This window comes from Pygocentrus nattereri, chromosome 17, assembly GCF_015220715.1.
Source record: "Pygocentrus nattereri isolate fPygNat1 chromosome 17, fPygNat1.pri, whole genome shotgun sequence".
Lineage (NCBI taxonomy): Eukaryota > Metazoa > Chordata > Actinopteri > Characiformes > Serrasalmidae > Pygocentrus > Pygocentrus nattereri.
Window position 1 is genome coordinate 20,868,768 of NC_051227.1, and position 115,232 is coordinate 20,983,999.

Sequence of the window (115,232 nt, forward strand, 5' to 3'; positions counted from 1 at the left end):
ACCCTTGTGCACTTTTGATGTTATTTGTTACTAATTTTAAAGTGAAAATAAATGCTTAAAAATAAAAAACAAATATGTCCACTCACCGGCCACTTGATATGGTACACCTTGCTAGTAAAAGGTTGGACCCCCTTTTGCCTTCAGAACTGCCTTAATTCTTCGTGTCATACTTTCAACAAGGTGTTAGAAACATTCCTCAGAGATTTTGGTTGGTTATTTGAGTTACTGTTGCCTTTCTATCATCTTGAACCAGTCTGCCCATTCTCCTCTGACCTCTCACATCAACAAGGCATTTTCATCCACACAACTGCCGCTCACTGGATATTTTCTCTTTTTCTGACCATTCTCTGTGAACCCTAGAGATGGTTGTGAGTGAAAATCCCAGCAGATCAGCAGTTTCTGAAATACTCAGACCAGCTCGTCTAGCACCAACAACCACGCCACGTTTAAAACCACTTAAATCACCTTTCTTCCCCCCATTCTGATGCTCGGTTTGCACTTCAGCAAGTTGTCTTGACCACCTCTACATGCCTAAATGCATTGAGTTGCGGCCATGTGATTGGCTGATTAGCTATTTGTGTTAACAAGCAATTGAACAATTGTACCTAATAAAGTGGCCGGTGAGTGTATGTGTACCAGTAAAATTGCGTAAATGTGAACGCACAGTGGGAAGGAACAAATGCTTCACCTGTCTTCTCAGTTCTTACAAGTTATGTAAGTTATGCTGACATGTTTACAGCCTCTGTAACCACAGTTAAATACACACTGGGCAAGAAAACCAAAAGTGGGCTGCTATCCAATCTTTTATGCATACATCTTGAAGCATGTCAGGGAGGTAGCTAGAACTTTTAGAATGGGGTGTTCAGACAAGACCTAGAGATTTTACTGGGGTGGCACACTACTAGGAAAAAAAACAGTGTCACATAAGCCTAAAATGGTGTTAATGTACAATATGAATACATCTGTCCAGTACGACTGTGACAGTCCTTTTCCTCTTTATCCTGGAGGACACGACGTCCATGATTTCCAGAAACAATTTGAAATGTGGACTCGTTAGACCACAGGACACTTTTCCACTTTGCGTCAGTCCATCTCAGATGAGCTCAGGCAGCTGGCAGCGTTTTTGGGTGTTGTTGATATCTGGCTTTCACTTTGCATGGCAGAGTTTTAACTTACGCTTGTAGATGGAGCGACGAACTGTGTTCACTGACAATGGTTTTCTGAAGTGTTCCTGAGCCCATGTGGTTAATATCCGTTACAGAATGATGTCGGTTTTTAATGCAGTGCCGCCTGAGGGATCAAAGGTCACGGGCATTCAATGTTGGTTTTCTGCCTTGCCGCATACTTGCAGAGATTTCTCCAGATTCTCTGAATCTTTTGATGATATTATGGACTGTAGATGATGAAATCCCTAAATTCTTTGCAATTGCACATTGAGAAATGTTGTTCTTAAACTGTTGGACTATTTGCTCATGCAGTTGTTCACAAAGTGGTGAAACTCACCCCATCCTTGCTTGTGAACGACTGAGCCTTTCAGGGATGCTCCCTTTATACCCAATCATGACACTCACCTATTTCCTATTAATCTGTTCACCTGTGGAATGTTCCAAACAGGTGTTTTTTTGAGCATTCCTCAACTTTCCCAGTCTTTTGTTGCCCCTGTGCCAACTTCTTTGGAACATGTTGCAGGCATCAAATTCAAAATGAGTGAATATTTGCAAAAAACAATAAAGTTTATCCGTCTGAACATTAAATATCTTGTCTTTGTAGTGTATACAATTGAATATATGTTGAAAAGGATTTGCTAATCATCGTATTCTGTTTTTATTTATGTTTTGCACAACGTCCCAACTTCATTGGAATTGGGGTTGTACTTCAGTGGCTTTTTAAGTGGCTTTTCTGCTATGTTGAAAATATTATTCCTGTTTTATGATTACCCTGTTTGAATGTGCACCATGCATTTATCCATCCATCCATCCATCTGAAACCTGATGCTAGAAAAATTAAATGAGCACATATTGTAATATTAATTTAATTATATTTTATAAAATCTAAGTGCCCAGTATTGCTATATTTGTAATTGTAACTGGGCTGCTTCCTCAGTAATACAACCAAATCCATCATAGGTTCTGTCAGCTTTTAAATAGTTGTTCACACATGCTCACACCATGCTATGTGAAGCGATCTTGGGTTTGTGAAAGGTGCTATATAAATATAACTTATTACATGTATATAATAATAATAATAATAATAATAATAATAATTATAATAATTATTATTATTATTATTATTATTATTATTATTATTATAAGATCCTCAATTTCACCAACATTTTAATTAAGTGTAGTTTGTCCTTCCAATCTTCCTGCATGACCTAGCTGTGCTTCAGCTCCAGCTCCCAGACAACCAATTTCAATTACTTTAAGTTGTGCTTCTTTCACATCTGAGACAAATTCCATTTTTCCCAATTCCCCAGGTGTAATGAACACATGCAATAACAGAATGAATGATATATAATCATTAATGCTCAAGTGAATATGTAGAAACAGCACAAATAATTTTCTCTCACACAAACATCTTAAATCTAGACAATTATTAGACTTATTAGAATTGTAAAAATATACAATTATTCACCCCATTTCTAGACATTTCTTTCACTTATTTTAAGTCATTTACCGAGTGAATGTGTCTTATTAATTTGGGAAATAATTGTACTTGATTTTATGTGACAGAATGCAGATGTTTTGCTTAGTTTGGAATCTCTGTGTTTTTATTACTATAAAAACATTTTTGTTGAATATGCAAATCATCGCCATCTAAAGAAAGACATATCCAAAATTGTAACTTCACAGGAGAAGGCAAAAATGTTCTTAACTTTGAATGTAAGCTAATGTACAGAAGGTTCTTGTTTTTCGGTCATTGGCTCATCACTGAAAGAATGTTGGACCATTTGTTTAGACGTTGGACCATTCCAAAAACACATGGAATCCCAGTGAAATCACCAGCAGTGCTGCATTTTTATTCCAAGTGATTGTGGAGCATTTCTATGGTCGATTCATCACAGAATTTTTATATAAAAAATTACATTGACTATACATTAACTATTTAAAATACATAAAATGTGCTTTCCTCCACAGAGGCTTAACTCCAAGTGGTTTTGGAGCATTTTTATTGATTTGATATGTAAAGGACAGCTGCCATGTTCAAATGATGCAGAAAAATAAAAAGGCATCACAGGTTAATTTGTAAGAAACTGTAAAGAAGAAATTTTAGACATTTACACAATAATGAACCGAGCTATGTTTGATTTCATGACTAGGAAATCTGCATAACATTGAGAATTGAGTCATAATAAAATGCACATCCAGAATGGCCCATATTTGAAAGGTGGTGATCAAATCTTGTGGCAGATTATGTATCAATAAATTAATATAAATAGACCATTAAATTTTTCACTACACTACACTAACTTCTTTTCTTTTCAAAAAACATAAGAATATTGAATAGAACATCTTAAAATACTTTCCAGTGTTTAGCGTATAGTACTTCAATTTACACTGAATATGCTATTACTGAATAATAATAACGGCAATTCTTAATTTGACAAGTGATTCCAAACTCTAGCATATGTGCTAATGGACACAAGACACTTTCACTAGATAAAATTACTTACAGAAAACACAAATATAAAACAGGATCTAGAAATTGGTATCTGCGTAATTATATTCTTACCACTCAAATTAAAAATGCTAAACATTTCAAATGTATAGACAGTGTCATGATTGGCCCCTCCCACGCCCCCCAAGTGCCTTGTGTTTACTTCCCGGTCATCCACGTGCTTCTTTGTTTTGATACTTCACTGTACTGCCCCCTTGTTTCGTGACTCCGCCCCTGACTGTTTCCACCTGTTTTCCACCTGTCCCTCGTTATCCCTGTTTGTATTTAAGCCCTGTGTTTTCCTGAGGTTCTTGTTGGTCTTTGTTTGTATGTTTGATATGCTTGAATATATTGTTTGATCTGTTCGAAGAGTATTATTTAAATTCTGTGTTTGTTTCGTCATGTCCGTCCCTCCTACTCTCCGTGTTGGCTCACCGAACTTGGACTGTCTTGACTATGACCCTGGATTTGCCCCGAATAAATCTTGCTTTTCTCCACACATGCGTCCGCCTCCTCATCGCTTCACATTACAACCAGATTTAAGATGTTTTCACAGATATTCTCAGTGAACCCATCCTCGTAGAAATCCCTTCCGTGTAGAAAGCCGAAAATGACTTGTTTTATTTTGCAGTTGTTTTCTGAAATTAGATTAATGTGCTTCCGCTGCCTTTTGGTCCTGTTAAATATTCACTTACATGTCAAATATCACTTTAAATTTTTCATTTTTTTTAGCGATTCCTTTACACCATGTAATTTATCCATGGTTTACATGGTCAGTTCTAACTACTGTCTGGCACTTACCTGCTCTTCATTGTCTGCAAATGTCTGGTCAACCTAAAAAAATTACTTGATGTGCTAACAAGTAAATCAAGTAGTATACCACAGTCATTTTTTTTGGTTGATCTGACAGCCATGTCATTAGTGTCATCAGCCATGTCTAGCTGCCTTCTGAACCTTATATATATACAGTGTATATTATATATAACTCACTGTTTTTCATTAAATTAGATTACCTTTATCAGTATTATTGAACTGAATGTCAAATATACTTGCAAATACTGTATGTTGAACACCTTTCACAGGATGCAGCAATGTATTTCTAAAATGTGTGAATATCTTCTCTCCATGTAAATGGAAGTTTCCTCTTTGCTCAATGAGGAAACTTCATAGCTTGCTCAACTTCATAGTTATTGCCAGTGCCAAACTCTATCCAAATCAAACAAAATACTTTTTTAGATAGCTTTTCAACTGGCAGCAGCTCATTTTATAACTTTCCAACCTTATCACAAATTACATTACTCAGTGTCTTGAAGTCCCTTGTGCTGTTTTAGTGAAGGCATGAAACACTACTATGAATGTTTTTAAAGAGGTCATCCTCAAAGTTTCTAAAAGTGCTTCTAAGTGATTCTAAAAGTAATGCAATCCTAACATCACTCAAACGGCAGGGATCAAAATTTGTCAAATCCATATTGGCTTTGACTGAACAAAATGATACCAGATTTTTATTTTTTTATATCTCTGTATGTGCAGTTGTAGGCAAAATGTTGAACATCCCTGGTCAAATTTAAAATAAGATGGTCCTTTTTTAGTCCCACAACAGGGAAATTCTCAGTGTTAACAGCAGCAAAGGGACAGCAATGAAAAAAAATAGAAGTAACAAGATGAGAATTAACGAGCAAGTAATTAACTTTGTTAAGTACTTAAGGTTTTTTTTAGTTTGTTACTTGTTACTATACAGACAATATATATTAAAACTAAACATAAAAATAAGCTAAAAAATATGAACTCTGTCCTTCACAAAGAATAACAAAATAAAGATTTATATAAACAAAATTCACCAGGGGCACCAAAACTTGCACACAAGACCATATATGGCTCTGGCTGTAGTTTGGTGGAATTCCTGTCCCTTTCTCAACCTGCTAGCATCAACAGTATTGAATATATCACTGGACTTTTCTGGATTGTGTCATTTTGTGCCAAATTTTAATGAGTCAACTTCACTCTTACGGTCAGGACCAAAGTTAGCTTGCTTTCTACTGTCCAGAGTCAAATTTTCCAAATGTATGTGCTCATCTGCCTTCACAGGCATATGAACTTGAGTGACTTCCCATTCTTAATCCATAGGGTTTAAATATGTTGGCCCACCCTTTGGAGCTATAACAGCTTCAACTCTTCTGGGAAGGCTTTCCACAAGGATTAGGAAGATGCTTATGGGAATTTTTGACTATTCTTCCAGAAGCGCATTTGTGAGGTCAGACACTGATGTTGGACGAGAAGGCCTGGCTCACAGTCTCCGCTTTAATTCGTCCCAAAGGTGCTCTATTGGGTTGAGGTCAGGACTCTGTGCAGGCCAGTCAAGTTCTTCCACACCAAACTCGCTCATCCATGTCTTTATGGACCTTGCTTTGTGCACTGGTGCCTAGTCATGTTGGAACAGGATGGGGCCGTCCCCAAACTGTTCCCACAAAGTTGGGAGCATGAAATTGTCCAAAATCTCTTGGTCTGCTGAAGCGTTAAGAGTTCCTTTCAGTGGAACTAAGGGGCTGAGCTCAACTCCTGAAAAACAAACCTATATCATAAGCCCCCTCTCCACCAAACTTTACACTTGGAACAATAGAGTCAGACAATTCCCGTTCTCCTGGCAACTGCCAAACCTAGACTGGTCCATCAGATTGGCAGACGGAGAAGTGTGATTAGTCACTCCAAAGAACACAGCACCACTACTCTAGAGTCCAGTGGCGGTGCATTACACCACTGCATTCAAGCTGCTCGGCCATGGAAATTCCATGAAGCTCTCTATGCTGTTCTTGAGCTAATCTGAAGGTCACATGAAGTTTGGAAATCTGTAGTGAGTGACCATCCACTGGCCCCACTCTATCATTTTACGTGGCCAACCGCTTTGTGGCCGAGTTGTTGCCGTTCCCAATCGCTTCCACTTTGTTATAATGCCACTGACAGTTGACAGTTGGTTTGTTTTACAGAAGAAATATGCAACGTTTATGTAGAACTGTTCCAAATCTAACTACTTGTTATACTCTGTTTTTATGTCTCCACAGCCGGCTTAATAAATCAGTACCAGTTTTCTACGCTCAGTTTGGAGATGTCAGAGCTACTTAGCATAATGAATGGAAAAGTACACAGAAGTGCTGGCTCTGCTCAAAAAGCAGGGAAACACTCAACTCAATTAATTAGATAAACTGTCTGAAGACATAGTCCTGGTTGATTCCCAGTGTCAGATAAAGTAAGCTATTAAATATATGACCAACAGCAGAGAAAAAAACACAAGCAAAAAATGTTTTCATTTCCATAAATGTCAACATTTATTTAATGAGCTTCACCACTGTACTTCAAATCTACACTTTGAAAAGAGACCGGCCGCTTTTTTCAAACACATAATACATCTAGAACCCTCCCGGTTCCTCTGAATCACCACCTCTGTTTTTCAGGCCATCGAAAGCTATCTCCTTATTATAATCATATATGTCGTAAAATGTATGCAAATACCATTACCTCTGAGTATAAACTTCAAATGTCTTATAAAAACCTTTGACAGCATGAGTAGTACCTTTTCAAATTGGCCCAACAGAAGTTACAGGTTAGTCTCTTTTTCGCCAACACTGTTTAATTCTGTGTGGTTATCTTCAATACGCTGCACTCACTCTTATATTTTAGCATCGCCACGGGTTTGGACTTCAGATTCGAATGTGACATCTTTCAGTGAAGGACACCAACCATGTTGATCAATGTGGGTCTTCTGGCATGACAAAAATGATTGGTGTGATCTAACAGTCGGAAAAACACTGAGTTGGGAATACGTGGGAATATGGAATTTTGTACAAGGATATGATGGGCCCACCTCCAACCAATTGCAATTTTAATGATTTTTTTTTGTCATTTTTTTGCACAGGGTTTTATAGGAATATAAAAGTTGGAAGGGACATTCAAGTTTTAAATCTCCACATTAAATTAAAAACGTGTGGAGGTAAACAACCAAGTCATTGAGCTCCAGAGGTAGAGACCAACAATGTGAATTCATTATATACATATACACAACGAGTTCAGTGTTTCTTTAAAGTAAATGAAATAATAATAATAATAATAATAATAATAATAAAGGGTTCTACTTCATTAGACTACTCATATCCACAGCTCTTTTTTCTGCAGTATACACAAGACACAATTAACATAATTGGTTATGTGTTGTTTGTTTCCATAATCATACTGTTTTGGATTACGTCTTTATCTACACTTTTAGTGCAGGGAAAAACAAAAACTCAGAAAAAAAAAGAAAAGAAAAAAAATATTTACAATTATATGCAAAAAAACTCAAAAATAAAATCAAATTTCACAGCCCTAAAAATGTGCAGGCTAATTCAACCTCTGTACAGCAGTATTGTCTTGTGATTTTATTTATTTTTTATTAATTTTGGTTTTTTTTGTTTGATTTTTTTTTTTACAGCACATCTTTTGCTTCACTGTAGTTTTATTTTCCATTGAAATCTATCAACTACTCACTTATTTACATACCATATTCAGTGGATCATGAGAAAGCATGCCATAGCACATTAAGGAAGAAATAAAAATAGTCATCTAAAAATATATTAAATATTTTCTTTTTAAGAGATTTTTTGTTCCTTTTTTCAGAGAGACTGCGGTACAGACAGTGTGAAACATATGTAAGTGAGACTACTCTTCTGCTCGAATGACTATTTGCTTTCATAAACTAATCATCTCTTCTTGCGTTCTTTAAATAAAAAAAAAAACGACAACAACAACAACAAAAAAAAAAAGCGCAGAATGGGCGTTGAGGGTTGGGAACATGGAACTGAGGTTCCATGGCAATCGCCATAGTGACTCCATGGCCAGACCAAAAGCATGCTTTGGATTCATACATGCACATTCACTCACACAATGGTGCACTCGTCTTTTTAAAGGACAAGTTTTGGGAATATATGTTCGTTATCACGGAATGGCTGTTTATCGCATCACGTTATCTCCTTCTGTTTTCTTCGGTTCAGTCTTCTCGATTTAGGTTTGGCTCATTTGTATACTGTATGGGTTCATAAATAAGCAAACTTTCATATTCCTTCTATAGTAGCTGTTTTTATTTATTTATTTATTTTTGTTTTTTGTTAAGCCACGACTGGCATTGGAGTGCACAGTCATATTATATCAGGATGGCAGCTGAATATTACGTGATGCCTCCTCATGCTTTTTTTACCCCACTTTTCTAATGAACTCCAGTGTGGGCCTGTAGGACCCTCCAGAGATCTCCTCAGATCTCTGTGGGGTGTGGGGGGTATATAGGCCTGTGGTGGCCCTGTCTTTTGTCCCATTCAGTCATCATGTCCTGGCGGTTTAAGCCTGGCCGTGCTTCTGTATGAGCTCTCACTACAAACTGGCCGAAATACTGACAGGACCACCAGCCCAGCATGCCCACCACGGTCAGCAGTCTTACATGTGGCCTTGTCATCAGTATCTCTGCACTGTCACACAAGTCTTCAAATACTGATTTATGAGATTTCTAAGAGAAAGTAAAGAACGAGACGTGGATGAACAACCTAAAATAAAATAAACAAACACTATAAAAATTATTTGACACTATGGCTGAAAATTAAATAAATTAATATTGACTCAAGCTGGACAAAATGCAGGACAGTTCTGAGGGAAAGGCTAGGCATGGGAAAGAGAGAGAGACAAAGAGAGAGAGAGGGACAGAGAGGTGGAGGTGGAGAGTGCTGTGGTGCCTCCATGCGATGTGGAGAAATTGCAGGCGTTCCCTCTATCAGTGAATAAATAAAGCATGAGTGGATGAACAGAAAGAGCCTTCCTTCAGGGACCACTACAGCACACGGAGTCCATGCAGGCCGTCTTCGTCCGGCTGCACTCGCACGCGTGTGTGTGTATATATATATGTATATACGTGCGCATGTGCACTTCTCTCACACACCTCTGTATACCTACATACTAGTGGGAATACTTCTACTGTACGTTAACACCCTACCCCCTCCCCCTCCCTCCCTGTGTCCCTCCTCGACCCGAACAGCAGTGGTTGGTTCTTCAGAACTTCATTTTTAGTTAGTATTACAGTACACTCATCAGCAACTTTTGCTAGTGCTAGACTCCAGTGAAATGCTACGCAGGTTTTTGGGGATGCCTGGGCGTCAGTAGTCCAGGGTTGCGCGGGGTGTTTGCGCGGAGGGGACCGCTGAAAGGGTAACCACCACCCACTTCGTCTTTGTCATCGTCTTCTTCCTCGTCATCATCAGCTACTCCCACACCAGAGGAGACGGAGGCATCTCAGAGGGTTGCGCTACTGTAGAGCTGAGGAGAAACAAAATCCCTGTTACATCACACTTCATGCGTGTAGCCATGTCTCCATCTAGTGTTTAAAAAAAGTTCAAACAAATGATTGAACTCTGCCCCCCTCTTTCTGACTATGCTGCTTGGACACTCTTCTCTGCTCTTGTAGCCACCTCATAGCTTCAAAATACTGACGGTGAATTATGAAATATATTTTATTTACTATGAAATATGATCATGCTATACATCTTTCATTTTGGAGGAGAAGTGAGACAAACATGGGCAGTGTAAACATATAAGCACGTGCTGTCAAACAAACAGCTATTCAAATTCAGAGATATTTAAAGATATATTGAACAACAGAAGCAAAGAAGTCATAACAGAATTACAGAACAGAATCTACTTATAACTTCAATCCAAAAGTTTGAACACCGCCGGTCAATTTACATGTTTTGTTGATTTTCTAAGTGAAAATAAGTTAACACATCCTTTACAGAGAACACACTTAAATATGACATTTCTCTACAAATATATTGCACAATGTCTATTTACTTGCAGTGTTTAACACACAGAAAAAATATATAAAACATAAAACTTTTGCACGAGCCACAATTTATGTTTTATTATTTTCCTATATGTTAAATTCAGCAAGTAGACAGTAATATTTACACCTGGAAAATCTACAAAACATGTTATTTGACTGGGGCGTCCAAACATTTGCATACAACTGCACATGATAGAATTTTCTGCATTCTACATAAAGGGGCAGATTTAAGTCATTTCTTTCTTGGCTTCTCTGATCCTTCTTCAGTGTAAATCTGCTGTTTATTTACCTCAATTCAACTACCTTAAGGTGAACTTGAAATCATCTTGTTAGCATATGTGCCTAGTCATATAAACCAAAATTCAGAGTTCATATTAAAACACCATACACCTGCAGGTGGGTAAAAGTAATATTAACCTTTAAAATAATCCCTCCGCCCTCCTTTATCTCTAAAAAAGTTCAGCTAGCTCAGAGATCCTCCCTGATTCAGAGTTTTACTCAGAAATCTGACACAATGCGGAAAAAAAAATTGTTGGTTTCAAATCACGTTGACTTTAAGCAGTGGCAGTGCCCATTTTGGAACAAGGGAAAAAAAACTGAAACTGAGATTTGCAAAACTTGGAACTGATAACAGGAAATTGCACAAAGAAGCAATGACCAACATTACATTACTAGACTTGTGATTTTATCATGATTATTCTGCCATTTATGCTTTAGATTTAATAAACCACATTGGTGCTGTATAACCCTTTGTAGTCATTGTATTTATGTAATCTAGTGCAAATATGGCAGTGATCATCTTTCATTTATGTATGTACTTATTTGTTTATAATAATGTGGTTTTGTCTCATTCTGAGATTAAAATGCTTAACAAACACCCATTATTTTAGGTTAAACTGTAATTATGATTGGTCAGTATAAACATAGATTTTCCACCTTTTTGCAAATCCATTCTTAAGTGGGTGGGCCTAGGCCCTCTGAACCCACTTATACTGCTGTTAGTGACTTTAAGACAAGGTACATCAGCAAGGACTATTACAGTAACAAGGTGGATGTGGTGTCCCTTCTGGAGAGGAAATGAGCTGCACCCTGCTTACCTGATAAAGCTTTTGAAGGCGGCAGACTGAGGATTAATACAGAGAGGTACCCGATTCCCCTTCTGCTGCTCCAGGATGAACTGATGAATGATCTCTGTGCGAGGAGGAAGACAAAGAAGAATGGAGCTTATGTGAAAAATGTGTATTCATCAATCGCATACTCCAAGCTCCAGGCTTGTATTGGTGGTCTTCATAGTATCAAACATCTACCAGACATGATTACAAATGTATCTTGTTCCTAAACACCAAGCTGAATAATCAACAATACTTCCATGGGTGCTGGGCTGAAAAGCTTATAGTGACATAGTGAAAGCACAAGGAGTATTTTTTCAATCTTGTGTACCTTTCAAAATTTTCTGTTTCCTTTTTTCACCACATTTGATGTCATGTGTGCACAAAACAATGGAAAAGTATCAATTTAAGAACCATAGGAGTCTTCAGATCTATACTTCCTGCAGCCTTCCATGAAGGAAAAGAACTGACAAAGTTCATCATAATTGTAAGCCTGAGGACTCCCCCCACTGTTCCAAACATGGCCTAATGTGCTTTCAGTCTCCAGGAGGTTTATGTCCATACTGGCTAATCCTCCAGTACAAACAGGGTGAACACAAGGCAAGAGGAAGATGAGGGAGGAGGAAGGGCAGGGCTATTTTGAGTCAGCTGCACGGTAAGCCTGCCTTTAGCTGACAGGCTATCACTAATAGCTGCTGAGAGTGGAAAGCCAGCACTTACAGAGAGGCCAGAAAGAGTGGATAGTGAAAACAAGATGAAAGAATAGAAGAAAAAAAAAAAAACAGCAGCCCAGTGCTGGGCCCGAGCCACTGGTTAATGCTTGATGGACACATGCTCAGATCTGTTAGAATCTAATGAGAAAGAAAGAAAAAAGAAAGAAAGAGACAAGCAAACAAAAGAAAAGGAAGAACAGACACACCACTATCACCCAAGGTGGTCAGTTAACACAAGTACCTTTGACCTGCCGGACCGATGTTAGATTCTTCTCGAAGCCGTCGTCAAACTTGGGGTTGGTGACGGGTTCAAAATCGCTGGTGTACACACGGCCGGAGGAGGTGGTGTAACAGCACTTGCACATGCAGGTGTGGTAGCGCAGACGCCCCTCATCCAGGTACGGGTGAGCAAGAGCATCCTTCGCTGAGATCCTCTTTGACTGTAGACAGGAGTAGGTAATGTTATAGTCTTCTCTAATACACACAGTCTTGTGCAGAAGTTGGGCACCAAATGTTTTGTTGATTTTCTAATTGCAACTAAGTCAGTAAGTTGCAATTTCTAGTTGTAAGTTTATGTACACACCCTCTACAGGGAATAAACATATTTATGGCATTTTCTGCACAATTCAGTGTAGAATGTGTGTTGTGTATTGTGCATGTACTTTTTTGTATTAATAAATGAATGTAAACTGTATAAATAAATTCAGGAAATAAACACTAGTTGTGCATTATCATTTGCAAAAGTAGGTTGTAAGACATTCCACAAAATAATTTATCACATCTTCTACACGGAACAGACAATCAACAAAACATGGTATTTGACCAGGGGTGCTCAAAATTATGCACAAGCATAAGTATAACAACATTGCTATTGTAAGAAAAAAATATAACCTATAACAATAAAAGACAAAAAAATGAACATGTTAATCTAAAACAATGAAAGGGTTGCTTTTTGAAATGTCTATCGGCCTGTTTGTTACTGAATGCTTTTATACACTGCAAAAAGGGCAGCTGACACTTTTAAATGGAGTAAAAAAATAAAAGCAGTGTCAACACTGACAACCGACAGTACACTATTTTGTTGTGCAACCCGAGAATACAAAGTGCTCCAGTTCAGTGAACCCTTTGAAACTAGACATAGACTTTTTTTGTTTTGTTTGACTGTGCAGTTAACTCACATAACGGCTGCACAGTGCTACCTATTTTTGTGATAAACAGGTATTGACATCTCCATTATGACTCTATGAAAGCAATAAGGTGATATATGTTACTACCCAAAGGGACATTTAAATTACACATGAATAGTCATATATTATGATGGGCTGCTTAAGTAAAGCTTAGGGATTTCCTTTCAGACTGAGGGCATATTTTTAGGTCTTGCTGATACGAAGTCTGATACCATAATGAACTACCTACTTAGAATGAAGTAATGTGTTAGTGTAAATGATTGTACATTAGCAATTAAATCATTCAAATCTGATCCAGCTTTAAATAGAGAAGTATAAGGAGAAGTATTTGTTTTAAATTAAGAGCAACAGTGAGCTATGTTACATTAGTTACCTTGAATCGAATAGTGTTGAAGTGGAGAAGAGCAGGTTTCTCTTCCACGTCAAAAAAAAGCTGTACAGCTGGAAGTAAAGTATGTTTTATGGGTTTTGATCCTGTACTCCTCGTCTGTCTATTTCAACAACAGTCTGTAGCTCAGTGACATCAGGAATCACGTGAGGCTAATCAGAGGAGCTCATGTTTTGTGCTGAAGTCTTTTCAGTTGATTGAGCTGTAGTTAAATGTCCTCTAAATTCAGACATAAACTGTAAAATTTTACAAATCTTGCTCTTTGATGAGTCACTGTAAGTTTGAACAGACTTTTATGTGCAGACAAAGTTGATGGTTTATGTACTCGCACTGTACAAAAATGCTCAGTCTATGCTATGTGAAACGCCACCTCTATAGACACATCTGTCTATGAACAATTTAAAATAAACCTGTTTAATTCAAAATGCGCAATGAGCACTGTGCAAACTGAACTGCAGCAGCTCTGTTAACCACAATGTGCACTGAAATATACACAGCAGGACAATGCGGTCAATCTAAAGCCTATTTTACGAAGACAGTTTTAAAAAAATAACATCTTAATTTTGATACCTTGCTATTATATTTGGTCAAAAAGAGTAAAGTTGGCTTGCATGAACCTTGGTAGGTTATCAAATGTTGACTCTTTCACCTCCGTTTTGCCGGTCTATGTGTCTGCACCTGTACTGAAGAAGCAGTCTTGATCGTGTTTGTGTGTGTGTCTGTGTGCGTGTTTAAAAATGGCCTAAAATCACACAAAATCACAGTGTATTCCTGGTAAGAACTGACCAGTGCAGAATGCTTGAAGTGATCAACAACTTGCCCACAACAGAGGCAGAAAATCTGAGTGAGCAGAGCCTCCTTCACTGCCAGCTTGAGTCATCTGTTTATTAGCATGGCAGGGTAGACTTGGCTTACGTGACATGTTCTCAGCTGGTATTGAACATTGGTATCAGTGGCCTTTTATGAGGCCGAGTACAAGTAAATGAGCATGGTATTGGGCTGATATGACGCTTCCTTAAGAAGGCCTGATCAGAGCACTTACCGGGTCAAAGACGAGCATCCGACAGAGCAGGTGAACTGCCTCATGGGTGGCCTGACTGGACAGGGTGTAGAGGACAGGAAGTGAAGGCTGCAGAGACAGGGAGAGCAATTAAAATCACATTCACCACTTATGAGTAAGCTGGAACAGAAAATGTCAAGTTATCAGGGGGATAAGAAAACTACAGTGGAATCCAAAATGATTATTTTTTTTACTTGTAGCTCATTACAACAAAAGGAGGTGCTGTCGAAAGTGTGAATTCTAACTTGCAATAAAGACCATGTTAACAAACAGAAGGAGAAATGTTAAGATTTGAATTGTTGTGGGTACAAACTTTGTTTTTTCCTCATTTTTTTCCCAGGTTTTTTCCATTTTTTAACTAAAGCGTATGAACAATAGTATTTAAGTTAATATTAAATATTACGAATGAAATATTTCTGACTTGTAGCTCACTTAAACAAGAAGATACTGTCAGAAGTGTGAATTCGAAACTTGCAGTTAATACCACATTTGTATACAGCAGAAGAGGAGATACTTTATTATGATTTGAACTGTAATTGTATGTTCAGCCTTTGGCTTTTGTAATTTTCTTCTGCGTTTTTTACATTTTCTGGAAAAAAAACTAAGGGAAAATGTTAGAAGTGCAGACTTGATCCTGTTGAGACAGAATATGAATGGAATGTAAACTCTTTATGTAGCACACTCTATATGTAATTTCATTTAAATAGTATAGCAAAACAAAAGTAGCTGACTTCTAAGGGTTAACTAAAGCTTATAAACAATAACATTTGCCTTTATCACAGCATGTGATGGTGAAAATTAGCTTTCAAAAACAAGTCATTTTTTGTTGTATACTGCTTTTGCAAATTAAGGCCCTTATAATTGCTACCAATTACAAGCCTCCTATAATCATCACTAAGAACTGAAATGAGGCATGACGCCCTAAAAAGCAATCTACCAATATTTCAGACGTTGATCATTTTAAAAGATGTTTTTTAGCCAGCAGCTGACCATGAAAGGGGCCTCAGCACCTGACTGTCCATACAGCATACGTTCCGCTCTTCCAGCTCCCAACTGATGTGTGTGCCGATAGCTGTGTGCGCAGCAGCAGAGGATGTGGGACAGAAGAAACAATGAGCAGGGTTATTTTTAACCCTGTCTAATTATCTCCACCGCCCACTGCTCCCCCCACCCCCCACCCCAGCTCGCCAGCACCGTTGATTGAAAAAGCCCAACGGTAATCGTTTGTTTTCCCTGATTAGGTTTTTTTTTAGAGTGAGTAGTGAACAGATGTGAGCACTGGCTGGTGATTCATGCTCATCAGGAAAAGAGTGCTCACCAGTGCAAGTGCACAAAGGGCTACTGCTGCTGAAACAGAGGGGAAAGGTCTGGATGAGTGGTTGGATGGATAGATAGACATACACACATACAGACAGATAAACAGACAGCTAGATAGATAGATAAATATGTAATAGGGGAAGATACAGCAGGAGAGATGAAAAGAGAAAATGATGAAAAGGAGAAGAGGGAAGGGGAGGAGAGCAGAAAAAGGAAGAAGAGAGAAACGACAGAAAGATAGCATTTTAAAATAAATGGGAAGATCAGAAGGCAGAAGAGATGTGAAAAGTAAATATAGAAGAAGAAAAGAGAATACAGTCATGCAAAAGAGAAAAGAGAATACAGGAAAAAAGAAGAGAAGAGAAGATAGGAAAAGAGAAGAGAAAGAAAGAAAGTGACAAGAGGAAAGGAGAGAAGAGAAGAATGGAAAAGTGCAGCATGTATCTCTCTACAGGCTGCACTCAGAACCCCCTGGAGGGGAATGAAATGCAGAGTGATAATGGCAAGTTTTTAAGATGATAAACACCACTTGCTTGTGGATGTGCCTGAAATTAACTGCTCCAGATGCCACAGTTTGAAATCACTATTTGGGTATTTGCTACGTCACATACAATCAGGGAAGTCAGAGGGAAAATATAATTTTGATACAAAAAAAGGCTTAAAAGTCTCAGGTGGCTATACAGTGGGATACAAATCTGAGGCCGTTGGTGAAAATTGCTTATATTTTGCTTTTTTTCTAATTTAACAGTTTTCATTACAAACAATATTATCAGAATAAGAGTTTGAATAAAGTCTTTGAAATTTTAACATGAATTTTCTAATTTCTTTGTCGTTGGTCTACCTTTGCTTTAACGACAGTCGGCAAACATGCTGGCCTGATCTCCACAAGTCTGCGTAAAAACTCTGACAAGTTATCTGAACATGAGCTTCAATAGACGAGAAATCTGACCTTTTTGCAGAAAGACCTTAACATGGTCACATATTTGCTTCAATTTTGAAAAGTATAAATAGCCCAGAATACTGAACATTTTACTGGTCAGAACCTTTTCAAGATTTTCAGTGTGGTCTCAGACTTGGACCATACTGTATGTGGCTATGTGCTGACATATATTTAATATTTCAATTCATTATTTCTCTATGTTACCTTGGACAAATGTGCACCATTGACTGATGGTCCTTTTTTTCTTTTCCCATTGCTACAATGAATATGCATTCACTTACTATGGATACTTCAATGACAAAATTAGCCAGAACTCAGATGCCAAAATGGTACCTGTGGAAGTACATGGGGTGTATGTGTTCGTGCTGTGCAGCAGTATTAGGCGGCTTTAGCTCAGGATTAAAGGGAGCCGCAGCTCTAGACAGATGAAGAGGAGGCTGAGGGCCTCTCTATGCCCTGTGATGCAAAAGCTCAATTAAACTAATGATGAGTCAGGAGAGCCGGCGCATGACATCACCGACACGGGCTTTCAGTTATGCCCGGCATGCCGACCGCTCCAACACATTCCACCCTCGCATTACTGACAGAGCGAGTAATCCAGCTGAACAGAGCGTCTCACATGGTCTGGTGACAACAACTCCGGTCGCTATTACACAGGGAGACAACGGAGATGCTAAAGAGGCTATTACTGAATATAACTCCAAGTGCCAGAATCAAATGGGAGCAGCAACAGTGCAGTTTTGTTTAACTGGGTAACATGACTTGCTCTATTATTTCCTTCGAACATATACCTTTCCTGTTAAACACTGCACCATATTTCTAAATCAGGGGTCCTCAATCCTAGTCCTGGAAGAAGCACAGTTAGGTAATTTCCTTGCTTAAACACACCTGATTTAAAGGGCCCATATGATGGAAAACCACATTTCCCTCACTTTTTTTAAATAAAAGAGTTTCAAGTAATATCCAAACACTGCCAAAGTTTCAAAACATACTATTCACTACCATATAGGCTATATTTCAAAACCATGCTGTAAAAACAACCTGTTTGGAATTCATTGTTTCTGTGATTTCACAAGAACCAGCTCATTTACATATCTATATTTTCAGGCTAGAGCAGTTTAGCTCCACCCATTCATGCTGAAGTTGTAAGGAGTGTTTCAGCACTGAGTATTCTGTGAATGAGGCACTACCCAGGACAGCCAATCAAAACAGAGCTCATTCATCTGATATCAGACTTAAAGGTATAACAGCAATTCTTACAGGTATAAAAAGGTATAATAACAAAGCTTATTTAATTCTAACGGACAAAAGGAGGTGGGGCAATGGTCATGTAAAATTAATTGTGTTTTTCGGTACATGCAGCCACACAAATTTTACAAGTGACCTTAAGGCAAAAATAAAATACAAGAAAACTGTACAACATTGGCCCTTTAACTCTGTTAACTGTACTGGATTCTAGCCCCACAGGGCTGTAATAGATCTACCCATGTGTTAATTCCTTGCAACTGTTGGGAGGTTGGACAAGCTTCACACACTGTTGTAAAAAAATCCCTTTTAAACTAATATGAAGCTGCACTGCACTTTGACTAGCGTCGCTGCATAACGCAGTTAGTTTAGAGGCGAATTCCACAGATTTTTCCACAATGTACCAACATTGCTGCATAATTACATTATTAAGGTCCTAAACAAATTCATTCAGAGTGTTCTGATATGAACTGCAACTTTCTAGAGAATCATTAAGTCAGATTTACTGGTGGTGGTGATAAGAGATTTAAAGAGATTTAAAGCATTTAATGTCCCTAAAAGCTTCTTCACAGACAGCTGTTACATGAAATGTTTATGAATACGCTGCCTAAAGCATTGTTTTATCAAAGTTCTGAGATAAGGTTTCAGCCTAAAACCTATTTAAAAAAATAAGTCATTGCTTAGAGGTGCATGTAGGGGTTTATAAGGCAAAACAATCCACATTTTCAACACTGCAAGAAGATTTGATACACTCCCAACAGAATTACCAAAAGAATGGCACTGTAGGCCCCTTATTCCTGTCACCACATTTGTAAGGAACTCTTGAGGATTTTTTTTAGAATGCACTATTTCATATCAGACTTACTCTGATCCTCTGCACCTTCAATCTAGCAAATCTGTACTTACACATATAGATTGACATGTTGTACATCTTCTATCCACATCCTGTACAATCTGGAAGATTCTATGTCAGTGTTCTATCCCTGTGTACCTGCATTTCATTTATTATATGCCTCAGACTAACTGCACATACAGAATGTGTACAACAGCACATGTCATAGTTATATTCCATAAGTTATTACTGTACAACTGTACATTGGAATAGTGCAATACAAGTGTATAATAAGAATGTGTATATTCAGAGTTGATGTGTATATATATATAATTTTTTTTCTTAGATATTTATATACATACATACACACACACACACACCCATACATACGTACATTATATATATATATATATATATATATATATATATATATATATATATATATATATATATATATATATATATATATATGTGATTTGATTTGAACCAGTGACTGATTTATGTCCAAATTTGAAAAAGTGGTGTTTTTCCCCATCCTGCAACTAATTGAAACTAGGCAGGTCTGAAACAACATTTGATTCACCATCATGGTAATGTTAGCAACAAAAGCTACATCTGATTTCAAATGCATTTGAAATGAACAGCATTTTAAATTACTAACATCCTCTAAATGTTGGTTTCTGTCCTGTGTGTGGAGTTTCTTGTTAGACTGAACGCTCTGTAAAGCTTGTCCAATACTGCAGCAGTTGCCATGGCAAACACATTTGTGTGCAGAGCATACACAGATCAAGTGAGGTCCCTGCTCTAAAGTATAACACTTGATTTAGTTTTCTCTACCCTGACCTTTGCCAAAAAAGTTTGCTTCAGTCCTAAATAAAGTAAACAAATTACAATACAGAAAGTGAGCACTGCATTTTAGTCAGTTTTACTATTCACAGACAAACCCCAGGAAAGCATAAAATACCACAAAGCTTTGAATATAAAAATAAAGCTGGTTTCACTCTCTTCCCTTTTATTGGCTCATGCTGAGGGTCACGGCATGAGGCTTCCTGTGTGGCCACTTCCACGTGACCTCCCTCTCAGCAACCAAAACCCCAGCACGTTTCAACAACAGGTGCAGAACACAGTCTTCCCCAGTCAGGTCAAACCTCACCCCTCCCCTGCTGGCAGCAGTGTGTGTGTGTGTGTGTGTGTGTGTTCCCTCAGCCACCTCTCCCTCACAAATACACAAATAAGCCATTGATCATCCTGTCTGCACAACAACACACACCTGTCAGTGGCAAGCAGGATAGACAGGCTGAAGGAATGCTGCACCTGGGAGTAGACCCGGTGTGGACAGACAGGAGCACAGGCCACGTCTGTTTGTTAGTCTTTGTTACAGGATGCAGGTTTGTTAGTGATACCAACAATTGAAACATTGTCTAACAGAGGAAAAGGCCCTTGCATGCAGAGCCCCAAAGTTATAGAGGAATCTAGGTTAAAAGCATACACTTTTAGTCGGGTATTCAATTAAAATACAGCTGAACTCATAATACTATTGTTCCATGTCTGATTTCATTTTTGTGTCCATCTGTTTATATGTATTTCATCTTAATTCTTTTAGTTCTTACTGGAGTTTCCTTCAGTTCAATATAACATACTGATTCCATTGATTCCCAGCTAAAATAATGACTGAAAATGTGCCATTATTAATATGTTAATCTTTCCATTTTTTTACTAGACTTTAAACATTAAAAAATATATCTGAAACAAAAGTTCTTTATAAAGTGTCACTAATTTAATACTCTAGCCACAAGCTAATAAGTTAGCACCAAGCTAACACTCTAGCTATAAGCTAAGCCCACCAGTTAAGACAAAACAAAGCAATTTGATACATTATATGTTGAGCTGCTACATCCCTTTTTTATTTATTTATCTTCATTTTTCCTTTTACTTCCTTTTATTGCACTAATATTCCTTTGTCTATCGAATTTATGTTAAGACACACTGTTGATACTTGTACAGGACAAAACATGCTGAAGGCTACCATTCTAAAGTTTGGAATACCAATTTTAAAGCAGGTTGACCTCTGCAACTTCCTAAGTATCAAATAACTAGTAGAAAGCTAGGAATGTTAGATGTGTCTAGATTGACGAAAGGAGCTGTAGATGCTTCTACAACCCTGTATCCGCAACTCCGTAAGACCATTCTGTGGAGTGAAGAATCACACTTCTCTATCTGGCAGTCTGATGGACGAGTTTGGGTTTGACGAATGCCAGGTGAACGTTACCTGCCTGACTGCATTGTGCCAGCTGTAAAGTTTGGTATAAGAGGGATGATGCTAGGTTGTTTTTCAGAGGTTGGCCTTGCCCCCTTAGTTCCAGTGAAGGGAAATCTTTATGTTTCAGCAGACCAAGACATTGTGGACAATTGTGCGCTTCTAACTAGGAACAGGTTGGGGAAGAACCTTTTCTGTTCCAGCATGACTGAGCCCCAGTCATAAAGCAAGGTCCATAAAGGCATGGCTGGGTGAGTCTGGTGCAGAAGAACCTGACTGGTCTGCACAGAGTCCTGACATCAACCCCATTGAACGCCTTTGGGATGAACTAGAATAGAGATTGTGAGCCAGGTCCTCTCGTCCAACATTACCTCACAAATGCTCTTCTGAATGAATGGGCAAAAATTCCACAAGCAGACACCAAATTCTTGTAGAATGCTTCCCAGAAGAGTGGAAGCTGTTATAGCCACAAAAAGGGAACCAACTCCATATTAATGCCTATGGATTTAGAATGGGATGTCTCAAGCTCATGTATGTGTAACGTGTAGGTGTCCCAACACTTTTGTCCATATAATGTATGTATGTAACTGAACAGGAACCTTTAATATAACAATGGTTGATTCCAACTGTGGAACAGTGGTGTATAAACAGTTTTTCAGTCAGAGTGGAAGTGAGGATAGGTGCACAAAGCGTTAGCTAAGCTCCCCGCTCTCATCCAGGAGCGGCAATTTAGCAAGCCGACACTGACAGAAACAATAGAGACGCCACAGTGTGTGTCGGGGTGAACAGGGTGCGCTCTATACCGTCTGACAGTGGCAGCCGAGAGTGTGTGTGTATAAATGAAATACAAGCCAAAAAAGGAAGTGATTGAGAGAGAGAGCGAGAAAGAAGATGAGAAAGAGGAGGATGTTTTTTTTCCAGACTAAAGTGTTTGTGCTGAGATTGAACATTATTATGTTAATGTCCCCAGTAAGGAAGGGATAGTTTTACAGATATAGTGTGATACAAAACCCAATGAATAATGTATTAATTACATATAAAAAAAAAACAAGAGTAAACATAAATAACTTAATGCTAAAGTCTCACAGCAAAGTACATGCCAGGACAACACATGCTCACATCATAATCTGAACAGTATGGCTAAAGTAACCAAATGACTTGCACACCAAAACAAAGAGTCAAACAGGCCACATTAAACATTTCAAAGCAGAGAAATTATTTTTTAGTGCTCAAATTCAAGCTGAAGTAACAAAAGGTAGCAAACGTTTCAGTCAAGGGACTTTAATTGGTGCTACACGAAGACATGGTCAGAAGCAACGTAACGCAGGAACACTTGTCCGTCACACTTCTATTCAATCACAGGGGTGTGGCCTGTCCTATTAATCAAAGACTGATGAGGAACAATAGAAGCAAAGCTACGTTCGACTGAAGCTCTTAACTCTGAATTTCCCACGACTTTTTAGGAAAAGTAAAATAAAAGCCCCCATCGGCAGAAAGTCAGGATGGTGTTCTCAACTCCGAGCTCAGCATATGACATTGAATCAACACAGCGGCTCACACTGTCAACAGTAATAAACAACGACTTCTCTACATTTACTTGAGATTTGCTTTAGATCAATCAACATACAGACACCCTATAATATCAGAATGAGCATATGTCCTCTTTTTCCAGATACGTCCTCTTTTTGGGACCTAAAATACATGTCTGGCTGGAATTTCTAAACTGCCTAACAAAAAGTGCCACCCTCTTGCCCCTAATGTCCTCTTTTCTTAAAATCAATATATGGTTACCCTAGAAAACAATGACCATAGCAGTTGCTATTCTAGTATATACATCATGAATATTAATCACTCATATCACTAACATTAGCTGGCTAACCTGTTGCTAACAACATGAGCTGTCATGGAGGAGGCCATGCATTTTTGCATTTTGTAGTGTGAATGACATCAAAAATGATGTAATTCCAAGCTCTGACTTCCCACTTCCAAGCAAGTCAAACAAAGCAATTAACCCATTAAACAATCTATCCATCCATCCATTTTCTAAGCCGCTTCTCCGTCAGGGACCCCCCGCGACCCTAAACAATCTAAGTAAAAAAACAAAAAAACAATTGTCTTAATACTTAAACTGATCCCACAAAATCCACAAAGAAACACAAAATCAGACCATTTGTACACAATCTCAGAAAACAAAAAAGATTCATTGGGTGCACATGCAGTCAACCATCTACTTTGCTTCTTCTATTGTTCCTCATCAGTTAATGGTTGGTAAGACAGGCCACACCTCTGTGACTGGTTTCAAGTGTGACTAAGACTAGAGTTCTTTAATAGAGTATTTATTTACTCTTGAGCTCAGTGTTTTCATTTTGTGGCCTGTCTGGCCCTGTGTTTTGGTGTGTGAGTCATTTGGGTACTTTGACATGTTGTCTACACACCCATGTTCAAACTTTCTACACTGCATTTGAGGTGCAGTCTGAAGATCCAAATTGGTTTATGTCGTATTAAGAAAGATGACAAGTATAACAAACTATAATACCTGTGATGAAATTATTTCTGGGCATATTAATGCAACATTTTTGACATATATTATCAATGCAGCCATCAAAACCTGTCATGATATCACGATAGAAAATTCATACTGTCTTATTCCTACCTACGCACACACACAGACACACAGAGGGTGAGTGAAAGCGGATTCACAGAACAGCTTCCTGTTTCAATCCAAATGGCAAACACTTAACTGTGGTTAAAGAGAGCAGTCAGAAGCACGGGGCTGGCAGGCTCTTGCTGATGCCTAGTCTCATTTGGCTAAGTGTTAAAGCTGAGAAGGTGATGGAGAACATCCCAGCGGTCTTGCAGGAATCTAATTTCCAACTAGATTTTCTCTATTTATAGAGCTAAAGCAGCATCTGATGGAATGAAGCATTTGAGACTTTGAATGCTCATTCAAACCGTTTCCTTTCATCAGAGATTAAAGAATAAATGAGAGCAGCACTGTTCTCTTTTCTATTCACCGTGAAGGGCTGCACAATATCAACCAAATACCATACTGGGATTAAACTTGGACATATTGTGACTACCACATGCCTTGCTCTCGACATTCATGCATCCACATCTTAAGGCTTATTATTCAATAACTACATGGAAAACAATGAAAATGGCTGAGTTACAGGACTGAGGAACAGAAGTCTGTGTTGAGATAATAAAACACTTTGGTGGCAGTCATGTGATAGACAGACATGATGTGACACGTGGCATAATTAAAGATTACCTGAATAATTTTGGGCACGTCTGTTGGATCCTGTGAATGCTTTGATTCGCCAAAGCACCCTAGCAAAATCATTAACACTCAAGGTTGGTCAAAATTAGGGATAAAAAAGTTACAGGCATTAGATGTTTAGATCCATCCATCCATCCTCAACCACTTATCCGGGTCTGGGTCGCGGGGGCAGCAGCCTAAGCAAAATGGCCCAGACCTCGCCACCTCCTCCAGCTCTTCCAAAGGGATGCCGAGGTGCTCCTAAGACAGTCGAGAGATATAATCCCTCCAATGTGTGCTGGGTCTTCCCCGGGGTCTCCTCCCCATCAGACATGTCTGGAACACCTCCCTAGGGAGGCGTCCAGAGGCCGTCCTTGCCAGGGGATGTTCGACAATTCCTCTTTGCACAATCTCTCTAAATTGTCCAGAGTCCTGGGTCCTCTCCTATGCACTCTCCTCTTCAGCTCACCCCACAGGTTTTCTATTGGGTTGAGGTCTAGGGACTGAGATGGCCATGGGGGGAGCTTGATTTTGTGTCTGGTGAACCATTTTTGTGTAGATTTGGCCACATGTTTAGGGTCATTATCTTGCTTAAAGACCCAGTGACGACCCATCTTCAGCTTTCGGGCAGAGGCCACCAGATTTTGATTTAAAATGTCCTGGTATTTCAAAGAGTTCATGATGCCATGCACCCTAACAAGGTTCCCAGGGCCTTTGGAAGAGAAACAGACCCACAGCATCACCGATCCTCCCCGCATACTCATCTTTTGTGTTACGCCAGACCCACTTAGTGTTTGTTGCCAAGAAGCTCTATCTTGGTCTCATCTGACCAAAGCACATGGTCCCAGTTGAAGTCCCAGTACCACCTAGCAAACTCCAGACGTTTACGTTTATGCTTGTAAGTGAGAAAAGGCTTTTTCCGTGCATGCCTCCCAAACAGCTTGTTGGCATGTAGCCTGATGGTTGTTATGGAGACTTTTTAACCCCAAGATGCTACTCTTTGATGCAATTCTCTAACAGTGAGCTTTGCAGAACTTTTTACTTCTCTTACCATCCTCCTCACTGTGCGTGGTGGCAAGATAAACCTGCGTCCTCGTCCAGGCTTGTTTGCCACTGTTCCAGTTGTATTAAACTCCTTGATGATTCCTCTGACTGTACATATGGGCAGGTGTAGGTGAGTGGCTATTTTCTTGGAGCCATTGCCTGACTTATGAAGGTCACTACTTACTTGAATGGTGTGTTCTCTTGTCTTTTTTCCATGTTGAAGAGTGGATAAGAGAAATCAGCCCTTGTATCACGTCATATTTATACCCCAGGGAAACAGGAAGTGATGAATTACTAATTAAAGGTTCCTAGACACTCTGATCAAGTTTATAAACTACAGTAGAAATGACAGAAATGCTTCAATTACATTTATTTTCTAGGAATTGTTAGGGGTGCCAATAATTGTGGAACAGGTGATTTTATGAAAAATAATACATTTCTTAGAAATGTATTATTTTTTTAAATTCACTTGAGTTAAAGATAATTTTTTTTTTACACTTTTCAGTGCGAGATCATGCTTCTGAAATAAAAATGTAATATATTTTAAGACTTTTAACACATCTTAACGAGGGGTGCCAATAATCTTGGAGGGCACTGTAATTGTCAGTTGGAATTGGCCAATTTATTATTTTTGTTTTGGCCTTAAAATTTCAGGATCGGTGCACAAATACAGGACTCATTTGCATATACCGCTATATCAGTATTGCATATAAAAGACCAACATCAAAGGCCAAAATTACAATCATGATTAATAATCTAGCTATTGTCCAGCCCCCTGACAATCTATTTTCCCGTAAAGTAAGGAAACATCAGCAAGTGCATTCTGAAATACTAGACTGCTGGCCCTGCTGCAGACTGCTAATGCCAGTAGTAATGCTAGAGCACTGCTGTGGGTTGGGGAAAGGGGTCAGCTAACCATCTGTGCCTTAAAGCTATGGGAAAGACAAAAGGACCGGGCCACACACACACATGCCGGTCCCACTGGGAGGCCACATCTGCTGTAGCTTTGACCACAGATATCTCCTCCAAAACCCATAACCCAGGCACCTCCTCACTTCATAACTCCCTCATTCCATCTCCCACTGGACCTGACCATCAGCCCACCCTCTACTGGGGGCGCTGCGAGTATGTGTGTTTTTTTTTTATCCCGATTTCCTCTCCAATTTAGTCGTTTCCGATTCCACCCGCTAGTTAGGACTCCCCCAATCACACGATGCTACCAATGCTAGGAGGGTGAGGCTAGCACAGGCTTCCTCCGAGACCTGTGAAACCAACCACCACTTCTTTTCGAACTGCCGCTCACGCAACGTCACGGGACATCCCAACGCACTCGGAGGAAAGCACCAACCGCCAGATCTGCTACGTCAGCTAACAGACACCTGTGCTGACTAGCATCGCACTGAGTGATGGAAGGAGAAGGGGGCCATCCTACCCACCCAGAGAGAGCGAGGCCAATTGTGCTCTCTTGGACTCCTGGCTACGGATGGCTGTAACATCATCAGGGATTGAACTTGCAATCTCCTGATTATCAGGCCAACGCTTAGACCGTTGCGCCACTTGGGGTCCCTTGTGTGTTTCTTTTTATACATTGTCAGCATAAAAATGTCCTTTTTTATATAAATAAAAAAACAGAAAAAACAGACCTAATCTACAAAATCACAGGCAACAAAATGGTCCTGACTTAATAGGGTCTTTTTTTCCTTTCTTTTTCTTTTTTGCAAAAGTTACAAGATTACATAGGTTGGATAGTGTAGTGGGTAACACCTCTGCCATCTACACTGTAGACTGGGGTTCAATCCCCACCTGGGCAAACACCCTACACTATACCAAAAAGAGTCCTTGGGCAAGACTCTTAACACTGCCTTCGCCTACCTGTGTAACAGTAATCAAATTGTAAGTCTGGATAAGAGCGTCAGCCAAATGCTGTAAATGTAAATGTAATGTAAATGATTAAGTGACCCCTATTAGTCCCACAACGGGGAAATTTCACCTCCACATTTAACACATCTGTGAAGTGAAACACCACATACACACTAGTGAGTGCGCACACACTAGGGGGCAGTGGGCACTTGATCCGCAGTGCCCGGGGAGCAGTTGGGGGTTAGGTGCCTTGCTCAAGGATCGAACCAGCAATTTTCCCTGAAAATTGAAGGACAGCTTTCATACAGCTACATAATACTTAAATAAGCCTTACAGGACAACTGACATAAATTAAGTAAACAATGCTTATTCCAACTAAGGTTAGCTGCTATGTTTGTTGAGGTGAAATGACAAAATATTTTATATCAAAAGTAACTTTTTAAAAGTGTTTTTAATAAATGAAACTGTCGGTTTGCAATAACTTTGTCAGTTTGCGATAACTTTACAATATTAATAGAACATTCTTTAGATCCTCTTAAAAATTGCAAAATTGAAGGAACAACTAAAATAAAAGCCCACATATTTTATCCCCTTGATGCAAGTCTTTTTGAGGTGTTTAAATATGAGGTGTTTAAATCTTTAGGCTAAAAGGTTTTCAATGTGTGCTTTTAATAAGGATGTAAAAGACATTATTTAAAAACATTAACATCACTCATTTCTTAAAACTTTAAAAATGAATGCTGTTAATTTGACCCTTTGAACCATATACAGCAGCGCATGCTGATGTCCAGCTGCATGTGCATTGTGGATTGTGGCCCCTCTCATACAATGGCCATTAAATGGTTTTAAAAGCGATACTTTCGTCAGACTACACTTCACAGTGCTCATACATCAACAAACACCAAATTAACAAAAGCATCAGCAAAATGGAAAGCTACAGAGCCTGCACCAAGAAAAAACAAAGGCCAACACAGCTTGATACTAGTTGAAATAAGCCTTTATAAATATTTATGTAGATTTATCACAGCTGTTGTGAAAGTGTTACCTCATTAAATCTATTAAAATCAAGAAATCTCATAAAATGCAAGTTATCTTTTTAAAATTGTTTCGTTGTTACTCCAAAATGTTACAGATTCAAAGATACATGCTTTCCCTATGGCAACCAGTGTCAGCATGCATTATGTCCACACATCCGGACATTGTATAGAAACATACCAATGAGTGTGTGTCTGAGTGCGCTGGGCGAGTGTGTGTGGAGGAGGAAACATGATCTGGTCGTGCTGCCTCTCAGCCCAGGCAGAGAAAACAGCATGGCCTCATACCTACATCTGTCTCTCGCTATTCTGCCAGCTTTAACATACACAAAAGCCAGGTGGTGCAGGCAGAGCAGCAGATAAGGCCAATCACGAGGCAAAGAAAAAAAAAAAACAACTCAGGGCCACTGATTCAGCCCCTCTCTATCTCCCATTCTATCTGTGCGACAGTTCATGAGAGGCTAAAGGCTCGCTCTCCCTCCACTGATGCTGAGAGCCTTGCAAAATTAATAGGAGTAATGAGGTCCCCAGTGGAGGCAGCTGAGTCAATCTTTAAAGACAAGGCCTCTTTTTAGATCCCTTGCTCTTTCCCCTCCTCTGCTCTTGCGCTCTCTCTCACCCCTTCTCCTTCTGTCTCTCTGAATCCTCAGCCCTTCTTGCGACCCTCTGCTTTCACGCCATCTAGTCCATCCTTCCTTTCTCCCCTCCTTCAAAAGCGTCTTGATAGGATTTTCTCCTTCTTAAGGGGGGAGAAAAGGTAAGAAAAATCAGGGGTGTAGGGGAAAGCAGTCTTTTTCCACATTCATTAAAGCTCCGGCTCAGAGAATATAGACCCTTAACTCCATCCTGCGCCTCTGTGCTCCAACTCCACCAGCCTGCCAATCTCCCCCTACATAACGAGGACTATCAATACAATACAAAGCAGAATGAACACGACACCTCTCCTCGAAACCTGTCAGCATGTTCCCGTTTCTATATTGCTTTTTTGAAACCTACATGGGAGGTTTCTGAGAAATAACAAAGGCTCCACTTAAACTGATGCGAAACAGAATAAAGAATCTGCCTTTGATGTATTTTTCCTAGGCTAGAAAAACTACTGCATAATAAAAATAACCAGAACAAATTCCAAAATAAGCAAGTTCCAGTAGAAAGTTTTTACATGGGCACTCTTTGAAGGATAAGGTCAAGGAAAGTTGTGTGTTCTAACTTCACTGTATATTTTAACAAAAATGTTACCAAAACAATGTCATTTGTTTCTTTGAAAAAGAAAAGTGACATGTATAGTATGGTGTCCATTAAAGGTCTGGGGAATTTTTTTATCTGTCTTTAATAAAAGATCATGACTTTTTTTGTCACTGTTTGTCAACTGATTTGTTTTCAATAACTTTAAAATATTAGATATTTGCAAAAATGACAAAACTGATAAAAGCTCTACTTTGGGAATAATGTCAAAATACACATATTTTATCCCCTTGCTCCAATGTCACCACTCATCAGTGTCCCAAACTTTCAGGTTTTTGAACCACCTTGAGGCCACAATTTGTGCTTTTAATAGGGCTGTCAGAGTTACCTTTATGCATTTTCCTATTTTGTGATTGTGACTGAATCTGTTTCTAAACTGTTCATCCTTCTGAGTCATCCTTCTAATCACACTATAATGCACATAATGATGCAAATAACTGTGATTAATTAATTTAATCGTTTGACAGTACTAGATTTTCCAATAGCTTGGAATAGAAAGTCAAATAGTTTTTTAGGCAAAACCCGCTTTTCATACCAAGAAAGACACTTTAATGAACATGAAACTGAGTACTACAAAATATACCTAAAGTCAATAGCTATTTCATAGTTAGCCTTTCAGATCTTTTTTTACTTAATTAAAAATAAGTGTGAAAATCTCTTTGTAAAAAAATGGTGTGTCCCTGAACAGATAAAAAAAATCGGATTTTGCTGTTAGATTAAAAGTTCTTCCGTGACCTTGCTAGTACCCACATCTATGATGCCCACAAATCCAAAGTCCAACTGTTTAAGAGTGAACTTTGTGCAGCTTTAGCTTCATCCTCTGCTTTTCCACCTCCTCCAGACACCCCCAACCACCCTCCTCCCCAATCACACCAACACCACCCTCCTCAGCAGCCCCTGTAAATGGAGCAGCAGTCGATAGATGTGATTAAAACATCCTGCTCTGGGGCCTGCCAGCCACATTAACAGAGGAGAGCATAGAGTGACAAGGTCAGCCAAATGTCAGAGAGAAAGAGTGTGTGTGTGTGTGTGTGGGTGTGACGGTGTCTCAGTGTGTGATATATGGTGGTAAGAGAGAAAGGGCAGAGCCAAAGGGTATTTGCAAGCATGGTAAACAGCAGGTTTAGCAGGTGAGTAAGATAATGTACAAGAGTATGCGCTGAGGAGGTTTGCTGCTAGGCGAGCGTCCAGGCAGCGGGTCGATGCAAGGCAGGAAGCGGACGGCCACAGCGCTTTCGCTGCAGTTCCTGTTCTCCACGGGGTATCGTTTTCTCAGTGCGGCTGCTCAGGACCGCAGAGCCAACACCCAGCTCCAAACACACGCACAGTAGCAGTAAAAAATGCTTCAGTGATCTAAAAGTGGCAACTGAACGGCTTTATGAGGTCATGTTATAACCTATTTCTTTTTTCTGATCATTTCAAAACACAAGCTGCCCTTCACATTGTGTGAAAAAGAGCAACAATGACTTTGTAAAGTGCTTATCATAAATGACATTCCATGTGTTTTACAAATGCCTCATTTGTCTGAAACAGAAAGGAAGCTTCTGAAGTTGGGTTTAGGGTTATTTCTTATTACCTATAAGTACTTACATGTCATCACTGTCCTATTAGAACATCTCAATTACATTAGAAAAAGATCTACATAATTTGCAGCAGTGTTTTGACATTGTGTGAACATTGTGTGGACTAATAGAAATGGTCCAAAATGACCTAAAATTACTTCAAATTCATCATTTACAATGATAATTCAGATGCTTTTTCCCTGTAAAGTTCCCATTTTGGGGATAGAAGGTAATAATATAGTTATTAATCATCAGTTAATAATCAGTTGCAATGATATTCAATAATATCAATAATGTCTGTATTCCACTACTGTGAAAACAGCTTCAGGCATATTTGTGTATGTACTGTAACTGAACAAATATTTCTGAGTTGTACCAAAATAAGCAAATCAAATTATACTGTGGTGAAATTGGATCCATTTCATCTTCCCCTACAGAATCAAAGCTAATGTTGCCATAAATGTGCCATGGCAAATGTCATACGCTGTCATGAGTTACATGGCAGACTGTGCCCAGAAATATAACAGTGTGATGCCACCATTAAAGTTAATTAATGCTAACATGACACTGTCATTAAAGCTAGCTACAGTAAACAGCAACATATAGCTTTTTAGCATATGACATAATCTGCTTTGATATCAAACGCTAAGGCACATAAGAATTACAGGTAAGAGTAATAGAACACGGTTATATTACTGAACCAAAATAAATGTGGTTATGTCAGTGGTATGGTTCAGGGATCAAGTAAAGTGTTAATAAATCATAATATAATTGAATCAGAGTCTAATTAAACTGAATCATGATGAGGTTGGAGATTTACATCTCTAATATACAGAAACATAAACAATCTGCAATGTATCCTACACCATCAAAACCATGGTGATCAAAAATCAACTCGTAACCCAAACATATTACAGAAACCAGAAATTCAAATCGTCCTTTCAAACAAAAAACATTACAGTAAAAGGCATGCGGTGTGAATCTCTCAGCACTTCCGCTTGCTAGGGCTACTGCAGGGAAGGAACTGTAAGAATATGTGTTACAGCCGTAATAAAATAAAAAATAAACTCTGTCTTGCTCACGTCAGCAGGCCAATCAGTCAGCCAGTAGATGCAGTATGGCAGAGGGCAGGATTTGGAGAGAGAGAGAGAGAGCAGGAGTGAGCTCAGCTTCAGGAAACCCAGCAGAGAGAGCAGCTGGAGCTTTTCGCAGGAAAGCAGCAGGGCCCCGAGAGCCACGGAAAACCCACGTGAGTGGCCAATAGGTGCTGTCACTCAGCAGGAGCAGCCAATTACCAGCCAAAAACAGACCAACCATGAGACCGCTTTATAATACTTCCTGGGACTGAAGATATCAATATAAGGAATTTTCCAGGACACAAACAAAGCTTTAACTAGTCTGCAAAAGATGCTAGTGCAGTTTTAAAGACACAGGGACCACAGTGGTTTCTCTGTCCTAGCCGCAGCCTCTCCGGTGTCATTCTCCATCATGTCTCTGATTCTCCCTAGACGGATCTCAACTCCTTGATTCCTCAGTTCTAACAGTACAAGTTCATTTCAGAGCTTGCTGGACCGACGGATTTCAACTTCACACAAATGAATCTGGATGCCGCACTGCATTTTGCCATTCAGGCAAGAATAGAGGCAGAGAGGGGAAACAATAGCTTTTCCACTACAGTCATATGGAAATGTTTCAACAGCCCTAGACAAGGGGCACGTTTCCAAATGAAAGTAAGTTCACATATCGTTCTTGTCGAAACATATCTCCAAAATGGTAACTTTACAGGAGAAGGAAAAAACCTACTTTACTTTTAAAGTAAGTCAATGCAACCAGACTTTTCTCCAAGTCATTTTGGGTCATTTTGTTATGTCTATTCATCATGAAATTTACACACGATGTAAAGAGCAAAAAGTATTTTCAAATTATGTCAAAAACTGAAAAACTATAAAAAATGAAGATACAAAGTTTTCTTCCAACAACAGCCGGACAACAGGGAACTAGTGGATACAGGAACAGGGAAAATCTCTGATGAGTTCAAACTCACCTGTTTATGGGGTCCTCTAAGAATGTGAGCTCTTGCCCCCTCACATGCTGTCCTCATAGCCTCCAGAGACGGCGTCCCCAACAGATCAGTGATCAAATCCAACTGTAATAGAGACAGCATGTATTAATTCTCTTAGAGAGTGTGAGAGAGAGTGTGAGAGAGAGTGCGAGAGAGCGAGAGATGGAGAGAGAGAGAATTAAGATAAGTGAATTAAGAGAGTATAAAACAGACACTAGCAATACTAACCCACAAAGTCTTACCCCTTAAATCCATATCTCAAGTCACCAGTGATCTTTGACCTCACACCCCTACCCCACACTGAATCTATATCCATTTATGATGTGACAAACTATCAAAAAAAAATGTAAAAGTTGTAAAATGTAAAAGTTGACGAAACCCTAGGATTAAGGGGGATGTCAAAGTCTGTGAAGCCGCCTGCACAAGCTCTGTCGATGAAGGTGAAACAGATATCACAAGCTTAATTACTCAGCATTTACATCTAAAGTCCAGCAAGTTCACTTAAAGCCTTGATCCTTCAGCAGCACATGCATGACACAAGCACATGCTTGTCCGTGGATGGAGACAACAGCCAAAATCATTTATTCTAGGACAGGGTGGCCAGTCTTATCCATAAAGGGCCAGTATGGCTACAGGTTTTTGTTCCAACAAAGCAGGAACACATCTGATCAGCTATTTGAAGACTGAGATCCCCTTGATTAAATAAGTAGAGTCAAATGTGCTTTAGCATGGAATGAAAACTCACAGCCACATCAGCCCTGTTCTGGAATCTTCTATGAAGGAAGTAAATAAGTAAAAAGATGATTGTACGAGTTTTAATTCAATTCATGTTCAGCAGTGATCCTGAACTGCTATCACCTAAATCCAGTATTATGTCCATCCAGATCCATTCTACAACTTCACAGCCTTTAGTTGAAACCCACTGACCTCTCTCGCTTTTATTCATTAGCATACTTGCGCAATATTCCCAAATAATGCAACAACAGGTCACAATCTGACCCGTCACTGGCCAGTGTTTCAGTTCATATAGAAGTTAAAGATTATTGAAACAGATGCATGATTTTTTCTCTCAAAATGGAATTACAGCACAACTATGCAGAAAGTAACAGGATGGCGTGTATAACAAAGGCATTAATAATGACTGCCCTTTGTCCAGTGCAAAGTAGCATGTAAAACTTAAAGTCAATAATCACCGTCATATATTCATCAATATATGATGAACCTTGCTTGATATGACCAGGGACATAAACTAACAAGATAAAAAAAGGTCAACTTTGATTTCAAGCTGACATTAAAGTTGAGGTCAGACTCCAGCTAAGTGGCCCACATCTGATTTACTGCTCAAATCTGCCCAGCTGTTCTCTGTCTTTCCTTAAGGTTAAAAAGATTCCTTTTACATGATATTGAACATTAACAAGTGCAAACTGCTGCTTTAAACATGAAGGTCAAACAGCCAAAACTAAAACAACCATGCTGGACAATGTTTACAGAAAACACTAAAAATGATGAATTTCTAATTAAACAGAAAAAATAAGCTTAGTTTATTTCATTTACCTACAGTCAAGAGGAATGTTAGGCCACAACCTCAGAGCCAAAACAGCAATATATATTGGATAAAAAGATATTATGTGTCATTTTTTTGTTGTTAGTTTGATTTCTCTCATTAGTAAGTTCTGTGTTTACTTTTTTTACACTGCCTTTGTATTATTTTGTTCATTATCCAGAATGAAAGATGTAAAGCATAACCATATTAACAGGCATTCTGACGATGTTTCCATTAAGGGTCCGTTCCTGCACGTGAAAAATTTATGATAAAGACTGAATTGGACTGATGTAAAAGTAGCACTCTGATCTGACTGTTCAGATCGAGGTCGAATATTGGATTTAGATCAATTTCTTTAATGTCACAATGTCACACATGAAAGTGGCCCAAACTGGAATTAAAGACTCAGAGTCATTAGAGAGCTTGAAAAAGCACTCTACTGTTATCTCTCATACTTCTTCTTATTCTTCTTCCACACTTTTCTGCGATTAATACAGCCCGAAATGCTTAATGTACAGACTCCGTTCAAACTGCGTTTCGAAGGTCTCGGCGCTGTGACTTGTGCTATGTATTTTTGGAGTCGATCGAATTGGGTGTTTTTAATAAAATTAAGTTTAAAATGAAAAACCTCCCATAAGAATGAACAGCGGAATGTTCAGAACTTCAGACATCGATGACGTCACAGCAGGCCAGTCAGTCTCACAGACACAGCTGATCACGCAGGGAATCTGCTTTTAAATCCTTAAACTTTCACCTAGAAACTCCATTTCAGTTTTAAATGGTAGAGAAACTTGTCCTTTCTGAAACCTCAAAACATTTTATCAATTAGCTTTAGAGTTATGAGCATTTGTTTGGCACTAGGCACAGAAAACTGCCCCATTCACTTTCATGTAAATTTCTGAAAATCAGAATTTGCTTATTTTCTCTGTGTTTAACTTGTCATAACTCAGACATTTTCTTCTCAATACACACAACATTACACCAAAATAATCGTTTTAGTCTTAGAAAGTCTTGTAAACTTACTTAAAGGCTTAATGGTGGAGGAGCTGAGCAATTAAGCTACGCAGCTACTTTTGTCTGATTAAGGTGGTCCTTCAACAAACTACAAATGCTATGTGATCATATGCGTCTCTGATCACTTCTGAAGGTGGTCACAGTCACAGGACCACAATGTATCTCTACCCCAATCACACCTGCACTCAGCACTGTCCACTTATAATAGGACTCAAGATGCATGCTAATGCCAAGTGTGAATGGGGCCTTAGATAGGAGCCATGTACAAACATGCATGTGTGAACTTTCCAAGCGAGGACTGATCAGACCTGAGCAAACTCAAAAAGGTGATGCACAGAATTTACTATATTCAAGTATGTACATAATTTCCACATGAATCAAATATATCAACACAATAAGCAAGTAAACTGAAAGACTAATTAAACTGTATATTATAAACATACTGAAATAAAGCAAATGTAATGCATCACTTCTTTAAATACGAAAATCATCAAAATTGAGCGGTAAGGCTTATAATCCATTATACAGCCTTTATATGAATACACATAGGTTACCTGTTGGATGGGACTCTGGGCCTGGAAAAGGATGCGTCGGCCCAACAGCTCGGCGAAGATGCAGCCCACAGACCAGATGTCAATGGCGTTGGAGTAATGGCGGCTGCCCATCAGGATCTCAGGGGCACGGTAGTACTGTGTAACCACCTCCTGGGTCATGTGACGTGACTCGTCAGGCTCCTCCACCCGAGCAAGGCCAAAGTCACAGATCTGAAGTGAGAAATGATTGTTATACAAGGTGTTATATATCATCTTGGTTGTCATAGATAGAGAAGAAGAGGTGTGCAACGATTTTACTAGCACTGATCAGAATAATCAGAAAGTAGTGCTGGGTCTTCCAGTTAAAGCTTTAAATACAAGCCATTTAAACACAAGCCCCAAGTACCTAACAGGAGGTGCACAAACGTGAAGAGTGCACAAATTAAATTCTGAAAGATTTGATACTGTAAGTAGAGATGGAGTAAGTGAGTAATTTTCTGCTAAATTGCTTCCAGCAAAAGATAAATAACTTGTACTCAATGGCAATTTGACTGAAAATGAAATAAATAAAAAGGGTGTTCTGACTTTTACACAGAACTGTGTATGATGCATTGCTAATGATGATTTCTGACTGAGGCTTACTCATCATACTACACCAACACTATACATCAGATTCTCTCTTTGCTCACATACAGTCATAAAATCACCTATGCTCTGTTGCATCACTCACTAAGGCAACATCAGCACAGTAACTTTGTCTTGGGAGCTTCTTGAAATGGTTTTACATGGCCGAGAAGCCGATTGTGGACCAGGCCTTCTAGTACAACATCAGACTGAATGGGGACAGATCCAATCCAAATTCTTGTGAAAAGTCTTCCAGAAGAGGCTTATACAGCAGAAAAGGTGGCCGAATCCATATTAATGCTCATGGTTTTGGAATGAGGTGTCCAACAAGCTCATATAGGTGTGATGGTCAGGTGTCCACACACGTTTGGCTAGACAGTGCAAATACTTTTGGAAATACTACCTTCTGTATGGTCTCTAAACAAGCTATGTCAGGTTTATAAGAGTGGAAGACATTGTTTTAGCAGAGTGCCAGTACTTAAGATGCATGGGCTTATAAAGCTAATATAAATTTAAGTATCTTTTTAGACAATACTGAACTACAAAAGCCCTTCACTGAATTGACAAGCAGTATCTCCTTCTTCTCCTGGACTGGCTAAGTATAAATTAGTGGACAGAATGATGGGAAGTGAGCAAGAAAAGGGGGGTGGTGGGGCAAATTAATGTAGCACAGTGCTTGGCTCCCCATTATTCACAAAGAGCAGCTTTCCATTGCAGCCAACTGCTCCGAGGCCCATCACATGAAACAGGCCCCACAGACTGGGCGAGAGAGAGAGAGGGAGACGGAGAGTGAGGGATGGAGATATTTTGGGAGGAAGATGTTAATCATCTCTCAAACTAGAATGATGAAAAGCGAGGCGCTTCTGAATGAGCACACTAAATAAAAATCCGTCCACTGAAAGCATGTATCTGAAATGCACACCGACGCTGACACTGGTGCTGTAAATAAAGACCCAAAAGTACATAGACAAACGGTGAAAGACTCACTGAAAACCACAGAAGCCACCCAGATACAAACATGAACACTTCTCTGAGGTATGGACAGTAAGTGCCGAAAGAAGGGGAAATGTTTTCTCTTTCCGGAAATGGGATTTAAAGGATAAATGAGCTAATACATGCTAAATAATTCCCTGTCTGGAGCCTAAGAGCTTGATCTATTCCCTCTCTCCCCTCTAGCAGATTTCTCTAGCTGCCTGACCTAGTCAGCACACATTCACAGAGAGAGAGAGAGAGAGAGAGAGAGAGAGAGAGAGAGAGAGAGAGAGAGACTAATACGGGAATGTGAGAAAAAGATAGGAGAAGAAACAAGAAAGACAGAAACACTGAAAGGGCGAAGAAACAGAAGAGAGGAGAGAATGAGCCAGTGAGAGAGAGGGACAGAGAAAGAAAAGAAACAAAAGAGAGAGGGAGACAGAAAAGAGTGAGAAAGACAAGAAGTATAGAGGGAAAGAAGAGAACAAGAGTAAGAAAAAGAGGGACAAATGAAAGAAAGAGAGAGGGGAAGAATTTGACAAAGAAGAAAAAACAAAGAACGAAAAGAAAGATAGAAAGATACGGATAAAAGAGAGAGAATGAGATATATACAGAAAGGAGAGAGAGAGAGAGAGAGAGAGAGAGAGAGAGAGGAATGAAAGCTTTGGCAAATACAAGCTAATATTATCATGCCAACAAGGCAACTTTGAAATGAACTGAGAAAGACAGGAGAGAGAAACGACAGAAATGGAAGAGAGTGACAGAAAAAAGAAAGACAGAAATGACTACGAAGGGAGAGAAGGAAAAGGAGAGAGGACAAAGAGCAAGAGCAATAAATAGAGAAAAGGGAAAAGAGAGAGAGAAAGAAAGAAAAAGATAAAAGAAAGAAAAGCCTCACAGACACAGCCATATTTCCAGAGCTGACTTTGGGCTCCAGAATGTGGATTGATGTCAGTACATAAGCACATGAATCGATCCCAAAGGAGCCCAGACATGTGTGCGTGTATGTGTATGTATGCAGTGCAGAATGGGCGTGACCTGACAGTTATGAAGGTTTCGGCCCCCCGGCGAGAGCTGAGTTACTGGGACCTTGTGCACACCAAAACACAGACCACTATTATGCATTCAGCCTTGAGAGAGCAAAAGGTAAGGAACACTAGCAGAGGCCCAAGGGCAACATAAACTGCTAACAAATGGCACAAATTGTGCTCCTCCTTGACATATATGCCCTATACACAGCAAACAATATCCGCAGAATTATCCAAAAGAATGTAATGTGCTTGTGCAGTTTGAGTTTATGAACGCTGACAGGGAAGGACAACCTCTGATCTCAAGCCACCGAGTTGAAATTGTGACTGCCATTAAGCTAACCTTGAGCACACAGTTGCTGTTGACCAGAAGGTTGCCAGGTTTGATGTCTCTGTGCAGGATGCCAGCGGAGTGCAGATACTTCAAACCTGCAGACACAATGAGAAGAGTCAACAAAATGAAATCAGCAAATTACTCCCTTTTAGCTGTTATTTATTCTGAGGTGTCATGTGCTGTCTGGAGACAGAGCCTGTCCTGATATAACCTATTAATGATTGTCTCTCTGTGGTTAAGATGTGGTTTATCATATCTCATCATACCATTTTTATTTTCTACATCATTTTTACACAGCAAAATCTTTTTTTAAATAAAAGCAAAAATACATAAGATAAATATATAAATAACAAATATATAAACAAACAGAACAGAACAAATAACAAACAGAACAAATATATATATATAAACTTACCAAAGAAGATCAGGTGAAAAGATAAATAACACTGATAGTGTAATTTTTAATTTACACTGTGTGTTTTACCATCTAATCGTCTTCTACTTTAAAATTGCCTGTTTGTTTTGGTTATGCTGAACACTGAACTCTTGTTTTGACAACTGGATTTTGGAAGATAAATAAACAAATAAAAGCAATTGAACATTTCTTTTTTACATTAAATCGGTAAAAACAATACAGACCATATGGTGAAATCTGTGTATTTCTAACACTTATCTGTAGAGGTATGGATGAACAGGCGTGTATGACATTTGTGCATGTGATTTACTTTGACATGGTTGGGGAGAGTGCATGTGTCTGCTTGAGTCTCACCTCACCCAGTCAGAGAAAGATCCTGAGATGGTCAGAGGTGAATGTGTGTGTGTGTGTATATGTTATCTTAGATGATCTGGATAAGAAAGACTTTCACATAGTTGGAGTTGAGTGTATATGTGTGTGCGTGTGTATGTTGTCTTAGATGATCTGGATAAGAAAGACTTTCACATAGTTGGAGTTGAGTGTATATGTATGGGTGCGTGTGTGCGTGCGTGTGTGCGTGTATGTGTGCGTGCGTGTGTGCGTGTATGTGTGTATGTGTGTGTGTATATGTGTGTGTGTGTGTGTGTGTGTGTGTGTGTGTGTGTTAGAGGTTTAAATATCTGACCTAACTGGAGTGCACCCAATTATTCCTGCCAGACTCGACGGGGTTTGGACATCATTATCATTTCTCAAATATTTGTTAGGCTTCGGCATATGGAATATGATATCAAACAATAAGGTATACCTCAATATTCAACACATAAAGTTCCATTACTGCCGACAGTCTGAAATACTGTCACTGCGTTTCAGTCATATAAGTTGAAATTTCAGTAGAGATATGGCAGCAATCTTCAGTTTTTTCTTTTTTTGCATAGTCTCTAACCCCCAGCTGACCTTTATATTTTACTTTTTTTATAATTTTATTTTATAAATAAAATATTTACTAATTCTATATATATGTATATATATATATATATATATATATATATATATATATACACACACACATACACAATTTTATTTTTTTTTTTTTTTGGGTTGATGGTTTGGTGGGGCTCAGACAGGTCTCATCTGGCATCAAAACTTCAGTAAGTCAGATTCAGCCAGGATGTTCTGGTGCTGTTTTCAGAATGAGTCTTACCTCTGAGGATCTGGTAGAGAAAGACTTTGACATGGTCGGAGCTGAGGGGCTGAGGAGACACGATGATTTTATGCAGGTCACTCTGCATCAGCTCTGTCACCACATAGCTATAGAGACAGCTTCATTAAGGAAAACCACAGTGCCAAAAATAACAGCAGGAAGTACATGCATTTGCCCAATCAGGTCTCACCATGTGAAAGATTAGCTCATTCTTGCTTCTTCCCAAAAAAACCAAAAAACAAAAAAAACACACACACACACACACACACACACACACACACACATACACACACACACACACACACATACACACAAGATCAAAACCAAAGTGCTCTTCAGTCCAAAATCTGCCAAATCATATAAAATTCCATCAACACGCTCCTCTGTGACATGCCAGAGCGAGGTGGAGCAGAACAGAGCACAACAGAGCTTCAAACCTGAATACACATATAAAAAGAATGCTGTTTGACTTGTAAACTGAAAATATGTATTCATTATTAATTAATTAATAATTAATATTAATTGCATGTGCTTATTTTGAGGTAATATACTCCACATACACTCACCAGCCACTTTATTAGGTACACCTTGCTAGTAAAAGTTTGGACCCCTGTTGCCTTCAGAACTGCCTTAATTCTTCGTGTCATACTTTCAACAAGGTGTTGGAAACATTCCTCAGAGATTTTGGTTGGATTTTTGAGTTACTGTTGCCTTTCTATCATCTCAAACCAGTCTGCCCATTCTCCTCTGACCTCTCACATCAACAAGGCATTTTCGTCCACACAACTGCTGCTCACTGGATGTTTCCTCTTTTTCAGACCGTTCTCTGTAAACCCTAGAGATGGTTGTGTGTGAAAATCCCAGTAGATCAGCAGTTTCTGAAATACTCAGACCAGCCTGTCTGGCACCAACAACCACGCCACGTTCAAAGTCACTTAAATCACCTTTCTTCCCCATTCTGATGCTCGGTCTGCACTTCAGCAAGTTGTCTTGACCACCTCTACATGCCTAAGTGCGTTGAGTTGCGGCCATGTGATTGGCTGATTAGCTATTTGTGTTAACAAGCAACTGAATAGGTGTACCTAATAAAGTGGCTGGTGAGTGTATGCTGACTTGACTGAACAGAAAAGTGTGGCAAAATTAAACTTTTTAATGTTTAAATTTCATGTTCAGATTCGTCTCACACCTTTAACTGAAAAGTTTAAAAGTTTGAAAACTCCTGTTCATATTACTAAACGAAAGTAAGTTAACAGTGAACACGTCCTCTACATGGAACAAACCTAAATATGGCATTTTCTATTTATTTGCCAAGTTGGAAAAATCAGACAGATTGGAGACATATTGGAAAAAACTGAAATAGTAAACGTGCCTTTACTTTTACACAGGTCACATTTTATGTGTATTTTTTTCCCAATATGTTGAATAAAAAAACAAATTGTGCACAACTGTGTTCTCTATAGAGGATGTGCACTTATTTTTGCTGCCAACAAAATCAACGAAACTTGTGATTTGACCACATGTTTGGTCTTTTTTATTTTAAAAATATTTTATTTAGTTGGTCACAAACACTCTTATTGAACAAGAAAATGCAAGTCACATTTATAAGTGTTTTATCGCTATTCCGATTTAAAAAATCAATAATGATTAATAATAATAACTGATCCGAACTGAGTTCTGAATTGCACGCTTACCTCACAGTGCATCAGTAAATGAACCCTACTGCATCTTATATCCAGTGACAGAAATCACTGTTACAGAAAAAGTGCCAATTCTACAGGCCAATATGTTTCTCACTGGCCTGTGAGTACATGTGCTGTAACTTAAGTGGCAACAGCTTTAAAGAGGCAGTCGCCTAAATTCTCAGAACGTATCATCAGCATTTGGACTGATACGGTTAAAAAGCACTACACTGAATTTACATGATACAAATATATACATAATTTCCACACGAATTCAACACATAACATCAACATAACTATTCCCAGGAGCACCAAAAACAAACTGTCTAGATGTAATTTATTTAATTCATGTGGAAATGATGGACACATCTGAGTCAAGTAAATTCACTGTGTTACCTTGTCTGGTGTTCTCTCCAGTGTAGCACAAACGACAGAGCCAGCACAAATGCAGTGAATGAATGAAAGCTGCAGCCATCTCCCGTCAGCAAGTGAAGGAGACAGTAAGGCGTGGGAGGCCTCTCTAACACACTTACAGTACTACTGCGAGTTCCACTGGTGGCTGTACAAACACACAGAAAACAGACTAAGTTTCACTCCAGCCACTGTTCCAGCTCACCCAGTGTTTCAGTTTCAGGGAGGAGTAGAAATGAAACAGAATAGATGGTCTTAGTTTGGGTACAGCTATTACACTGCATTTGCACAGCATCAGCTATTAAGAGTGCATATTTTATATATATATAAACACACACACACACACACACACACACACACACACACACACACACACACACACACACACACACACACACACACAGCACTGCGCAAGTCAGAGACCCCCCCCCTCCACATCATTTGAATTAATTTCCACTCAAAATGGCCACGAAGTACAAGATATTCATTTTTTCACTGTCAGGAGAAAAAGCAGAAAACACATTTAACAGAAAATTACACAGAAGCCTAATGCTTTTCAGCATGTGTGTCCACTCTTTGCCTTTATTACAGCTCCCATTCTTTTTGAGAGACACTTGCTTTTGGTTTTTCAAGAAATCTGCAAGATTATTTTTCCACACGTCAGAAGTTTAGTCTCAGAAGTTGGCTGCAAATCCCAAACACACTCAGCATAGTTGAGGGCTGGACTCTGGGGTGGCCAGTCCATTGTTCTGAGAACATCAGCAGCTTCTTTGTTTAAACTGCAGATGTTCGTTCTTGTCCATTTCCTTTTTTCTCATTATGGGCTTCTTAAAACCTACACATCCTTGCAGACTGTGGTCTTTTCACAGTGGAAGGATGGACAGAAACATCTGGAGATTTCTTCAGATCTAAGGCAAGAGTGGAGCTTGATTTACTCCTCTCAAAGATGAAAGCTTTATGTACTGTTTATCTGCTGGTGGTCTACCAGGATAATCCAATTCTGGAAACTAGTTTTTTCGCTTATATTTCTTTGCCTTTCGTCTTCCTTGTACAGGTGGATTATCTTCTATCCAATCTCTCATCAAAAATGTTTATCTTGTACTTAATAGCTGTTTTGACTGAAAATAATTAGCTAAATTAGCTAGCCTTATCGATCATCTGCTAGCAGAAAAACAGGCAATGAGACGAACAGAAACATACATGCATGCACACACAGCCAACGTTTACAAAAAGAGGAAGAAAGATCTGTTTTCCATGTATTAAATGGCCCAGTGTGTGGTACGGCATTGCATGTACAAGTTAGAGCACAGGGTGTGTGGGTGAGGAGGACGATGCTCATGCAAGTGCGTTTCTGTGTTTGACTCATAGTGTCTTCCTATAAGCCTACACACTCCATATGAGGAGATTTTTATAGAAGAAAAATTTATTTTCTGACATCTTCTTGCATGCGTGCGCCAGCACTCATCTTAATTAAGCAACAGAGAGAGCTGTTCTGTGATGGCAAAGCCAGATATACATGGGTAGTTGCCATTCAAAACTTTATTCCGCATTCTGTTTCATTTACCATCCTCAAGATGATGGCAGTCTGGGCGGTTTTATGAATTATTACACGTCTTTGCCAGGTAGGATAAGTGGGATGAGTTATAGTGGCGTTTGACATTTATTGGAAAATTTCTCTCAGTGAAAGAAGCACATTTTAATGAAATGGTGAAGGAGTGTTCGCAGGCCTGTCTAGTTCACATACAGAGGAAAAAATGGTTACACTTTATTTGAAGGCTACCCACCCAGGCACATTATGACACATGCTTAAGCACCGAATAACATTTAAAAAGCAGCATCTGAGTATTTATGAATGGGTGATGTCAGCATGTGCTAGATGATATCAGATGTTTACGAAGTAAATGACACTAAATTGACACAAGTTGCTTTGTCCGATGGACATTTGTGCCATTTATAAGTCTGTACAAAGAGCTTATAAGGAAGAGGCTTGGTGAAGATCATTATTACAGGAAAAGATGTATTAAATGATGACTTAAGTCTGAGGGCAAGGAATGGATATATGGTGCTCTTAACTAGGCCTATACTTATAGTTTCAATACCTTAGGAGTGATGTTTTATAACGGTATTAGAAATGTTGCAAATTTCAAATCACCAATACAATACAACTCCATTAACTTCATAAACATCTGATATCATCTTGCAAATACTGACATAATCTACTCGTAAATATTCAATTATTGCTTTTTAAATATTTTTTCAATGTGTATTCATGTGCCATGAAGCCCATATGTATGTTGCTTTCAATAAATGATTACAGATAAGACATAAACATGAGGGGAAACAAATAATAAAATAACATAAAACTAACATAAGAAGTACAAATCTTTCTATATTCACACATGCAGACACACACACACACACAATATATCTAAGTTAACTTTTAGTAATTAGTGTAGTTACTAAATAATTAGCCTGAGCACATGTTCATCCAATAAGATTAAGGGGTTAATGCAAAGGAGGGATAAGAGTGCAGTGTTTATCTTCTTTTTTGCTGACACTGCAGTGTGGTGGTGCACAGACCCCCTGACATTTTTCCTCTGTGAACAATTCTCTTCCTCTTCCTACACCAGTAACACATGGTATGTGTTTTTTTTACGAAACAGAACGACAGCCTATTCGGGCGTTACTGTATAGATTAGCCACAAATCTTGCAAAACTAGATCTCAGACCTATACAGATGACTGTAAATATACAGTTAGTATAACTACAGCGGCTGTTGAACTACTATGATGACCTAGCAATGATGGACATGCAAAATCCTCACTTAAACACCTGAACACCTTAATAGCACCATGTTCAAAACAAATTTTGTATGTGTGTGTTAGTGGAGCCCATGTATGTGCGCATGAATGATGGAGACAAGTTTTTGAGTGTTGCTGGGACTCTCCATGGAGAGTTGAGGGATGAGTCAGGCACGCCATGCAGAACAGAGGGCTTTTGTCATGAATCTAACACAATTAGCCCCATGCAAATGACAGCCAAGCTTGAGTGGCTTGCTGAAATGCAAACTACACATCCTTTGAGCCTCATTGGTCAGGGGAGCTAACGCTCGCAAACACAGGCACGCATGCACATACACACATATATGCGTGTGATGGACTGGAACTAGAGTCAGTGGAGCAGACCGGAGGCTGTAGCCGATACGTGTTTAAAACGGGCAGTTCACAGCCTTTGACACTCAAACCCTAAGTTAGTGTAACCTCCCCCTTCTCCCTTAACAACGCTCCCTGGCTCCTCATTGCAGCGGTCGCCATGCCAACTAACCCATACCGAATGTGGGCACAGGTGGAGAGAGTCACCTGCGGTCTGGGTCCCCCTCCCCTCACAGAAATGACTAACCGACAGATGAGATCTTAACAGGGGGAAGTGTAGCTTTCCCACCATTCAGTTCCCACAACAATTACATGGAAAGACAACTGTCCACCTGCTTATAAGAAATACCACACACATACACCACACCACACACTAGAAGTGGGTAGAACAGCCCAACACCACTCAAAGTACTGTTACTTCATTGAAATGATGACTCAAGTACCACCACTAGTGATTATCTTACTTCATTCACAATTCACCAAGTAATTAATTCACAATTAATCAAGTAATTACAAATAAAAAGGCCAAACAATAAAAAAAAGTACAAAAAAGTCCAAAGTTCAGTCTTAGAAGTTGGTTGCATTTTTTGCTTCTCACAATCCAAGTAATCCCAAACACATCCAATGATGTAGAGGCCTGGATTCTGGGGTGACCAGACTCGTTCTGAGCAGCCCAGCAACTTCTTTGTTTGATTTGCAAATATTTGTCTTTTTCTCAGAAAGGGCTTTATGACAGCTACACATCCATTCAGCCTCAAAGCCCTGAGTTGTCTTCTAAAGGAGGAGGGACAGACAGGAACAGTAATTTTGTTTCTAGCAGTATCTGAGCTCAGGACTGTCTTTCCCTCTAACCTATTGATAACTAGCAAAGATACTTTCTCTAGATAGACAAAGCACTTCTTGTAAATCGCTCTGGATAAGAGCGTCTGCTAAATGTTGTAAATGTAATTCAAATAGAGTTTGATTTTCTCCTGTCTTTCAAAGACGAATGCTTTAAGCGCTGTTCATCTAATGGTGACAGCTTTGGTGGTCTACCAGGTCTTGCACAGTTGTTATAATTCCATTTTCTTTACATCTTTTGCTAATTTTTTGAACTCCTGTTTTTTTTCCATGTATTTCCCTTTGATCTTTTATCTAATCTCTTAAAAATCTGAAAAATTAATGACTGTCTTTAATGGACAATTTGAGTGGAAATGAAATAAATAAGAATTTAAATTGGGCATCATGGAAACTGCCAACTTTTCATTGCTGATTCACTTTAATTTACTAAGTAATTTACCCAATAGTGTTACACAATAATAATTTACTAAAATAAAGTTTAATTAAGTAATAGTGATTGCCCTAAAAAATTTGAGTGTACAAAAAAAAAAAAACCTCCCAAAATCCTGTAGAGAAACCTCTTAGCACAGCAAGCATTTATCAGCACAGGAACTGAAGTTTGTGGTACTATTCTTCTCTTTTATGGACATTCTGGTCCAAAATAGAATGCTGAAGCTGCAAAGTGAGAGGAGTGAGCTACAATAAAGGGGTAAAGGAACTGAACAAAGAGAACAGCATGAAACTAACCACAAAAAGGGCAACTGAGAGGCTAAAGTGAGACAAAGTGAAGTAGTTTACGTCTTCCACAAAAACGCTTGAGTACATAGAACAAAACCCTGTATCTCCATTTTTGTTGTTTTTCATCATTTGAAACCACCAGTTGTTGTTTACATTGTGTCAATGTTTCATGACGAACAGGCCTATAGAAATGTTCCAAAACGGCTCTGAGGAAAGTTTAATTAATCAATTTGTTTAATTAGTTTAATACACTGAAACCTCAGAATGTCTTCCCTTCTCACGTAGACAGATACGAGCTTTCAGCAATGGCACAAAGCACAACACAACTTTGGATCAGGCCAATGTAACACAAACACAGCAGGCATTTGGCATTTGATGTAGCTGAAACAGTTTCAGGAAAGCTAATTAATTGTGGTTAACAGTTTTCCTGTAATTAATTTCGCCTCTACAGATTGAGGGAAGGTATTTTCTTTTACACTACAGAATGCTTTCGGAAGAGTCTTGTCTCAATGCACCTGATACACCCAATCCTCATTAGTGCTGTACAGGATAACAGACACAGAGCAGACACACATACACACACAGACACCTCAGAGGGACACAGGGAATGTTTGGGCTGGACACAGCCCGGTTAATGTGCTCTCACAATAGAGGGCTGTAGGTTGTGGTGGGTGCAGAAGCACATGGGCCGACTTCGCAGCTTTGCTGGCTGCTAATTGACCTGCTTGGAGGGCCTGAGGGGGAAGAGGTAAAACTGCTGCTACTGTGTTTTCATTAATTAAACCCTGCACGCCTAGCCGCTTCAGCTCATTGGCCATCATACCCCGGCGTCGTACGCATCATCATTAACACACTGCCTCAGCAACAGCTTCTCCGAGTTAGCACTTACAGCTGTGCTCTCACACTGTAATAATGGAGCAAAATGCACTCTCACTTCAGATTTCTCTGTATTTAGGCTCTAACGAGACACCGAAGAAATGTTGGTGTTGGAGAGTAGCAGTATTTTAGCCTGTGTTTTATTTTAACACCTGTTCAAGAGCTATGAGTCAAAGCTGTGAAGGACTTTTATTTGGCAACTGTTTAAAGACAAATCATCAGAGTTCCATTACTATTAAAGGAATACCTCAGCCTTTTTAACCACACTTTTCACCTAATTTAGTTTTGGCCACTTGCTAGGTCGTACTACAATTCTAAAAAGCTGGGAGGGAGGCTTGGCGAGGGTTTAAACGTACAGAGTGAAAGTATGAGTGCACTGTTAAAAATTATTCAATTAAAAGTGACATTTAACCCCTTACATTGTTCAAAGATTTATTACACACAACTATAATCTAAGAATAGCTCAACTAGTTTGCATTAAAGGCCCTGTAGTTACTGAATAATAGGCCTTAATATTTAAAAAGCCTGCGATTTTAAGGGGTTAAACATACGCAAGTGTATAAAAGCAAAAAGTTACTTAAAAAAAACAAACATCTAAATTCATCTTTGCCAGCTCGAATGTGATGCCACAACTTTACCACAGTTGTGGGCAGTTTTATTTTACATTGATATAAATTTGAGTGTGTTAATAACTCAAATAACATCTTTTCAAACTGCCCTCTTGGACCGGGGATCAAAAGGTATGATTTTTCAAAGCCTACTCAGCCAGGCCACTTGGAAGTCCTATATCAGTGTTTTTCAACCTGCACCTGCCACATTGGTACATATTGGTACATGGTTAGTGTGGAGAGGAGTTTTACTGAGCTTAGAAGAGGACAGAAAATCAGGTGACATCAACACGTTCATAATAAAAGTCATTAGAGACTGTCAGCACCTGCTTTTTGACTTCTACTAAAACGGTTCTCTGTTCTGCTGTTTAATCTGCACTTCTCCATTAATCACATGATTTCTCAGAGCCATCGCTGCACTAATTTGCTATATAAAAAATGTAATATAATAAAAAAGCAACTTCATAAACTTTGAATTACCTTTATGAAGAACAAAAGACACATCAGTTGAATTTAAACATTACTCTGACTGAACTAATCGATAATAAGCCCTTACAGATCTGAACCGCGCTCTGAATTAGGTTGATCAACGGAATGAAGATGAAGGAATCCTTGTGCATCTTTTACACACTGACAGAAACCAAAGCAGCACACAGAAAGCTCTGATTCTACACACTCAAACGTTTCACTGCGATCAACGTGGACACGCCAGTGCCGTAACTCCTCTGGCAACAGATTTAACTGAAATGGATTGGGTTGAAAAATACTTGAATATTCCTTTAAAACGCACAGCAACAGATCACAACTGATGCACATGGCCCATGGCTGAGACCGTCAGACTGCACCATAAAGACAGACGCGTCTCATCCTCCTCGACAGCGATCTGCATATGAGGTGCGAATTCTCACACCTTTAGTGTGCTTTCCCAGAAAACACTGCCACCAGTTCATGTAGCAGAGGAGTCCCCCCCACCCCCCCTCACACCCATACAGCGAGACGATCAGTGCCTTCGCCTCGGAAAGCAACACCCACTAAAGTGCTTTAGCACGGTTCAACATGTTCATAACCACCAAGCTCTGACCCGGTACGAACTGAAGAAAAACTCATTATCTTAAGCCACTTGATGTTTTATGACAATGTCATATGCAGCGATGCCGAGTCAGCGGTGCTCCCCGACACGTACGGTGTGCTAGTATTCTCAAGAGGGAGAGAAACTTGAAAAAAGAGAGAGAAAGGAAGAAAAAAAAATATGGCACAAAAACAGACGCAGAAAACAAATGGGGAAAACAACACAAGACCAAAACCAGCTTGGTGGCCTGTACTCAGCGCAGCCTCTTCCATACTTTTTTTCTTTCATTTTTGCTTTTTGCTCTTACTTTTTTTCTGCTGCTCTTCTGAACACTCTCCATAATGGATGTTAGCTTTAGCGGAGTGCAGCCGGCTCCAGAGCTTTGGCAGGTAGCGACTGAAGCCCCATGCCACCATCAGAGCTAATAATAGCATCAGATTGCATCAGCCCCATTTGCCCTCTGTGTGCAGGGGGTCAGTGGAAGCGGGACTAAAGAGCGCTGATGTTTTCCTGATAAAGCCCGCAGGAACGAGGGCCTGAGCACAAAAGAGACGCCTCTAATGGGAGATTTATGGTTAAATGTGAAATAAGAGTGACTAAGAGGGCCAAGGAGAATCCAGGGGACAGCAGACTGTTTGTGTGTTGATTCCACCAGCCTTTGTTCCAGAAGAGCAGGCGAAGGCTCCGATGGGGGAGAGCACTAAATATCATGTCCCTGAGGACCTTGCTATGCAGGAACAAACATGCAAGCAGAGCGCACGTGCACTCAGACAGGCTCAACGACACCTAGACCCACAGGTTAAAGAAGCAGCTCAACCAGATTTGTAAAGTGTCCATATTCTATATTTTTGTTTTGTTTTATTTAGTGGTGTCAAGATTAACATGTTAATAATGCGCTAAATGATTATTGACACTGTTTTTTAATGCTGTTAATGCATCTTCTGACATTTCAAACCATCTATAGTTCAAGCCTGACGCCTAGCTGCTCCCGCACTGCTATGATTTGTGACTGTAGTCCTCCCATTCGGATTCAACTGTTAAACAGCTTCCACTGATGGCTGATAAAACCAAAGTTATTTCCAGCTACTGCAATACTGTGAAACAACAATGAATGGAAGCTCGACCAATTAGCACCACTTTATTTAAATAATGACTACTGGCTATTTACTTTCACTTTTAGCAATGTTAGCACGTCTGACGGTTACTTGATACAACATCTGAACACCTGGGCACACGCTAAACATATGTTCTAATCTACAGCTGAACGCGGTAGACTTAAAGTCTAACACCGACGTCCAAATGGCAAAGCAACAAGTATCAAGTCAAGCTACACAAGCAACGCAACAGGAAGGAAACCCAAACACCACAGAACGGAGCAAAAACTGACGGCACGCAGAAGCACAATCACACCCAGAGATCATAAAGCCACAGCCAGACCAAGAACAAGCTTTTATGACCTCCTGCAAAGAGTAAAGGGGGGGCTGAAGAATGCAGGGCATAAATCTGTTCTTATACAGGAAGGAAATCTGTTCTCAAAACAGTAAAGATTAATATAACCATAAGCATCTGTCACTCGGGCTAAACGCGTTCAACGGGCACGAGAGGCTGTCTGAGCAATCAGTTGAAACACAAACATGGTCCTCTCATCAGTCGCTCCAAAAAAAAAAAAAAGAGCAAATAAATAAAGAAAGAAATAGAGCGCTACTCGGCATCAGCCATCATTATGCTGGAACCGAGACAAGCACTACAGCACAACAACATAACGTTATACATAACCTTATCCTCTAAGGGGTGCACAGAAGAAGAGCATGATGTGGCGCCAACCACTATATGTGGCGTGTGTGTACTGTATGCATTTGTGTGTGGACGCACAGGTTTGACATGCTGACGTGTATGTGAGTCGGTAACATGATTCTGATATTACCAAGGGCACTTAGTGACTGCTGACATTAAGGCCCTAGAGCCACAGCTGTCCCGTATTTATGGTTTTCCTTCATGCAAACCTAAATAACTTTGGTTGAAAGCACACAAGACAGGTAACTGCTGTAACAGCACCACTGATGATGATCAGAATTTAAAAGAATCCTTTTCATCCCCATGATGCCAAGTCTGTAGACACTAACTGGCTTGACCATTTCCAATCTACAGCATCACAGACATTTTAAAGGAATCCCTGCTGCTAATATGAGATTAAAGATCTGATTCTACTGCAGCTTTCACAGAAGGAAACACCACCTCAGTCACAGCCCATAGCTGCATTTGCATGCTTTGTGGTAAAGTAATTGGTCTCGGTTTTTGTCACTGAAAACAGTGAATTTAAACAAATCCTTTAAACAAATATGTAAGGCGTGAATGAGACAAAGAGAATGGCCTTTTTTGCTCTTAATGCACATCGGGCTTGTGGAAGGCTTGTATTTGGGGTTTTTAGTTTCTGCTGTTTATTTATTAGTTTCTGAGTTTAAAGTCAGTCTTTTGTACCCTGTTAGTTCATGTCTCAGTTCATATTTAAGCAAGGATAAGTCTATATCCTAATTTTTTCTTGCAATTTATTTCCCCCACTGAGGTCCACGTATTGCAGCTGTGTAGTTGCAGTTACCAAACATAGCACTCATTTTCACTAGACTATTTTTAACGTCTCTTTACACCTTAAAACCAATCAAGCTGGTCTTGATACTGTGCCTTTAAGACTTCCATATGGAAATATATCTGTTCCGATTGGCTGCCCTGCGCTTCATTCAAAAAGCAGTAGAGGCTGAAACTCTCCTCATAACTACTTCAGGCTGAATAGCTGAAAGAGTCTTTAAAGCACTGTTTAAGGAGAACCGTCTTTTTCATTTTTAATAATCCAATATTAAAGCTTATCAGAATTTATCAGTCTTGTCAGGGCTCTCACATGGCACAACTGTGTGACCGTTGGATTTATTCTTGGGAGATCACGGGTTTGAACCCTGGTGATGCCACAGGCACCTGTAATCTGTGACTTTGTGTGAGAAACCTAGCTAGTGGGTAACACTAGTCAAGACTAATTTGTGGAGAAGATTGTTCTAGGTGATGAAGCCTTCCTCTACAGGAAAAGCTTAATGGTGTTCTGAGAAGCCCTTAATAATACAAACATCAAATGTTCTACAGAATGCTGGACTTACCAAAAGCTCTACCAAAGTCAGCACTGAAATGGTTTACCGCAAATCTCAAGTAACTACTTCATCTGCTTTAGCCAAATTGGGGTTCCCTAAGGGTCTATTTTGGGCCACTATTTGGTTCTATTTGTATAAGTCAGGAAGCAAAACATATCATTTCATTGTTAAGCAGATGATACTTAGTTGTATATTCCTCTGGGGCCTGATGAGTCTCTCTCTTTGAAAAGGCTTAATGACTGACATTAATATTTGGATGATAATTTCCTGCAGCTAAATGAAAGTAAGAGAAAGGTTATTTTATTTGGGTCCCCCTAATTGACCAGGCTTTACATGTAGAGTCTGGGTGATCTTTTATCTTTGGCCAAACTCTTGCAAATATATAGGAGAGATCTTTGCCTTAAATTTGATGTACAGATACCAGCAGCAGTTAGAAAGATCATAAGACAATTCATAAAATAAAAAAAAAAAAAAAAATTAAATCTTTTCGTGATTTGGAAAAAGTGATAAATGCTTTTTATTTCATCACAGTTAGACTATCGTAATTTGTTGTATAATGGAGTGAGCTAATTATTCTTGTCACATATATAGCTGGTGCAAAATGCTGCTACTTGAGGATCTAGTGGAGTGAATCAGATAGAGCATCTTACTCCAATCTTACCTGCATTACACTGTAAACAATGGCTTCTCAGTTCAACCTAAAAAAATTACTTCATGTAGTAACAAGCAATTGAACTAGTTTTACTGAACTAAAAAATGACTTTGATTGAAAGAACTGCTCATTTAAAATATTTATTTAAGTTGAATAAAACTAATTAGTTCACTTCTTACCACATGAAGTATTTTTTTAGTTTGACCTGACAAGCCATATTTTACAGTGTACACTGGTTAACAGTTAATTTTAGCTATTTTTAAAGCTCTTAGTAGGTCGGGTCCAAGATGTATTTCAGATTTGCTTTGAACACACTCTGTTCCTAGATCCATGAGGTCATCATCACAGCAGTTTCTGATTGTTCCCCATTCTAGGCTTACGTATGGTCACATTAGCAGGTACTGCTTCAAGCCTATGCAACAGTCTACATATTTTTATGTATCAGCAATACATGTTCAGTCAAAAGATGTATGGTTGTTGTGGGTTGCGACTGTCCATTTGTCTTTTTTAACAACATTTTTATCCTATGTTAAGAAGCAGCACTTTGGATTAATAAGTTGTGCAAAAATGTGCTTTATAAATAAATGTTAATTCCTACTGCTTACTTACCAACTGATCCAAGTCTATATAGTGGCTAGTATCACTGCTGGAGCTTTTTTTAAAATACTTATTTAAAAGCAGAGGAGTTCAGCTTGATCCAGGCCACAGGCAGTGGTCACACTGCATGAGCTCCTGCTAAAAATATAAAGCACAGAAAAACGCCCTAGGCTAATTAACACAAGTGCTTTTTGTTCTTCATTCTGCACAGCTACAAGTCCAGCTAATTCAAGCCAAAGACTGCCAAAGCCTGGAATCAAAGAAAGCCAACTTGGTATTTGAAAGATCTTTAAAAATATTTATTAGCTAAGAGGCTTAAAGAGTGTGTGCTGGGTGACTAGGACACAGCAGCACGCTGGGAAGTGTGTAATTCCTGTGATTAAATTATATGCCAGATTAAAAGGCCTGGGATGGCTATAGTACAATGTTGGGCTGTTAAGGAAATATTAGAGAACAAAAAAAGAAACTGAGATCAGCATGTTCTCCATTCCTTCCGGAAACATCACCGCCCATGCCCCACCAAGCTGGAACCATTAACCAGTTGAGAATGACGGAGGAAAAAAAAACAAAAAACAGAAACCCTAGATAAATATGTGCAACGACTCTCCACACTCTAGAGCGAGAAGAAGAAAGCCAGCTAGACTGGTTCTGCTATCTCTCCTGGGTAGAGGCTTGATCTGGATGCTGATAAGTACTGAGATAACGACCACCAACATGAAGACTGGCAGATGGAGCAGACGGCCCATCTTGGGCTTTACTCCATATCAGTCTAAACTATGCTTCAGCTTCAGCCATCTAAGTCCTGAATCAGCACAATGTTCGTTTACACATCTTGAAGGACACTAGGAGCCTAATCTACAGTTGCAAAGTTCATAATTAACAACCCTCATCACTCAGCTGTGCTGAGGGCTAATCAGAAGGCCAGCATACATACCGGCTCTGGTAAGTCCAGTGGATCATCCAGAGCTACAGTTAGGCTGTTCCATTACATCGACCCATTTCTTTTTCCAGCTATAAGTGCAGCATGATAAAAGCCTAGCAGTAACATTTGTTTGATGATTACAGTTCAAAACAGACAAAAGATGGCTGTGATAATTTTCCAATATCGATACAAATACTGAAATTTTGGCTACGGTTAGACTGCAAGTAAATACACCACACAAACAATTTACTGCCCAAATTTTGTTGTTTGGTCGTTCACATTATCTATTTAATTCAGCCTGTGTCTGACATCATTTTGAACAGTTCATGTTCCTGAACAGACCTGCATGTGCAGAGGAACAATACATCCAGTGTACTCTACACACTACTGTCCAACAAACTCAACTGCCCTTTACTTTTCATTAACGTTACTACACTCATTTCACATCGAACTTTAATGTGGAAACTGCTGCTTAAAATCGGAGGACAAGCAGTAGACACTAAAATAAACATAGTGAACAAAGTGCTGAATTTCTGAGCTTGTTTTAATTGTGGAAGCTGACCAAAACAGAGAAAGGAAGCTCATTTTATTTCATTTACAAGCTGCAAGAGAAAAAATGACAGCAAAGGGAGGCAAAGTCAGAGCCAAAACGGCAATATTTCCCAGATAAAGAGACTTGATCCACATAAAGCTCCATTAACTCTTTTGCTTCTCTCTTTCTTTCTAAAGGTCCTTGAGGTGAATGTAAGATTGAATAGCTGTTAGTTTGATTTCTCTTGTTAGAAAGCACTGTGTTTACCTGTTTAAACTGCCCGCACTAGACTCACTCCCGCAAAACCAAAGACATGAACCACGTTTTAACCAGTTATGATAAAGATGCGGTTAGACAGGACAGGCGTAAAGTCATGAATTCCAATCTGACTGTTCAGACTGATGTCATGTATTGGATATCAGTACCACATACCAAAGTGGCCCAAACTGGAGCTAAAGACATCAGATTCGATGTTTTTGCTGCTCACACTAGCACACAAAAAGCAAATATATGTCACAGATGAAGAAAAAGATTTGGGCCAGTGTGAATGTAGCCTTAATGGCCTGCACTGGTATGGATATGATATTTTTGTTTTAATTAAAAACTGCTAAGCTTAAAAAGTTCCTGTTTTGAAATAAAGCACATGCAGCACAAAAGTATGCGCAATTATAATAAGGGATGCACTGACACTTTGGTCACTGGATATTTTTGGCCAAAAATTGTTAAAAAAAGGCGCTTCTGTGTCTTGGCTGAAAAAGAAGAGAACAGAGAGAGAGAGAAGAAAGAATAGGCATGCCTACACTGAAGTGTCAAAATCTAAGACCTTACAAATAATTTGAATGAAAATAACAAATAATGATTAAAAACAATTAGTTTTCTGCGCTTTCCTGCACCCGTCAGTGCCATTTGAGCAGCAGCAGATCAAGAGTAAACATTATCGGCAGTATAGAACCATTTTACGGTTTCTATGAGAGACATTAGACAGGAGATTCACTATCACTGTTCATGCTGGAGACACAATACTTAAGAACTTCTCCTTAAGGGGATTGATACCACTTAAAACCATGAGATCCAGCAAGATTTGCTTGACACAGCAAAATGACAGAAGCAAGAAATTCCCGTCCAGCATCTGTAGCCACAGTTTTTGAAATGTTAATAAACAACAAATAAATAAATAAATAAAAATTATGACTGTGCCAAAATGCAATTTATAACTAAAACAATGGAATCCTTTGTCATTTTGGCAAACCATTCACTGCTGCAGAGGACAGTGATTTCATGGCATACACAGTAGCTCACAACCTGAAATCGTTGTTTTTAAGTTGTGTCCCAACTATTCTGATTAATGTATGGTTATTCTAGTATAATACTTAACCACTCACTCAAAGTTCTTTTGTTAAAAGGCTACAAGCGCTACACATTGTAATTTTTCAGGTAGTTTTGTTACAGAATTCATACACTTTTCTCTCCAATATCCAACCCAGCACTCTCTGCTGGTATTATCCTGTTACTGATACGGGGTATCGGATCAAGCCGTCTCTACAAATGACGCCATAACACTATTCGTACAGCTTTACTTGGCTTCACAATCTACAGGGAATTTGTTCCATTTCCTTCCACAGGGACAATCACTGTGGCTCTAAGGACAAGATCTATGACTCCAATCTTTCTCTGGGCTCAGACAAACACATTCAACAAACAGATATATCACACAGGTAGGTACACATGGGTAAGACAGGCTAGGTAGATTGCAATCAGGTCTGGGAATGTAAGTACATATTATCTCACATTGGGAATGAAACGGGATAACAGCTTCAGGCAGATATGAGGAACACCAAAATTCCAAAAGACTGGCAATGCATGGGGGTCAATGAGGGCACAAGCTGCCATCAAAAAAAAGCCACTAACGCTTCTACAATCATCCCTAAACAAAATCTACTACAGAGAAGAACCCAGTGAAATAAATGTTACCACCCACCATCAGTGCACTGCTAAACATCACATAGGAGACTTTTTACTCTCACTGCCTGACAGTTTAGGATACATTTCCTCAAAATAGTCGATGTGGGGGGGCTGCAGGATGTCCAGAGCTGACAGGACCTGTAAGAGTCAGAGATAGAGAGACAGAGAAAGAGAGAGAATGTGCAACAGGGGATCAGCACTGATGGCAATGAGCACAGGCACTGACACCAGCCTTCACATGACATCAGCCTGCGAGGCCCTAGTAGCCTGGGGAGAGCTAAAAGCCCACAGAGACCAAAGCTTAGTTAACGTTAGCCCAGACAAAGGCTGTATTGGAGCTAAGCTATACATTGTCAATACTGGTATATAGATATTAGTATAACACAACAAAACTGGATTTTAGTTTTAGCTGAGCGCAACCGCAGACAGGTTTCATTCAAAACATTTTAAGACTGTTTTAATACCAAAATGTAATTTAAGACCACATTTGCAGTGACAATACACTTTCTTTTCTCCCCAATATGCTAAACAAATAAAGCAAATAAACAGAAATTGTGCACTAAATTTTGTAGAAAAATGTCATATTTAAGTTCTCTGTAGAGGATGTGTTAACTTATTTATGCGAACGAACAAAACAAGCAATTTGACTGAGGATGTTTAAACTTTTACATATGACTAGCTCACAGCCATCAGGGGTGGGCATATGACATTATTTATTACTAATGTGATAAATTACATCAAATTATGTCACAATATAGTTTTCTGAGCATATCATCAGTATTTGAAGAACACCAACTACATGTTTCATTACAAAGAGAGCATAATTAAGCCTGCTTAACTGGATTTAGAGAAGTGAGTAAACCATTTAAAAAAATCATGGCAGTAAAAACCAGTGTTTAACAGTATTGTACATGTGGCACTGTTGGTTGTTTTGTCTGTTTCCACTTATCACACCTCAGAAAAAAAACTGTGATGCATATTATCATCATCATCATCATCATTGTTGACCGCTAGTCCAGATAGGGTCACGGTAGCAGTTGGGAGAGCAGAGAATCCCAGATGACCATGTCCCCCGCAACCAGACCCCATGTCCTCCAGACCCGAAGCCGCTCCCAGGCCAACTTGGAGATATAATCCCTCCAGCGGGTCCTAGGACGACCCAAGGGTCTTGTCCCGGTAGGCCGTGCCTGAAACACCCCCACCGGGAGGCGTCGAGGCGGCATCCGGATCAGATGCCCGAACCACCTCAGCTGGCTTCTCTCAATGCGGAGGAGTAGCGGCTCTACTCTGAGCTCCTCCCAGATGACCGAACTCCTCACTGTATCACATAGCGCGTAGCCCGTCACCCGACGAAGAAAGCTCATTTCCGCGGCTTGTATTCGCGATCTCATTCTTTCGGTCATTACCCACAGCTCATGACCATAGGTGAGGGTTGGGATGTAGATCGACCAGTAAACAGAGAGCTTCGCCTTTTGGCTCAACTCCCTCTTCACCACTACAGTCCGGTACAGTGACCGCATTAATGCTGCCGCCTGTCCCAGCCTACGGCCGATCTCACGATCCCTCTTCCCATCACTCGTGAACAAGACCCCAAGATACTTACACTCCTCCACCTGGGGCAGGTCCTTTCCCCTTACCAGGAGTGGGCATGCCATCCTTTTCCGGGCCAAGACCATGGACTCAGACTTGGAGGTGCTGATCCGCATACCAACGCTTCACACTCAGCTGCAAACCACTCCAGCGAGCGCTGGAGGCATCCATGTGATTCCGCCAAAAGAACATCATCATCTGCAAATAGCAGAGACGCCACCCTCTGGCCTCCACACATAATGCCCTCCTGACCCCGGCTATGCCCTGACACTCTGTCCATGAATATCATGAACAGTCCAAAGCTAACACTGAAAGAGTCTGACTTAATGCCGAGTATACGGACACAGCTCTCACTCCGGGAGTACAGAGATTGGATAGCCCCGGCACCCCATACTCCCGGAGGACCTCCCACAAGATATCTCGAGGAACACGGTCATAAGCCTTCTCCAAGTCCACAAAACACATGTAGACTGGGTTGGCAAACTCCTATGTCCCCTCAACAATCTGTGAGAGGGTGACAAGCTGGTCCATTGTTCCACAGCCGGGACGGAATCCACATTGTTCCTCCTCAATCTGAGGTTCAACTATCGGTCGGAGTCTCCTTTCTAGCACCTTTGCATAGACTTTCCCAGAGAGGATGAGCAGTGTGATACCCCGATAGTTGGCACACACCCTCCGGTCCCCCTTTTTAAAAATAGGGACCACCACCCTGGTCTGCCAGTCCAAGGGTACTGTTCCCGAGGTCCATGCAATATTGCAGAGGCGTGTTAGCCACGACAGCCCCACAATATCCAGAGCCTTAAGCATCTCTGGATGAATCTCATCCACCCCGGTGCCTCGCCACTGAGGAGCTTACCAACTACCTCAGTGACCTCCACCAGGGAAATGGAACTTGACACCCCAGAAACCTCTGACCCTGACTCCTGGGGGGAGGCACGTCTCCCGCATTAAGAATTTCCTCAAAGTGCTCCTTCCGCCGACCGACAATATCCTCATTTGAAGTCAGAGTTTCTCCACCCTTGCTGAATACAGCTTGGGCGCAGCCACCCCGACCACTCCTGAGTCGCCAGACAGTTGTCCAGAACCTCTTTGAGGCCGAACCGAACTGAAAATGTTTGTCTTTTTTTTTTGCCATGTAGCCCACCCTTAATAGTTGTACTGACATGACTGTGTATAGTAGCTCAAAAGTAGGTAATACTAGTTTAATACACTTCCCTGTGTCGCACGAGCACCCCTAAATTATTCTATGTACGAGAGTGACAGTAGGTCTGAAAAAAAGAATTTAATACTTAATAGGATCTCTAATTTGTAAAATTTTAGGCAAATTAGAAGCCTTTTTAAGGATCTCCAGAAACCCTGCCATTTGTACTGATATGTTACACCTTACTTAATGTCTGTCATTTCCTAAGTGGTTCAGATGTTTTTAAAGAGCAGATTAAAATTCATAAAGATTTAACAAACGGTACTTTAATTCTGGTTTTTGTCTGATTAACACTTACAACATTGTATAAGGTTCCTTTTGGCATGATTTTGAAAGTGGAAAATAGACAAGCTGCAGTCATTTGCAAAAATTTAAAAACGCCCCCACTCAGATGCTGTGAAAGTGAAAATCAAATCAACATATCCTCTTTGTTCTGTAAACTTTAGTAAACCATTTCTATTTATTTGCTGAGTTTACATACTCACACAGGCCACGTTGTATGTTAAAGTTTTCGTATGTTACATTTAGAAAATAGTTTGTTCTCTGCAGGGCATGTTAACTTATTTCAATCAACACGTCAACAACCAAACATGTTATCCGACCAGGTGTTCCCAAACGTTTGCATAGGACTGTAGGTCAGGCTTTGAAGGTATTCTTCCAGTATGATGTACCATCAGTGTAATCAATTAAATAGTAATAGACATCAAGATAATCTGGTAATGAGATTTATTGGGAAAAATACTGTGATGTTGATTTTAATCAATTTCCATCATCCTCCCAATCAGATCAGAGCTGGTAAAGGGGAATGTGGGAACTTACATTATCATGCTTGAAGAAGCAGAGCATCTTCAGTTCACGGAAGACCCTCTTGCAGGAGACGAGGTTCTGGAAGACGTTGGGCATCTTTTTGAGGGCCACGCGCTTGCCATCCCTGGGGTCAGTCACTGACCTAACAGAGGAAGAGAGGTGCAATGAGCAAAGGGATCGAACGCAGCAGAGACTCTGTTCCTCAGGGATGAAACCCAAGTCACTCTGATGGCCTTCAGCATTTTATTCTGTAAAATCATCACTTAGTCTGGGGGAGCTTGACAAAGCTCTACAATCTGTAGCTGAATGTTAAAAATGGATTTAACACCGCTCTGCCTCACTTGTGTCACTGACAAAGACAAGGTCCCCATTGTAGGATTACAAGGTCAGCACAAACGAGACTTCCCCTTCATTCTTTTGCAAATCATTTTAAAAATTACAGGACACCATTAGGAAAGAATCACACACAGAGCTAAACTCTCACAGATTCACTTAACCTATAGACGTCACAGTTCATTGGTGACAACAAAAGCATCACCTAATTCCACATTAATTATAAAAGGAATTAATTTCACGTCAATGTGTTCTGATGTGAACTGATTCACATCCTGCCAACCCACAACCCCAATAGTGCCAAATCCTCTGGACATTTTTATTCTGGATTGAGCAACAGCCAGATTCTACAAAGCCACGGCAGCAATGATTTGTTTGTGGACCGATGCCTTAACTATGTTAAAACTTTGTAACCATTGACATGCCGCTTATGTAAATACTTTTATATACTGTTTTTTCTTTTTTACTTATGCGCTCTCTCTAATTTTTATATTTTATATATATATATATATATATATATATATATATATATATATATATATATATATTATAAAAATGATTGTTTTTCAGCCCTTCTCAGCCACTCTCTATGCAGAGAATGCAGAGAACTACGGAAAATCAATAAAATTTATTCACAAAAAAACAAATAAAATAGTGCAAATCCAAAAATCAATGCATGTACTTCACCGCCACAAATTGATGACACATTTTAGACTAAACTTTATTTCTAAACTATGGTAAAACAATGTCTCAGGCATCAGACAGTGTATCTATCATTTTACGTAAAATATTACTGTGAGGAAGCGTTAATGGCCATTAAACTCTTGGGATGCCCGGTTCCTCTCAATTCTGAGTCAGTTTCTCTAGAGGGGTGTATTTCACATCAAGCCACGCTGAACGACTCTGTTTCCTTAACAATAATGAAGAAATGTTTAAAAATCTGAGGAATCTATAAAATTCTAAATATTCAATAACAAGCTTGTATTGGTAAAAAATAAGAAAATATTTTATCATGATTTGAATGTGATGAAAATGTAGTTATTTGTTTTCCAGAAAGAAATAATCATCCTTCACATTTTCGTCATTACTTTGACACCAAAACACTTCAGAAGTACGAACTCAAAACTCTTGATAGAGAATGTGTCATACACACCAAGTCAAATGTTAAAGTAGCTGCACAAGTCACTCTGAATCGCAGGAAACCAAAGTTCCAAAGTACCAAAGTAACTCAAGTTCTAAGCTTTAAGCATTTGTGCCTGAGTAGATGTTAAGACACTGAACATCTAATCAGGGACATGGACATGAAACACAGCATACAATCTGCTTCAGAAGAGTGGATATAACAGTGAGCCAGACTGTAGAGTTCAAAAACAAGTCCCAATAGAAGCTACTCCGTCTGCTCTTTTTTTCGCAACGATCAGGAGGCTGCAACACTCAGCAGTGAATCCTCAGAGGGCTGATAATTGGAGCACATAGCGTTGTGTCCCAGCGCACCTCATCTGAGGCGTTATGGAACATCCTGAACTCCAAACAACACGTATGCTCCTTCCTGCTGTTAATGCAAGCTTCCAGCAGGGAGCCACTGCATCCTCATAGACCACAAAAACCAACAGCCCAGCCCCGTCTCTCAGCTAAGAGTGACTCTGCACAAAGTGCATCAGCTGTCTGATATTTTATGATATCATTAGATACTAGACTGCAGTACTGAGAAGTGTCCAAGAAGCTGTTTCCTGGAATCGATCCACAAAAACAACAGCTTTAGTGACTGCGGAAAGCCACCAACGTGTTGGTCATTAAAGCTGCCTGATAGTAAACTAAATCAGGAAAACTGATGACAGAGTGGTCAACCATTCTTTTTTATTCATATGGGAATGCAAAGGGTACAGCTGTCCAAAAAGAGCAAAATTCAAAACATCTGAATCAAACATACAAGAGTAAAGGCCTTAACCCTAAATCCTACTGAGCCAAGACGTGTTTGGTGCACTGGACCTACAGGGCTAATAATTGAAAGTACTCTCCCAAAAAACAGTACTGATAACCTTCTTGTGGCCTGGATGTAGTCCATACTTTTCTCCATTTTTATTGCTCATTAAGCATCAACCACATAGGCTACTAATTGAGTTTACTTAACAATGAAACACACCTTGAGGCAAGTGTGTGATCTATGTAGTTTGCTCAATGCTAATTTGTGAGCATAAAGAATCCATTACTTGAAGCGTTAAACCAGCAGTATACTTCAAGCCAGAATGACATTCAGAAGCAAAACAAATTCTTTTTTGCCATAATTACACTGTGGTTTGAGTTTGTGTAGACAAACTCTAAACAGAACTCCTAACCACTACACTGTTTGTTCAGAGACCTCCACCAGACTGTGACTAGTCAACAAGTCACACGTCTGCCTGTGTCACTGCACAGAGCTCTAGTGGTGCTGAGTGAAAAAGACGTTCACCGAGTAGGGAACTGTCAAGACCTTGGGCTTTGAGAAGGACTGATTTCAGTCCATTTTTATTTAATATCATCATTATGCTTGTTGTTTGAATTCTGCAGGTGTTGTAGTGCTAGTCTTTTTCAATGTTAAGTTTTAGTTGGAAATAAAAAGATGACATTTCTTAACTGCCCAATGGAAAACTCTCGGTGGTATATAGTACACTCTCAGAAAAAAAAAGGTAGTAAACTTTCACTGGGGCAGTGTCCCTCTTGTCACTGGGGTGGTACCCACAAGGGTACATCTCAGTACCTTTAGGCAGGGAACATAACTGTACCATAATCCATTGAAATGATATTTTCTAAGCTGTATTGACTTCACACCCCATCTCGCCTCCAGGCTTTTTATTTTATTGTTCTGTTTTAAAACACTGGGTTATGAAAAGGTACAAATATGTACTTTTCACCTGGAAAAACTTATTTACGGTACACAATTAGACCATAAATCCACTACTGTACCTTTGAGGATCCTTTTACACTGTTTGTACCTTGCTGAATGAAAAATGTACCTGCACAGAACCTTTATTTCTAACGTATAAATAGAGCCAAGTTAGCTCTCCCTCTTGCTGGACTTCAGGAAATGAACTGAAGGCCTAATGCCTGTCAGGTTTACCAGTAGCATCCTTAGAAAATGGCACATGAATCCACTAATCTTATCTTGATTTACTATAGGCAGGACCGATTTGAAGAGAAAAACGTCTCTGTAAGCTTTCTTGAAGTCTAGATAAAACAAGCATTAGCCTGACCAATTGTTGTGCATTGTGAGGTGGTAGAAATGGAGAACAGTGGCAGCTGTACATTAGGGGTTTTTACTGGAGGAGTCATTGTAAAACTGATACAAGGTAAAATATACGTTAAGCTGTGTTACAAGCTTCAAATAAAAGATGGAATGTCTTTTACAAACGTCCACAATTAATCCAAAATGACCAACATTAAGATGAACAGCCATTAGCTCAGCCCTAATATACTATCAGAATCTCATAGAGGCATTAGCAGAAGTTGAATTTATTACAAGGGTGTTTTCCCCTGTTTTCCCTTTAAATTACGTTTTGACATTTATGGCCTGAACTGATATCCTAGCTCCAAGTTTGTCATTTAAGTACACCAAGTCCTCTATACTTCCAACAGTACTTCAAAGGTAGCAGTAGACTGATCGACTACATTTCTACACATGTAAATTTGAATTTTCACACTATTGCTTTCAAAATGAAGCATATAATTTACAAGCTGTTCTTCTGAAACGGGCACCATGACTGCATGACACTCCACTGAACAGTTTCCACATGAGGATATGTAGTCACAAACATGCACACTGTGGCAGATCCATGAGCTCATGAGGCGTGAGTGTACTGCCCCGAGCCCCACACCACCACAGCTCGCGGGCAGGCTGAGGAGGCCACTGATGTATTCACACCCGTATTTATTTTTGGAAATGGAGAGAAGGGAAGTCCCACCACTCAGTGAAGTATTATCTGCTACTAAGGGCACGGCACTGCAGGGATAATGCAAGTCTGGTGAAGGATCATGCATTAAACATAGCCCTGTGCTGTAAAAAGATGACAGTGAAAAAGGCCTTTGAGGACTTACAGCAGGACACTGGATCAGCATGGAAAGGCAACTAGATGTTGCACAAGAGGAATAAAAGGTGAGGGCAATGTGCTAAAAGAAGACTTTAGGTAATGTGACCTTTCAAGATATTATCTCAGAAAACAACATTACAGCTGAGCTGTTGATTGAATGTATTGGGAAAACATTGATTGACTCCATAAATAATTAACAGAGAACGCTGCTTGGGGCACACGTACATGCACGCACCAACACACAAATAGATACACATTCACTGAGCCTGGTGCAGGCATGTGATTCATGAGCTGGATTAAACAACAAGGAGAGGGGGAGGAGAGAGAGACAGAGCAGCTGGTGTGAGAGAGAGAGAGAGAGAGAGAGAGAGAGCGAGAGAGGGAGCGAGAGAGAAAGAGAGAGAGAGAGAGAGAGAGAGAGAGAGAGAGAGAGAGCGAGAGAGGGAGCGAGAGAGAAAGAGAGAGAGAGAGAGAGAGAGAGAGAGAGAGAGAGCGAGAGAGGGAGCGAGAGAGAAAGAGAGAGAGAGAGAGAGAGAGAGAGAGAGAGGGAGCGAGAGAGAGAGAGCGAGAGAGAGCGAGAGAGGGAGCGAGAGAGAGAGCGAGCGAGCGAGAGAGCGAGAGAGGGAGCGAGAGAGAAAGAGAGAGAGAGAGAGAGAGAGAGAGAGAGAGAGAGAGAGAGGGGGAGCGAGAGAGGGGGTAGAAAGAATATCATGGCAAAACTAGCTTTGTTTTTTTTTTAAATAAAAGAGTTTGATCTAGTATGTTTATTGGTAAAGCTTCAAAATGCAAAAGGTTCCCTCTCCACTCCATACAGTCCATGTATGGAAACTAAGCTGCAAAACAGCCTGTTTTGAATCCACTGTTTTTGTGATGTCACAAAAAAACAAGACTTTTGCATACATAGACATCAGCACAGTAGTCCAGCATCAACTATACATTCTGGAGTACAATAAATGTGTCATCAAATACTGGTTTGAAATCTCAGCCCCACTTTATAATAAGAATTCCCTTTATAAACGGTTTATAATGAATTTATTACTAACCATTTTTCATAAATTCTTTATAAGAGTGCTCCTGTTGTCAATTAGTACCAAAATATTGATCAAATCTAAGCACCTGTCTGATGATAATTCATTTTTTAGCACATCTGTCAAAATCATCATGTATCTCATGTAATCATATTACTGACAGCTATTCTAGACTTCTAAGGGTCTAATAAACAGTGAACTCAGAAGATTTGAGCAGGGACGTCCTGAGTGTACCGCTGGGCTTGTTGAAAGAGAGGAGGGGAGTGAATGCCCTGTAATTGAACTCATTAAAGCCGTGTCACCAGCAATGCCGCAGGCTCCCCTCCCCAGGTGGCAGAGCCACTGACAGTCCAGTCACGTGAGTCCAGATACAGCCTGCTACAGTGTTCCCTTGGCACTCTGATCACAATTAAGGACATGTCGCAACAAAACCTTGTCTCAAATATGGAAACTTTAATGTGTCATGACATTCTATACCAATCAGGCTCACTCTGAACCATTTCTGTTCACAATAAAGTTCTCCACTGGTGTTTTCAAATTGTTTGGGGAAAAAAAAGTGATACCTTATTTTGATAATGTACAGTAGATGATTTGCAGAAGGTCAATCTGTCTAATTTACATTCAACTACATACCTATTAATTGCACATTGAACTGAAGTTGACTGTGACAGATTCTATAAAATCTAAACCTAAACTCTAAACCAAACCCTAACATTAACTTCAACTCAAACCTACCAGTATTCCTAAGCATAACCCTTACCACATCACCACAGAGTTTGGTAGTAATGGAAGTATCTGTAGATCATTTATAGGGGCCATCATATAAAGTGTGAGCAAAACAAAGCTAAAATATGTGCATACCGTTGTATATAAATGTTCGAATACCCCTAGTCAATTACATGTGTATTTAACATTGTAGAAAAAATAAAACTTTTAAACAGGCCACTTTTTTCTCTACTATATTACATGCAGAAAATAAACTGTAATCACACACTGAAATGTGCAGAGGTGTGTTCTCTGAATGTACGCATTACTACTAAGAAAATCTACAGAGAAAGAGAGTGAGCGTGACAGTGATGGAATGCTTTCCAAAGATAAGAGAACAAAATCTCTAAAAAAGAAAGAACTCACTCACTCTCCCTTTCAGTCTCAGCTTTTAATCAGCAACCTATTAAAATGAATTAAGATGAAAAGCTCTTTTTCTGAAAGAAGAAAGAAGATCTAACCACTTCAAATATTTTCCCTCTCTGAAAAAAAAAGAGAAAAGCGTGAACTGAACCTCATGAAGCCGGAACTCATTAACAAATTTTTAAGCTTGTTTAATACACCAACCAGAGTGGGCTGATGCTGCTCGGGTTGATATTCTAGTCTACTATGGTGAAGGATAATATTCAGGTAGTGAAGGCTGGGGCCAGCTCAGTATAAAATCCTGAGGTCATGTGAATCACACTTCTTAGTGCAGTTTGCCTTTTATTAATAAGTGAATGCCAAGGGCAAGCATTTCTGAAGTACACCGAGTGCTGGAAACTAGGGGTGAATGGATCTTTCCAGGCATTTCTAACATGATAGCTATTCCTATGCTTGTACACAATTTGTCAAGTGGCTCAGAAACGTCACTGAAGTATGAACATCTCTTAATGCACATGCTGCCAAATCGCACGACTGTGTGACAGGAAATCAAAGTCTAATGATCCCAGATCATTCGTCTTACTCATGTAATATATGATGAGGGCTAGGACTGGGGCTGGGTATTATTCAGAGCTCTGATGGTGATACCATTATTCTTGAATAGCACATTTTTCGATAACCTCTTTGTTATTATTGGCCTCAGTCCGGTTAAACACACTTCAGACATTTTTTGTCAATGCTAACCATTTCAATACTGTATTTATAAACTGGAAACTGGGAGGTTTCCAATGTCCAAGTGAAAAAAATCCTCTTGAATTGCCGCAAGTTACAATTCCCACTCAGAAAGCCAGAGTTTCTCAAGAACAAGGAGTTTTCTGAAATGCAAGACTTTTGAATTGCTACTAGGGAAGCACCAAAAATTGGACTTCTGAGCTGAGCAAACACATAATCTACAGAATGCAGAGACTGGAAACTACACCTACCTGGACCAGCACTAGGGAAAATGCTTACGACGTGTAACTGAAACAGCCAATCACCAGCCTGGACTTTGGAACAGGAATGTTTATTGTCTCACCGATGCTCATAACATTGACATCTCAGGTACTGAAACTGGGTCTTGAATGACAAAGAGTCTCTTAATACTGAGAATCAAAGCAATTTGGTGGATACAAGTTCAAAAAAGTATCTAAAATTCGACACCAAGCCCAACACGGGACCCACACACCAACCCAGAAGTGGCACATTTTGCCCAATATGTGCTCCATCCGGACCTTGGTTCTGACTGCTTACTCTGATGTGGCAGAGAAAGCTGCCGATGGCCGCTGCTGGCACTAAAGAAAGTAGGAGCGTTGGAGGTGTCTTGGCTTGGTTTTCGTGCCACTGGCTCGGCGCACACACTGACTCACACCTAGCTGTGGGGAACAGAAGAGAACTTTTCATGTGCTCAGCCATGCTCAGGGTGCAAGGCTGCCCAGAGCGTAGCATGATCATCTGCAAACAAGGCAAGGAGAGAGAAAATCCCCAAAAGCCAATGCTGTGCTGCAGCCTGGTGGAGCAGGTCGTTTTCTCATGAATACTACTCTCAAGCTGCATTCCCTCGGCCTTGCTGAGCCTGGCTGCTCAGACGAGATAGCCTCTTTTTGTGCCTCAAAGCCTATTGATTCTGCATGGCTAAACCATGCAGATCTGTATCGCAGCCAGATTGCCCAGTCTTGCGTGAATCAATGACACAACTGGTGAGTACAACATTGTGCCAAAGAAGAAAAAGCAAACAAACAAACAAAAAAAAAAACAGCTCCAGATCAGGTGGAGGAAAGCCGCAGCACAGCTGTTCCCTGCCTGAACTGCTTCAGTCCGTTTCTGCTGATTCGTGTCACTTGATTAAAAGCCTCTCTTGTGATCAAGCATTTTTGCTTCAGGCTTGAGCTCTGAGAACCGTGACAGCGCAAAAACGGGCGCAGGACGTTTTGTAATCCGAAACTATCAATTTTGCCCTCCTTATTAATATTTCACAGTCTATTATATGCAAGAAAGTGCACTGATACTATGAGACAATGGCAAGCCTGAAATGTCAATGCTGTTATTTTTAGAAGCAACATATTACAGAGGCCTGTTTCTTTAGGAAAGGTATCCATGATCATATGCATTTTTCAGAAGTATAATTTATGAGCCAGCGATGGAGATGGAAGGAAGGAAGGAAGGAAGGGTCACTTCTCTGTGTTATTTATTGATACGGCTCCATTTTTAGCCACCCGCGGAGGCTGGTGATGTGACAGCGGTTTTTGAGGTCCTACAGGTATTCGTGCTGCTCCTCCCTCTCGAACACACAACACATGACTTTATAACCACAGCTCTCAATATTTTATATCTGCCCTTCAATATCTTATTATAGCACACTAACCTTTGTGAAGCACAGTGCAGGTTTACTGACTTCTTGTTGGAACCTACTGAAATTTAATTACATATGCAGTGCTGTGCAAAAGTCACTTGCATAAGCAAGTGACAGCTCCACTCTTCTTTTAGATTTCCAAAAATTCCACAGATGTTTCTGTCCGTCCTTCCACTACGAGAAGATAACTCAACACTAAGGATCTGAATGGAAGCATAGCTGTTAAGAAGCCATTGAGAAAAAAAAGCACATTAAGCAAAGAACATGCTGGTGTTCCAGGAACAACAGACTGGCCACCTCAAAACCTTCACATGTGGTTGGGATTACTTGAATCATGAGAGCAGTAAATGGAAAATGCAACCGTCTTCTCCTGAGAAAATTATGAAAGGAAGTCTCCCAAAGAGAATGGAAGCTAGAATAAAGGCAAAAGGTCAACACGTTGAACAATGAGATTTTATTTAGTAGTTGAGGCTTCTGTGTAATTATCTGTTAATTGTGTTTTCTGCTTTTTCTTGACACTGAACAATCAAAAACTTGTACTAAAATAAATGAACGGTGGTCTAATCTTAATGACATGTTTAGATAATTCTTCACATTAAAGTCAAGGCTTTACCTTTGTAACTAAGCAGGTAACTAAGTGCTTCTGATAATCAGGGATTCCATATAAAACAGGCAGACAACAGCTATTTAATTTCTTGTGATGCTGTCAGACATTGGAGCAATGCTATAATATGAACTGCAAAGTGCCACTGATTTCTGTTCAACATATTGCTAATAATAAGCCAAACAAATTTAAACCAAAAATGGCACTCACCCTCTCATTCACTGCAGATTACCTCATCCAAAATTACTTGATGTTCCTGCACTAGGAACCAATGTGGCCCTGGGGGAATCACAGAAGCAGTAGTTCCTTTGAAATAGCTATCACAGCTGTTGCCCTAGCTAGTAAAGAAAATAAACTTATTTGCTCAGAGGAAGGACCACCATGCCTCCACTTTTCACCACTGTGGAACATTCAGCACCTTCTAGCACTAACCAACTTTTAACCAGTAACATCATTCTGTGACCAAAAGAACAAAAACACTGTACACCTAGTTCTCAGAAACTTCACCAAAAGGAAATGCACCAAGGTTTCAGTGAAATACATGATAAGAAGCATATAGGGATATAGTATCTCGCTGTTCCTCAGACGACTGTTGCCCAATGATACACATGAAAGCATCTAGATGGTCACACTCAGGTGCAAATTCTCCAGAACCAACCAAGAAAGTTTCGTAATAGGCATAACATTACAACTCGACCTGACACAGTTAGTGAAATCAGAGCGTGACTCTATATTGCTCTTCTAATTTAACACCATCAATATTTAATGAACTTGGGTTTGTCAAGCGCAAATGGCGACATTCAGCACTCATGCAGAGGCCAGGAAACAAATGGTTCACGCTGCGGAGATGTTCGAGTAATATCCTGAGGTTGGAACTGGAAAAATCTAATGACTTCTAGTGTGCTGTCGCTCTGCTGTCATGGAGGACGAACATAAAGAGAATCAGACTCTTTGATAGTGAGGCCTGGGAGAACACAGTGGCTGCACTGTTTCTGGCACTGCCACTCAGCCTCCCGTCCCCATTCACTTTGATTCCTCTAATTAATCCACAAAGCCAAGCCTCTCCTCCCAACCCTCCCCGTCACGGAACTCCTAGCGAAGTGCTTCTGTGCCCCGGCCCATTCACCTTGGCCCCTCCAAATGGTTCAGGCAGGGCCGAAAGGCCCCGGCCAAAGCCACCATCAGCACTGGGCTCATTATGCATGCTGATTGCATTTAAACCTCCGGTCCCCTCAGGGCGGGGAGTGTGTTTGTATTAGCGTGGCACAAATTAGCATATGCCTGCATAATGAATCAAAAAGGCAGCGCATCATGTCGAAGGATCTGGAGTCCCCACACGTTTCGTGTGACACACTTTCGCTAGAACAAGGAGCCAGTGTGAGACAACTCACCTCCTCACCGCAGCTGAACAACCAGAATCAGTAAAACAGAAATGAAACTGAGACTTCTTACAGGATTTACACTCAGGGGCTCCCAAAGAGGGACTCTTAAGGAGCTTCTTGCAGAAGTGGTGTAAAGTATTATTAAGTTAACAAGCTGCAGTTCTTAATGGCAGTTATGGTCTGCGTAACTGCCCACATGACTACCTTAATATTCTTTTCAGCATGTGATATTCATTGACCGCTGAAGGTGAAACCCTTAGTGCAGAAGTGACCTATAGCTGGGATTAAGGTTTAAACCCAGCTTTGCCATGTGACAACCATGGATGGGTGTGCTCAAGGACACGTTTTCCACATTCACACTGAGATGAAAAACGTGGTAAAAGACATACTATCCCATTACCGATCTCTTCTACATAAGCTGAGGTCAGGGGTTGACCTCCCCAGTACCCAGTGTACTTTCACACCTTCACAAATGCCCACCATTAATAACAAAACTACTACTTTCCACACAGAAATCTAGAGGCTGTTAGATCAGACATGCAACTGACTGCAGCAAATCAGATGTCATCAGAATTCCATCACGGCAAGTGACAGCTTCTTTTAAAAACTCATTCAGACTGCACTTCTTCATAGCCAGTCATGAGGGCTGGTTTACTAACATATGACTGTTCACTTTGGATATATTTGATATTTTTACATGGATGGATATTTCTGGTTGGCAAACTATTTTCAGTCCAGCAGCGATACGGATGTATTAAAAACTCAGCAGCACTGCTCTGTCTGACCCACTCATACCAGCGCAACACCAGCAGTTTTTAAGTACCTCGGTGTCACAGCCAGACTGCGAACAGTACATCACCGTCTCTCATTTTACAGCTACAAGATGGTCCAACAAGGCAGAACAGTCTAATAGAGTGGACAGTGAGTGGACACAGTGCTATGCCTGATCCACTCTGGCCAGGACAACACACACTAATACGCCACCATGTCAGTGTCACTGCAGGGCTGAGAATGACTCAAAACTCTGCTCTGTGGTGGTCCTGTGGGCTTCCTGAGCATTGAAGAACAGGGTAAAAGGGGGCTAACAAAGTATGCAGAGAAACAGATGGACTACAGTCTGTAACTGTAGAACTACAAAGTGCAGCTATACAGTAAGTGGAGCTGATAAAATGGACAATAAGTGTAGATACAAGGACACGTAATGAAGTAGCCAGTCAGTGTATTCTTAAAGGTTTTTAAGTTTATCTTTCTACTGAAGTGTTCTGAAACAATTGAGGCTAGGTTTTATTGTTTGGCCTTCGATTACTTTATTAATCATCACAACAACTAATTGATCACTCAGTTACTCATACAGTCAGCGGTGAAAGCCCTAGACTTAGCCCTATGAAACCTTTGCGTAAACACTGATTTAAAAAGTTACAGTTTTCTCATGGAGAAATACTCCATATATTAAGTTATTAATTTGGTAAAAGTACAGATTAAAATACAAATGAAATTGAAATTCCTGAGCCAAGTATATTATCTGTAGGATGGATACGTAATGGAGTTAGCAGAGGTACCGCACACATCTGTCCACCGATGTGAAATGAAAGAGGCAGAGGAGATTGCACACACATTAGTGCATCTGCCCCACAATCCCTGGCTCTTTAAATAGGGGTTTTAGAGTAGATCTGCTGGCTTCCACCAATCATTTGCTAGCTGGCTGCAGATTTGGGTCGATGACCTAGTTATTTGGAAAATTAAAAGTGTTAGAGAGACGTAACGATTTGAACATGCCTTGAGCACCGTGCACTGAAAATGAAAAGAAAAAAAGAAAAACACAGCCGCAAAGAGATTTTAAGAAAATCACTTTTTCCCGGGGAAGATTCTGGCTCTCTGACTCACTTTCTCAAATCTAATCTGGCTCCAAATCAGATTAAGAGGATAAATTTGGTGACAGTCACAGAATATTAAACAGATGTGAGTGGCGACAATGAGACATCAAAGCTGAACTGAGAAGGAAAGGTTAGAGCCTAACCCACTCCTGAACTTCATAAATAATGCTCCAGAAAAACACATTACAGCTGAGCACCTTTCTTTCTTCTACTGATTTACACCTTTTATCCTGTTCTGTAATGCCAGGATCCCCAACAGGACCACCACAGAGCAGGTATCATTTTGGTGGAGGGTCATACTTGACACTGCAGTGACACTGAAGTGTTACTGGTGTGTTAGGATGTGTTGCACTGGTACGAGTGGATCAGACAGAGTTAGTCAACACTTCAATGTCACTGCTGGACTGGGAAAAGTCCACCAACCAAAAACATCCAGCCGTTTTAAAATATCAAAAAAATAAATATATATATATATATTTTTTTTTTTCAGCAAGATATCATACTGTATCATACTACACGTCGAATGAGCAATTTAACACTTAAAATGTTGAATTATTTGTTTTGATATGCTATTCCAATGCAATTATTTAATTACACAGTTAACTAAACAATACCATGACATTTATGCAATTATACAATAAATTACACAATGACCTGCATTGGCTGGTCTGAATTTGCACTATGGTTGTAACAATTCTTAAAATTCATAATTCATTCATGGTGTCTTGATTCAATTGATGTGCCTTACATTACTGTCAATGTTTGCATTTACAGTTTATTAAATGAGTCATCATTATAGACTATATAAACAAAAGGTCTGCCTCACTGTGTCCCAATCTAATGCTCTAGCCACAAGTTAATGTCAGCCCCAAGCTAACACACTAGCACAAACCAATATGCCAGTCACAATACAGTGATATGATTCAATGAAATACACTGTGATACAACTCAATATAATATACTGCTCTGTTACACTCCTAGTCTACAGTACTGTATTTTTTTTATTCTTTCCATGTCAAGAAATGACAATAATTGGTCAGAAATGAAGAGGAAGGTAAGAGTAAGGCACAACAATAACCTCTCATCAAATTCAAGTCACAGTGTAAAACGTCTCCTACAAATGTAGTACTGTTTGGAAGCTCGGAATCCTGATTTCAGATGAAATTTCTAGCAAAGAGAAATATTTAAACTTCTTTGCATTACATGCATCCTCTTATTTACACATCATGAGCCTTATTACCAGTGAGCTCAGATGAAATCATAGAAACAACAACCCATTATCATTTCAACTGACCTGAAAATGGACGCTGGGCCTAGGGCAGCGTGTTTGGATGGTTCAGCTGCATCTACTTCACTCTGGAAAGCTTTAGCAGTATTAGCAGTAACACTTGGTCTGTATATTATGAGCCTGTTACAACATGCTAGTCCACAAGCTTGAGCAGAGGGCCTGCAGGGAGCAACCGGTGGCACCTAGACAACGAGCTGAATTCTCACATTAATTCATTTGCCATCTGTGTAATATTATGGAAGAACGACACTCGGGCATGGAGGAGCGTCACAAAGCTGTAAATATGAAAGCAACGAGAGGCACTTGTTCAAATAACGAGAGAGAGTTAGTGTGAGAGAGAGGGGAAGGTGGAGAGAGAGAGAGAGAGAGAGAGAGAGACAGGGAGGGAGAGAGAGATAATAGCCCATTAGCTTCTCATCAGTGATTATCTACACTACACTATTTTTTTAATCTCCTTTCACAATACATCTAGGTCTAGCATTGTTGTCTGGCTGTGGCGCTATTACATGCTTGGTTATACAATGGGTACTTTTGGGTCTTCAACAAAATTTTCAGGGAAAACATTTTTATATAAGCAAATGTCAAAGGACACACCTAACAGAATATCATAGGCAATATGAATAGTAGGAAAGATACCAAATGTGTGCTGAATGTACTGAATTTCAATTTAAATGGGAAGAATATAAAAAAAGGGAATCCTACCAAATCTTACAAATTTCATAAATTTCATAATTCAGTCTCTGAGATATAAATACGGTTTGATGTGAAATGTAGAGAAAATTACAGATACAGATTTCTTTACAGTGGTGGTGACAGAGACCAGGAGTTGTGATGTCTACAATACAAATATAGCCATTTTATTTACTATTCAAAAGGACTAGTCAATTTCCAAGAGGTTTTATATGTAATGTTGCTGGTGAATCTGAAATCCTTGGCTACCATTGTTTTTCTTAAAACACACTGCATGTACGTCTTTGAAACAATCAGTGTTTAAAAATACATTTCAGAGAAAAACCTCCCCAAACTCAGTCATCGGACAGCATATTTCTACCAATTCTATGTAATTACCTTCTGTGAGGAGCTTTTAGAGGCATTAAGCACTTCAGACGTCTAGTTCTCATCACCACCACTGTGAACAATTCTGACTCGATAAGCTTGTCTAGAATGACGCATTTAACACCAAACCCCTCTGAACGACTCTTTGTTTAAATCTTAATAATGTCATTTAAACAGGTCACCAACAAGTGGTTTTCATCATACGTGAAACCTCTTCAGTTCTGCTGGAAAGGCATCTCAGGTGGCTTCTCCTGAAGCTGCTAGAGAGAACGCCGCAAAGAGGGTGTAAAAGGCGCATGGAGAGAAGGGAGGGCTAATTAAAAAGAATGTGAAACAGAGAAAAACGCTTTTAAAAATAAGTGTATCTAAACTTCTGACCGGTAACATGTTCATATATCTATGACTCTGAAAATGAACTTCCTCTGAAAACTGAAATAATAGTCTGCATAGGAATAGGAAATGTCTTCAACGCTGCTTTAAAATGCCATGTGCCTTAGTCTTCCTGCCATTGTATTGTGACTAAAATGAATAAAACAAAATATTCATGCTCTATAACCTAACTTTTAAATTCATTAATAATGACGAAAACCCATCTGCACGTAAGACGCATGCACATAAGGCAAAAATCCACCAAACTGTATGTACTGAGGGTGATAAACTGACCTGCTTATCTCACCCATAATTACACTCAACACTCCAGCTCCTCCTTAAAGCAAATGAATCAAAATCCAACTCTGTCAGCAAAAATATCCTCTAGACTAATATGGCTATGAGTAAAGCAGTCACAAGCACCTAGTTCACTCCTTTCAGTCTGTTATTAGAGTGAAGGAAAACTGTATACACATATGACAGGACATATATGTCTACATACACCAGGAATTTACTTTTAATATACCTTCTAGCCTGAACCATTTAGAAGAAAGCAAACACACAGTAATATGCAAGTCTTGGCGTGTGAGAAAATGTAAGCACTTGTTATATTGTTAAAGAAATGCTAACATTAGAAAACATATAAACAAATAAATACATTGTGATTTGATGTGCATCAGTGTGTTTGCTTAACTCTTTCCAAATCTCAAGGCTTCCTCAAGGAAGCCCAGTATTTCCAATAGGGATTCACTGATATGGGAATTCTGGGTCAATACCAATGTTCAACAGTTTACACATACATCGACTGATGCATAAACATTTATAAAGAGTAGAACCTGGGTCTACATCTCCCAGGATTAACATTACAAAGTCTATAAGGTTAAAGATGAAGTACAATGAATATTTTCTGTATAATAAATACATAACCAAAGTTTAAAATATTGGTTAGAAATATCAAACAAATCTAATCATCTGTCCGATGCTGTTTATTTCATATTATGCAAATATTTGCCAATACAGGCATCCCTAATTTACACTTGCTGTTCAATACCTAGTTCAGGTGATCAGTACTTTGTTAAAGCTACACTATGTACGATCTATTTTTTTTTGTTAAAACAACGAAGAAGCACTGCTGTGTCAGGAAAAAAAAACAAATATGGTGGGTTTTCTCTCCTGTGAGTCGCCTTGTAAAGACTGTAATAATAATAATTTTGAAGTCAGAGATGTCACATCCGATTTTGTTGCACTTTTTTGGACCACATCACATGTATTTACATATTAATTACATATTAAAGTTGAGCTCAATGTTTAGATCTCAAATACAAAATCAACATTATACTGATGAAGATAAGACGACAAGCAGTTACATCGGTAAATCACGTACAGACACGTCCTTCACCAGGTTTTGACCGAGTTCTCTTCGAACACTCTCTCAACCTGCTCACAATCAGATTCATCTGCTTGGGGAAGGGGTCCAAACACAACCGACATTACAGAATGTTCATGTGCACGCTGTGTTCACCAGAGAGGTATCCAAATCCCCAAATCTTACATACTGTAGCTTTAAGCTAAATCAAGTTCAAATCAAACTTTAAATTTACCTTAGATTTTACTTCTCATTTTTTGAGGTTATGATTGTTTTGTTATGTGACCCTTATCAGTCCCACAATGAGGAAATTTAACCCATCCGTGCAGTGAAACACCACATACACACTAGTGAAGACACACACCAGGGGCAGTGAGCACACTTGCCCGGAGCGGTGGGCAGTCCTATCCACAGCGCCCGGAGACCAGTTGGGGGTTGGGTGTCTTGCTCAAGGACACCTCAGTCACGTACGGTCTGCTCAGGGGATCGAACCGGTGGCACGGCTGGTTCCCAAACCTCCAGCCCACGACTGCCCCAATGTAGTTTATGCAACGTCAGTAGTTATGTCATCAGAAATCTTCTTGGGATAACGTATGCACTCTTTTCTAAATGTCCATGGTTTATGACTTGAAATAATCTCAAACTCAAATAACAATATGCACCCTAGTAATAGAACTTAATTTGACTGGCAAAAGTCATGAAGCGCAAACAGTCATCAGATACCATTTCAACACCAGCACTCTTACCCTTATCTACCACACACAGCTCTATACTTACACCTACATTCTCAAATAATACAGGCCTTCATATCCAAGTGTTTAATTAGGAACTAAAATAACAGAACACTCTCAGACAAAACTCGAGAGAATGTACACTCGCTCACATGTACATGCACAAACACAATCACACACAAGTGGCGCTGTCAGGATCGATCACAGGAAGACAACGGAGGCCCAAGGGGAAGATGGCAGATAATGGATTATAGCACGACTCCTTTGTGTTCCTCCTGGCTCACCAACTGAAAAACACAGGCAGACAATGGGAGGGCTTGCTGCGACTTCAAAATTTAAGGGAAAAGAAAAGAGGGGGGCTATTAACAGCAGAGTAGACATGAAAGTGGTTCCCAAATCCATAGTCAGTGTTATTTATTTTGCTCCTTCCAACCAAAATCAAACATTTTATTTCATCTCCCTTCAAAGAATGAGCGTCAGTGCGGCACACACAGATACAGCATGGATAAAGTGGCTCTCCAAGGACACCGCACACAAAGAACTACATACCAGGCTTTCTCTCCAAGTCCCCTTAGAGTTTGCAGTGTGCAGTTTCATTTGTGGCTTATTCCATTCACCTTCCACTTCCCTGCACAACTCTATAGAACAGTGTACAATGGCTTAGTTTCACACCACATAGCCTAGCGTACATGATGGTACTGTGCAGCTATAAAGAGATCCAGCTTGTTTTCGTAGACTTATTTTGAAGTAAATGACACTGTCAGTAGGAAGAATCCATTTCTGGACCAGGTCTAGGCATTTTCTGTGCCTTGGAAATCGGCCCACTGTTTGCTTTAGACTTTTTACAACGGTACACCTTCAAACATCCCTGCAAAACAGACCAAAACAAACTAATGAAGATACAAGAGGGACATTAAAGGGCCTATTATCATGGCATGTCAATTTTTCCTCACTCTTTTGAAATGAAAATGTTTGATGTAGCCTAGTATGTAAACAGTGTTAACACTTCAAAACATACAGTAACGCCATGGAAACTAAGCAACAAAAAGGGCCTGTTTTGAATTTGCCCACTTACACATATCCACCTATTCAGCCTACAACAGCATAGCTCTGCCCCTTCTCACTCAAGTTACAAAGTGTGTTTCAGCCTGGAATGAGGTGCCATACAGAAAAGCTAATCAAAAAAAGAAGTCATTTGCATACAATACATTTTTAAAGCCTAGTTAAACAAACATAAACTAAATTTGAACTGTTATTGGTACATAAAACCACACAAATGCCAAAAATGCTTCCCCTCTGCCCCAAGATACTGGCTAATCAAGTTTGTCTGAAGTTTGCTTCTTTGTACAAAACATGACAAAGTTATGGGCAAAATTCAGACTTCAAGACAGGCCTGAATGATTTGGAAAAAAATATAAATTTTTTTGACCAATGTTGCAATTTAAATGTGATTATTTTCCATAAATTTAGTTCCATACATTTTTCCTAAAGAAGAAGCACATCCATTTGTACTGAACTGTACTGAAAAACCAGTTCAAGAGGTTTGTGCTATCAGCTGCTATTTTCCCATTTAGAACTTGTTAAGACGGCATTAAATAACATTAGATATAATTAGCATAGCAGCTCTTGTGATGTAAGAATTGCCTCCTTTTTTACACTGTGATATAAATATAAAAACAAGTGGTTGTTCAGCTGACCTTCAAGACAGTCATGACTCTTGTTTTTAGCTATATACAACAAGCCTTTGTCCTTTTTATATTTAACATTGTGTCATACAGTATCAGAAACCACACAAGGAAGTCTACTCGAGACTGCTTCACAACTCTATGCGGTTTGAGGCATGTATGTGATTATTTTCATGCTGCTGCCACAATAACTGGGGGGCATAAGCTTCTATTATATAGCACTGCACCAACACCGAAATTAATACCGGCACTGCAGTATCTATATCGGTAACAGACAAAGCTACATGTAATGCTCGAGACAAGAAGTAGTTAAAATGCTCTGTAACAATATTTCGAGAGGAAGCATGAGCAGTACTTAAACATTTGATTAGGCATTTAAAGATAAACCATTCAAATGTGAAGTTCTTCAAACAGTAAATGCCATTCATTCGAGCTTAGCATGTTTTATTTGACAAAGAGCACTACTTAAATCAAAATAAACGATTTACAAAGTGGAATGATATAAATATCAGAATTTTAGCCACCTTTTGAAGTTAGACAGGGTTCGTAAAAGTGCAGAAAAGCAGTATTGGTGCGTTCCTAATTATTTGTAAGATTTGTAAGCTACAAGGCTTAACTTGAAAATACATTAGCCTCATAGCTCCAGTGCAAAGAGGAAACTTCAGACTTCTAATGTCTTTGCTAAACGATTACAGTTTGGGTAAGTGGACAGTTGTGACAACTACATTTTGTTGCCACAGCATCACTTTAAGTAGGAGATAATGTCTCCCAATTACCAAACAAAAAACAGATCTAAGGCTGATTTGTGTATTACTGCATCACCATCCAACAGTTTGTCCACACAAACCCTGAAGCGCTATCCACAGCCGAACAAGCTTTCCAGAGGAAACAATATCCATATGCACTGCTAGTTTTCTTTTTTGGCAAACACGCCAACCCATGTAATAATGATATAGCCTATAAAGACATTTCAATTGACGTAACCTTCACTTTTCTCACCATCACAACAAGCTAAGGGCAACACTCATTATTCTCCCGTTTCAAAGCAGACCTCCATTTGAACCCATTAGCGGCACTAGCCACGCTTCTTCCTGTACTCTATGGCAGCAGGCCTTTAAAGCTGTTCCCCACCCTCACGCTAAGTATATATACACACTCTGTATGTGAGCGAGTGAGTGCGTGTGGTAGTTTATGTGAGAGTGAGTGCAGGATGACGGTCTGAGAGCCCCTTGGGGCAGGGCTGGCAGTGGTACAGTAATGCTAACAGCAGGGTTCTCATGGCCCAGAGGGGATGGGCTTTGGCGTGCCAGGGCCATGGACAAGCCCGTTTCAAATAGCAGCCTGGGTCATTAACCCCCCACACATTCCTCACAGTCCTCTCTTCACCCCCCCTCCTGTCTCCACCAGCCAACAGCCAAGCAGCCCCATGCCACCCCTAGGTAAACCCTCACAAATAGGATCAAGGAGCCAGCCATATGGTAGCCTAACAACAGCCGTAATTTAGAGAGAGGGATTTTCAGGTTGAAGGACTTTTGCGGAGGAGAGGGAAAGAGATGTACGACGGTAAGCTTGGCTTGTAGTAATTAGTAGAACACACAACAATATAGACAACAGGAGTGCAGTGGCTAACCTAGGCACAAACTGTCCCCTGTGATGGACAGAGCTTAGGCTGGCTTTACACAGAGAACCTTCATGCATTTAGTTGCCTTTTGTGAATTGTAAGCAACATTCTTGTGCAACTTGAAAGTTACAGTAAACAAAAAAAAAAAAGTTGCAGCGCCGCTGGAGTTTTTAAACAGCTCAGTCTCACTGCTGACAGTGTCTCTGATTTTACATCCACAAGGTGGTCCAACAAGGTAGGAGTGTCTAATAGACTGGAGTGACACCGTGTTTAAAACACCAGCAGCACTGCTAGGTCTGATCTACTCGTACCAGGACAAGATATACTAACACGCCTTGACCACGCCAGTGTCACTAAAGTGCTGAGAATGATCCACCACCAAAATAATACCTGCTCTGTGGTGGCCCTGTGGGGGTCCTGACCACTGAAGAACAGGGTAAAAGGGGGGCTAACAAAGTACACAAAGCAACAGATGGACTACGGTCTGTAAATGAAGAACTACAAAGTGCTCATACACTCACCGGCCACTTTATTAGGTACAATTCAATTGCTTGTTAACACAAATAGCTAATCAGCCAATCACATGGCCGCAACTCAATGCGTTTAGGCATGTAGAGGTGGTCAAGACAACTTGCTGAAGTGCAGACTGAGCATCAGAATGGGGGGAAGAAAGGTGATTTAAGTGACTTTGAACGTGGCGTGGTTGTTGGTGCCAGACAGGCTGGTCTGAGTATTTCAGAAACTGCTGATCTACTGGGATTTTCACACACAACCATCTCTAGGGTTTACAGAGAATGGTCTGAAAAAGAGAAAATATCCAGTGAGCGGCAGTTGTGTGGACGAAAATGCCCTGTTGATGTGATGTGAGGTCAGAGGAGAATGGGCAGACTGGTTCAAGATGATAGAAAGGCAACAGTAACTCAAATAACCAACCAAAATCTCTTCCAACACCTTGTTGAAAGTATGCCATGAAGAATTAAGGCAGTACTGAAGGCAAAAGCGGGTCCAACCTTTTACTAGCAAGGTGTACCTAATAAAGTGGCCGGTGAGTGTGTATGGTAAGTGGAGCTCATTAAATTCACAATGAGTGCAGAAACAAGGAGGTGGTTTTAATGTTATTGCTGATCAGCAAATTGTTATTATTATCTAACTATGGTACTTTACCACGTTTGACTTTTAAACCTGTTCTGTGTACAGTAAGCCCACTAAATTGTTTAGTTATCCATCACATGTATACTTGTTGTTTTGCTCATTCTGTCATACAAGCACTACAGATTCAGCGAGGGCCACATCTCTGTCTCCTCTTCTGTAGTACTTTTCATCTTTGAATGCCAAATGAATCCGAGATCTGTGTAAAACTAGAGATCATCAAAAGAGGACAAAATGAATAACCTTAACTATGTAAGCCACTATAACAGCAGGCTAATAAAGAGTTAGTATTAGGCTGCATCATAGATTTCTTATAGGGGGTTACAATATGCTTCATTCAGACTTAATGTATGTTCCCAATGTGAGCAACGTTTTAAGCTTGAACTTAACCAATATGAACATATTTATATGAACACTATATTATCATGAACACTAACCAATCAAGCAATCTTTAATGCAGAAACGCTTTAATTCCGTTTCATAAGTAGCTGCTGTTTTATAGCTCAGGCAATGCAAATTTCTAATAGACTTGTTTTTTTTTCAATATTGTGTTAGTACTATGCAAATAGCTGTTAATGTTAACATTTTATAGCAGTTCTTTGTATTAAAGACAGACGTGTTAAGGTTGTCCAGTGACATTCTGGTTGATATGGTTCTGATGTCGAATGTTATGGTAAAGATTTAAACTACTATTTCTCAATATTGAGTCAGTTAGCTATACACCCAACTTAGCCTGTCAATGTCCATGATGCAGCATGAAGCAGCAAATCCTAACAGCCTGCAGAATAATGTCTTCTATGAAAGGAAATACAGCAGAACGGCAGCCACTTCACATTTCAGAATTTCTCAGATGAGATACCATAACAACTATAGTACAGTGGAAAAGTTGGAGCCCACCATTTATTTAATTTCCAGTCAAAACCTCCATTACGTAAGTTACTCTTTTTTGCACCACAAAAAAGAGAAAAACATTTAACAGAAACTTTTACATTTTACATAAGCCTTGACAGCTAAGTTTAATATCCCTTTTTTTTCAACATTATGCATGTCCACTCTGCCTTTACTGTAGCTTCCATTTTTTCAGGAGACGTGCTTAGTTTTAGAAATCCGCTCCAAAGTTCAGTCTTTTGATATTTTTAACACCAGCTTTTTTTTTCTAGTTTTCCTTTGACTTCCCCTTCCTTATGCAAGTGGACTATCTTCTTAATTTCTTCAGAAACAGCTCCTAAAAAATGAACAATTTGTCCTCAGTGACCCAGACTGCACTGTACTGTACTTCTGAAACATTTTTGAACATCACCGTGTATGTGCATATCACTGTCGTCATCATGCAAGTGTCAGGATGTCGCTACCTTGAAGATAAAATGTGAGCATGAGTGTCCTTTCAGGACAGAGGGCTGTTCACACTGAAGACACATCGCTTGTGACTAAAATTGTGGATCACACAAGCAGTAAGCTTTGGAATTGAGCGAAGAGGCTTGTAATGTGAATGTAGCTTTAATTCTGCAGAAAGAGTTGAGAGCATTAGCACATCTGGCAGTGTGGAGAGTGAGGAAGACACAGAGGAGGGAAAACTAATAAAGAAGCACTATCAGAGGCTCACTGTGGCGTGCTTGGCACAGACCCTGCATGGTTCACTTCCTGACCGCTCTCCCCGGACACCTGTTACCACCAGCAAGTATACGAGGTCTAATGTTAGTTAGTGTGTGTGGGTTTGTGTGTGTATGCGTGTCTGAGAAGGAGGGCGCCTCTCTGGGGAAGGCTCGTGATGTCAGTAAAGAAGGTGTCGGACACTGATAACAGTGTCAGAACTAGCACAGGACCCCACCCTTTGCTCTAGAGTTTGGCCACTTCCCTCTGGACTGCCTCTAGAACCTCTCACTATGAGTGCATGTGCCTCTATTGGAAAGTACTGCCACAGTTTACCCTTACAAGTCAAGATTGTTACATCAGATCATCTCTTCTATACTATTTAAATGTAATTGTGTAATTAAATAGTTTATAACACTGAATTACATTTACATTCAAATTTATAGGTTTCAGGGTCAAGAAAGGACAAAAACATCTATAAAACAAGGCTGTGCAACAACGAATCAAAATAAAATATCAGTAACATTTTACTGAGGAGCAGCATTCATAAGGGTACACGACACTCCTATCAAATGAATATTATACCAAAGTAGTTCAAACTGTAGTCATACAGAGAAATAAATAAATAAATAAAAAATAAAAAATGAAGTATCCAGAATTAGACGTTTACAAGCTTTATGTTATGATCTACTCAAAACCCAAGGCATTCATTTAGATAGCAATAAGCTAAATATATACAAATTCATCATTTATAGGGCACTTGAAATTTGAAAGTTTTAGTTTTCATACGTCTGATTTTTAAGCACAAACCTTTATTCTAAAAATGCCATCCCACTTTTCATGTCACTACCGAACAGAAAGAATTTTAGACCTTATTTTAGCCCCAACCCTGCATTTTAGAGCGAAGTGAGAGTGCATCCCTGCCCCCCATGGCCACATCATGAGTAGGTAGAACCCACTGTTTGGCAGTAAATGTGTGTCAAAGTCTGGAAATCAGTGTGGAACATTAAGAATTGTCACTACCGAAACATGTTTTCTGCAATTAAGTCATTCATGAAAAAATATGATTTTCTGTGTGCACTGTGTGTGTATGTGCTCTATAGCCGTGTTTGTTAGTCATGTACTGGCTGGCGTTTTTGAGTATTGCTCACAATTATCTAAAATGGTCACCACTGAAACATTTGGTAAAGTTTGAGCTAAGATTGTTTTGTTAGTGACAAAATGGAACGCCCAATCATTTACTTTACTGAAATAAACATGATTAAGGATTTTAAAGAGGATTTTGTCAATTCCAAGTCCAAACCTCTATTATAAAAGCCTTTAAAAAACTTTATGTAGGTTTATGTCATTTGTCACAGGCGTTACAAAAGTTGTACACTTCAACACTTCAGTAAAGTGTTGCCAAAATATCTCCTCCTCTCCTATTAAAAGTTTAGAATTCACACTTCTGACAGAACTTCTTCAATTGTTTCAATGTGCTATGAGTCAGAAATAATACTTTTGTTATTGCCAGCAACAGCCACCACTTCTAAGGGTTAACAGCACGATTGTTATAGCTTGCAGGATAACGCGTGACAAAGCGACGGATAATAATAAATGTGGTAGGGATACCGCATCATTTTCCTCGAGACGTTCACAAACACAAACTTATGGATTAGATCTAATAATCCAATGATGTGTGGAGATTTGTGTTAATTCAATACATTTCAGGGTCTGAGAGGAAGAAATTTGTCCAACCATGTGCTCAATCTTCTTCTGTAAACCACTTAAGAAGGCCAAACAATGCTCTAGACAAATGGATCACAGAGCCTTGGGACCATTCTGGCGGGAGATGCTTTCAGTAATGGCAGACGCCACAGCCACTTCTCTGCTCTCTCACTGGAGTCCTGTATCATGTGGGGGCTGTGGTGTCGGCAGGAGTGCGCTGAAAACAGCTTTAGCTCTATAGCTGGGCCCCGGCTCTGGACTGACAACACCAATAACATACTATTGCTTATTGTGCTGAGGGGCTGGGGGACCGAGGGATATCGCTTAATTGCCACAAACAGCTTCTCTTTCTCTCCCCACTGACTTCCTGAATTTCCCAACTTAGTGGCTTTATCTGCCTCTTTTCACATTTCCTTTATGTGGAAAGAGGCTTTATGTAAGATGCTATGAAACACCCTTGTAACATGGTATCGTATTTTGTGCCACAGGGCCACATATTGCCACTTGTCTTTTACTCAGTGTGTAATACACTGAATATAATTAGGAATAATACATCTGACTGAGTGTTAAGTGCCCATTTGGTTTCTTTCTTTGTTCAATAAAGAACTTCATCCATAAAACTGGATCCTTGCAAACAACTATAGCTATTACTTTTGCTTTGCTCCTCTATTTAAAGATGCATTCCAATTATGTAAATATTTATTTAATTACATGGTAAGTTACTCTATGAATGGCATTTTTATGAATGGTACTTTCAATTTACATTCTGTATCAACAGGTCCTCTCTTCTACTTGCAAACCTGTTATTAAATAAAAGTTTAAAATCAGAACTCTGCTTGTTTCAATTAATAAGAGATTAAAATGAAGTTGCACCACACTTCAATAGCAGTAACCGCAGCCTTTGAGGGTTCATGTAACTTACGCTATTCATGAGTAATAACACAGCTGTTAATACTGTATTGTAAAGCCTTTACTGAGATTTGAATCACTCTGTGCTGGACTTGATGATCACTACATGCCCACTGCAAAGCCTCCAAAGAGACTCCTGGGAAGGCCACGCGTACATAGTGTGGGAGCAGATGTACATGGGCATTCCTGGCGTCTCTCCACCACACAGAGCATAGTGTGAAGCAAACACTGACTCAGGCCTCCTGATCACCACCCGCCACCATTGGCCTCAGCTCGTATCATGCAGTGAGATCGCACAGTTAAAGACTAAACATGCACTGGAAAGGCCAGGTCTTTCAAGACCGCTCACTGTCATCTGTAAATGAGGCATCCAATGTTTGCAGAGCGACTGTAGACTACAGATGGCAGTGACCAAATACTGAGCTTTAGTACCGGACATCGGAGGGGAAAAAAAAAGAATAAAGCTGATTCTATTCTGTAACAAATGTAGCCTCAAATAATTGCTTAAAATGTGTAATTTTGCAAAAATGTTCACTCTGAGTGAAACTGGATGGTGCAAAAGTCAACAAAACACCCTTCATTTGTCTCAATTCCAGCCAAAAGTACATTATTCACTTTTCTGGACGTATATGTGAGGACGTTAGATATAAAACGAACCGCTTGCATACGAAAACAAAGCCAAAAGAAAATAAGGGGGGTGGTTGAAGACTTTCCAAAATGACAAGATACAGAGAAAAAGGGAAACGTAAGAACCATGAAAGACCTGGTAGACCACCAAACTCTCACCATCAGATAAACAGCACTTCAAGCTCCACTTTTGCTTCAGATCTGAAAAGATTCACAGGGGTTTCTTTCCATCCTTCCACTGTGAGGCATCTCTGCACTATGAGTCTGAAAGGATGTGCAGCTGACAAGAAGCCCTTACTGAGAAAAGAAAGGGGAACATTTGTAAATCAAACAAAGGAGCTGCTGGTGCTTCTCAGAACAATGGAATGACCACTCCAAAGTCCAGACCTCAACATCACTGAATGTGTTTGGGATGGCTTGGACTGTGAGAAGGAGATTGAACTTGGCTGATGTTGAAAAATGAATAGCTTATGGGTTATTTTGACTGGAAATTGAAGAAAGGAAAGGTGATCTGACAGTATAATGCAGTGTTTGTGTTTTTTAAAGCTACATAAAAAGCTGTGGTTTTTTATCTGTTATGCTAGCTATGCACGTCTTCCTGCAGGATAGTAGAGTATTTGAGCACTGCCCTTGTAGATGTTCATCTTAAATAAAGTGAAGTGCTTCAATTTAAAATAGCTCATTTGAAAGCTTAGTAGCGTTTCACTATCAGGCTTCGCGGTTTCAGTATCAGTACTGATATTGATAACACTGTTTTATCGTATCATCTCTACTGCAGACTTGTGACACTTTGGATAGAGCAGCAGGGAATCTCGCACTTTCCCTTTAGTCTTCAGAGCCCAACAAGATGCTAAATGTTCAGAACACTTACGCAGGGAGCGAGCGCAGCTGGCTTTTCTGAAAAGAAGAAAAACAGGGTTGGCATGCTCCTCTTCTCTGCTTTGAATGGGAGGCAAACAAACCAGACAGAAGGCCAGACATATTCAAATTCCACTGTTTAAAAAAAAAGACACCATATTGGTGGATGTGGTGTACTGTTTCCAAATCTGTGTCCATTTCCGTAAACTCCGAACCAGGACCGGATGATACATAAATGGATTCTCAGAACATAAACTTCATATCATATTATCGAGCACCTCTGCATGGTACAGCTTGGATACAAAGTCTGAAGACTGACTGTAAACCTATGGCTATATTTGTCTAATACTGAGTATCATTTGCTGAACTAAGCATGTCATTATTGCAAATGCAGAACATCTTAATAGTAGTGCAGTATTTCAGCTGATGTGAAAAATATTACATATCAAAGCATGTCCAAATACAGCATAAGCCTTGTTCAGATCGGATTCGTTTATCGTGGGGACAATTCTTTTTACACTGCTCGCTAATAAAACTCAGTCGGCAATAAAATCATTGCAGGACAAGTGAGTTTCTAGTGGGTGGTATTTTTCTACAAACCCAGATGTGCTTTATACTTGTAGTTCCCATTAAAATCATCCATTTAATCAGCCTACTGGATATCAACTTTCCTGATTGGCTCTATTTTGTTTAATATTTTAATAATTTAATATTCTCCTAGCGTAGAGATGATGGAAGCAGTGTTGGAAACATGCAGCTCTTTTACTGCCCTGTTGCGGCTCCACAGCAGAATTACATTCCTTCTTTGCAGTAAAATAAAGCTCTGCTGACAGAGCTGCTGTCTTAACAATAAATGGTCTTAAACGATGGAGTTAATGTAGCCTATAACTGCTAATTCACCCTTTAACCCTGAGGACTGGCTACTGGTCACCATAGCAATGGAGACAAGAATCTTGCCCAGCTAGTGGCTAACGAAAAAGCAAAGAGAAAGATTTAAGATGAACATCGATAATTTGGAGAAGAATGGACTTGTTTGCATTTATTATCACTCCAGCTTTTTTCCTGATATGTTTAATTTACAACAAGAAACTGTTAAACCCTAAAAAATCGAGCAGCCGAAGTCTGTTTCTTTAATCAGTTCCTTAAATCGTGCAGCACTTACATTCCGGGACCTCAGGCACCATTTAAGGTGGAACGAGAAAATACGAACAAGAAGCTGACTTGTAAAAAGTCGAACATCGAGAGACATTTTACAAGAAACTATTCTACTTTTGCTGAAGTTTCCTGTTGGAGATGTGAGAAAAGCGGCTATAGTGGAGCTGAAGCTTAAAGCAGAGCAACGTTAGTACATCAGCACATACTGAGACATATTCACAGCCAAGACGGTAAAATGGACATAAAATGTGGCTCCCAAGGGGGTTAGATTTTTGTTGAAAGGACAAAACGGTTCTTCTTAACATTTGGGTTGCCGACCCCTGAACTAGACCAAGTAAATAGCTAAGAGACTTTTCTAAAGCACCCATCAATTTGTGATTTGGGTAGTGTTCAACATGGACATGCCCGCTAGGAGGCTAAATATGGCAAGCAACAGTGTTTTCCAATGTAAGGAATATTACAGATATCTGGGCAGCACCAACATTCTCAGATCACCACTTAGTTCAGCGGAAAACCATAAGTAACCTGGCCTTTTTATGTGGACATTCAGTGACTTCATATGTGAACAACATCATTACAAAAGTTACATGTTCCTCTACAAAATGGGCAAGAAAAATACAACATAACAGCAGAGAAAAATAACAACACAACAGAGATCACATGATTGTTCCGAGAACTGCCGCTTGAGGTTTCGGTAATGAGCAAAAACTTGTATGGAGTACTGATTACTCACAGTATGTACTCGGGTCGAATCATACAAAACACGTGGAGTGCCACATTGTCAGATTTCGGTAAATAAATAAATAAAATCAACTTGCTTGTCTCACCCCACCTCATGTGTTACCATGATTACAAGTACTCTGATTAATCACGTTAGTGGAGTCACACGAAGCTCTACCTCACTCGCAAAGCAATACAGGATTAAAATACTCCTTTGCCTCCTTGAAAAACAACAAAAACTCTTTACAAAATCAAAGCAGAAGCACAAACTGGAGCAAAATAATGTGAGAGTTAGCTAGTTTCGCTTTGAGGAGGTTAAAAAGTACTATAAGTTTCGATGGAAGCTGGAAGCTGGATGAACGAAGGCAACTCCAACACAGAGCTGTCGTACATTTGCAGAGTACAGAACAGCAGGACGCAGCCAGACGTTATTAGTTTAGATGATGTAACTGACACATTTAGACAGAGGTAATGAAACAGAGCTCTGCTGCAGAGTTAATGAAACTGAGCTCGAATCAGGAGCTTAAAGACACGCTGAATTTGGTAAACACATGCACACTAGCAGAATTAAAACTATCTTCAGGAATAAATGTTTATAGCCAATTTGTATCTAACGCTAAATGTAATCAAAGGGTCCAAAACCCAGAAGGCTAGATGTACACACAAGCGCTTAAAGTGATGGTATTAAGAACTAACAATGCGCCTGAAATTACCATTCAGTAACTGACGCTGCAGCTAGTCGTGTAGGCCTGCCCACCAAATGCTCACTTGTCAATGTTTGTTTAGTCTTCTGTTTTGTACATAACATGGCCAGAATCTGCCCAATTTGTGCCTGAAAGTGGTGCAAAAACCTTAGCTCATCCATTCAGTGCAGGGCTGTTTATTTGTAGTCATGGATATCATTAAGAAAATGAATTTGCATTTCATTAACCTGTGTTAATGCACTGAAACGGGTAAAAAACCCTTTAAGGCAGACTCAAAAAAGTTGGGTTTTCTGTTGTTTCACCTCCTCTTTTCCATTAATAATGTGATTTCTCAGTGCTGCTGTTGCTTTTTTTAATTTTTCAATTGAATTTATGTATTTTTACTCACAAATGGCAATTTTGAACAATACAACACAAACAGGAATGTAAGTCATGCTTTATTGTTGCATTGACTCAACAAATTACTAATGAGCGCTTACAGAGCTCAGCTGTGCTCTGATTGAGCTTGTGCACTCACTCTGCATCCAACAACAGGAAGCTTTGTGCACCTTTTATACAGATAGAAACGGAGTAGCTCACAGAAAGTTCCACTTCTCAACGATAAAACTGATTTTCCTGACTGCGATGTGAACCAGATGTTACTCCTCTGGTGATAGATTTAAATGAGCCAGACTCTGGGGAAACAACTTGATGGGTTCATGTAGAGACTCCAGGACTAAGCTGGATTTCTCTAAGACAAAAATCAACAGGATTTTTAAAAAAAACCCAAAAAACTCACCCTACGGTAAATAAAAGGTTTCAAACTCAACATGTTTCATCTCAAGTACGTTTTTCCTGTGAACGTCACTGGATTCCTCTGAATTATAAGATCCTTAAGGAGCCAAAATATGAATATTGCTATATGTGATCTTGCACTAAATTGACATCATAGGACAAACAGGTATACAAAAATACCCCCAAACAAACGAGCAAGCCAGCATCAATGAGGCACAACTTCAGAGGTCTAGATCAGTCACCCCAACTCATCAAGTGTGATCATAAACACCTCCAACACTATATGTTCCTATGAGAAATGAAAATAAATTATGTTCTGCATCCAGAGTGACACATAATAGGACAGCTAAAAATAAGCCTGAGCAATTTCGGAAGTGTCAGGGCTCCAAACTGAATGGTTTACTCTTAGCAGAGGGCTTTTTAATTAACAGCTCTACCCTCAGACGATGAGCTGGTCGTTTCTCTGTTGCTGCCGCAGCTAACAGACCCTTGCTCTACACCAGACAGCACATACACCGTGTCTTTTAAAAGGGTTCACACTTTTTTACAGGCTTTATGTCCGAGACAAACTCTGATTTAATCGCAATGAAAAGTGAGACAGCGCTGAGAACACTCGCTGCTTTTATGAGTTCAGGGAGCTTGGAGAGAAATATATAAAAGGCCGATGCTGATAAAGACAGGGGAAAAATGAGAAAAGAGGCAGATAAGACGAGAAAAGAAGAGAAACAAAAGAAGAACAAGAGGCAAACAGAGACATTGGCACGGCTCCAACGCTGTTGCTGTCAAGATCAGGCCGCTGAGCGCGACTCCCCGGATGCAGAAGCGACTCAGAATAGCCCGAGATGGGTGACAAAAGGGTTAACGTGCACGCTCCTCAGCGCTCTCACCCCTCCTGCACTTCAAAGGTAAGCCGTCTCTCTACTCGGCCCGTGCATCTGCCAAATGCAGGGCCTCTTAAGAGCTGCTTCTGACTGCTGCGGTTGCTATTAAAAAAAAAAGAAGAAAAAAGAAAAAAAAAAACCTCTCGTCCTGTTTGTAAGCCTTTCAAGCTGGAGGTACTAAAAGCTCCAGGCTGTCTGTGTGTGTATAATACCCCTAAAAAAACACAAAACAAAAGAGGTAATCAGGTATAAGAGGGCACACTGATAGTTAATACGGATTCAAACATGGACAAAACCATTCTGTACGACGCTCCCTACGGCACCGACTCTTTACATCGCACCAACGAATTAGGGGTAATATGTACCATAATTAACTACATCTAGGTAAGCGAGGCCTCTTTGTGTGAATAATAGCATCAGAAAGGTTAGAACAAAAGAACAGACAAAGATCTTGCTGTCATCACATTGTATAAAGCCTAGGTGATTAATAAGCCCATGTCATATTTTCTACTGAACACATTTGATCAGCTGTTATGAATGACTCATATCTTACAAAAGGTTTCTATTTTTGCAAAATGAAGCTAAAGTTCTATAGAAAGCCCAGTGCTAACTTGCAGGGCATCAGTGAAATGGGTTCAAAAAAGAAGAATCCTTTGTCAACAAACAGCAAAATCTTTGGATGTTCATTTAGGTTTCAATAAAATCAGCAAGTAAGTCAATTAATAACAATAGGCAGTATGGAGGACAACACTGGATCATCTGCTGTCTTTCATAACAGAGCCAACACAGTGATGATCAACAACTAAATCACACCACTGAACTTTACAGCTAATACTAGTCGATACATACACCAGTAGGTTTCACACAATACTGCTTTAGTTTTAGCAATACTGATGGAAAAACTGAATAAGCAGGAAGGACTGCGCTGGGCAGTATAGCAACGTTTTACTGTTATCACGATAAATTACATCATAGTATGCCTTTTAGAGCATATCCCCGCTATCGTCAGACACTTTCATTACAAGCAGAGCAGAGCAGTGCTGCTAAATTAGATTTACTGCAGCACAGTCTGAAACACTGAATAAAGCCCACTGTATATTTGTTTCTGACAGTATTTTTTATCTGAATGCCTTTTCATCATGTTTTATCCTCAGAAAAATTGTGATATGTATTATGTATCATGAAAATACAATGGCATTTTAGGGCCACTGTTAATAAAAATAGTAGCCTTCAAGAATGAAATAGTAATATTTCGAGAAAAAAGATGTAATATTTTGAAAGTCATAATATTTTGAGAAAAAAGTGGTAAAATTTAGAGAATAAAGTCGTAATATTTGGCGGATAAAGTGGGCTAACTGTAGGGGGCTGCCATAACGCGTTGGGGTCTGGTTGCTGTACCGGTGACGGTGAAGATGCAGAGCGATCTGGAGTTCCGCTCACTCCTGTCCCCTTGTGGATCGATCACTTTGATTACCATTCTCATTGTCTTTGAAACTGCATGCCCTCTTTGAATGGCACAGAGATGTAACTGCCAACAGTCCTATAGACGACCCTGCCTGCGATTCTCCTTAAACAAAACAGATAGTTTCCTCCAAGTCATTTGAGCCGTCTCTTGTACTAGTTACAGTCTGGTGCTGATTTCTTTATTGGTGAAACCTCTTACCAACTTCTCAGTACTCCTCATTTTAACATGAGGAGATGCTGCCTCCCTTTTGCAAACCCTCTGGTCAGAATATTTCGACCTATATCTCGATTTCCTGGTATTACTGCCACTTTAATGTCATAATTCTATGACTTTATTCTCTAAATATTGCGACTTTTTCTCGAAATATCATATTGTACGACTTTTCAAAATATTGCAACTTTATTCTCTAAATATTCCAACTTCATTCTTGAATTCTGCTATTTTTATTAACAGTTGCCCTAAAACACTGTTGTAAAAATGCCTTTATGTATTGTGATACTGCAATTTTGCCATATCAGCCAACTCTAGTAGTTACTTCAAGCTACAATGTAGCCCATGGTTTTCTCCTATGACACAAAAAAACACTACTTTGCTGCTAAAATGTAAAAGTTTTCTGTTTGGTTAAAGTTCACAACTCTGTAAGAACAACAAAACTTTTGTAAGACAAACCTTTAGCACAGAGCGCTTGCCGTCAGGAAGAATGGGTTCATGAACTTTATTAATGCAAACTTGCATATCATCAAATACCGTAAAACATTTGGAAAATATCATGATACTGCATTTCATCACCACAGCCCTGAGCTCATCAGGTCATCAACAAGAAACAACCATTGCCATTTAGCAGCATGGCGTGCCCAGCAATGGCCTGGTGGGCGAGAACTTTAGCACATCACGCTGAGTCTGGCTCTCCGTGACCACACAAACATTCCAGCCGGCTGATCCAACCTGGGCCACTACAGAGGCGAGCTGGAGGCTTTAATGAGGAATGAAACCTCCTCTACATTCCTGCACAGGGCCCTGCCGCGTCCTTCAGCGACAGGGAGGCCAGTCGGGGCAGCTGGCAAGTACGCTTCAGTTCGGCACTTTAAACACACACACACACACACACACACACACACACACACACACACACACACACACACACACACACACACACACACACAGCAAAGCCCGGCAGCACACACAATCACCGTTATGCCAAGACACATGATACGACAACATGGCTCGTGTTTGGAATTTCATCTTTATCAGAGCTTTCTTTAATGACTGGGCGATGGAGGCTGCACGTGTAAACATAAACGAGTCATGTGGGCCGTGATTAAGAGATTGAGACAGAGATATTGCTATCTTCGGTCTTTCATGGCTGCCGTTGCACTGAGGTTTCAGCTAGAGGCTGAGCACTTCTCGTCTGTGTTTGCAATGGGCACTAAGCTAATGTAAAGTGAAGGTAGGGGCTGATTGTATGGAACCACGAACGTAAGCCATATATGACATCCATTGGCATCCATTATCATTCTGAATGACTGCTGCTATTGTATGCAGCTCTGTTGGGTGTATATTGCATTCAATCACCTCCAGCATGGCTTGTCAAACATGATTTTATTTATAGTAATGTTTATTTTATTGCTTTTTAAACCACCAAATTGTTTACCAGTACCATGAAAAACTGCATGTGCAACAAATAACCAAAAAAAACTGCCAGAACGCTGCATTAAAATTTACTCCTGACCTACATCACATTTCAGACTGCTTCCAAAACACATGCGAGCATTAACAGCATTCCAAACAGCACATGGATTGGGATTTGCAGGGGAGAGCAGGGCACAAACTAATGTGGGTTAAAATGTAACTTTGATATTTTATGTAGGTAAACAGGTTGGAGTCAAAGAGGCTTTGGGTCATCTCATATTCCCATAGCAATGTCACATATGAGCTGTGAAAGTAATAGGTCAGATAATTCCCAAGATTCAGTATAACGACTGTTTTGTACCACTTTTTTCATAATAAGTGTTTCTCTATTACTGATGAATACAACTCGCTATTACTATTTTATGTATATGTCATAAATCACACCTCTATCATTTATCACCCTTATTATTTTAAATATTTGTACACAGTCTATTTTACAGATCGCTGCTATCGGAAGAAATGGTAACCAATGGTAATCTCCAAAATGGTAACTTTACAGGAGAAGGAAAAAATATACTTTACTTTTAATGTAAGTCAATGGAACCAGACTTTTTCAGAGTTATCCGGGGCAGTTTCTTTTGGCCCATTTGTCATGAAATTTACATATAATATAAAGAGCAACAGGTATTTTCAAACTGTCAAAAAGTGAAAAATGGCAAAAATGGAGATATGAGGTTTTCCAGGCTAATCTCATCTACATATTGTGTGACAACTGACCCAGCCTATACATGGCATAACACAGAGTGTTACAACAAAGACCCAAAAATAAGAAAGCCTCTTTTAAGTAATCACATTTATGATGCAGTTGACAATTTAATTTATAGCAAAGATGTGTGTGTTGCTTATATTAAAAAGTATTCATATTGCTTGAATATTTTGTAAATTATTAAATTATTATAAAGCAAACTCTCCCCTTTTACTATTAACGGCTGGGGCAGACACTGCAAAGTGCCTGGTGCCAAAACATCACATTCTGGTCACTAAAAAATGAGCGGCCACTTGCCTCGGAGATGTTTATCAGTTGGACAGAATTGCATCAATTCTGATTTTGTTGGTGATGGTGACCATGGTGGTCCCCGCTGCCAAGCTGGCCTGCTTGACATCAGATGTTGTTCAACTCGCTGAAATCTGCTTAGACTACTCTATGAAAGAAAGTTTTAAACAAATAAAGCTGGCGCATAAGCGCACTCCAGCAGCTAAACAGTACCTAATGAAACAACCTAGACTGGATGATGTTAGGGCCGACAAGATCGGCAGGGGGGCACCACACCCCCCCATGACAATATTTTTTTTATTTAATATTTTTCATAAATATTTCCTGTTTCAAAGCAGCATCTGACTGTCTTTGGTACTGATGTGTACACATTTGTCTATAGGATTCATTGGCTTAGTTGCCATAGCAATTTTTTTTGTACCTGTCCTTATATCCGTTTACGTTTATAAGTGTAAAGATTTTTTTTTTTGGTCCTTTTGCAATGCTACAACAGAAATGCCCATTTCCTTATATTACAGCAGAGCAGCACTGCGCCACTTCATTTCCTGCTGGCTAGAAAATGCCCGAGAGGCTTATCAAAAGTGTCTATTTTACATAAAACAAATCAAATTATTGCATATTTTCCCCATACTTTAATTTCCTTTCTGTGGGTACAAAGCAATAGACCTACACCATGAGTCTCCACTTCACGCACAGCTGCTTTGATATTCGCTGTAAAATTTTGCGCAGTGTGTATAGGCAACTTTAAATAAAGCACTAAAATGCTTAGCTGGAAAAAGCTGTTGTTAGAGATCTACGTGAACTGTGTAGCTACAATATCATCTCTGCTTAGCATACAGTTGAAAGAGGCTAAGACAGGGAACTGAATTTTAATTTGAAAAGCCCAGCTCCATCTGGACTGAACATGCAGCTACACACACACGACACGCTGGCTCTCTCTATGCCAGGGCCAAAGCCAATTTACTCAACCTTTCACAGCTGCATGCATCAGAGAGCACTCACTACACTTTAGTGCGCTCTCCAAAACCCATGCTCCGCACATTACAAAGAGGCCAATCTCGTTCTAATTCTCTTTTGATACTCATTTGCTTTCCTTCTGTGGCCACCGTTTCATAGACCATTAACCCCCTGCGTCGAATCTTCCTATGCAAGCGCCCCTCATTCAATACTCTTGCATGCTAACATGGTTAGCAGGTCGGGCTCGAGGCTGCAGTGGGGATATTCCTGGCCCCGCTCCACTCCAACAGGCCTGAGGAGGAAGCCCTGGATGAGACTGGCTCTGCGGCCAGGCCTCTGGAGGACAGCTAAAAATACATGGAGCAGATTAAAAGCAGACAATGAGCACCAGGAAGCGATTTTGAGGAAAGGTCAGGCTGAGATTCCGCAGGCAGGGAAGTGCGAGAGAAAGACTGTGGCCTCTCTGCAGGCACCCTTCATGGATGAATCCATCTAAAGAGCAAGAGTCTTTATTTCGCCCAGGAAGGTCAATGATTGACAACCCTCTGAATTGCCAGTGACACAAGGTAGACTGGCGCATGCTTATTGGGCCACATTATGAGCCTCACAGGTGCTCGTTCGGAGGATTTCGCCCAACAGTTAATGTGTTTTACTAGTTGGTGCATACTTTATGTAAGTTTCCCAAACCCTGCATCAGCACATCTATGCACCTACAAAGTTTAGTTCTTACACTAACATAACCTTTGGAAGTCATGGATATTGTTTAGAATAAAAAAGCATGGTGTAATCCAATATTATTTATCTCTCAGGAGCAAAGCTCACTGAAACTGTCAAAAGTGCAGGTTCCAAGCTTTTAATAAATACTACTGAGCTGTGCAAAAGTCAGAGACCACTCCTTATTTATTTAATTACCAGTAAAAACAGCCATTCGTTTTTATATATTAACACACACACACACACACACACTTTATTTATTTATTTATTTATTATAAATGCTTCTGAGATCAGAAAAGGGTACACTAGCATAAAAAAGGCCAAAGTCTAAGGAATTAAGTGAAAAGGCAAGCTTCCAAAACTAGAGTTAAAAAAAATGCACTAAAAGGTGCAAAGAATATTGGACTCGCAACAACTGTGCAAGACCTAGTAGACCATCAAAACTGATAAGAAAACAGATAAGCAGTACTTTCATCTCGTTAAAGATCTGAGAAAACCCAAAGGTGTTTCTGTCCATCCTTCCACCGTGAGAAGACAACTCAACACTATGAGTCTGAAAGGACGTGTAGCCGTCAAGAAGATCTTAATGAGAAAACATACGAATCAAACAAAGAAGCTGCTGGTGTTCTCAGAACCATGGACCTACCACCCCAGAGTCCAGCCCTCAACATCACTGAATGTGTTTGTGATTATGTGGGTCATGAGAAGCAGAAAAGGCCAACTTCTAAGGTTGGGCTTTCAAATATCTCTACGTATTTCTTTGAAAAACTCAAAGCAAGCCTGTCTAAAAGAAATGAAGCAGCAATACATTAAACACAGACATGATAAACTGGAAAAATATATTTAGCTGTTGAAGCTTCTGCTTAGTTTTCAGTTAAATGTATATTATTGACCTTTATTCCTGACACTAAATTTCCTTCAGGATCAATAAAGTATCTATCCATCTGTCCATCTACTGGAAAAATGAATACTTCATGACTGTTTTGACTGGAAATTAATTAAAGGGTGGTCTCTTCTGTGCTGTACTGTACATTTATGTCTAAACAGAAATGATCGTTTGATTTGAATTGTCATGTTATTTTGGTGTGTTATCTTGTTTATTTCTGTTATTACTGTGTACACAGTTCACATTTATACCAACTTTTCTATTGACATTGAAACAAACATTAAGAAGTCTGTAAGTCATCATGTAACTGTAATAGTAATAACATTAGACATATGAGGGTTGACACATCTTTTAATATTTACATGCAACTGACTTTCAGGACTAGACACTACTGCTTTACGCCTTACATTGCTTCTTTCCATCAAGTGTTTTCTTTGTTATAAATGAGACTTAAGATCTACCTTGACGGTCATCTTATAAAGTACAACTAAAAAAGTTTCATATTACTTTTGTACAAAAATGAGCCTGTGCTTAAGCAAAAACATCAAGCTCAAACCCTGGAGAGCTGCGGCATTGTAAAGCTTAGTGTTCTCCCTGTGCAAACTCACAGAAATAACTTGATCATCAATGATGAGTTGAAGCATCTGTATATGGAAGAAAAAATACAACAGAAAAAAGTGCAAACAAAGCAGCGCATGTAAAACGAAAGCACTTTCATACACGGTTCTCTGTTATGGTGTGTTTACTTTATATTGCCAATTCAGTCACTTTAAATGAGCTCTGCCACCAATTCTCCAGACGAACATTTCCATAAGGTACAAGGCTGAATCACCCTTGTGACAATAGGATGTTTATTCTAAAGGATATTGCTGCAAACCACAATTCTTCTTCGTCTGGAGACGACATAAGTCAGCTCTTCATATCTTATGCAGACTGCCTCGGTTGTCCGCCGAGCCACAGTCAACCACAATTTATTTCCTTACAGAATGCTTACAGAACTATAAAAGTTTATCACAGAGAAAGGACGCGCAGTCTAACTACTGGCTGGCTCAACCACAAAACATCAAAAGCCTCTCACTGACTGATTAATCATTTTTGTTCCAGAGTGCTGTGTCTGTACCTGAGGTGGAAAATAGACCAAAGCAAAGATCAGAAAATCCACAGGTTAAGAACTCTGCTTCAGATGCAGGGACTAAAACTGACAGGGCCTAAATCCTGACTCTTTATGTCAGCTTATCTCTTAAGCAGGGTGATGTTCCCTTGGAGAGGTGCTTTGTTCCAAAAAGCTCTCCCCTGTCTCCACCGTCACAGGCCTGACAGATGCAGGGACGTCACCCGTCCCCATGGCTCCCAGAAGCAGGCACGAAGCTGGCAGACAGTCCTCAACACGATTTTGGTGAAAAAGCGACACAGACGCTGCCTGCCTCGTGATGGCCAACGGACATCATGTGGGAACCAGCAGTCAAGTAGCTCCACCAGGCCACCAATTTCACAAGGCCACTTCAACTTTATAGCTGTATGTTAACCTCTTAAACTCTAAGGACCTGTTGGCAGATCAGAACTTTTGCTCCTATTTTCACCCCTTAAATTGACATATAACTTCAGAATAACTCGGACAGTAACAACTGTTTTCCACATAATTACTGAATAATATGGGTTAGGATGTAACGCACCAGGTCATTAAGGGGTTAGGCACATACTTTGCATAGCAGTTCCCTCAATAATACATACCAGTTACTGGATTATAAGCTCTAGAGTTACTATAACTGAATAACTGGATCTAGGTCTAAAGCAGGGGTGTCAAACTCATGTACAGGTGGGCCATAGCCCTGCAAAAACCAGCATTACTCCTATTCCAACTCATGAAATCCTTTCTAATTAGCTTATAAGTTTGTTAAACTCTTGAACCTGCTTATTATTCAGTTATTACTCTTAGGACTTATTATTCAGTAATTATTATGAATAACTTTAATGTGGGCCCACAGACAGCACACAGGTTTGAAGAGAAGTAGAAGGCACAATTCTTTAGAGCTGTTGCCCTCCAGGACTGGAGTCTGACACCCCTGGCCTAGAGTAATGTGCTTGAAGCCCTGACAAAATAGGCATGGACCTGCTTTAACGGAGCAGGTCGATACTCACCAGACCACGCCGAACGCTCCGTACCCGATGGGTCTGTCCGGCTCGATGTCCAGCTGCTGCTGCAGGTGGTGAGCGTGCTGGTGGTGATGATGGTGCGCCTTGACGGCTGCCGCCGCTGCCGCCTGCACCTGGGCTGGTGCCGCCGCCGCCGCAGGGCCAGGGGCCTGCCCGGGAGCAGGTGAAGGGAAGTATGCCTGCTGCTGGTTCGGGTTCAGCATGACTGCGGCCGCCGCAGCAGCAGCGGAGGCGTGCTGCTGCTGTACGGGGTGCACGGCCGCGGCCGAGCCGGGGTGCTGCAGGTGGTGCTGGCCCGGGTGGTGGTGGTGATGCAGGTGGGGAGGCGGAAGGTGCGGCAGCTGGTGGTGGTGGTGCGGGTGATGGGCCGCCACGGCCGAAGCGCCGCCGCTGTACGCTGCCATCATTTTTGCGGCATTGGTCGCCGTCGTCCCGCAAAGAGCCATTCACTCAACAGCCAGAAAAAAGAGGGGAGGCAAAAAAAAAAGAGAAAACACAAAAAGAGGGGGCAAGAGCGAAAAATGGGGTCTCCGAAGAGATCAATCGGGCGAAGAGATGGGAGGCTGTCGAGATAGCAGCAGCGGTCGTCAAACTATCATTGGCCTGCCATCTATCCAATGGACATGGAAATCCAAACAAAAATGCTTGGAACAGATAAAAAGAAATGTGACGAGATGTCGTTCTAACATGAGTGCACTCACTCTCATAGAGCCAACTCTATGCGTTATCTTCCATATGATCTGACCTACTTCTGGGAAATCTCTCTGTGCACAAGCACCACAAATTTATTCTCCAAAAGCAGATCACAACAATCGCGACCGTGCACATCCAGAATGACCCTCACTGGAGGAAACAAGGCTAAAACTAAACCAAAGAAATGAAAATAAAACAAAACGATGATGTGACGAACAAAAATCCCACTCCCCCCTCAGTCCAGGGATCCTGCACGGCCTTAAATCTCCCTCATGGTGGAGGTGGCGAAGCTCTCCGCGCTCGAAACAACCCGGGGCCCTCGTTTCCCTCTTTTTCTGAGTGCGAAACTGAATGTGGGTTACGTGGGGAATGCAACATTCATCTTTTAGACTTCTTCACATTGGCCATATTGGCTGGTCCGGAGCCGAGGCTGCTTCCACGGCCGGAGGAGGCTGCATGCAGTTTTTTTTGGAGAAGTTAGGACTGGATTCTCGCCCAAGGCCACCGCCACTGACCCCGGTGCTCGCTAGCTGGCTAAACTCACTCGCTTTCAGGGCTGCAAGTGAACGAAATCCCCTCCATATATTCCCGATGGTGGGTTATGGAGCGCCGGAGAGCGACCATGTACCGAGCAGGGAAGGCTGGCTGGGTGGATGGTGGACGGCGCTCCGGAACCGAGGGGGCTGTTTTGGTGGACTCGAAAAGAAAATATCTCTCTGAAAGGTGGCGTCTCTCGCCGTGTCAAAATCGCCGAAGCTCCTCCGGTCCTGAAGCCCCCATCGCGTCGACGAAACGAGCAAAAAATCCCCCCCTTTTCCCTTCCTCGCGGCGAGGAAAACAAATTCTTCCGGAGGCAGTCAACTTATTTTCTCCATCGACTCCGGCGTGCGGTGCGGTGTGCTCGCTGAGGCGGCTAACCTACCGTGATGTAGTTCCGAGCAGCATGAGCATAAATCCGCCGAAGGAAAACGGAGGAGCGGAGGAGGAAAAGGAGCATCCGGAGCTCCGCGCAACAGCGGGCTGATCGGGCAGGCGGAGCCGGACGCTGCTGCTTGCTGCTGCCGCCTGGACGTTAAGGCAACACGCGAGCCTGAGCTTCTCGTCAGTCAACCGCCGATTCCCTCCCCCTCGACGCCTGTGATTGACGTCCGTCTCGGCCAATCGAAGCATGACCGACGCACCCTCGGCCAATCGCTGCACGGCGTTTGCGTCTCGAAGGCGGGCTGCTAGCCAATCGGCGGCAGGTAGGCAGAGACGGGCGACCCCAGCAAAACAAAGTGGGGCCTGTTGCCTGTGAAACGGACGCCATTACGGCTACAGAGAGCCGGGCAGCGCCGGGGGAGCGGACGGGCCAAACCAGCCCAAATGGCCGAGCTGGAGTTCCGCTTTGCCCGCTGCAGAACAGGCAGAGGCGGAAAAAATAAAATAATAAAATAGACCAATTACCGTCCGCCTCCGAAAGGCCTTTCTGGGCTGGGGGTGACTGCCACCATCCGCCGGCCAATTACCGTTCCAGGCGTTAAAAGGTGAGGCGGCCAAGTTTGGGTGATCAGGATCAGGTGGACTTTATTCTCTTTGTCCGTGGACCACAGTAAACACAGCGACTGTGTTACCGACTGCGATCACTAACTGAATAATTACCACTCACAAAAGAATGTGCATAGATTCACTGAGTCATTGATTCATTGAGTTTGACTGATGAAGTGCTGTATTCTTTAATGTGTGTGTACTAAGGTGGGTGATATAGAATAAATAGTATATCACGATACTTAGACATTTTCACGATACTCGATATGTATCACGATATTTAGTTGTTTCTGAGGTTAAATTAGTTTTAACAAGATAAAACCTGTATTGACACGTTTAAATACACTATACTAGTCACAATAAACACACAAATAAAGCGATTTTATTAAGTTTTTCACAAACTGCAGTGCAAAAAAAACAAGTTAAACAGGCATAATTATGCTCATTTTGTAATGAATCATTCAGAAAAACATATTGTTACATGATTTACTGTGATGAAAATAAAATATCGTTATATAGCCCAGTATATACCCAAATTATAGACTATAAGTCATTTACGTGTTTCTATGCATTGTTTATCATCTAACCTGATTATTTATTTTGTTCATTTGGGTTAGTCTGGAGTCAAATAACAAAAACATAGATCATGAAATGTTTGAGCCACATATATGCTAACTTACCACAAAAATAATATTAGGTATGGTATATAGTTAGTTATAGTATACAAATGTTTCTGTATATGCTATATTTTAACTATATTATAAATGTTTTATAAAATACCATCAAATAAAATTAGCAAATCGCAATGCAGAGTGACTGTTGGACCTGTATGACAGTGCTGACAAGGACACTTCTAAGGATCTATTTTGGTGCATTTATGTAATCACAAAAAATGTGGGTCACACATATTCATCACATTTAGCAGTGGGTTCAGCAGGCTGTATCTACACCAGGGTTGTTCAGAGTTGGCCCATAAGGATGTTTGATTTGGCCCACCAGACGATTACACTAACTAAGTAACTATATATCTATATATATATATATATATATATATATATATATATATATATATATATGTGTGTGTGTGTGTGTGTGTGTGTGTGTGTGTGTAATAAGCATAAATGAGTACACCCCAACAGATTTGACAGAAAACCTTTAGTTTCCTTTCAGAATCAACATTTTCTATGGGATACTATACTACAAAATACTCCCACAAATGTGGGTCATTGATTGCAAACAAGATGTGTTAATTTGCACAAACATAAAAGTAATTTTCCTAACAAATACTTTCAAGACCATGTTACAAAAATGAGTACACCCCAATGAAAGTCTTAGGAGCACAGCTAAAGTTTAGACTACAAAATTCTCATTAATAAGTATTCAACCGCAGGTCTAATTATCTCTAATTATCTAATTATCCATTAAACAGGTATCCAGCAGACAGTTGGCTATAAAAGGGTGTAATGTAACAAACAAAACCCCTTCCCATTTCATGCTGTCATCATTGGCACCACATGGAAGAGAAATGTCACAATACGGCGTACACTGCACAGGAACGGCATGCATGGGTGTCATCCACGAAGGAAGCCTCTCCTAAAGCCTGTGCACAAAAAAGCCCACCTTGATTTTGCCAGGGGCCGTGCTGAAAAAGATGAAGACTACTGGGAATCTATGCTCTGGAGTGATGAGACCAAGATGAATGTTTTTGGAACTGATGGCTTCCAAAATGTATGGCGTCGCAAAGGTGAGGAGTACAAATAAAAATACATGGTGCCTACAGCCCAGGGTCGCGGGGGGTGGGGGGGTGGGGTAGCTGGAGCCTATCCCAGCAGTCTTCGGGCAGAAGGCAGGATACACCCTGGACAGGTCGCCAGTCCATCGCAGGGCAGACAGACAGACACAGACAGTCACTCACACACACACACCTAGGGGGGTGTGGGGGGGTGGGGTAGCTGGAGCCTATCCCAGCAGTCTTCGGGCGGAAGGCAGGATACACCCTGGACAGGTCGCCAGTCCATCGCAGGGCAGACAGACAGACACAGACAGTCACTCACACACACACACCTAGGGGCAATGTAGCATGTCCAATTGGCCTGACTACATGTCCCGGAGGAAACCCACGCAGACACGGGGAGAACATGCAAACTCCACACAGAGAGGACCCTGGTCACCCGGCCGGGGAATCGAACCCAGGTCCTCCTTGCTGTGAGGCTACCCACCACGCCACCGTGCCGCCCTTATATATATATATATATATATATGTTAGATAAGTAATAAAAATTACTTTACAGGAGATGGAAAAACAATCTACCTTTCATGTAAGTCTATGGAGCCAGACTTTTTTTTCCAAGGAAATTTGTGTAATTTCTGTTGGTCTTTTCATCATGAAATTTATGCACAATATATAGTACCACAAGCATTTTCAAATTGTTTCAAAAACTGAAAAATGTAGATAAGAGGTTTTGTTTTGATAGCAGCAATATATATGTATATATACACACACACACACTCCGTACAACTGCCGTTTAAAAATATCTGTACTTTAGTAACAAAATATAGTGCAATGTTGCAATGTATAATTTTAAACCTACCTGAAACATTGCAATTTGTTCCACCAAGATACAAAGTTTGGGCACCCCTGATCTAAACATTTTACTGAGTCAGAAGTGTTTATCTCATAATGTCAGCACAGTTATTTAAATGCAGATGAATTTGCTTATAATTATAATGAGGTTGTGTTACTCCGCCCCTACATACCTTTAGACCAGGTAAAGTCCTTGTTCAGTCTTTATCCAACAGTCATATGCAAAATACACCTTTGGTCAAATTACAAGTTTTGTTGATTTTTTTTTTTTTAAATCAAGTTAGCGCATCCCTACAGAAAACACACTTCCATACATTTTAATGCACAATTACTGTTTAAATGCTTAATTTAAAGGTGCAGTGTGTAAGATTTAGTGGCATCTAGCAGTGAATTTGCAGTCAACTGAATACCCCCCCCCCTCACCCCTCCTTCTCCAAGCTTGTAGTAAAACCTACAGTGGCTGTCTTCCCTTCCTTGATGACAAGGATTCTCTCTTACTTGCTTTCTCTTGTGATAAGTAATAAGTATAATCCTCCTTTTGTTGAAATTTGGGTTACCAAAATACCCACAACATAATGGGTAGTCAGTACCAGCAACAACGCCGCCAGCAGCCACCAGTTTTCCTTTCTGTGCCCTCCAGCCAGTGCTGTAGCGCCACCTAACTTAAGGTATGGCTTCAACATAAAAACATGAAAGGCGCTCTCTAGAGCCAGTGTTTGGTTTGTCCGTTCTGGGTTGCTGTAGAAACATGTTGGAAGAGGACCCGCTCTCTTTGTGGATATGATGGACTCATTCTAAGCTGATGGAAGTGCAATGATTCCTCGGAACAGGTGCTTGTATGCTAATGAAAGCATGGTTTTGTATACTATGTTCCATTGTAGACTTTATGATTTATTTTTTCCAATATGTTAAACTTTTTTTGTGCACTGAAGTCTGAGTAACAATTTAGGTGCGTTAACTGTAGAAGATGTGTCAACTTAATAACAAAACATGTAATTTGAGAAGAATTGTTCAAAGTTTTGTACATAGTTGTAGCTTTTATATTTATTTAAACCTGAAAACCATTTTAAAATACAAACTTAGCTTAGACAAATAACAGGCTGAACTCTAATAGTGCTTATGGACGTTACGTAGATACTTCAACATTATCAAATTACAGACCAACCCATATTTGTGTAAAACAAATAGGCCCATTTTCTGTCTGCCTTATAAGAAAAGTATTTTAATGTACTTTAATTGAGCTATTATGTGGTGAAATATCTCTTAATATAATCTTTTATTCAAGGAAATATTGTCATTAGAGCTGCCACCAGCTGTTGAGGCCTTCTCTGTCACAGCATTAAGTGGTGAAACTAATTCAAGGTGAGCCTTGGAAAAAACAGTGACTGTTTTCTCATTAAACACTGGCACTATTTAAAACAAAGCAATTAATCCTCTGCCCAGGCTCAAAATAAAGGCAGTGTCCTCCTTTAAGTGCAGGCCTAGTTCTTATAGATGAGTATGACATGCTCCACATTGAGACTGCCTGCGTGTCACCTGCAGGAGCAGGCCAGCTCAAGCTCTCTGAAGACTAGGAAATCAGGCCCCATTGTCATTGTCCACAGAACAATCCAACTGCTTAGAGCTCCTCAAACTGGAATAGCAAGCTGCCATCTCCTCCCATCTGATGACTCAAAAGCTTGGCCTACAGTTTATAGCAGCCGTACAATATGCACTTATTTATGGATGAAGACTGACCTGTCAGTAATCAATCATTAGAATTGTAGTCTTGTCATTTTGCTATTTGGTTAAAACATAAGTACTTAAGAACATACTTACACAAATTACACTTACATTTATTTTTACAATCTGTATAGACAGTTTCACATCTGCAGTTCCAGTTTTCTTCTATTTGTGGGGCAAAAATGTAATGTTTTTTCTTGCTGCACTACAAGACTGAGTGCACAACAGTCATCAAGGTCAGACTAATAAAATCTCTCCTTTTCTGCTTATAAGCACAAGCTTGGTATTAGTGGAAATTAGAATCAGCACTTTTGACAGAATATTTGTCAGTTTTCAATTTGAGAGTGCGATGATTTGTCTTGATCAGAGGCCAGAGAAAGGACAAGTGAACCTAAAGGTCAACATATCATTGCTGTCCAAAGACCAACATGTATCTCCAAAGTGGTTACTTCATAGAAGAGGGAAAAACGATTTGAACTTTTAATGTAAGATAATGTGAAGAGATTTTAATGCAATCAAATTTTGGAGCATTTATTTTAGAGCCAATATGAAATTTTCACACAATTTAAAGGAGGACTGGCATGGCCAAATGTAGAAAAATAAAAATCGACAGAACTGGAGATACATGGTTTTCTTTGCACAGTGATGATATATGGTCCACTCCTGAGGACTCCACCTCGTTCTGGTTCTTGACTTTGAATTCTAATCTTAGAAAAAAAAAACTTGGCTGAATGCCAGCAAAAGCTGAGAATCGGACCATAAAGAGCAGGAACGTAACTGCTATAGAAGAGCATCTTTTATCATCCATCCATCCATCCATTTTCTAAGCCGCTTCTCCGTCAGGGTCGCGGGGGGGAGCTGGAGCCTATCCCAGCAGTGCATCTTTTATCAATTTCATTCAAAAGAGTATATGTGAAATGTCTTAAAAACCCAACTTTTTAGTAATACAGTTTGATATGCCATACCATGTTATGTTTTGATATGGAAATTAAGCTGCATATATATATATATATATATATATATATATATATATATATATATATATATGTATGTATATATATATATATATATATATATATATATATATATATATATACTGCTCAAAAAAATAAAGGGAACACTTAAACAACACAATATAACTCCAAGTAAATCAAACTTCTGTGAAATCAAACTGTCCACTTAGGAAGCAACACTGATTGACAATCAATTTCACAGCTGTTGTGCAAATGGAATAGACAACAGGTGGAAATTATTGACACTTAGCAAGACACACTCAATAAAGGAGTGGTTCTGCAGGTGGGGACCACAGACCACTTCTCAGTACCTTTCTGCTTTCTGGCTGATGTTTTGGTCACTTTTGAATGTTGGTGGATCTTTCACACTCCTGGTAGCATGAGACGGACTCTACAACCCACACAAGTGGCTCACGTAGTGCAGACACAGTGGAGAGTGATCTGCTGCCTGCAACATCCTTCAGCATAACCGGTTTGGCAGTGGGTCAATAATGGTGTGGGCTGGCATTTCTTCGGAGGGCCGCACAGCCCTCCATGTGCTCGCCAGAGGTAGCCTGACTGCCATTAGGTACCGAGATGAGATCCTCAGACCCCCTGTGAGGACCATATGCTGGTGCGGTTGGCCCTGGGTTCCTCCTAATGCAGGACATTGCTAGACCTCATGTGGCTGGAGTGTGTCAGCAGTTCCTGCAAGATGAAGGTATTGAAGCTATGGACTGGCCCGCCCGTTCCCCAGACCTGAATCTGATTGAGCACATCTGGGACATCATGTCTCGCTCCATCCACCAACTCCACGTTGCACCACAGACTGTCCAGGAGTTGGCGGATGCTTTAGTCCAGGTCTGGGAGGAGATCCCTCAGGAGACCATCCGCCACCTCATCAGGAGCATGCCCAGGCGTTGTAGGGAGGTCATACAGGCACATGGAGGCCACACACAATACTGAGCCTCATTTTGACTTGTTTTAAGGACATCACATCAAAGTTGGATCAGCCTGTAGTGTGTTTTTCCACTTTGTGATGATTTTGTTGTCAGCACATTCAACTTTGTACAGAACAAAGTATTCAATGAGAATATTTCATTTATTCAGATCTAGGATGTTATTTGAGTGTTCCCTTTATTTTTTGAGCAGTATATATATATATATATATATATATATATATATATATATATATATATATATATATTTGCAGCTTAATTTGAAATACAGAGTGTTTCTGTTTGGATTTCTTGAATTGCTTGTATGAAGCCTAATACAGGGCAGCCAGTCACAACTGATCTCATATACATGTACACAAACAGCCTTTTTAATTCTAAGTGACAAAAGTGTGCTTCAATGGGAAAAAATGAAACAAAAATGTAAGATATTAAAGGTCCAGTATCATAGAAAACTGCACTTCCTCACAGTTTGATGTGGAACAGAAACGTAAGATGAGTAAGACCCAATTTTGAATTCATTGTTGTTGTGATGTCATGAAAATCAGTCTATTTACATATATCTGCCTATTCCGCCCACAGCAGTTTAGCCCTGCACACTCCACTCCTGCACGGGGTATAATGAGTGTTTCAGCCTGGTCTGCTTTTTGAGCAAGGCAAAATACAAGACAGCAAATCAGAACAGAGCTCATTTACATATACCAGCGTTAAAAGCACATGAACAAAAGCAACCTTTTTAATTCTAATGGGTAAAGAGAGATGTGAAAATAAATTATGAGCACACAAATGTCAGAAAAGGACCTTGAAGTCAGTAAAATACAAGATTTAACATTGTCAGTCTTTCCTACTGTTCCTTTAAGACTAATGTATGTATTAGCTTTTATTCCTTGTTGATTGAAGCTTATTAGGCCTTTATATTGTGTGAATGTTACATTATAAACAGACCAGTAAAATGGTCCAAAACTGGCATAAAACATTGATTGATTAACACACATTGAGGCTAAGAATTTTTTTCTTCTCCAGTAATTGTACGATTTCTGAGATGAGATATATTTATATATACAAAGATATTTTTGAAGCTTCATATTTTTCCAACAGATTCTATTCTTTTTTGGCAGAATCACATAGCGATACCCTATTATCCTGAGTAGTCGGGATGAGGATAAATTTATCTTGAGAAAGCCACTGAGCTTCATCATAAAGCTTCATAAGTGGCAATAAAAGTCTTCAGATCTGAAGACACAATACTGACATACTATCCCATAGATGGAGAACTATGATGTGCATCAAACCAGTGTAGTGTCGTCTAATACACAGTCTAAGAAAGCATTACGCTGAGAGTTTCTTTCTATATACACAATAATCTGTGATTAATAAGTGAAATAAATGAAAGCCATTCATCTCCTCCACTGTTGTCAAGACGACTTCTTTTGCCTCTTGTATCTGCCAAATCAAAGCTTTGCTCCATTTGTCTGTGATTGATTTCTCCTGCTTTTTGTGCTGGTTTTGAGCTAAGTAGACGGAGTGCCTCTTAAGCATGAAGACTCTGTATATATGGATGCACTCGAGTGTACTCACCTCAAAATAACCTGAAGCAATGAAAGAAAGGAGGGAGATGATCTCTTTTCTTTCACCAGCAGGACTGCTGATGGACGCTGTGCGGTCTGTGAGTATGCTGCCTCATTCGAGAGCACTGTGTTCATTTGCTTTTAGAATTATATTAAGCATCCGCTAATAAATCCTTTCATTTGCCAAGCTGCTCGGCTGTCCTTCATGTTTTAGAAGTGCTGATATTTTGAGGAACTTGTTTTGATTCGTCATCAAAGTAGCCTTCATAATGTTTATCAGGGCTAATTAATTGAACAAAGTCATTATTAGACAGGGATTTATTTATTTATTTATTTAGATACCATTTATTTCCATTTTTGTCAGCTCCCCTTAACATTGGCCTTCATGGTGAGTGCGCAAGTAGAAATTACCCTGAATTATTATTATTATTATTATTATTATTAAAAGTTAAATTTTTTCTGTTTCTCGTAAAGGTACTATTTTGCTGATTTCCATTTTTTATGAATGACCATAAATGGACTTTTTTTCTGAGTATAAAAAGAACATTGAAGGTGGTAGTTCTTAGTTAAGTTAATAATCCATTATTAGATGTTGTTTGCTAAACCAAGCACATTTGCTCCATCAGTAATGCCTGGTTTTGTGAGCACAACTCAAGCATCAAATGGCCATTTCGAAAGGAACGTAAAAGAGAGAAGACGTAAAATTGATCCTGCCTCTAAAAGGCCTTCTAATTGTTGATTATACCAGTGCAGATGGCACATAAATGGATATTTAACCATTATCACGTGTCACTATCATATTATTGAAGGAAAGTGTGTTATGATTTTTGTTTTACATTGACTTTGAGCTACATGTACACTTTTAAAAATGAAGTTTCTTAAACAGTTCTTGGCTTGTATGTAAAGTTCTATATTTTTATGTACCAACAACAGTCATCATTAGTTTTTACATGACTGTTTTCTGGCCTCTCTTAGGCTGTTACTGTTCCTTTAAGACTAATGTATGTAGCCTATAAGACCTCTGTTCTGATTAGCTCCTCTTTGTATTGTGCTTGGTTCATAAAGTTGTCTGGGATGAAACACTCTTTATAGCTTCAATGTCAATAGGTGGAGCTAAACATGCTTTAGTCTGAATAGCCAGGTATATATAAATGCATTGGTTTGCGAGACGTCACAATATCACTTAATTCATATCAGGCTTTTTTGCAGCTTCATTTCCATCTGTGGACTGGATGGACTGAGGACTGGATGGCACATTTTGAAACTTTAAGAATGTTTACATACTACATCAAACTCTTTTATTTCAGAAACGTGAGGAAAATGTTTTTCATGATACAGGCCCTTTAACTGGTATTTGATTACTTTAAGCTTTAAAAAGGTCGAATGTTTCATTTACAGAGATGGGGTCAACCCATGCTCCAGTAAAAGTATTGCTACTTTGGTGAAATAATTGCTTAAGTAAAAGTTAAAGTACCTTAACCCAAACAACTTGAGTTGAAGAACCAAAGCATCTGATCCAAATAAGTACCAAAGTACTGCATAACTTCAAGAACTGCAGTGGAACTTTAGTATCAATCCAGCATAATTCAGTATAGGAACAGAAGTTTGTTAAGCTCTATTCATCTCTTTTTGGGTCTAAAATACTTTTGGTCTAAAATAAAATGACAAGCATAGAAGTCAGATGTATAACCAATCATAATGCTGTACAGATGCTAAGCTAACAGGACAACACAAAAATGTACTGGAGTAAATGTAACTGAGTATATATATCTAGTTACTACTCACCTCTGGTCGCTTACAACATAGAGTCATTTATTAAAAGGTGCTTTTATCACACATAAAATTTTGGCACCTGTATTTTAAGCATATAGCTACAATGGTCTGATATTATTTGTAAGAAATACTGAGAAATTCAGTTTCAGTTTCTGGTGGTGACAGGGATGTGCTGGAATGGACATGGGTGACCAGTGCATGAAGAACTGGACTGAAAGTCACATGCCCCAGTTAGGCCTCGACCTGGACAGTGTGTGCTGCTTGGGGCAATATGCAAAGAAGGGAGGGTGGGATGGTGAGTAGGGTGCAGGAATGCTGTATAGAGTGAGTCCGGATGCACCATAGTTTGTAACTGGAGCAGAAAACAGATGGCCTGAAGCAGACGGAAAGGACACGCATCACAAAAAAAACAAAAAACAGCCTATTTGGTTAAAAACATCAAAGTGAGCCTGATCATTGTGGTGCATTCGAAAATACGACGGATGAGGAAGCCGCACGACTGCCCTTTCAGCGCACTCCTATTCAGATCCAGTGAAGA

At 40.0% G+C, this 115,232-nt stretch overlaps 1 protein-coding gene across 1 annotated transcript; it reads right to left on the reverse strand.

Moving 5' to 3' along the window:
- Nucleotides 1–6,952: 6,952 nt before the first annotated feature.
- On the reverse strand, nt 6,953–104,694 carry nlk2 (nemo-like kinase, type 2). Its single transcript, XM_017707201.2, has 11 exons — nt 102,865–104,694; nt 62,041–62,170; nt 58,513–58,568; nt 41,280–41,386; nt 39,673–39,758; nt 36,727–36,936; nt 33,598–33,699; nt 14,944–15,030; nt 12,568–12,766; nt 11,602–11,695; nt 6,953–9,981 (listed from the first exon to the last, which is right to left on the reverse strand). Exons 1-11 carry the CDS (start codon nt 103,323–103,325, stop codon nt 9,927–9,929), a joined length of 1,587 nt encoding a protein of 528 aa, XP_017562690.1. The 5' UTR covers nt 103,326–104,694; the 3' UTR covers nt 6,953–9,926.
- Nucleotides 104,695–115,232: the final 10,538 nt, after the last annotated feature.

Bases quoted from the DNA above. Each gene is read 5' to 3' on its own strand.
- nlk2 (XM_017707201.2), bottom strand. From the start codon at position 103,325: ATGGCTCTTTGCGGGACGACGGCGACCAATGCCGCAAAAATGATGGCA. The intron at 41,387-58,512 runs GTATCCTAAACT...CTGTCTCTATAG, and splicing joins ATCGACTATTTTGAGGAAAT to CTATGTGGTGACAGAGCTGA. The intron at 33,700-36,726 runs GTAACCTATGTG...TCTCTATTACAG, and splicing joins CCCAGAGTCCCATCCAACAG to TTGGATTTGATCACTGATCT.